At 42.1% G+C, this 144,179-nt stretch overlaps 1 protein-coding gene across 2 annotated transcripts; it reads right to left on the reverse strand.

The window, feature by feature from the left end:
* Positions 1 to 8,429: 8,429 nt before the first annotated feature.
* On the reverse strand, positions 8,430 to 92,063 carry itgb8 (integrin, beta 8). Of its 2 annotated transcripts, XM_078421766.1 has the most exons (14): positions 91,501 to 92,063; positions 91,004 to 91,089; positions 87,845 to 88,010; positions 77,482 to 77,728; positions 77,179 to 77,344; positions 74,350 to 74,508; positions 69,929 to 70,024; positions 68,765 to 68,854; positions 55,546 to 55,680; positions 51,746 to 52,166; positions 33,967 to 34,189; positions 31,409 to 31,506; positions 23,696 to 23,815; positions 8,430 to 14,766 (listed from the first exon to the last, which is right to left on the reverse strand). In XM_078421766.1, the coding sequence occupies exons 1-14, from the start codon at positions 91,622 to 91,624 to the stop codon at positions 14,555 to 14,557; spliced, it is 2,343 nt and encodes a 780-aa protein (XP_078277892.1). In that variant the 5' UTR covers positions 91,625 to 92,063; the 3' UTR covers positions 8,430 to 14,554. The 2 variants fall into 2 exon arrangements, with proteins under 2 accessions (XP_078277892.1, XP_078277900.1); XM_078421774.1 differs by lacking the exon at positions 23,696 to 23,815.
* Positions 92,064 to 144,179: the final 52,116 nt, after the last annotated feature.

Genomic DNA, 144,179 nt, shown 5'->3' on the forward strand with positions numbered 1-144,179 from the left:
TTTACGATATATATTAATGATTTGGACGAGGGAATTGAATGCAACATCTCTAAGTTTGCGGATGACACGAAGCTGGGTGGCAGTGTTAGCTGCGAGGAGGATGCTAGGAGGCTGAAGAGTGACTTGGATAGATTAGGAGAGTGGGCAAATGCATGGCAGATGCAATATAATGTGGATAAATGTGAGGTTATCCACTTTGGCGGCAAGAACAGGAAAGCAGAGTATTACCTGAATGGTGGCCAATTAGGAAAAGGGGAGATGCAACGTGACCTGGGTGTCATGGTACACCAGTCATTGAAAGCAAGCGTACAGGTGCAGCAGGCAGTGAAGAAAGCGAATGGTATGTTAGCATTCATAGCAAGAGGATTTGGGTATAGGAGCAGGGAGGTTCTGCTGCAGTTGTACAGGGCCTTGGTGAGACCACACCTGGAGCATTGTGTACAGTTTTGTTCTCCTAATCTGAGGAAAGACATTCTAGCCTTAGAGGGAGTACAGAGAAGGTTCACCAGATTGATCCCTGGGATGGCAGGACTTTCATATGAAGAAAGACTGGATAGACTAGGCTTATACTCGCTGGAATTTAGAAGACTGAGGGGGGATCTTATTGAAACATATAAAATTCTTAAGGGGTTGGAGAGGCTAGATGCGGGAAGATTGTTCCCGATGTTGGGGAAGTCCAGAACCAGGGGTCACAGCTTAAGGATAAGGGGGAAGTCTTTTAGGACCGAGATGAGAAAACATTTCTTCACACCGAGAGTGGTGAGTCTGTGGAATTCTCTGCTACAGAAGGTAGTTGAGGCCAGTTCATTGGCTATATTTAAGGGAGTTAGATGTGGCCCTTGTGGCTAAAGGGATCAGGGGGGGGGTATGGAGAGAAGGCAGGTACAGGTTACTGAGCTGGATGATCAGCCATGATCATATTGAATGGCGGTGCAGGCTCAAAGGGCCGAATGGCCTACTCCTGCACCTATTTTCTATGTTTCTACAATTTCATGCAAACACCCTGATATCCATTCATATGCCATGACATTGCAAATTGTAGATAGTTGTTGTGAAACAGACAAAGAATATTTGTGGAACATAAAATTCGCCAAACTTCAATCAAACAGGTTCTATACAACATTCCAAATACTGCTGGTATTTTTAGTAAAATGATTCGTATGGGAGGGTACATCACATGATGTACTCAGAATGATATGAAAACATGCAAGCAGCTTCCATTATACATAGAAATTTGGTGTTGACTCTGGTAAGTGTCTTCCATCAGTAAACAAATAAGTAATCTGTGGGTGAAAAGGTGGTGCCATTAGTAGAATCACTGCCTCACAGTGCCAGATTTCTGAGTTTAATCCTGACTTCAGCTTGAGTCTGTGTGCAGTTTGCATGTTCTCCAATGTGGCCCTTTCTGCACTGAGGAAACCAGATTCAAATCCGGTGATTGCTTTAAGGAGGACCTGCATTTACTCACCGGGCAAATGTTGTGATATTGCAAGGACTACTTTGTTGTATCACAAGGACTACTTTGTTGCCCTTGTAGCAACATGTATATATGAGAATGACGTGATCTTAGATATATGTCTATCAATGACGTGATAGATATATATATATATAGATATGTGGATTGCATTTAATTGTATATAGTAATATCAATAGCAAAAGCTGTGATACGTTTGTTATGAATCCAAATTTAATTTTTCATGTTTCCGTGTTTACGCCGTATATGGCAGGTAACATGACTCCGTTACCTGAAATGAACTGGCAAGTGCAGGACATTGTTTGAACAAGGAGAACTCATTGGCAGAGGATGAAGATCTCATTGGCAGATGACTCATTGGCAGAGGATGACTCAGTTACCTGAAATGAACTGGCAAGTGCGGGACATTGCCAACGCCCTATGAAGGTTTACAGCGAGAGCTTCTACAGAAGCCTGCAGGACACACCATTCCAGAGGTGCTTACGTTAGGCAGGCAGTATGAGGCCATTGCGGCAGGCAGACAGTGCATTGCAAATTTAGAGCCCAGGTCTCGCAATATAGATGCAGTCAAGACGAGAGGGACAACAAAGCAAAAGCCGTAAAATAAGGAGAGACAATACCCTTGTGGCCAATGTGCTTTGTTTCATAAGCCCAGGCAATCCCCGGCGTATTGCGACACATGCAAGATGTACGGCAAGAAAGGGCATTGGGCAAGTTGTTACAGGTCTAAGAAGGGTAATATACGCCCATCTAAATTGTCAAGTGGCAAATACAAACAGGTTGACGAGGTACGGCAACAGTCCCAAGGAGGTTATGCGTCGTACTGTGACAGTCAAGATGAAGGATCAAATATGTTTTTCAATACCATCACCATTTCAAGTATGGACAGGATGCCTCCAATAGGCGACTAGGCATTTGAAGCGTTGAACATCATATGCCCGTCGATGAAGGGGCAACACTGACTGAGGGTGAACATAGCTGGAGCTGGAGGAAATACCCTTCCCTTCGGGTCATACGAGACATGTATCCACATGACAAATAGAAGCAGCACCTACGACCATGCGGGACAGAAATCCTTTGTTTTGGAACTATATCCATTTCATGCCCGTACCATGGATCGATGTGGTGTCCTCAAGAATTCTTTGTGGTAGACATGGCAGGACCCGCTGTCATAGGTCTCCCAGGTATTAAGCAACTTCAGGTCATCACGATACATGCCATGGGAACAGAAGAGCACCCATCAGATTCTCGGAAGAAGCAAGACAGTTTCAACTCGGTGGAAGGCCTAATGAAGAGATGGCCTAATCAGTTTGACAGGATTGGCAACTTCAAGAAGCCACTCTTCATCTCAAGGAGAAGGCCACACCACACATTGATGCACCCAGGAAATGCAGTACCCATCTCAGAGACAAGTTGCGGGCTGAGTTAGATAAAATGGAGGATGATGGAAGCATCAGAAAGGTAACTCACCATACGGACTGGTGCAGTTCAATAACAACCTCCGTTAAGAAAGATGGATCAATCAGGGTATGCCTAGACCCAAAACGCTTCAATGCAAGTCTCAAACGCTGTCCACACAAGATCCAAACCTTTGAAGAAATCCAACCAGCTTTTGCCAATGGGAAATTGTTCACCAAACTTGATGCAAAAGCGGGCTATTGGTCTGTCTGACTTGATGAGGCAAGCCAGGTACTTACCACGTTCCGGACACCTTTTGGCAGGCATTGCTACAGAAGGTTACTTTTTGGTTTGTCGGTGAGCCAGAATATATTCCAGCAACGTATGGACACAATCATAGAGCAGGTTCTTGGATGCATCTGCTTTTCAGATGATATTGTCGTAGTGGGATCCACAGGACAAGAACATAATTGTAATCTGAAGAAGCTGTTGGAGACAGCGTCCCGGGAAGGACTAGCTTTCAACAGTGCAAAGTGCATAGTAAAGGCTAAGTCCATCAACTTCTTTGGGATAATCTATTCAGACACAGGCATCAGACCAGATCTTTGTAAGGTGAAGGACATTCACATGATGCCAACACCACAAGACAAGGAAGATCTACAACGGTTCCTGGGGATGATGAATTTTTTATCGCCCGACATCCCAAACTATGCTGCCCAGGTCGCCATCAGAGGGATCTACTAAAGAAAGATGTCCCATTCTTGTGGCAAGAAGACCACCAGATGGCGTTCCGTAACCTGAAGAGCAGCATACAGGAGGAATCTGTACTCCAGTACTATCGCTCCAGTACTAAGCTCCTGTTACGCTTGAGGTAGATGCGTCAATGAAAGGAGTGGGAGCTTGCCTTTCACAGGAAGGACGGCCCATTGCATACGCTTCGCAAGCTCTGTCTTCAGGCCAGTCCAACTACTCCAATATTCAACGCGAGACTCTTGCCTTAGTCTTTGGAATCACAAGGTTTCATACATACCTACTTGGGCGAGATTTTAAAGTGCTGACAGATCACAAGCCTCTTGTCACTATCTGCAGAAAACCACTCACAAGTGAGTGCCCCACCCTGACTGCAGCGGATGCTCATCAAGGTGCAAGGATACATCTTCACCATACAGCACAGACCTGGGGCAGGGATGATCGTTGCTGACACTCTCAGCAGACTGCCCAATCCGCAGAAGACAGAGAGCATAGATCTTGACGTGCATGTTGAGAGCATCTTCTTCGACGACGTCAAAGACACACTAGACATAGATCTGATACACTTCGGCAAACAAAAAGGAGGAGCTGCAGACAGAAACCTGTCATGACCCTATACTGCATATGGTTATGCAGTATATTTATTCCGGATGGCCGGAGACCATACAGGAGATACCTGTTGACCTGCGGACCTATTAGCCTTTTCAAGATGAATTGGGCTTGTCAAATGGGGCCACGTTCAAAGGAAGGCAAGTAATCATTCCTGAGTCGATGAGACAGGATTTCCTGCATCAAAATATAACCTTCTGGTTGAATGACACTGATCAACAACCGGATTGGTTAAAGATGGAGAAAGAGGATTGTTTACCATTTGATATTGGTGCGATCCTCTTAGCTCCAATAAATTTAAACAAAAAAACATATGGAGGTAATCCGATTATACATAGTGTTATCCGTACCTGGAAACAATTAAAACTTACTTTAAAACTGAGTAAATTATCCTCTTTCCTCCCTATTGCGAATAACCCTTCTTTTAAACCGTCTGTCTTAGATAGAGGATTTGCTGAATGGAAAAGTCATGGAATTAAAATGGTGGGAGATCTTTATCATAACGGAACTTTTCTTTCTTTTCAGGATTTACAGCAGAAGTACGGATTACATGTTAATAATTATTTTAGATATTTACAACTTAGAGATTATGTAAAATTACACATGCAATAATATAAATTTACAGGTCCAGAAACTCTTGATGAATGCCTGAAACGACATTATAATTCAAATAAATTAATATCCTTTATTTATAATACTCTCCTAGATACTGATAGTCCGTCATCAGAATCATATAGACAAGCATGGGAGGACGAATTGAACCAACTCATAATGCAAGATATATGGGATGAAAGTTTACAACATATCCACCAATGTTCATTAAATACTAGACATTCCTTAATACAATTTAAAATAATACATAGACTACATTATTCGAAGACAAAATTAAATAGGATTTTTTCCTAGTATCTCTCCTATTTGTGATAAATGTCAATTTCAAGAAGCTAATTTAACTCATATCTTCGTAACTTGCGAAAAAATTAATACTTAAATTTTGGAAAAAACCAATAACCCCCACAATTAAAATGTGGATTACGGAAATGACAGAGACCTTGCATTTGGAAAAAATAAGATTTGCCTTAATTGACAAACCTGATTTATTTTTTAAAATATGGTCTCCATTTATTGAATTTTTAGAAAAGTAAATGGGTTTGACACAGGACTAAAATAAAAATTTAAAATTAAAAGTTGAAACTTGAGTTTAGGGTTGGATGTACAACTGTGGTTATTGTCTCCCGGATCTACCCCCTTTAATTTTTATAGTTATAACTCTTTTTTTATTCTCTCTTCTCAATAGTTTATAGTTTTTTTTAATTGTTTTTTTTAATTCATCTTTATTTTTATTTTCTCTCTTTAAAAATTTTAAAATTGAAGCTATGTAAGAATTTTATAACAAATTTGTCTTTTATTTCTATCTGTACATATGCTTTTCAAATAAATAAATAAATTAATAAAAAAAGAAAAGACGAGACTTCTGGCAAGACAAATGGTCTATTGGCCCAGATGTGCCAGATGCACATGCCAGAGCAAACGAGGTAGACACTCATACCACATGAGATACCAGTCACACCTTGGACCAAAATAGCAATGGATATTTTTGAACTTGACAATATACAATATCTTGTCATGGTAGATTACCATTCCAAGTTTCCGGTGGTGTATAAGCTGACAAGCACCACGACTGCTATGGTTGCTAATATGGTGACTGCAACATTTGGCCTCCTAGGGGCGCCGACGGAAATCATCTCCGACAATGGTCCACAATTTGTTGGAGAACCTTTCAAGTCCATGTGCAGGCAATGGGGAATCACCCATATGGCATCCTCACCTAGGTACCCTCAGTCGAATGGACTGGTTGAGAGAATGGTACGAACGGTGAAATCCGTCATCAAGAAGTCCTTGAAAACGGAACAGAGTGTAGCAGCAGCTTTACTCAATTTGTGTACTATGCCGATTGATTTCAAGTTACCGTCACCAGCAGAGATGATGTTTGGAAGACAGATTTGGACACCTCTACCCACTAACCTTGACACGAACATGGCATACCAAGGGCAGAGGAACTTTGAGCGACTTGAAGAGAGCAAGCAGTATATGAAGGCGCAGTGTGACAATTCGGTCAAGAGACAAGACTTGAAACCATTACACATTGGACAGAAGGTCTGGGTTCTGGATCAAGCAACTCATGTCTGGATACCAGCAGAAGTGAGAACGATCTGTGAGGAACGCCAATCAAGATCTTACATCATTGAAATGCCAAATGGAAACAGATTAAGACGGAATCGAATGTAGTTGAGAGATGTTCCTCCACTGGAGAAACCAGGCTTTGGTCCCCACTGCGTCACTCCAGACAGCAACAGCACTGAGACCACATATGAAGAGGAGGAACGACCGGCACATAATGCCGATGGAGATTATGTGACACGTTCAGGACATGTTAGTAAGAAACCTGCACGATACCGTTGGAGTAGTCTTAGATGCATGGCCCTTTGGTCCAACCTGCCCACACCAGCCAGCATGTGTTGCTCAATTTTACATTGAACTCGGTCTATATTTGGATTCAAAAAATTTTAGTTTCACAAAGCACATAAGGAGGCCCACCATGCCAATGTCCATCATCACTTGGTCCATAGCCTCCTCTGCTCTCAGGTAAACAATCCTATCCAGTCTTCCTTCGTAACTGGATTATTTCTCCCCAGGCAACCTCCTGGTCACTCTCCTCTGCATCCTCTCCAGTGTAACGATGCAACACCTGCTCTTGCACCACTTCCCCTTTCATCATTCAGGGACACAAATATTCAGGGATGTTTTTAAGGCAGAGATAGATAGATTTTTGATTAATACAGTTGTCAGGGGTTATGGGGAGAAGGCAGGACACTGGGTTTAGGAGGGAGAGATAGATGTGCCATGATTGAAAGGTGGACAGACTTGATGGGCCGAATGGTCTAATTCTGCTACTATCACTTATGACCTTATGACAAATGGTCCTTTCAGATGAAGCAGCTATTCATGTAGACTTCTGCTGATTCATTGTTTTACATTTGCTACTTACAATGTGGCCCTTTCTGCACTGAGGAAACTAGATTCAAATCCGGTGATTGCTTTAAGGAGGATCTGCATTTACTCACCGGGCAATGTTGTGATATTGCAAGGACTACTTTGTTGTATCACAAGGACTACTTTGTTGCCCTTGTAGCAACATGTATATATGAGAATACCGTGATCTTGGCGGGCACTCTGGTTCCAGGTGGCCGTGAAATAAACAGCCTGGATTTAAGCTCCAGCTTTCAAACCTTTAAACACATGTACTTGTGGTCAGTCCAGAGTCATAACAACGGTATAACAGATACCGGACCACAAAGTACAACAGGCAACCCAAGCTTTCTGCTACCTGCCACTTCCATTCTCCATCCCACTCCCATTCTGACAAATCTTGGGAGGAGGAAGCCTTGCATGTGCTTGTTCACTTTCACTTCACTTTCACTTTCACAATCACTTTAAGATTGATAGTTGATTGTCTTTTGATAGTTGATTGTATCCATTATCATGGCACGCAAAGTCTTTTCGTAATCAGGGAGGTGGATATCAATGAGGTATCTCCCAATCTCCAGGCACGCAGGTGAAAGGGCGTACAAGGTCTCCAAGAGGAAGTGCGATGACCTCAGGTAATAGGAAATTTGTCAGTGAGATATTTTTATGAAATGTGCAGTGATAAACAGGTTCAGGCATCCACTTACAGCACATTATATAAATCATCATAGAATTACGCAACCTAGAAATGGATGACTCGACCTCTTTGTGTGTGGAAGTTTATCGAAATATCTGGATGAGGGAAAACTGGTGGCAAAGCTTGGACCAGGCCGAAATCTCGCTCGTCCCGAGCCGGACTGCAGATCCCGGTGGGCCGTGTTCACAGGTTCCTGAGAAAAGGCAACTGTGCTGAGCGGGTGGGTATTTAGGGCGGCACGGTGGCACTATGTAATAGTTGCTGCCTTACAGCATTTGCAGCGCCGGGAACCCAGGTTCGATCCTGACTTGGTGTATCTCTAAACTAAACTCTTTCATCAGTAATGACGTTTTCTCCAGATAAGCAATGTAGTTAAAACATACTTGTTTGTTGTCCAGGCAATAAATGACATTTTATTTAACAGAACCTTTGGGAAGATGATATACATTTACAAAAGGCATGATTTTATTGGGTTAAGTTACAAGAGCATATTTAGAAAGAAAAACATCACAATATTAATGATTATTCTATTTTTATTTAAAAAATAATCACAGCTATTTAGTACCATAAGATATAGTAATACAGAAAATATAAAGGAACAATATCACAAATATGCAAAAAGCAACAAAAAATGTCAACATTCAGTGCTAGTCTTGTTGTTTAAGCAACCAGATTGGTTTATTCAAAGTCTGCAATTATTTGCAGTATTCCAGTTGAGTATTAGCCTATAATGCTTATTTAAGAAAGTGGTTTTCAGATTCTAATTTTCTCAGTCCAGGTATCATTACCACATGGAAATGAATCTATCATATTCCTGTGAAATGAATGTCAAAGCTTCAGGAACAAAATACATGTTTTTTTGGTTGGGGCCCTCAGTATTTGGTATTGTGCATATTTTGGAAAAGTTAGGGCACATGATGAGCAGGAGGAGTTTTTGGGTAACGATGAAGTGCAAACATAAGGATAACATTTTCACCCCAAAATCTCCATTGGTGGTAAGCATTTAACTTGAAAACTTACCTGAGGTAGGTATCCAGTGTGAGACTTGATAGTATGGGACTGATCTGGCAGTCCTATTTATGTAATGCCAAAGTAGGCCTTGCATGTAATGTAATTGGTAGTTTGTGCCTCACCGAGCAATGTCAGCATAAGAACAATACAGATATTTCACCCTGGGCATGCTTTATAATCATTGCATATGTTTGAGTATCTAGAGCATATCAGATACATGAAACACCCAGAAGGACAATTCTCAACTTCATCGCCCCTATAGTAACTCCATGATTTTCTTCACTGATTTTCATAGAAATTCAATTGTGTACTCTTATTCAGCGTGCTAGGATTGAATATCTTGGCAAATAGATTCCTTTAGGTACAGATGAGATGGCACTGATGTAGTGTGAATATTTAAGATAATTGGAGAGCCCGTTGAAGCAACTAGATTGCATGTTTGGATTTGCATTACTCTTTTTTCAGGAGTAACTTATTTAAGACAATTATTCTTGATGTTGTTTATCTTATTATGTTTGAACAATGAAACATCATTAACTGGTCAAATTTTACCCAATTCCACATTCAAGTTTTCGATCTAAGATTTATAGGAAAGCAGCCATTTGTAGCACAGACAGAATAATTAGCAGCAATTTAGGGCATAAATGCATCTTCAATATGTCAGACAACAGGAATAAACCATTGGCAATAATATGCTTAAACAACTTATTAACATTTGTTAACTATTGGCATGGATTATTTAAGCATATAACTTTTGACAGGCACCAACTGTAAACCTAAAAGATAATCTCCTATACAAAATCAAAATAAATTATTATAAGTCACTTATTAAATGATCAATTCTTTTCTAATCAGAATTTATAATAAATATGAAATGTTCTATTAATTGTTAGTGCAAATTTAGAGTCTTTTAGAATTATATATTGACATTCTACAGCTAATCTTTCTGTAGTTCATGTGAGAAATCAAACCAGTTCCATCAACTGCTGATTATATTATTTTCTGAAGTGCACAGTGTTACTCTTGTACATTAGATGAATTGCTGTGAAATAATTTGTTAATATTATTGCAGGATGTGCTATGTTGTTGAAATAAAAGTTGACTTATATCTTTTTCAGTCATACCATTCAGTGTACCATTTCAATGAAATCAGTAGTATCATTGCACTTTTTAGAAATGTGAAAGATTATGACATGGTTGAGAAAATGAAAAGTCTGGGATTTTTGTCTACCGAGGAATGGGGAATGTGTTGATACGGGAAAGACCAATGTTTAAACCGCAGAGCTCTAACAAAGTAATTTTGATTTAACACTATTGTCAGATTGGTAATTTAGCTACAAGAATGTCATGAAATGTTTTTCTTGTATTTACAGGGAAATAATGTCACTTGCACCAATAACCTCAGGATAATAATGACATTGGTATAAGTAAGAGTACCAAATATATGAGAATTAAACTGCGGATACTATTCTTTGTATTGTTAGAGAACAAACATATAAATCATCATCTGACATTCCTCAACACATTATTTTAATGACACTTAACTGCTAATGTTTTTTTGATAACCTTACTAAAATAATGCAGTATAAAATGTAATTTGACCCAAATGCTTCTCTACTATTATGTTCTAGTATTATATTTAAATGGACAATATTATGCCACAAAATGCTGGAACTATTTGGAGAACGAGATCAATCCACTTAGCAGAGATCTTCCCATGTTACAATAAATAGAAACAGTTAATCAATTGCTTCTTTAAAGCTATTCTTGGTTTTGACAGTAAAATGTAATGAATCTATGTTAAATTATACATGTTTTTTGTTGATTTTATGTCTATTTTATAAACATAATGCTTCCAGTGCATCATAAAGTGATTCACAGTTTCAAAGAACAAGAGTTTACTCTGATTGGAAGGAATGAATGTCAAATGTATGTACATAAATATATGGGTAAGGGCATATTGCCAATCAAATATATTTTATGCTATAATATTGCAAATATCACCCCACTTTACAGAAAGGGACCAAAGCAAAAGAATGGAAACCATAGGCCGGTTTGCCTGACTTCAGTGGTTGGTAAGATTTTGGAGTCAATTATAAAGGATGAGGTTACGCAGTACTTAGTTCATGATAAAAAAAGTTACGCAGTACTTAGAAGTTCATGATAAAATAGGCCAAAGTCAGCATGGTTTTGCGAAGGGAAGAACTTGCCTGGCGAATCTGCTGGAGTTCTTTGAGGAAGTTAATAGCAGGATAGACAGAGGGGAGGTTGTAGATGTTGTTTACCTAGATTTCCAGATGGCCTTTGATAAGGTGCCGCACGTCAGACTGCTCGGGAAGATGCGAGCCCATGGTTATAAAGGGAAGATACCAGCATGGATAGCAGGTTAGCTGGGTGGCAGAAGCCAAAGAATTGCAATAAAACATGCTTTTTTAGGTTGGCTGGCAGTGCCTAGTGGAGTTCTGCATGAGTCGGTGGTGGGGCCACGCCGCTTCACGTTGTATATTAATGATTTGGATAAGGGGATTGAAGGCTTTGTGGCCAAGTTTGCAGATGATGCTAAGATAGGTGGAGGGACAGGCAGTGTAGAGGAATCAAGGTCTCTACAGAAGGACTTGGACAGGTTAGGAGAGTGGCAGAGAAGTAGCAGATGAAATTCAGTGCAGCACAGTGAGGAGTCATGCATTTTGGTAATAAAAATAAAGGCGTAGATTATTTTCTCAATGGAGAGAGAATTCAGAAATCAGAGGTGCAATGGGACTTGGGAGTGCTGGTGCAGGACTCCCAAAAAGTTAATTTACAAGTCAAATCGGTAGTCAGGAAGGCAAATTCAATGTTAGCATTTATATCAAGAGGACTGGAATACAAAAACAGAGATATAATGCTGAGGCTCTATACGATGTTTGTCAGGCCACATTTGGAGTATTGTGAGCAAATTTGGGCCCCATATCTGAGGAAGGGTGTGCTGACTCTGGAGAGGATGCAGAGGAGGTTTACAAGAATGATTCCAGGAATGAGTGGGTTAGCATATGATGAGCGCTTGACAGCACTGGGTCTCTACTCACTGGAGTTTAGGTTGAGGGGGGATCTCATAGAAACTTACTGGATAATGAAAGGCATAGAGTGGATGTGGAAAGTATGTTTCCACTGGTTGGAGAGTCCAGGATCAGAGGTCAGAGCCTCAGAATTAAAGGGCACTTCTAAGTATCAAGTCATATAAACAGTATCGAAAGATTTCTTTAAGAGCAATTATATAGTACTTAACGAAAAATCAAATCAAAATAGGGTTTATAAAACGACACATGATCCACAACAATGTTTTCTGCAACTGTTGTTGATCGTTAACATCAGTCCTTTTTTTTGAATGAAGTGACATACATGACAAATAATTGGAGATTTTAGTTAGGATTTGTATATATGTGTGTGTGTGTGTGTGTGTGTGTGTGTGTGTGTGTGTGTGTGTGTGTGTGTGTGTGTGTGTGTGTGTGTGTGTGTGTGTGTGTATGTGTATGTATATATATATATATATACCCATACACACACACACACATCATGTTCCACGACAGTCTATCATGTTTCCATTTTAATGAAAACATCACTTGTTCACTATCTGTAACTCTCATATATATATACAGATAGTGAACAAGAGATGTTTTCATTAAAATGAAAACATGATAGATTGTCATGTAATTGCAGATACTAGAAATCTGTGCATAATCTTCATTTTCTATGCTGGGAGAGACTGTTGATTCCAACTTCAAACAAAATGCAAGCTTTGAAATCAAATTGCTACAAACACACTAAGGTAGAAAGCAGCTGGCCAAAGTTATTTTTTTAAACAAATAGGTAAACTTCTGGTGATAATATCAGGTGCTATAATTTCCAGTCCATAAGATTAAATTATAATCATCTTTTACGGTTGATAGTTCCATCACCGGAAGATATTGCTAATGGGACGATATTGCTCCATGTTAATTGATAGTGAAAATACTTAGCTAATTCTGCTACAATATAGACTTTTCTAAAAATGTTGAGAGATACAAAAGATATTTAAATATATTGGGGATGAAACTTCATAGCATTTTGTGAAATGCTTACTGTAACTTTGGTCGAAGAGCCAAGAAAATGCTAGTTGCAGTTTAATCAGCAACCACGCCACTGGTGTTAAGGTTTACATGATTATTTTAGCAAATTATTGTTGATCCCCAGTGTACTTCAGGTAATCAATATGTATTTGACTATACTTATTGAAAATAGTCACAATTTCAATATTTTGAAAACATAAATAATAATCCAAAGATAAATATGGATATTAATGATGAAAATTCTATAACTGACAGTACATGAATGTCATTGTTGAGGAGACAATGAACTATCACAGTATTTGATTTTATGTAAATTATTTTCACATACCCTATTTAGAACCAATTTTGTATTGGTGATGCTTTTGTAATGCTATACTTTATTTTCCAGTGGTAATAATTGAAATTATAATAATATTGCTATTATTTCCAGTAATTTGCTTACAAATATTATATTGCACAGAGATTGATGGTTCCAATAATCATAGTTATATAATACAGCAGATTATCAAATAAAATATTTTCATAAAATGCTAAATCTTTGCCAAATTATAGGATAGATCTCAAGCGGTCAGTCCTAATAATTTAATTTACATTTTGTTTCAGTTAGATTGATACTGAAATAAATATAGCTAATATGACCTTATTGTTATATCAGAAGAATGCCAATTATGACATAAAGTAGTATCTGAAAGACTAAAACCTATCTAGTAATTATAACATGTTACACCCAATATCCAGCTACTTAGAAGCAGTTCGCTCAGAGAAAATTCTATTTCATGGGTCAGAATTATAAAAGACTGGAACAAGTCAAGACATTCCGTCTTAATAAAAGGTGACTGAGGCAGACTGTTAATAGTGTAAAAAAGAAAAATAAGGAACATGACTTAACATTAAGTTGCAGTATTTGGATGAACAAGTGCAGGTTTTAAATACAAAGAGGTTCATATTAGATAGTTTTGTTAATGTACAGCAATCAACACCTCGGACTGAAATTTACTTTGGACTGTAGCTCAAAACAATTGGTTATGAATCAGCAACCCATTTTACACTCTACTCAAATATATTTTCTAATTCTTTTGCCTTATTTCATTGGCAGCCAATGGCAATTTCATCACAGAGTGGATTTCCTTATTTAGTGATGTTTGGCAGAATCCTCAAGATGGATAAAATCAGAGGAAAGGGACTGTGCAGTATTTCTGAGTGGGTGAGCTCAAAAGGAATGAGTTTTGCCCTCCCCATTCTTGTGATCTGCTCATTTAATCTGATGCCTTTGAAACAGTTTGAGTTCCTGCATGAGTTCTATTACAATTCAACGTTCTCAATTACTTGCATTTTGTCGATGTACATATGAAGGTCTTCTGGTTCACCCTGCTTGTAAGCTGTAGTATTTAGCCAACTATCACTAACAGAATTCTTCCATGACAAAGGAAAATAAATGTTTAACCTCAGTAGTCTATGTCAGTATATTTCCATCATGATGAATTACCAGAAACAATGTAAGCATTAAACTTTCTGGCTACTTTTAAATCTATAACCTATTAATTCTACCTTTTGTGGAGCAGAGACTTTGCAATTGTTTCCAGGGTGAGTTGGTTCGTTTGTGTTCCAGTGAATCATTATCTGTCTGAACACCATCACAATGATTAGTCCTGTGATAACTGTACCAGCAGAGAAGACAAGAAATGTTGCAAGAATCTTGTGCCTCGAATAATATTCTGGAAAATAATAATATAATTTAGTATCCGGACACAGATCTGCAAACAGAAGTGTTTCACACTTAAATTTCACTTCACATTTCGTGGAATTACTGTGATTAGGTGCTCATAAACATACAACGTGATCTACATTAATTTATACTGAATTCTAAACATAATAAATCACTAATATTTCAGGCGTAAACTCATTGAAATATAAATAAAAAAACAAACTTGGTCTTCAGAATACAACTTCTGTTGCTGTGTGTTCACAGATTGCTCTGGGTTTCTACACTGTAATTTTTCTGGACAACATATGATTTCAGACCAACAGTACCAGTCTGTAGTTCCTCTTTAGTTTAATCAAATTGTTTTTACATACACCAGTTTTCATGTGGAGTGCTTTCCCAGTGTTGTCATGCCATTGAGAAAGGCCTAATTAAGGGGATAGAATTGGTTTCCAAGCACTTGAAAAGGACAATGACATTAGTGAGTGAATGAAAACATGAATCAAGTTTGATAAATTGACGTTCTGTTGTGGAATCCAATTGCTATTTCTAAAATTAATTTGCGTATAATCTAAGGCTCTAATAATAGTACATTTATAGCAGTCCTTTAGGGCGATCATACTACATTATGGTAATTCAACAACTTTGCACATCTGATGGCAAGCTTTACTATCTTCATTTCAGAGATAAATTTTGAACACACATGCCATAAAGTAATACAGCAGAGAAACAGGCCCTTCAGCCCACGATTTAAATGCTGCCTGTTAGTTATCCATCTGCACTAATCCCATTTACCAGCACTTTGTTTTTCAAATGGACACAAAGTCAAACTAGCCTAGAGAATTAATTGGAGTTCAGCATTAATAAAATCATTATGAATGATTCTCATGGAAATTATTTTAACAAAAATATTAATTATGCAAGAAGATTATATTATTTCACGCTCAGAACATAGAAACTTAAGAAAATAAAAGCAGAACTGAAGCAGAATAGCAGAAGGGGCCATTCAGCCCCACAACACTCACCAGCATTAAATATGATCATGGCTAATCTACCCCAGGCCTCACCTCCTCCAGCATGCCAGTTCCCCACACCCCCCAAGTACCCGATCTTTGAAAAATATTTATACCCCCTTTTTAAATGGTGTATCTTCCACGATCCGCTCTGCGAGACAACTCTAAGGATTCAGCATACTATGAGAAGAAGTTCCTGCTCATCCCAGCATTAAATGGGTGACTGTGTTGGGAGAGAGGCTATGTGGAGGTGAAGGGCTGTGTGGAGGCTCAGTATGAGCTTTGGCTCAAGAGCCTTTGGTGAGAAGGCTGAGCAAAGCGAGAAAGAAGGTTAAGGTATCGTCCGCTGTTTCTTTTTTTTAGTGCAGTAGTGATAGCTGGTGGAATGGTGCAATGTTCCTCCTGCAGGATGTAGGAAGACAGGGAAACTACTGGTTTACCCATCCCCTACACCAGTGGGAATTGTGTCTAGATGCAGTTCCTTACAGACCATATTAGGGGACTGGAGCTGCAGCTGGATGACTTCAGGATCATCCCCTTCAAACAGATATTTGGGGAGATCCAATGCAGGACTAAAGCAGGTGAGAGGCTGGAGGTTGGTATGGAAGGTGATGAAATAAAGTTCAGTGGCTACAATAGACAGGAGCACAGCAGGGAGTGAGGATGGACTGTGGGTTAAATTGCATTTATTTTAATACAAGAGGCCTGATGAAAAAGGCGGATGAACTCAAGGCATTGATCGGTACATGTCACTGGGACATTGTAGCTGTTACTGAAACATGGCTAAGAGAGGGACAGGACTGGCAGCTTAATGTACCAGGGTACAGGTATTACAGGAGAGATAGAGGTATAGACACGAGCTTCGAGTCTATGTTGGATATGTAGTACGATCCAGGCTGTGAAATGAAAGAATTAAGTCACTTGCCCTGACAGCCTAAGATGCACCTGTACCCTAGGCCACCATCACAAACATCAGATCGGCCTTCCTAAGAATGAACCCACAGAAAGTAACCTGACTAGATCCAATCCCTGGCTGTGTCCTCAGAACATACATGGACCAGCTAGTAGGTATATTTGCAGACATCTTTAAACTCTTCTCACACAAATCTGAGGTTCCCACCTGCTTTAGTTTAGTTTAGTTCAGAGATACAGCATGGAAACAGGCTCTTCGACCCACTGAATCTGCACCGACCAGCGATCCCCGAACATTAACACTACCCTGCACACACTATGGACAATTTTACAATTATACCAAGCCAATTCACCTTCAACCCTGTATGTCTTTGGAGTGTTGGAGAAAACTGAAGATCTTGAAGAAAACCCACACAGGTCACAGAGGGAACGTACAAACTCCATACAGACAGCCCCCATAGTCAGAATCGAACCTGGGTGTCTGGCGCTGTAAGGCAGTAGCTCTACTGCTACGCCACTGTGCCACACTCACTACGCCACCGTGCTGCCCTGGGAAGCTGTGCCTGCTTTAGGAAGACCACTATCATCCCAGTGCTAAAGAAAAACAAGGTAGTGTGCCTTAATCAGTACCAGCCAGTGGCACTAGCATTCATCATCATGAAGTGCTTCAAGAGGCCATCAACTCTAGCCTCCCAAAGAGCCTTGATCCACTGCAGTTCAACTACACTGCAAATACCATTCTCCCTGGGACTACACGCACCCCTGGAACACCTAGATAACAAGGGCACCTACGTCAAACTTTTATTTATTAACTCCAACTCATCTTTCAACACCATAATCCTAACCAAACTCATTTACAAACATTTGGACCAAGGAGTCGAAGGATGGTGCCTGTCTGTGGTGACATGTTGTCAACAGCACAGCCGAAAATCATCAAATATAATAGTTCTCAGCTTACCTGTATAAAAGAAACAGCAGAAACCAGTCCTGTAAATGACAAGCTGCCAATGCATTTAAGTGCATTAGCGATATTGCGATCTACCGGCAGCAAGGGAGCTGCCGACTGTAAGGGAATTCCCGATCGCAGGGGAATCCCCAACCTGGTGGAGAATCGCAGGAACAGCAAGTACTGTACCTGGAAACACTGGGGAGGCCTCCATGGCATCCAGAAACGTGGCCGGCGGGCAGGACTACAAGTCAGACTGAAGCGCAGGGGACTATCAACCCCCCTCTCCCTACCATCCTACTAGCCAATGTACAATCACTAGAAAATAAAGTGGAGGACGCAAGGTCAAGGCTGTTTTATCAAAGGGAGCTGAGGGAATGCATGTTTCACAGAGACATGGCTCACCTCCAGCTCCCCAGACTCAGCCGTCCAGCCTGAAGGTTTCTCCATCCATCGTATGGACTGAACGCAGGCTTCTGGGAAAGGGTTTGCCACATGGACAACACTTTGTGGTGCTCAGACAGAGCAGAGACTTCACCTCCATCATCCTGACCGTGGTCTACATCTCACACAGGCAGACATCCGTCCAGCATTGGAGGAGCTGCATGTCGTGGTCAACAAGCACCAGCCAGCATACCCCGAAGCCTTTACCACCATAGCTGGGGACAAAGCCAACCTGAAAAAATCACTCCCAAACTACCACCAACATGTCTCCTGCAGCACTAGAGTATCAAACACCTTTGGCCACTGCTATACGACCAACAAGGATGTCTATTGCTCAATCCCTCAGCCTCACTTTGGGAAATGGCACGGTGGCGCAGCGGTAGAGTTGCTGCCTTACAGCGAATGCAGCGCCTGAGACTCAGGTTCGATCCCGACTACAGGCGCCGTCTGTACGGAGTTTGTATGTTCTCCCCGTGACCTGCGTGGGTTTTCTCCGAGATCTTCGGTTTCCTCCCACACTCCAAAGACGTACAGGTATGTAGGTTAATTAACTGGGTAAAATGTAAAAATTGTCCCTTGTGTGTGTAGGATAGTGTTAATGTGCGGGGATCGCTGGGCGGCACGGACCCGGTGGGCCGAAGGGCCTGTTTCCGCGCTGTATCTCTAAATCTAAACAAAAATCTAAAATCCGATCATCCAGCGGTGCTGCTTCTTCCTGCATACAGGCAGCAACTGAAGAGCACACCCCCTGAGGTGAGGACTGCACAGAGCAGGTCTGGGGAGACAGAGGAACAATTACACGACTTCTTGGAGTCAGTAGACAGGGCAATGTTCAAGGACTCGGCAACGGACCTGAATGAATTTGCCACAGTTGTTACAGACTTCATAAGGAAATGTGTGGAGGACTGTGTTCCGACAAAAACCATCTGAGTGTTTCCTAACCAGAAGCCTTGGATGAACCAGGAGATCCGCATTCTTCTGAGGACCAGATCCCGGGCTTTCAGGTCTTGTGACGCAGAAGTCCAGATACGACCTTGACAAAGCCATCAAAAAGGCCAAAAGGCACTTCCGCTCAAAGCTGGAGGATGGGGCGGGTGTTCGGCAACTGTGGCAGGCCTTGAATGCCATCACCTCCTACAAGGCGAAATCAGGAGGCAGCTCAGGCGACAGCAAAGTATCACTCCCTGATGAGCTCAATGTGTTCTACACATGCTTTGATAGGGAGAACACTGATGTGCCTTCCCGGGCCTCCATACACCCTGATGGTCATACAGTCACAGAGGCCGACTTCAGAAGATCCTTCAGGGGGGTGAACCCTCGGGAAGCATCTGGACCTGATGGTATACCTGGTCGAGTTCTCAAAACCCCGTGCAGACCAACTGGCTGGAGTTTTTCCGGACATTTTCAACCCCTCATTATTGAGGTCTGAGGTTCCCACCTGTTTTAAGAGGGCATCAATAATACCGGTGCCCAAGAAGAGTAAGGTGACGTGCCTCAACGACTATCGACCAGTGGCACTAACGTCCGTGGTGATGAAGTGCTTTGAGAGGTTGGTTATGGTGCATATCAACTCCTACCTCAACAAGAACCTGGACCCATTACAGTTCGCTTAATGCACAACAGGTCAACGGAGGATGCGATCTCACTGGCTCTCCACTCCACACTGGACCACTTGGACAATAAAAACGCTTATGTCAAGCTGTTGGTTATAGACGACAGCTATGCGTTCAATACCATCATCCCCTACAAATTGGTGTATATGGAGTGTGTGAGGTTGCAGCCCCTGTTCCAATATCTGAAGGGGCTGCTCCTTGCCTTCTCGCTGCATTTCTCACCCACCATCCTCATCTTTGGACACCCCGTGCGTAGGGGAAAGGGTAGGGCCGAAGATGTCCTGGTTGGGTTGCTCCTGGGCCTGGCCAAGCTGGCCATCTGTGAGTCACGTCGCCAGTCGGAAGAGGGCTCTGCCAGGACCAGCTGCCTGCCCCTTTTATGGGGTTACGTCCGTGCCTGGGTGGTGTTGGAGAGGGACTGTGCGCTGTCCACGGGCACCCTGGGGGATTTCCGGGACCGCTGGACACCGCGGGGGGTTGAATGCATCCTTGACAAGGAGTGAAAGAAAGTTGTATATGAGTTTATTGTTTGTCTTGTATTATGGTGGTGGGGTCTGTTTTGGTTTTATTGTATTGTATATATCATTTTAAAATTAGAATAAATATTTTTGATTACAAAGAAATGTTGGTTACGCAAGGATGTGCGGTGATTGTGAGCCCTCGTCCAAACACACAAACTCGTGAGTTTAATCATTTGGAATTCGGAGGAGGTACAGCTGTTACATTTAAACATCTTTGTGAAATCGCTGCGACGCTGCAGAGATTTGTTTTTAAAGTTTCTGCATGTTTCGGGGCTGCGAGTGTTATTATCAACAAACTGCGCAGCTCCCACTACTGTGGCTGGCAACCTGCGAGGAAACTGTGGCGCACCAAAAGGGGGAGATAAACTTTTTGGACTTTTACACCTGCGTCCGGTGCAGAAAACCTCCCACACAGTCTGGCTTTCGTGCTGTGTGGGAGGTTTTCTGCACCGTCTCGACCTTCTTCTGCGGCCTTGGAACCTGGAGCTGACATAGCCTCCTTTCTCTCGGAAAGACTCGCGGAAATAGGAGGCTTCCAACAACGACTGCAAGCAAATCCCTTTCGTTGCTGCAGGAGCAACAAAGGCCAGCTGGGATTGTCCGCGGAAGTCTGCAGCTCGCCAGGGAACACTGGAGAGCCATGATAGTCAGGAGAAAAGGTGGTGATGCAGCAGTTTTCTTGGGTGCTGCCATTATCGTCGTTTCGATATTATTTTAATATTTGAATAAATATTTTTGATTAATTGAAAAAAACTGGTTATCAAACTCACAGAACTGGGTCTCTGCGCATCCCTCTGCAATTGGATCCTTGACTTTCTCATCCACAGGCCAGTCTGTTCAAATTGGCAGAAATACTTCTTCCTCATTCATCAGATAGTTCCTCTTTCCCTCTCTATCCCCTCCCCCTTCCCAGTTCTCCCACTAGTCTTCCTGTCTCCTACTACATCCTATCTTTGTCCCGCCCCCTATCCTGAAGAAGGGTCTCGACCCGAAACGTCACCCATTCCTTCTCTCCGCTGAGTTACTCTAGCTTTTTGTGTCTACCTTCGATTTAAACTAGCATCTGCAGTTTTTGTCCTACACAACAATCAGTACGGGAGCACCTCAAGGCTGCATGCTCAGCCCCTGCTCCACTCACTCTATACTCATGACTGTGTAGCCGGACATGGTATAAACTCCATCTTCAAGTTTGCCGAAGACACCACCATTGTTGGACGAATTACAGATGGTGATGAGTCAGAGTATAGAAGTGAGATCGACCTATTGACCAAATGGTGTCAGCACATCAACCTGGCTCTCAATATCAGTAAAACCAATGAACTGATTGTGGACTTTGGAAGAGGAAGGATGAGGACCATATCAACGGGGACGATGTTGAAGAGAGTCAAAAACTTCAAATTCCTGGGTGTGCATATTTCCGAAGATCTTTCCTGGTCCCACCACACTGATGCAATTATAAATAAAGCACATCAACGCCTCTACTTCCTGAGAAGATTACAGAGGTTCAGTATGTCAGAGAGGATTCTCTTGAACTTCGACAGGTGTACAGTAGTGTGCATATTGACTGGTTGCCCTGTCTGATGAAGGCAATGTACCAATCAATGGTACTTTATTGCCTCATGTACCTCATGTACAGTGAAATTCTTTATTTTCAGACACTTCAGTAAAATGTTATAAAAGCACAATCGTACTTAAGTACAAGAGTGGAACAATTGTAGTGTGGGAATAGTAGATTGCACTGAGGCAGTACATAAAGAGTAGGGATAAGGGAGAGCCAGTGGATGTGGTGTATCTGGTCTTCCAAAAAGCCTTTGACAAGTTCCCACACAAAAGGTTAGTGTGCAAAACTAGAGCACATGGTATTGGGGGTAGGATATTGACATGAATATAGAACTGGTAGGCAGACAGGAAGCAAAGTAGGAATTAACGGGTCCTTTTCAGAATGCTAGGCAGTGACTAGTGGGGTGTTGCAAGACTCAGGGCCGGGACGCCAGTTATGTACAATATGTATTAACGATTTAGATGAGGGAATTAAATGTGACATCTCCACGTTTGCGGATGACACAAAGCTGGGTGGCAGTGTATGCCTCGATGATGATGCTATGAGGCTGCAGAGTGACTTGGATAGGTTGGGTGCGTGGGCAGATGCATGGCAGATGCAGTATAATGTGGATAAATGTGAGGTTTGGTGGCAAGAACAGGAAGGCTGATTATTATCTGAATGGTGTCAGATTAGGAAAAGGTGAGATGCAATGAGACCTGGGTGTGCTTGTACATCAGTCACTGAACGTAAGCATGCAGTGAAGAAAGCTAATGACATGTTGGCCTTTATTGCGAGAGGATTTGAGTTGAGGAGCAAAGAGGTCCTACTGCAGTTGTACAGGCCCTGGCGAGACCACACCTGGAGTATCGTGTGCAATTTTACTCTCCTAATTTGAGGAAGGACATTATTGTTATTGAGGGAGTGCAGCGTAGGCTAACCAGGTTAATTCCTGGGATGGCGGGACTGACATATAATGAAAGAATAGGTCAACTGGGCTTGTATTCACTGGAATTTAGAAGGATGAGAGAGAGTGTTATAGAAACATATAAAATTCTTAAGGGTTTGGACAGGCTAGATGCAGGAACAATGTTCCCGATGTTGGGAGAGCCCAGAACCAGGGGTCACAGTTTAAGAATAAGGGGTAGGCCATTTAGGACTGAGATGAGGAAAAACCTCTTCACCCAGAGAGTTGTGAATCTGTGGAATTCTCTGCCACAGAAAGAAGTGGAGGCCAATTCACTGGATGTTTTCAAGAGAAAGTTAGATTTAGCTCTTAGGACTAACGGAATCAATGGAGATGGGGAAAAAGCAGGAAAAGAGTACTATGAATACATGTCTGGTGCAAGACGCATCTTTGTCTGTCTGTCCACTTTCAGGAAACTATGTACTTGGTCTCCCTGTTCTACTACATTCTCCAGTGAGCTATCATTTACTATGCAAGTTCTGTCCTTGTTTGACTTGCAAAAATGTAACAATTCACACTTGTCCAAGTTAAATTCATTTTGCCAATCCTTGGGCCACTTTCCCCATTTGATCTATCTACACCCTAGACAACCTTAGATAAACATTTTTCACTGTCCACTCTCCCACCAATTCTGGTGTCATCGGGAATGCACTACCTGAGAAGGTGTCGGAGTCAGTGACTCACACAACATTTAAAAAGTATCTGGATAAGCATTAAATTACTCAGGCATAAAAGGTTGGTAAGTGTTGGTTAATGGAATTGGTATAGGTGGATACTTAATGATCTGTATGGATATGCTGAGCGATAGAGCTTGTTTCTGTGGTGTTTGATTCAAGATTTGAAATAATCGACAGATCTAAACACAATATATTAAAAGGAAATACTCTATGACTAATTATATATAATAAATGTATTAACTACTACGAATTGATTACAAAACTTCTCAACTTGAGTAATGCTCTTAGCAAATTTTTTTAAAAACTCACCTGAACTTTTCAATATGTAAAGAAGTTCTTTTTCAGTGTTAGCTGCTACCATTTTAAATTTATACAACCATTTATCATTGGCTTGAAAAACACAGTATTGTGATATTTCTTCCTCAGATTCTAATAATGAAATATAAAATAATGACATTATTAGCAAAACTGGATTTTAGTAGTTTTCTATTTAAGGTTTTCCATATCATTTACCTGAATACAAAAGCAATTAAATTGATGGTAGAGCTCTCTAGCGTGTTCCTCCAAATTCCATTAGTGATTCCAAGAATGACTGCCTAATCTAACAAGTTATAATATACAAATGTTTACTTCTGAAATGTTTACTTTCTACTGAAATTCTGTCCCAGTGACGTCAACAGATAATCAATATTACTCATGGGATAAACCAGATAATATTGAACAGCTGGCCATTATTTACCTTAACAGACCAAAATTGATGGAACACATTTTAGTTAAGAGGGTGGGATGGAAAATGATGTTAGTGAGACCACACTTTTATTTTAGTTTTGTTGAGAGATACAGTGCAGATACAGGCCCTTCAGCCCACCGAGTCCGCACTGACCAGTGATGCGCGCACATTAATGCTATCCTCCACACTGGGGACAATTTACATTTATACCAAGCCAATTAACCTACAAACCTGTACGTCTTTGGAGTGTGGAAGGGAACCGAAGATCTTGGAGAACACCCATGCAGGTCATGGGGAGAATGTACAAACTCCGTACAGACAAGTACCCATTGTCAGGATCAAACCCGGGTCTCTGGTGCTGTGAGGCAAAAACTCCATCACTGCGCTACCATGCTCCCCACTCCACTTGGAGTATAGAAACAATGAAGTGCATTTTCTGGTTTACAAAAGAAGATATAGAGTGCTGGAAAAACTCAGCGGGCCAGGCAGCATCTCAATAGAACATGGATAGGTGACATATCAGGTCAGGACCCTTCTACAGACACACTTGGAATTTTATATTAAAGTCTTGCTATGTAGTGGCCTGGCGGAGGCCAGAGAAAGGCAAGACGCCAGGCAGTGTTTTGTGAGATTCTTTATTAGGCTGTGAGCTCCTGCCCACAGCGTAGTTCTCCTAGGGAATAGCTACGCCTTCCCTTGGTCTGGCTTTTAACCCCTCTCCCTGTCCGTCACGTAACGAGGGGGCTGACCCAAGGAGTGGCCCGATCCGCCACAGGACCCCCCCCAAGAACCGGAGGTACAAAACGGACAGGAGGGCGCACGAGGCGACCAGCCCGGGTGCGCACCATGACCGGCGCAGGGACCGGCGGCTGACAAACAGGTGGAGGGGTCGAAACAGAGACCGTAGGGGGTAGCTTGGATGGGGGGCGACCGCGCGGGCGGGGCTGCGCAACCAGCACCGGCCGATCAATGTCCACGTGTGCCGGCTTCAGCCGTGCGACCGAAACAGTCTCTCTGCGGCCCCCCATGTCCAGAACGAATGTGGCCGAGCCGTGTTGCAGGACCCGGAAGGGGCCCTCGTACGGCCGCTGGAGAAGTGATCGGTGTGCGTCCCTGCGCAGGAATACAAACTGGCAGTCCTCCAGAGCGGCAGGGACGTGTGGCTGGAATGTCCCATGACGTGACGTGGGCACAGGTGCCAGCCTGCCCACCGTCTGCCGAAGACGTTGCAGGGCGTCAGACGGCTGCTCCACTCGACCCTGGGCTGGTGGGATGAACTCCCCGGGAACCGTCAAGGGGGCCCCGTACACCAACTCGGCGGAGGAGGAGGCCAAGTCCTCCTTGGGTGCGGTGCGGATCCCCAGCAACACCCACGGCAGGGCGTCCACCCAGTCTGGGCCCGTGAGCCGAGCCTTCAGGGCAGCTTTCAGCTGGCGGTGAAAGCGTTCCACCAACCCGTTCGACTGTGGATGGTACGCCGTAGTGTGGTGTAGGCTGACACCCAAGAGTCTTGCCATGGCCGACCACAGTTCCGAAGTGAACTGTGGCCCCCGGTCGGATGTAATGTCCAGTGGCACCCCGAACCGGGCGATCCAGTGCGCCGCCAAGGCCCGCGCGCAGGTGGCCGTCGAGGTGTCTGCCAGCGGAATGGCCTCCGGCCACCGCGTGAAGCGATCTACCACCGTGAAGAGGTGGGTCATGCCCCGGGACGGCGGCAGGGGCCCCACGATGTCCACATGAATGTGGTCGAAGCGCTGCCGAGGGACACGAAACTCTTGCAGAGGCGCACGCACGTGTCGCTGGATTTTTGAAGTTTGGCACGGGATGCAGGTGCGTGCCCAGTGTGCGACCTGCTTACGCAGCCCGTGCCACATGAAACGGGAGGATACAAGGGCCACCGTCGCCCGAATGGAGGGGTGAGACAACCCGTGGAGCACCTCGAATACCCTGCGACGCCAGACGACAGGGACGATGGGCCGCGGCAGGCCAGTGGAGGTGTCGCACAACAGTGTTGTATCCCCGGGGCCACAGACAATGTCCTCCAGCTGCAGGCCGGACACGGCTGTACGATAGGCGGCCATCTCCTCGTCCCCCAGCTGTGCGGCTGCTAGGGCGGAATAGTCGATCCCCCCGGCCATTTGTAGGACGGCGTGGATCGCGGGTCTAGACAGGGCGTCGGCCACCCTGTTGTTTTTTCCTTCCACGAACCGAATCGAGGTGGTGTATTCCGACACATAAGCCAATTGTCTCTGTTGCCGCGCAGACCACGGATCGGAAACCTTTGCGAACGCAAAGGTGAGTGGCTTATGGTCGGTGAACGCGGTGAAGGGTCTCCCCTCTAGGAAGTACCGAAAGTGGCGTACCGCGAGGTAGAGGGCGAGGAGCTCCCGGTCGAACGCGCTGTAATGCCGTTGGGCTCCGCTGAGGTGCCTGCTAAAGAAGGCGAGTGGCCGCCAACACCCGTCGATGTGCTGCTCTAGCACCGCACCAACCGCCACCTCAGAAGCGTCCACGGTCAGGGCGGTTGGGGCATCCTCCTTAGGATGGACGAGCATCGTGGCCCTGGCTAGGGCCTCCTTAGCCTGCTCAAAGGCCGCTCCTGCTTCGTCGTCCCACTCGAGCTCCTTGCGGCGACCAGCCATGAGGTGGAAGAGTGGGCGCATAGTTCTGGCCACCGACGGCAGGAAACGGTGATAGAACGAGACCATCCCAACGAATTCCTGCAGGCCCTTGACAGTGGTCGGTCGGGGGAAACGGCGGACAGCTTCGACCCTGTCCGGAAGAGGTACCACCCCTTGTGGGGTCACCCGATGGCCGAGGAAATCGATGGACGTCACCCCAAAACGGCACTTGGAAGTGTTGATGGACAAACCGTACTCGCTGAGGCGTTTACACAGCTGGCGGAGGTGGGTGCAGTGCTCCTGCTTCGAGCGGCTGGCCACGAGTACGTCGTCCAAATACACAAAGACGAATTCCAGGCCACGGCACACACAGTCCATAAGCCGTTGGAAGGCCTGTGCGGCGTTCTTCAACCCGAACGGCATCCGTAGGAACTCGAATAGGCCGAACGGGGTGATGATGGCAGTCTTGGGGATGTCATCGGGGTGGACCGGGATTTGATTATATCCACGCACAAGATCCACCTTGGAGAACACGGAAGCTCCGGCCAGGTGGGCATTAAAGTCCTGGATGTGCGGAACCGGGTACCTGTCGGGAACGGTCGCGTCATTTAAGCGCCGATAGTCCCCGCACGGTCGCCAACCCCCGTCCGCCTTGGGGACCAAGTGGAGTGGTGACGCCCACGGGCTATCGGAGGGGCGCACGATGCCCATTGACTCCATTTGACGAAACTCCTCTCGAGCTAGACGGAGCTTGTCTGGAGCGAGACGCCGCGCTCGGGCGTGCACGGGTGGGCCGGTGGTGGGGATGTGATGTTGCACCCCGTGCTTGGGAGCGGAGGAGGAGAAGTGGGTTTCCACAATGTCCGGGAAGTCCGCCAGGATGCGCGCGTACGTCGCATCCACGGACGACAGGTGTCCAACGTTGGGGGAGACCGGCCTCATCGTGCTGGAGTGCACCAGGCGCTGCCGCCTGACATCCACGAGCATGGAATGCGCCCGCAGGAAGTCGGCGCCCAGCAGCGGCTGGGAAACATCGGCGATGATGAACCGCCACGTGAACCAGCTGTCGCCGAAGTTAAGGGCGAGCTGGCAGACCCCGTAAGTGTTGATGGGGCTACCGTTCGCCGCAGTGAGGAGGGGGCCGCTTTTGCCCGTATTGATATCGGCGGTGGAAGGAGGTAGGACGCTCACCTCTGCTCCAGTGTCGACGAGGAACCGACCCCCGGTGCGGCGATCCCGGGCGAACACACGATGGATCTGGCCGGCCGCCGAAGGGATCACTGACGGCCGGCCCTTGCGTTTCCCGGAAAGGCACAGGGTAGGCGACATTGCTTTGCGTTTGGTCCCCAACGACGGTGATAATAGCACCAGCCACTTTTGCTGGTGTCCGGTGGTGGTGCAGACTGGGATGTCCACCAGCGACCTCCGGTGGTTTCCAGCGGTATTGGAGGTGGTGCTGCTTGAGCCGACCACCAGCGACCTCTGGTGGCGTCTGGCTGAACTGTCGGCGGGCCGTGCGAGAAGGACGTGCCGGCACCGGGGTGCCCGATGGCGGCCGGATTTCGCCGCGGGGGTCGCCCTGAAACGGGGTCGACGGCGGCCCCAGCTTGCTGTTGGCCTTCCGACGCCGCGGAAAAGACGGCTTGGGCTTCCAGGTCCTCCCGACGGGACATCCAGATTTGGTCAGCGCGCTCTCCCAGCCGCTGCGTGTCGGTGAAGGGATCCTCAGCGAGCTGAGAACGGAGGTCGACCGGGAGCTGCCGCAGGTAGGCCTGCTTAAATAAGAAACAGGGCGGGTGGTTGCCCATGAAGGCGAGCATGTCCTCCAGAAGGGCCGACGGCCGTCGGTCCCCGAGCCCCCCCTGGCTCATAACGCGAGTTGCCCTCTCGGCGTCGCTGAGGCCGAACCTCCTGATAAGGAGTTCCTTAAGGCCCTTATATTTGTCATCCGCGGGGGGGTCATTTAGATAAGGCTTTACTCGCCTTGCTGTCGCCTGGTCCAGGGCGCCGACGACATAGAAGTACTTCGTCAAGTCGACGGTTACCCCTCGCACAGCAAATTGTGCCTCTGCCTGCTGGAACCAGACCTCAGGCTCTTCGGTCCACAGGGTCGGGAGTTTGAGGGCGACGGCCTCGAGGTCGGCAAGACCGAGGGCGGCAGGAACGGGTTGCGCGAGGGCGGCAGGACCGGGTTGTCCATTATTGTTTGACATCACGACGTGTGATGTCCGTCGAGGTCACCAATGTAGTGGCCTGGCGGAGGCCAGAGAAAGGCAAGACGCCAGGCAGTGTTTTGTGAGATTCTTTATTAGGCTGTGAGCTCCTGCCCACAGCGTAGTTCTCCTAGGGAATAGCTACGCCTTCCCTTGGTCTGGCTTTTAACCCCTCTCCCTGTCCGTCACGTAACGAGGGGGCTGACCCAAGGAGTGGCCCGATCCGCCACAGCTTCTTGCTTCCTCCCTTTTCATTGACATTACACAATTATTATACAAGTGTTGCAATAATATTCAGACCATTTGATAACAAGGTTTGTGTTCCAGAGGCACAAGGAACTGCAGATGTTGTAATCTTGAACAAAGTACAAAGTGCTGGACAATGATGGCCTACATATTTCACTCCACGTATGCTGCCTGACCCACTGAATACCTCCAGCACTTTGTGTTTTGTTCAAGATTTATGTTTCATCCTGCCACAACACAATGTTGTGATATCCCTAAAATGTAATGAAAGATCACTGCTTGAAAGGTTCATTCTTATTTTCTACCCACAAATGCTGGAGGCCCAGATGGTATATCTGGGCGAGTACTAAAGTCTTGTGCTACTCAGCTTGCTCCAGTGCTCACCACAATATTCAACCTCTCCTTGGCAAAGTCCGTGGTCCCTGCATGCTTCAAAAGATCCATCATTGTACCGGTGCCAAAGAATGCCTCTCCAGCGTGTTTAAATGACTACCGACCGGTGGCCCTCACCTCGGTTGTCATGAAATGATTTGAGAGGCTAGTCAAGAAGCACATCTGCGCCCTCCTTCCTCGCAACATGGACCTACTACAGTTCGCATACCGTCCGAACAGGTCCACGGATGATGCGGTCTGCCAGGTTCTACACACCGCTCTCTCTCATCTGGACAGCCAGGGGGGCTATGTGAGGATGCTGTTCATTGACTTTAGTTCAGCATTCAACACAATAGTCCCCAGCAGACTGGTTGAGAAGCTGCTGGAACTGGGGCTTACCACCCCTCTGTGTGCCTGGCTCCTGGACTTTCTCATCCAAGTGGTCAGGATGGGGGAACACACATCTAGCTCCCTCACCCTGAACATAGGATCCCCCCAGGGCTGCGTCCTTAGCCCCCTACTGTACTCCCTGTACACACATGACTGTGGGGCCAGATTCAGCTCAAACTCCATCATCAAGTTTGCTGATGACACTGTGGTGGTGGGCCGGATCTCCAACAACGATGAGAAGGCCTATCGGGAGGAGGTGGCTGATCTGGCACTCTGGTGTCAGGACAATAGCCTCCTCTTGAATGTCACTAAAACAAAGGAGCTGATTGTGGACTTCAGAAGGGCTAAACATCCAAGGACGTACACGCCACTGGAGATAAATGGGTCTATTGTGGATAGGGTGAGCAGTTTCAAATACTTGGGAGTCCGCATCGCAGAGGATCTGACGTGGGCAACGCACATTGCCGCACTGGTGGGTAAGGCTAAGCAGCGCCTTTACCACCTTAGACAACTGAGGAAATTCAGAGTGTCTCTGAGGATCCTTCATTGCTTCTACTCTGGGGCTGTAGAGAGCATCCTGTCCGGCAACATTACAGTCTGGTTTGGGAACAGCTCTGCCCAGGGCAGGATAGCCCTGCAGAGAGTAGTGCGTTCGGCAGAACGCACCATGGGAACTACACTCGTCCCCCTGCAGGACCTATACATCAGGAGGTGCAGATCCAGAGCAAGCAAGATCATGACGGACCCCTGCCACCCCAGTAACGGACTGTTCCAGATGCTACGATCAGGCAAACGCCTCCGCTGTCACGCTGTGAAAACGGGGAGGATGAGACGGAGCTTCTTCCCACAGGCCATCAGGACTGTCAACTTTTATAACCCCAGAGACTAAATTTTTGTCGACACTAATAGTAACTTATTAACTTTATTTATATGCTGTAACTGTAATTCCTTTTGTGCACAACCCACAGGCATTGCCACTTTCATTTCACTGCACATCGTGTATGTGTACGTGACAAATAAATTTGACTTGACTTGACTTGCTTGACCTGAGTACTTCTAGCATGTTGTGTTTTTCAGATTTGCAACATCTGCATTCTGCTTCCGAGTTATAAATGCCTTGCTGAATAATGTCTGTCATGTCCAGGCATTGCCTGAACTGTTTTCTATGTTGATAGTATTAATACATTGAGGTTGCTCTGTTAGTAAGTTACACACAAGCAGTGCAAATGTAAAGGAGTAAAGTGAATCCAGTGACAAACTCTGGCAGCCTGGACTGAATAGAAAAGAGTAACAGAAACTGGGGCAGCATTTAGGAGGTAGTAAAAAGTACTGAAACAGAGCCCCCAAGGCAGTATGTTTTTTTTACATTAAAAGTTTTTTGTATTACATTGCAGATGCAAAATTAGTAATCCTCAAAACACAGTATAAAGGTACAAAAAGTAACATATACCTGAAATATGGTCCACCACCACCATTTGAGAACACAAGGTGCTGCAATTGACAGTATACACAGCCCAGTAGTTTAATACATGACACTGCACACATTTCCTGGAAAGGAAAAGTTAAAGAGTAACATTAATATCAATATACACAGTCAGCCTGTGCACCTGTGAATTCAATCTGACTAAATGTAAGCTCTTCAGCCAAAACAAGAATCAGTCAAACAAAATCAGGTGCTCCAAATACATTAAGGGTATAGTGTGCTTAAAAAAAACACTTTAACACGCGTCTGGCTCACATTTCTGGGCAGCAAACAAAGACACCAAGGACCAGTTACAGATTTTACCAAATCTGGATCTATATTGCCACGTTAATATGTGGAAGCTTTCAGATTGAAGAAGGTACTTTGATCTGAAACATTTACACTGTTTCTCGCCTCACACACTGATTTCCTGAGTGTTCCAACATTTTCGGGTTTTATTTTGGATTTCCAGCAACTAGTTTATTTTTGATTTTCAGCTTTTCTGATCTCTTGAGTGATTCCTGCCAGACATCTTCCATCTAAATATTTAGGTTTAAAGTTTGTTTTAATGCCATTTTCTGAAACTGATAGCGCTGAATTTGCTCACGTGGGATTCTTCAGTTGGCAGCATCTAAGAGTGTCTTTGAGTCATAGAGTGATACAGTGTGGAAACAGGCCCTCCGGCCCAACTTGCCCACACTGGCCAACATGTCCCAGTTACACTAGTCCCACCTGCCTGCATTTGGTCCATATCCTGACAAACTTGTCCTATCCATGTACCTGTCCAAATGTTTCTTAAAGGTTGCAATAGTACCTGCCTCAACTATCTCATCTGGCAGCTCATTCCAGACACCTACCACCCTTTGTGTGAAAAAAATTACTATTAAATCGTTTCCCCTTCACCTTAAACCCATGTCCTCTGGTCCTCGATTCCCCTACTCTGGGCAAGAGACTGTGCATCTATCTACCCGATCTATTCCTCTCATGATTTTATACACCTCTATTAGATCACCCCTCATTCTCCTGCCCTCTAAGGAATCGAGACCCAGCCTGCTCAACCTCTCCCTATAGCTCAGACCATCTAGCCCTGGCAACATCCTTGTAAATTTTCTCTGTACCCTTTCAAGCTTGACAATATCTTTCCTATAACATGGTGCCCAGAACTGAACACAATACTCTAAATGTGGTCTCACCAACGTCTTATGCAACTGCAACATGACCTCCCAACTTCTATACTGATATTTTAAAATGAAAACCCAGAGCTACTTTCTTTAAAGCTGTGGATGGAGCACCAACTGAAATATGAAAACAAGATATGATGTGTTTTATTGAATAAAGGACTCCAATTATTACAAATAACTCTAAATATGACCAGATGGAATACTAGATAAAAAGATTGAGGTGACAAAAGTTTACTCTGGGTGGTCTGCTCTTGCCTTCACAAGTACATGGGTTTTATTGCTCAAGATTCTGACCAATTTCAAGAAAATACTTTATGTTTTATATTTTTTTTAAACTTGTATTGGTTATGAAGGTTCCTCATGCATGGATAATTTACCATAATAAACATTCCAATGCACTCCTTGGTTTAGGGTTATTAGTGTCAAGTATACCGAAGTACAGTGAAAAGCTTTGTTATACATGTTATCCAATTAAATAATACTATTACATGAATACAATCAAGCCAAACTCAAATACAATAAGTAGAGCAAAAAGTAAGATACAGTGTGCAAAATATAGTTTTCAGCATTGTAGCTCGCCAGTTCCAGAGACAAAAGATGGCATAAGAAACATGAGAGTGGTGAAGGGGTGGTGATGCCATTGATCAGACAGAGACTGAGAATTGGGTTTGGGTTGAGAGGGAGCTTAAGTCTGAGAATCATGGATTTGTGGGTTCAGAAAGAAAGATTAGCCATGGTGTGGGGGATGAAAGTGAGAGAAAGAGGTTGCCAATTACTGATTGAATGGATGGAAAGATGGGAATTTAAAGCTGGCAATGCAATAAGAACAATATTTTCTATAGTTCTGGGAGCAGTAATGGGTACCTGCTGGGTGAGGTCTGCAATGTCAAGTGAGCATGCAGTTTAGAAGTTAACACAACTTCTGGGACTGGGAACAATTCAGTGGAAATTAATACCAGCATACAACCTTGCATAGAGGAACACATTGCTTGGCGTTGGGAATGGTCTGTCAGAGTCTCTGCTTATCTACCCCCAAGATCTTATATATGCCTTGACAGTATTTACCTATTACCCTAGAAGCAATGTGAAAGCTAAATCATAATGACAATAAAAATATCTTGTATTCGAGAGTTCAATAATAAGATGTTCTTTCTATGGTAAGACACTGACTTATTTCCGGTTCTGTAGTATGTTTACACTCAGTGTAAATTTACCCCATAACAGATTTTGTTGGGCTGCCTGTGCTGATTTAAAAAAATTACCTTCTCATCAGCCAAAACACATGTTATCATAAATTCATTTCAGTAAATATTAGAGGCAAATAAAAAAGTGGAAGAATGAATGTAAAGAATTGCACAAGCGTACCGGCTATTTTCACAGGAATTCTCGCACGTGGGGCAAACCTCACACAAGGTGCCGGACGCTCTGGACTCAGTGCATTGACAACTGCCGCAGACGCACCTCCCTCTTCCACTGCAGATCTGACCCTGGTCTGTCCTGCAGGACATCAGGGATGAAGAACAGTTACAGCTTTCACCTTGCCAGCCTGAGTAGCACTGGCATTCCCCTCCTTTACATTCACCATTGCCTGCAACAAGAGACATAATAAAGAGCCAGGGTTCTAGTTAACTTTAATTCTACCCAGACCTTGGTTTGTTGCCTTTGCTGACTTTGTAACATTCCATGACCCATTTCATAACAAGTGAGAACTGGGCATGTTTTACACAATAAAGTTGATCAATCAGATTTTAAATATTTTCAACTGATTCTTTATCCATGGTGGATTGTTACACAAACCATAAAGACGTGGTTCACATATTTTAATATTCATGTTATTCACAGGTGTAGTGATGCCAAACAGAATGCTTTTAAGGATGCTTGCACTTTACTAGTTGGAAGTAAACCTGATTTCCATAAGGATAAAATGTAAGGGTAAAATTTGCAACTATATCAGAAAGGCAGTGGGATTGTAAAAGCAAGAGTAACAGTAGATTTCGAGAGGGGCAAGACATTTATAACTGAATACACTAAACCTTATCTCCCTCAGTGTAATAGCACAACAGATAATGCGGCATAATCGTGACATAAAGTTTTAATTTTCTGGCCATCCATCACCAGTGAGAAACTTCACCCTCTGTCAGTTGTAAAAGAAACTGAACCTATGCACCTGAGATTTTCCACTAAGTCCTGATGATTCTATGTTCTTGATGCATATGGAAACTTTAAGCCAAAAGCTACATATGCCGAGGAAGATATGATCCACATAAAACCTAACTTTAAAGCTTAACTTTAATCCTACAACAGTGTGCTGATCTCATAAGTACAAAAGCTAACATGGCAAACATCATTGTGAAGAGAATTATTTTGGAACGTAAAAGATGAAGGAACTTTTTCAAAGCATACTCTGAAAATTATGCCTTGAAGCTTCAATCTGCTGGATGCAACAGGACAAAAAGCTAATCTTCAAGACAGAGGGATCGTTGAAGAGTACATTTGATCCACTGGGCACACAGAACATAGTGAGTGAATAGAAAGGTGAGTCCAGAGACCAACATTTATGGCAGAATGCACTAAAGCTCTTATTTGGAAAAGAAGTATGAAATCAGGATTTTTATTTGTTACCAAATCGTATTTAAGTATTCAGGCAGGTGAAACATTATAAAATTTAATTTGTGATGGTTCAAAGCAATAAACGGATACCTTATCAACAATATAGGGCGGCACGGTAGCGCAGCGATAGAGTTGCTGCTTTACAGCGAATGCAGCGCCGGAGACTCAGGTTCGATCCTGACTACGGGTGCTGCACTGTAAGGAGTTTGTACGTTCTCCCCGTGACCTGCGTGGGTTTTCTCCGAGATCTTCGGTTTCCTCCCACACTCCAAAGACGTGCAGGGTAAATGTAAAAATTGTCCCTAGTGGGTGTAGGATAGTGTTAATGTGCGGGGATCACTGGGCAGCATGGACTTGGTGGGCCGAAAAGGCCTGTTTCTGGCTGTATGTGTATGGTATGGTAATATAGTGTAGGAAGGAACTGCACATGCTGGTTTAAACTGAAGATTGACACAAAATGCTGGAGTAACTCAGCTGGACAGGCAGCAACTCTGAAGAATGTCTGAAGAAGGGTCTCAACCCGAAACGTCACCCATTATTTCTCTCCAGAGATGCTGCCTGTCCCGTTGAGTTACTCCAGCATTTTGTGTCTATTAACAATATAGTCTTGGTTGCAGTAACTAATCAAACTACATTTCATGCATTATAGTGCATACAAAACGAACAAAATAATTTGCATCTGTACACTGAACATATTTTTAGTTGAACACAAGAACATACAAATGAGGAACAGTAGAAGTCTATCTGGCCATTCAAACATGCTCTGCCATTCTTTGAGATTCTGGATGATGTTCTCCCTAACCATTATTTTTTTCTGCTCGATTCCCATATCATTCAATTCCCTCAATGCCGACAAACGTATCAATCTTTGCTCTGAATGAACACAAAGACCGAACTGGCTCAGCCCTATGGGTTATAGAATTCCACAGGTTTGCCAGATTCTGAGTGAAGAAACGTCGCTTCATCTCAGCTTCAAATGACCTATCCATTACCCTGAGATGGTGACCTTTGGTTCTCGACTCCAGTGCCAGAAGAAACCATCTGTCAATCCAGTGGTGATGTCGGAGAAGTTTGTAAATTTCAATGAGATAACTTCTCCTTATTCTAAACTCTTAACATAGAAAATAGGTGCAGGAGTAGGCCATTCGGCCCTTCGAGCCAGCACCACCATTCAATATGATCATGGCTGATCATCCAACTCAGTATCCCGTCCCGTAAGAACACAGTCCAGGTCCACTCATTCAGGCTAGTCCCATTACGGTAACAACATACCATTTCTTTGTAATATATATTTTACATTACCAGTTGTTAGTCACAGTAGGGTATCCATAGGGGAAACAATGATCACAATGAAATTCATGTTCGCCATGGGGAACCATTCAATGCTGTAATCTGACAGTGGTAACTCCAAAGAGATCTCCATAAGTGGCTTAGGAGCTGCGCCCCAACTTACATTGTGGATTGTGTCCGTCTTGAGGCCCAGTGGATATCACCATCATTGTATGACAACTCTGAGAAAAGCAGAATCCACCACTATACGTGGCCTGCTGGACCTACTAAAGTGTTTAACATCAACAATCAGGATAGATCATATCATGTGATAGGAGTAGAATTAGGCCATTTGGCCGATCAAGTCTACTCCGCCATTCAATCATGGCTGATCTATCTCTCCCTCTCAACCCCATTCCTCTGCCTTCTCCCCAAAACCTCTGACACCTGATAGACTGTCATCAAATTCACCCGTCGACAACAAAATAATCTCCATCGTATATTTGCTTCATGATACTATGTTTGGTATGATCCTAATGGTTGTGCAAATTAACCAATCTCAATGAGGCCGAGTCATTGTTCAAGATTGCCTCAGTCAAATATCCCATTGGAGAGGAACTAATCTTCAGGATTCACGGGGAGCTGTTCAACCTACAATGTTTGATAGGATGGGCCTTATACTCAACAATTGTAAGTCAGTAGACACAAAATGCTGGAGTAACTCAGCGGGATAGGCAGCATCTCTGGAGAGAAGGAATAGGTGACGTTTGGGGTCGAGTCCCTTCTTCAGTAGTGTTCCACTGACTTGCCCCCTGTATTCTCAAAACCAAAGTAGGAACAAGTCATCGCCAATCTCAAAGGATTGTCTAAGTATACGAAATTATCAACTGAAATAAAGTTAAGTTGTCATGTGATTTATCACAAAAACTGACTAATTGCTGATAGTCATAGACAACTTGTACATTTAGGCAAGGGAATTTCTTGGGTTTGACACAGTGTATGGATTAACGTGGGCCCAATACATAACCATCTTAAACATCAGGATGCCAGACATATGGTATAAACCAGTACATTACTGTGGATGTGGAAAACTATGTGATGGAAATGGGCATCGCGATAGGAAAATCACCATGGATATTGCAAATGTGGTCAATGAAAAATGAAAAGGTGCCAAAAGCATAAATGACAAAGATACCAGTGACCATAAACATGTCTTGCAATGCCACTGATGCTAGAGAGAGATCATGACCTCCCATCTACCTCATTGCAGACCCTTGGACTATATTTAATTGGATTTTACTATACTTTATCATGCATTAAACGTTATCCTTCCAATGTTGAAATATTTACACAAGGCAATCACAATAATTATGGTTTCACGATTGGGATGTTTGCTAAGCAGTAATTATGGCTTGGCCTGCCATTTATAACTCGCTTAGAATTAATGCAGCTAGCATTTCACTAAAGGGCTACTGAGGAATAGACTCATTCATATCAGTGAAGGAGATTTTCCTTCACCGAGGCAAACTGTGAACATACAATCTGTTGAAACAGTGAATCTTTGACAATAAATTCCACATTACATCACACGGATGTTTTAATCCCAAAATTACTGTAGGTTTTGCAGGAAAATGACAGTGGGTTGCAGTAGTTATGCTGCTTTTAATTAAATTGCCACAGACGGGTGTGGAAGCCAAGTTAATGGATATATTTAAGGCAGAGATAAACATTCTTGATTCGTAATGTGTCAAGTATTATGGGGAGAAGGCAGGGAGAATGGGGTTGAGTGGGAAGATAGATCATCCATGATTGAATGGCAGAGTAGACTTGATGGGCCAAATGGCTTAATTCTGCTCCTAGAATGTATGAATTTTACTTCTATAAAAACTGAACTTAAATATTTTATAATTTGAAAAAGTGGCTTTAACTATTGAAATTAATCATTTTGTCCTTTAAATATTTATTGCACTTGGATTCATGGGACATTTAACATTACTAATGATATTGAAAGCATTGATCCTAGGAATAATATAGGATAAAATTCTACATAAAATCCTGAAACACTGGCTTCTTCTTTGAGCGGGTCAATCGTTTATCAAAACCAACTTCCACATTACCAATTTTAAACAGGTGATGGTGCTATAGTAATTCTGTCAAATGTTCATTGTTAGGTTTTCTATATGAATGGAGTTGGTACAATATAGAGGGAGCAACAGAAGCCTATACAGTGTCCAGAACCAGGGGCCACAGTCTTAGAATAAAGGGGAGGCCATTTAAAACTGAGGTGAGAAAAAACTTTTTCACCCAGAGAGTTGTGAATTTGTGGAATTCTCTGCCTCAGAAGGCAGTGGAGGACGATTCGCTGGATGCATTCAAAAGAGAGTTAGATAGAGCTCTTGGGGCTAGCGGAATCAAGGGGTATGGGGAGAAGGCAGGAACGGGGTACTGATTGCGGATGATCAGCCATGATCACATTGAATGACGGTGCTGGCTCGAAGGGCCGAATGGCCTCCTCCTGCATCTATTTTCTATGTTTCTATGTAAAATCCTTAAACGAACAACATATGACATTAACTTGCAGCAAAAAACAAAGTGCTGGTCAGGTATCATTTGTCAAAGGAGTAGATAGAATTCAATTTCACGTTCAGAAGTTATAAGAGTAGAATTAGGCCATTTACCCCATCGAGTCTACTCCGTCATGACACCCTTCTGATTTGTCTATTTCTGCTTTTAAAATATCCACTGACTTGGCCTCCACAGCCCTCTATGGCATGAGTTTCACGGATTAACTATCCTCTGACTAAAGAAGCTCCTCCTCGCCTCCTTTCTAAAAGAACGTCCTTTAATTCTGAGGCTATGACTTCTGGTCCTAGACTCTCCCACCAGTGGAAACATTCTTTCCACATCCACTCTATCTATGCCTTTCATTATTCTGTAAGTGTCAATGAGGATCCCCCCTCAACCTTCTAAACTCGTGAGTAGAGGCACGGTGCTGTTTTAGGTCAGGTTCCTTCTTCAAACTTAAATCTACAGAAGGGTCCCGACCTGAAACATTGTCTGTACATTCCCTCCACAGATGCTGTCTGAGGCGCTGAGTTCCTCAGTTTTTGTTTTTTTTGCTCATGATTCCAGCATCGGCAGTTTTTTTTGTCTTTTAATTAATCTACAAATTAATGTGAGCTAACAACTATCAACATAATGGAATCTGAGGAATGGTTGTGTCAGAGGCAGAAAAGGTGTGATAGTGATTTGGACTGGATTTGAAATTCCCAGGTCTCCATCCTTGCAATAGTAAAAACTTTCCCTTTTCTAATGGCTGTTTGTAGTTCAGAACCAATTCTGCATTCACCTGATGTCTGGGAGCTAGGATAGTATCCAGATGTTTGAGCAGCCAATCCTCATTCTTATCTTGTCTGTCACATATCTTGGGATGCTTCCAGGCAACATCTTGAAATTTTACACAAATGCTCAGTTACATTAGTAGGAGATGGTGCAGATTCTATCCTACGCTTTAAGCTGACACACAATGGTAAACAAAAAAGATAATTTGTCTCGAATTGCAAATGCAAAGAACCTCTAAAATTTCAGCCTTGATTTAAGCTAATTCTCTGCCAAGTTTCAGAATGCATGCATATTACCTTTATCAACCACCAGGTGGCAGTCACTTAACACAATAGAAAAGTGAATAGAGAATGAATAGCATGGAGCACATAACCATATTTAAACTGTAAGGTTTATTTTATGAACTTGTATACCGTTTATAGAATTCGGCCCATGAGTAATGAGTAAAGGGAATCCAGCTATGTGAATTGCGTATTCAATAAAATCTCCAAAATGTTTTGACAGGGCAACTAGTAAGCATTAGTTCCCCACAGTGAAAGAATAAAATGCAGAATCAACTGTTAAACGATATAGTCTGCCAAATTGCCAAGGAAAGAAATACTGTCATGTGAATATGGACACAGTCCGATGAAGCAGAGTAGAAACTCACAACCTGGGAAACATGAATCTAATGCAGAAGGAAATGCTGGAGGAGGCTAACACTGTATAAATAGCAGCAAGGGACCTGAAGGGTTAGTTCAGCAAGAGTATGTGTTATATTCCCAGATAAATTATCTAAAATTAGAAAACTCAAGTGATCAAGGCCTCTCCCTATCCCAGCTCTCAACACAGCCAGTTCACAGGGCAAATGTTAGGAACACTCCACTGATCAATCAGCATTGATGGAGGGAGAGTCAATGAATGTTTCATGTCTGGGACACGTCACCGTTTCAGGTGCGATGAAGGGTTCCTAACCTGAAACAATAACTGGTTTTGTTTTCACATATGACGTCTGACCTGCTGAGTGTTTCCAGCATTTTCTGCTTTTATTTCAGATTTCCAACTTCTGCAATTTTGATTACCAGCTTTGCGGTTTAACACGGTAGGTGGTCTGCCTCTGGTAATTGTATGACTGCAAAGCAACCTGGGTACTTTTAATTACCTACACACCCAGTTTATGTTGGCAGAAAGGGTTGAAAACCAACACCATGGTAAAAATAGTTATTTAATGCTGCACTGAAAAATAATGTACTTGCAGATGAAGAATTGCAATCCACAGGCCCCCTCTCCCTCCTCTCACTTAATGTCCATTTCACATCTGTTAAGATGGTGTAAGTTACCCTGCTGCAGTAAAGTAGAACAAGCTCAGCAAGTGGATTTCTGAAAGAAGTTTTCACAGCCAGCAACATAATTGCCCTGGCATAGATGGCTGACAAACCTGACCCGTCCAAAATCACGAAGGGATCATTTAAATACTTTTAAAAGATTAAAACAGACTTTAAAAAAACTACTCAAACAATTAAAACACTTAAAGTTTAATAAAAAGGAAAAATATAATCTAACCAAAGCCTACCTTTGTCCATCACGGTCATTCTAGCCAAACGAATGAAACCCTGTTTTGTTGCTGTTCGCCACAAACATTTAAAATATTTAAACTACTTTTAAATAAAGGGGGAGGGGAGATGCTTCCATGAACCACCCTAGTTCTTGTGATTAACAAGTTGCATTGTGTTATTTTGTGAAGAATGCTGGGACTGTGAATCAATGTTGTTTAAGTATTGGCAATATACACATTTTCATTTAATCATTTTTTAGGGATGTGGGCCACTATTAATTGCCTATCTCTAATTGCCCACAGGGAAGTGAAGGAGCAGAAGTAAGCCCTCTTTTTAACTGTGGAAGTTCTACCACCAAAGGCGACCCTGCAGTGCTGATGAAGGGAGGAAGAGATGATGAAGGTACTTTCAGGTCAGGATGATGTGTGACTTGGAGGGGGACCTGAAGGTGGGTTGTATCCATGCACTTGCCTCTCTTCATCTCCCCTCCCCCTTTTTCAAGTAGTGCTGGAGGTCACAGGTTTGAGATGTTCTATCAGATCAGCCTTGGCGAGTAACTATAGTGGATGCTCTTGGCATTGGTTTATTATTGTCATACAATAGACAATAGGTGCAGGAGAAGGTCATTCGGCCCTTCGAGCCAGCACCGCCATTCAATGTGATCATGGCTGATACGTACCTTGGTTCACTTCTATCCAGGCACAAATACTTTTTCGCTGTTGGAGTTGAACTCATCCAGACAAGTAGACATTATTCCACCATGTTATTCATACCTTGTGGCTAGTCGAGGGGCTCTGATGTGAGTCATGTCACAGAATGCCCAACATCTGATCTGGTCTTTAGTCACAGTACTTCCAACAAAACTCCATTAATCCAGCATCCTTGGGAACTGGCAGAGGTTGCAGACTATTGCATGTAATTTATATTAACACAAATATTTATTCCATTATCTATCAAACAATTACACAGTGGTTTTACAAATTTTCTAGTAAACCCACTCAGTTTAAAAGGAGTGGGAAACAGAGCCCCAGGGAGCTCAAGTGAGTGGAAATAAAATCCTATGACAGTGGCATTTAAGAGGCCTTTAGATGGGCCAACGGATTTGGAGGGATGTGGATGTGCTTAGGCAGAAGAGATTTAATGGCATCGTGTTCAGCACGGACATTGTGGGCCGAAGGGCCTGTTCTGTGCTGTACTGTTCTATGATCTAAGTTTTATGTTCTAAATAAAGTTGGATGAGTTTCAGCTTGTTAACAGCTGAAACTTACAAACACTCTGGATCGAGGCCTCCAATCCAGAACCCACGTCAAACACTCCTGCCAATACATGTCCAAAGTTGAGTATACGCAGCTCTACTGATGGTGGGTCTATGCATCTAGTGCATTAAGGAATGAGCCAGATGCTAATCCAATAGGATTTCCAAATAGTCAAATACTGGATAATTGGTTAACAGTACATAGCTGACCTAGTTAAGCATCTGGGCAATGGTTTCTCCAAGAACATTGAAGGTTCAGTGGCAGCAGTATTGGTGAATGTAAATGGAACGTTTGTTAAAAGCACCCAATTGTTGGAGATAATTATTTCCTAGTTATATGTGTGGTGCAAATTTTACTGATACTTTTCAGCTAATAGCTGAAGTTTTGTCCTAGTCTTGCTGTAGGCAGTGACTAGTGGGGTGCCACAAGGGTCAGTGCTTGGACCCCAGTTATTCACAATATATTTTAACGATTTAGACAAGGGAATTAAATGTGACACCTCCAAGTTTGCAGATGACACAAAGCTGGGTGGCAGTGTGTGCTGTGAAGAGGATGCCATGGGGCTGCAGAGTGACTTGGATAGGTTGGGTGAGTGGGCAGATGCATGGCAGATGCAGTATAATGTGGATAAATGTGAGGTTATCCACTTTGGTGGCAAGAACAGGAAGGCAGATTATTATCTGAATGGAGTCAATTAGGAAAAGGGGAGGTGCAACGAGACCTGGGTGTGCTTGTACATCAGTCACTGAATATAAGCATGCAGGTACAGTAGGCAGTGAAGAAAGCTAATGGCATGTTGACTTCATTGCAAGAGGGTTTGAGTTTAGGAGCAAGGAGTTGTACAGGGCCCTGGTGAGACTACACCTGGAGTATTGTGTGCAATTTTGGTCTCCTAATTTGAGGAAGGAAATTATTGCTATTGAGGGAGTGCAGCGTAGGTTAACCAGGTTAATTCCCGGGATGGCGGGACTGACATATGATGAAAGAATGGTTCGACTGGGCTTGAATTCACTGGAATTTAGAAGGATGAGAGGGGATCTTATAGAAACATATAAGATTGGACAGGCTCGATGCAGGAAAAATGTTCCCGATGTTGGGGGAGTCCAGAACCAAGGGTCACAGTTTAAGAATAAGGGGTAGGCCATTTAGGACTGAATTGAGGAAAAACCTCTTGACCCAGAGAGTTGTGAATCAGTGAAATTCTCTGCCACAGAAGGCAGTGGAGGCCAATTTACTGGATGTTTTCAAGAGAGAGCTAGATTTAGCTCTTTGGGCTAAAGGAATCAAGGGAGATGGGGAAAAAGCAAGAACGGTGTACTGATTTTAGTTGATCAGCCATGATCATATTGAATGGCGGCGCTGGCTCGAAGGGCCAACTGGCCTACTCCTGCACCAATTTTTCTATATTTCTAGATGGAAAACGGGTGTTAATTGGAGGTAGACGCAAAGTGTTGCTGGGGAGAGAGGTGTTCGGAGAAGTTACTTAAAATTAGAGAAGTCAAAGATCATACCGTTGGGTTGTACGCTACCCAAGCAAAATATGAGATGCTGTTCATCTGATTTGCGTGTGGCCTCACTCTGGCAATGGAGGAGGAATTGGGTGTTAATTGGCCTCGAGTTTTGCTGAGCTGTGTGACAACTACAAATCTACCTCTTGTGCCTCTGCTGCTCTCAACTTCTGTTCTCGTGCTGGCACAATCCTCAAGGGTGAAGGATGGTGCAATACCAGGACCTTGCATTTTCAATGTTGTCACATTGCATGGTGGGGGGCAGGTACAAAGTTTAGCCATGCCGATAAACCTGCTGAAAACACTGGCCAAACCATACCTCCTGGGCATGGCCAGCAGTCAAACTATTCAAAAACATAAATGTCCCTGAATATCACCGATGTTCAGAATCAAAAATAATTACAAGCATTTAAAACTTAAACGTTAAAAACTAGAAATTTAAAATATTTAAGAGCATTGAACTGAATTGCTTGAACTGAATTACTTCAGAAAAATTTACATTACGTAGAGCTCTTGAGAGTCATAGTCTTGGCAGTGGAAACATGTCCTTCAGCCCACTGAGTCCACACCAATCATCAAATACCCATTTACAGTAATTCAATTTAATTCTCCCCACATTGCCTTTAACATCCCACAGATTCTGCCATTCATCTACACTAGTGGTCAATGAACCTACCAGCCCACACGTTTTGGGACATGGATGGAAACTGGTACACCACGTGGAAAACCCACACGATCACAGGAGAGCATGCAACACTGCACACAGACAGAATCAGATAAGGGTTTAACCCTGGTGACTGAAGCTACAAGGCAGCAACTCTACTAGTTGTGCCACTCTGCTGTCCTCTTGCTAACCAATCATTTCCATTCAAATCAACAGCTGCAGTTTCAGAGCCGATCAAATCTGACACTGATTCCACACAATATAATGGTGAAATGCCGCCACTGGGCACACTACCACTGGACACCACCCAGAGATCAATGTGGATGCAAAACAGGGAGCGAAGCATAATCGGTAAGCTTGGGACTTGCATGTTCTTGAGCTGACTGAGCAAAGGCTTGCCAGCTCACTATGTGAGGAGATGAGAAATAAATCACTTCTGACCTATTAAACTTGGTGGGAATGAACGTTTTGACCATACAATTAGTTGTTGATGAATATTTATATAACTACTGGCAACCAAAAAGTGAACACTTCCCCGTTTCCACAGTCACATTTATCACGAGGGAATACAGAAATGAGCAATTTTGGATAGGAAACCACAGCTCTGAGTGTGTAAAATATATTTGTATATTTTCAGTATTTGAAAAATTCTATGTTCTACACATTAAGATCTTGCTCATACTTTGTACAACCATTGCAATTAATAATGATAAATCAAATGAAAAATATTGCAAATTCTGAACTATATAAATAAATGAATAACATAGATTAATATGTTCAAGCAGACAACAATTAACATTTACATTTTAATAGTCCGGAGAAAAGCTGAACTTTGCGAGCATTTGCCTTATTGGATTGTCAAGTCCACATAAAAGCAAAGCAGGAGATTTCACCTGAGGAATTTCAGATTTCCACCAGACCTAGATTTGCTCCTGACCTATTAAAGGTGCTCCATAAATGGAAGCTGTTGCTATCACTGAGGCTGCGAGTCTGCAGCCTGAACGGTCATGGGGTCAACCTGATGGCAAAGTTCCCAGATCTGCCGACCAAGCCACTGAGTTTTATCAAACCTTGATGATAAGCAATAAATGTAGGTATTACCACATTTACCCACGTTCAATGAATTATTTTTTTTAAAAACATGCAATATTTTTCACAATCTTTTCAACTCTTTTTTTAGAGGCATGAGTCACTGATGAGGTTTTATTTTCCTTTGTCTCTTTTGATAAGACTATTTCAATACTATGGCAATGTTTGGAACAAATGTGCTATCTTTCCCTTCTGATCACTTGCACGGCTGTGTTATTACAAGATTTTGATGTGTAATGGTGCTTGCTAAAATCTCACTGCTATCTTCTTCTCTCCTTTTATAAGCAAACAATTAAATAATGTCAGGAATTCACTATTATTTCAACAGTTATAATAGTCTTTTTGTATTTGAAGTGTAGGAAACCTTATGAGGAGCATAAACTTACCATCACAGAGTTAAACAGATGCTTCCAATGGCAGGGGGACAGAATTACAGCACAATAAAATTATGAAGGCAATGTTCATTAAATATATGCCGAGTAGAATTTAAAAGGAAAATAAAAAATAAAGGACAGAATGCATGATGTTAAATGTTTAGAGATACAACATGGAAACAGGCCCTTCAGCCCATAATGACCACACACTGATTATTGATCACCTGTTAACATTAGTTCTACATTATCCCACTTTCTCATCCACTCCCAATAAAACAAGGGGGAATAAAACAGAGGTGAATTAACTTACAAACCTGCACATCTTTGGGATGTTGGGGGGGGGGAGGGGGGAGCTGGGAGCTGGAGCACTTGTCGGAAACCCACATGGTCAGAAGGAGACTGTGCAAACGCTACACAGACAGCAACTGAGTTCAGGATCAAACACAGGACTCTGGCGCTATGAAGCAGCAGTTCCACCAGCTATGCTACTGAGCCACCAATCTAAAATTGAACACTTACTCCTGATAATAATGGACATCCTATGAGAAATTTGGTGAGAATCAAATTCTGTGCCATCTTCTGGTGGCTGCCACCTGATCTCCCACCCCTCGTCTAAGGTGGGCATCGCAGTACACACAACCTCTTTGGCTCTCCTTTCCTTGTATGTTTTTTTATCTAAAGTATAATTCAAATACAAAATCAAGTCTACTCCGCCATTCAATCATGGCTGATCTAACTCTCCTTCCAAACACCATTCTCCAGCCCTCTCCCCATAACTTCTGATACCCGTACTAATCAAGAATCTATCTATCTCCGCCCTGAAAATATCCACTGACGGCCTCCACAGCCTTCGGAAGCAAAGAATTCCACAGATTCTCCACCCTCTGACTAAAGAAATGTCTCTTCATCTCCTTCCTAAAAGAATGTCCTTGAATTCTGAGGCTATGACCTCTAGTCCTAAACTCTCCCACTAGTGGAAACATCCTCTCTACATTCACACTATCCAAGCCCTTCGCTATTCTGTATGTTTTAATGAGGTTCCCCCTCATTCTTCTAAACTCCAGTGAGTATAGGTCCAGTGCCGACAAACACTCATCATAGGTTAACCTACTCATTCCTGGGATCATTCTTGTAAACCTCCTCAGGACCCTCTCCAGAGTCAGCACATGCCAACTCAGATATGGTGCCCAAAATTGCTCACAATATTCGAAATGCGGCCTAACCAGCGCCTTATAGAGCCTCAGCATTACATCCCTGTTTTTGTATACAAGTCCTCTTGAAATAAGTGCGAGCATTGGGTTGGCCTTCTTTACTACCGATTCGACTTGCAGATTAACTTATTGGGAATCCTGCGCCAGCACTCCCAAGTCCCTTTGCACCTCCGATTTCTGGATTCTCTTCCCATTTAGAAATTAATCTACGCCTTTATTCCTACTACCAAAATGCATGACTCCACACTTTGCTACACTATATTCCATCTTCCACTTCTCTGCCCACTCTCCCAACCTTTCCAAGTCCTTCTGCAGAATCCCTGCTTTCTCGACACTATCTGCCCTTCCACCTATTTTCGTATCATCCGCAAACTAGGCCACAAAGCCTTCAATCCCCTCGTCCAAATCATTAATATACAATATACAATATTAGTATGCGGTAGAGGTGAACAAAATGCTGGAATACACAGCTGCCGAGGAGGGGCCTTCACATCGTTCACAATTCAATCACACCGCGCCACAGAGATAATATCACTTCATAAATGTGGGCTCTGAGTCAGCAGTGTATATTAATCACCCTGAACTCTAGTAGGTTTACAGGACTAATTCAAATCTTGAATCTTCTAAGCAACCTACAACTCTGCCAGAGATTCAATAATACTTTGTCACATGTACCTAGATACGGTGAAATGCTTTGTTTTGCATACAACCCGGTAAACTCATATCGTAGATCTCACCCAGGCAGTACACAAGTGTTGCCATGTTTCTGGCAGCGACAAAGAGATGCAGATCTTTCTTAACGCACACAACATGCCCCAGGACTGGTATGAAAGGCAGTTTTTCAACTAAATTTTCAAATAGTGTCTTGCACATCACAAGTGAGGAAAAGCAGATGGTGGGGACATAGTTAGAAGTCCTTGTCAGTAGATACAGGTGCCGGAAGCTCTACGCAGATGAATGCAGATGCTGCATATCTGGGACCGTCAATGATCAATATAATTTTGGAGAGTCAGCAGGTAATATGCAATGTACTGGTAGGTATCCTTGCTGCACTGGGTAGGCCCACAGAAAATGCAGAAAGCCTTCTTGAGCACGAATGGCATGATGTTGCAGGTCTTTCTGATGATGTCTTCATTCATCAAAAGAGCTGCCACCTGCATGAAGCAACACACGTGGCAATCAAAAAAGTGCATAGCAGTCCCTACTGAAGGTTTGCAAGCTAGGAATGCCACTTTGAAAAACAAACATAAAACCCTACGATTTGAAGCAAAGCATATAGCAGCCAGGGAGTGGAGGTGAGCTACTAGAAGGATGAGAGAATTGGAGACACAAGGATTTGCAGATGCTGGTTTACAAAGAAAGACATAAAGTGCTGGAAGGGTCACGACCCAAAACATCACCTAGCATTCAAGAGAGAGCTGGATAGAGCTCTTAAGGATAGCAGAGTCAGGGGGTATGGGGAGAAGGCATGAACGGGGTACAGATTGAGAATGATCAGCCTTGATCACATTGAATGGTGGTGCTGGCTCGTAGGGCCGAATGGCCTCCTCCTGCACCTATTGTCTATTGTCTATCCATGTTCTCCAGAGATGTTGCATGTCCCGCTGTTATTCCAGCCCTTCTTGTGGTTTGTAAAGAGAAGAGAATTAAAGGTTTAATGAGAGTCTGCTCAAATTGCTACCACTTGTCACAGACAGCTGTAGAGGCCGTCATCGGGTATTTTTAAAACGGAGATTGACAGATTCTTGATTAGTAAGGGTGTCATAGGTGATGGGGAGAAGGCAGGAGAATAGGGTTGAGAGAGAAAGATAGATCAGCCATGACTGAATGGTGGAGTAGACTCGATAGGTGGAATGGCCTAACTGCTCCTCTGACTTATGAGCCTATGAACACTTCCCATCTGTTCTGAGTCAAACAGCTCTCCCACACACAACTCAGCCAGTCTTTCAGTCTGTACCCCTCAAACTAACCCATGGATGAATCTAATCCTGCACGGGCAGCGATGGGAAAGTGCAAACAGACACTCAAAAGCTTCTAGAACAATGGAACAACAGCAGTATGAGCATCTTCCTTCCAGCTCAGTTGAAGCCAGAGGTGATACCTCACATTGGAATTCTTGGAAGAATAACTGCACAAGTAAATGAACAAAGATAATTTATAAAGTTTATGCCATTCATTTTCTTTTGTTACATGATTAATGTGCAAATTACTTCTTTGTAAAACTTTGATTGCCTTGCACATTTCTGTTCACTGCGAATTAATAGTAAGGGACGAATTACTGCTGAGCGGTTGGGTGGTATGAGGGTGTGTGTAAATATTTTTTTCAGTAGGAGGGGATCTGCTGACTGATTTATTTTGGTGAGGAGGAGGGGAAAGTGCATCATTTATCTATATGCCACATAGGTGGGCTGAATGATTTTCAAAAACAAATGCAGGTTTCCCACACATTCCTAGCATGCTGTCATGTTGGCTGCCTTCCCATTTTTTCTTCTCCCTATCATAATTATCTGAAGGGTCAGTGCCCTGTTCCTTCTGCGTGTTTAAGCCTTGCTGCCACACAACACTGTACAGAACTCACTCTTCCAGATGATAACCCTGTTAGGTACTTCCAAATTTGTTCAGGCACCTTCAGCATGCATTTGGCGTGATCAATGATACAGGTGCATCTCACTGGACTTCCCATGCGATGTTGGATCATTGGTGGCTATTAGACATATTTTAAGGAGATATTGCTTGATTAAGCAATTAACTGGTAGGTCTTCATCAAGGTTCAAAGATTTTGGGAATGGATAGCTGCCAGAGCATGTGGACACTACTTGGAAATCTTGGAAAAACCTTCAGACACATCATTTTGTGGTTGCTCACTAAATGTATATTGATAAAATAAATATTTAAAAGACATAAAAACCTCGGGTGATTTAAAGGACACCTTGATCGTCATATGCATGCAGCCATCCAGTCCAAATGCAGGTTCCTGGTCATTCTGACCATTGTTACAAGTATCAATCACTCGCCTTATGCAAGTCTGGACCAGTGACTGAGATGCTGCAAATGTCTTATATGTTAATCGTGGAGTGATTCTAAGGCATAGAAGTTGAGGATACTTTGACATGAGTGGTAAAAAAATGGCCACTAAATCCACTGAGCAGGAAATTCTGCTGCAAATGTCTGTTACCAATCAACTCAAAAGCAAAAACGGCAACAAGTCGCTTTGATCTATTGATCAAGCTTATCTGCCTGTATCTGCTGTCTGACAGGAACAGCCTCCTGCAATCGGCATCTCTCCCCCATCCTGGGCTGCAGAAGTCCATGGTCATTTTTGCTCTCACCCAAGTTACAAATTAAGGCGGCATAAACAGCATCTGTGGTTGATGCAGATGTGCAGAGCTCCTCAATGCAGCTCACATGTGGCAACTAACATTTTCAAAGTAGATGTCATCACATGTTCAGTGAAGAAAGTCTTTCTCAAAATCACCCAAGCTAACAGTTGTGGCAGTGGTTCCGGGGAGAACTCCCTGGCCATTCCTTAGCTTTGACGTACCACCACCACAGCCCCACCTTACTCTCATTGACATTTCTGAGAAACCAGACATTCGGTGAGATCTCATTTGAGACTCACTAACCTCTGCCAATGTTGTTTCCATTGAGTGATGGACCATGCCACTTGTCATGGATGTGGTGGTTGGTGGGGGAAGAGTGGGTGATAAGGGGGGATGGTTGCTCAAATGAAGCTTATTGCATTCAGATTAAATGGGAAGGTTGGTGGATAATGGGTCGCTTCCTGAGAGCAGTCACTTTCAGCACATTTAACTTTCTCAACAGTTGCTAGATGCACACGTTCATGTGACTCAAATCTGACCCTGAAATGCTGAAGATACAGAACTAGCATGTGAGATCAATAGTTAAGTTTGTTAGTTTGCTCACAAATTTTTCGTTATTTATGTCTCCAGATAGGCTGTATCGACTTCCATTTCTCTGAATGTTGATAATATAGTCGTCACAACAGGGTTTTGATTATCAGTATATTTGGAACATCAATGCCTGGTTGATTCATATGATCCTCATATTCAAGAGACCATCAATTGAAAGAAAATGCTTAAGATTGCATTTTAAATGTATGCAAGGACATTAAGAATGCCAAAATGATTAAAATTCACACCTTTAAGTCGGTATTAAAGTTTTGCATTATTGTTGAATTTACTAATAATATTCAAGGAAATAGTGTAACATTTAGTGACGAGCTAGCTCTACAGGTGTTAATGAATGTCATGAATTCATCATCTTACCAGTACACAGTTGCCCTTGGTGATAAGGACAAGAAAAGTCATCCAGTTCACAATATTTTCCATACACTCTACCTAGTTTCGTTTGGTAGCATAAACATTTCCCACAGTTGCAGATCCCTCGATTACTGCAAACAGGTTGGTCTTTGTACTGCTGGCAACCTTCAATGAGACATTGTTCTTTGGACAATGTCCTGCAAGTAGAATTGGTAACACTGTCTTCACACTGGCAAAGCCTACAATCTAGGTCAATCTCTTTATTGAAGCATTTTCCAGCAACATGAGCTTTAGGTCCTTTGCACTGACAAGCACACATGCTGCTGAGAGAAATAATAGTTGTTTCATTGTATCCAACAGGTTTTACAATAATCGACTTGTCGCCTTCAAAACACTCGGTCACTCCAATGGTCACATTAAAGGAAACCTAAATCAGAAGAAAAATGTGAAAATTAGCATTGTGAGGAGCAGGATAACTGATAAATACATTTTATTAAAAATAATGAAAATATAAGGTAATAATTAAAAACTGTTTTCTTTTATTTGTAGCCAATTCTGTGAATGCATTCAAGAGAGAGCTGGATAGAGCTCTTAAGGATAGCGGAGTCAGGGGGTATGGGGAGAAGGCAGGAACGGGGTACTGATTGAGAATGATCAGCCATGATCACATTGAATGGCAGTGCTGGCTCGAAGGGCCAAATGGCCTCCTCCTGCACCTATTGTCTATTGTCTAACAATGGCCTTTCACCCTCTTTTAGAGCACTATGTGCTAAACATAATGCTAAGTGTCTTCTTATATCATAAGAAAAAAAATCATGAAACTCTCAAAAAAATTGAAACTCGATTTTGCACACAGATGCTTGTACCTATACAGTTTCCATAGGTACCAACAATGTGAAGCTCTCCACAGCCTTGATACTGCTGAGCTTACCACTGGGAGGCTATGCTGAAAGATCTCCTCCCGTGCACATGGCTTCACAGTGGCAGAACAGGCTGCCATAGAATTAAGGAAAACATAGGGGAGGTAATCACAATGCTCTTCAATCCCACATGATGGTGAGCAATCCCACATGATGGTTCAGCCAATGCTGTGAGTGGCCCACACAGCTACAAGTCACAGTCCACACAGGCAACCAATGAACCCTGAATGGAAAGTCTGAAGAAGGGTCTCGAACCATAATATACCTGTCCATCCCCTCCACTGATGCTGAATGACCCGCTGAGTTGCTCCAGCGTTTTGTGTTTTAATCATTGGACGTTTATAGTTGAACAAAATGATTAGTAAGTAGCAGTTACTGCAAGGACCATGCTAGGGCTTTGTGAAGAGTTTATTTCCTACTGACTTCCCCACTTTCTGGGGTGAGAAATCAGAATGAATTACAAAGACAACACAAAGAATGTAGAGCACAGAAACATTCAGAGCATCTGACCAGTGATGTTTATGCTCCATTGGAGCTTCTTTCCACCCCGTGTATCCATACCTAACAGCACAATTTTTCACTGCTTTCGACCTCAGCTGTATCCATCTTTCCCTTAAATACATCTACACCATTCACCTTATCTCCTCGTTTTTATAGGAAACTGAAACTGGCTTTGGCCATTCTGTTTAATAAAAAGTGCTTGTGTGAAACTGACTGACAGTTACAGCTTGATTTATACCATCACATGAGGAGAAAAATAATCTACCATTCATAAAGAATCTTTCATGAATTCAGATCATTCCAAAGAGTAGATGAACAAATCAGCTTAACCTTCATTCAGAAAAGCAGTGGTTAAACTCTCTGCTCTTTTCTTAATGGCATCAAAAGATCTTTGTCAATGGACACCAATATCTCGGTTTGATTTCTCTTACAAAACACAGAGTAAAATAAATTGGTTCAAGGTTGCTATGATGAACCCGATTTTGATTTCAAAATGGGCTCATCATAGCAACCAGAATGTGTACAGGTTTCCAGCCAGTGGTACAGCTTGTAGATCTGCTGCCTCACAATGCCAGACCTATGTTTAATTATGACTTGGGTGCTGTCTGTGTGGAGTTTGCACGTTCTCCCTTTGACCACATGGGTTTTCTCCGGGTGCCCTGGTTTCCTCCCACATCTGAAAGATGGGCGGGTCTGTAGGTTAGTTGGCCGCGGTAATTGTCCCTAGTGTGTGTGGGGAGTGAACGCGAAAGTGGGATAACACAGAACTAGTGTGAATGGGTGATCAATGGTCGGCATGCACTGGGTGAGTCAAAGAGCCCATTTCCATGCTGTATCTTCCAATCAAAAGTGCTGCCAGCAATATTAGGTAAGGACAAAGAATAGGCATCCTTTACATGAACCTAATGCAGATGTTACGTCCTTTGCATGAGCAGATATGGAACTTCATGCTTATTTATGTGGTTTCTTTTCTAACAATCTTATTTTTATAGACAATAGACAATATTTTGGCTTCTCCTTGCAGCATATGCTATGAAGACAAAACTCAAAGATAACATAAACAGAGAATGATGGAAACACACAATAGGTCAGGCAACATCTGTACAAAAAAAACTTTCCATCCATTATCTTTTGACAGAATTGGGAAGGAGAGAAAAACAGGTTAGTTTGCGGTAACAGAGAAAGTATGAGGGATAGGTAGGATAAAGGGAGTATCTCTGACAAGGTGAGAGCAAATGGGTCAATGGAGGAATTAGAGCAGCACATTAAGCCTCTTTGTCTATGTATGTGGTGTAAACAGTCAGCCTGTCGAACATGCCCTGCAACCCTGAATTTTTTAAAAACTGAGCCAAAATGATGAAAGGCAGAGATGGCCAGTTCTGATAAAGAAATGTATCAGAGTTGAGTTGAGTTGAAGAATTCACCATCGAGTTCTGCAGACCAAATGTCACAGACTTTGTCAGAGAGGGATTGGGTTGTCAATGGAATCTTATTCCTATGGACAGAACACAAGTGCTCGACACCCAATCTCTACCTGTATTCCCCGATGTAGTGGAAACTATATCATGAACACTAAATGTTGTACTTTAGATTGGAAGGGATGCATGCAAACCACGTCCTCACGAGGAAGGACTGTTTGGTGGTGGTTGGTAGAAAAGAAAAAGGTGTAGGGACAGGTGTTGCATCTTCGGCGGTAGCACAGGTAAGAGTTGGAAGACAGGGAGTGGTTGGAGCGAGCCCTTCTCCCCTCCCCTCTTCACTTCTCTTGTACCAGCTCATTCTAGCAATTATACTGTAACCAACAGGGAATGCCTGCTAATCACTGATCCTTGGTAATGGGCATCTCGACGTCAAGGCAAAGATCTTTAGCACTTGCCACACCTCTCCCGATACAATCCAGTCAACTTTAAAGAACTCCAGAAAGCCCCAAACAACAGGCCAATTCCTATAAATAGCACCAGTGAAATATTTATTTCTGTTGACACATGCATGTTCAGCTGTGTGGGAAGGGTGACTAGTCAAAGCAGTTACTCTCTAAAGAAAGCACGAACGTCAAACCATGAATATCAAACACCATCTTATGCACGTTTACATCATAAGCCGTCTGGATGCATTTGGTGCAAGTGTTATCACGAAATTGCTGTCTGGTATAATTTGCAACTTAAATGCGCATTCACCGAATGCAATTTTAGAACGGTTCTGGTTTGCCTTTCAGAATGCCTGCCATTGTATCAAATTCTACTATCACGTGAATATTAAGTCAGTCAACAGTAATAAGTGAGGTCTTTCTGCGAAAAACATGGCATGTATTATACAAATCTCAAATTGATCTAAATTAACAGTATGTAAAATCATGCAGAGTGTCTCTTCAAATAGAAAGCTTACTGTTTCATCGGCTTTCACATTTCTGCACTTATTTTGGCCTGGATTTGTGCTCCCATCAGGACATATTGCAGCAATCCTCACATAGACCCCATTGATGTGGTTGTCCACCTGCAGTTCTACGTCAGAAAGCAGTGCCTGTGTGAATGCAGAATGCACACAAAAAGAAAAATCATTCAATAAACCACTAACTGTAATTTTGTGGCTTTAAAGAGCAAGAAAAAAACCCCGGAATTATTCAACAAGCAAAAGTTTTGTGGTACTATTAATTCCTTTTTTTACTTCATAGAAGCAGCACGGAAGATGAATGACCCATCACATCAATTGCTTATTATTTTCTGGAAATTCATTCAAAATATTAAACATCAATGCCTCTTTATTCTTGAAATGTGAAGTGAAAGCGATATTGTGATAAAGTTTTTTCAGAGTTCAGTTCAGAAAAATTTTCAGCATATTTCAAGCTCAGTGCTTCAAAGGCTAAACGTCCACTCGAGCCGAATAAATATTCCAAGCACATCCCAGATAATAATCTTAACTGCTTGATTCCCAGACTAATCTGATACACAATATCAGTAGAATAATACAAAAGGAAAAGTGGAAAATATTATAGCTGATCGGACAACTCCATCTTCATATTAACTTTCTAATCTAAACTCCCTGAAAGAAAATCCTTAAATACCCACGGCCAACTGAGGGAATTTACTATTTAAGCATCAACGTTAATTAAACTGAGCTCTGGAAGATGGTAAAAGTCCGTAATTATTTGAAATAAATAACATCTTGTTTTTTGAAACTAAAAGTATTGTCTCCTCTCAGAAAAGTACTGTTTTCTTTTTCTAAATGACCTTATCAGATTAGAGCATTTCTCAGTAAACATTTCCAGAGAATGACGATTGCAAAAAAAAAAAAATACCGGTTGCTACATAGCCTAATTTTTTGGATTAGGGATTTAATTAGTGCGCCCTGAATTTTAAGAACCCGAAGTATTCCAAAGTCATTGCATCCAAAGCTTTCATCATTTATAAAGATCAGTTCTAAGCTTACACAATCCAAATGAACAATTACTGAACCCTGGGTGTTATTCTGCTCACTGTCAATCCTAGTCTGAACGGGTGATCAATGGAAGGCATAGACTCAGTGGGCCAATGGACCTGTTTCCACATTGTATCTCAAAACTAAACAAAACAGAATAATTAGGAAAAAATAAAATATGTTTTAAGGCAAAAATCAAACTGCTAAAGGAACTCAGCAGATTAAGCAGCAATAGGTTAAGGAGGCAAAGGGATAGTCAATATTTTGTAATGTTACCCTGCATCATGACTAAGAGTGTGGGTTGTAGAGGTAAGAGGGAGGTGTGAGACAAAAGATGGTAGAAGATACCAGGTGAGGTGGGGATGATGGGCAGAGTTAAGAGACAAATGCTGGTGGGCGAGATACAGGTAAGGAAAAAAACCAATACCAAGATAATGAGGTACGAGGTTGAGGAGAAACCCAGAGTCAGAGACTGGAAGGTAGAGACAGAGGGTGGTGCAGGGTATGACCCAAATTGGCAGCTGTCCTCTTGTCTCCACAGATGTTGCCTGACCTGCTGAGATCCTCCAGCAGTTTGTTTATTGCTTCAGATTCAGGCATTGGCAGTCTCCACTTCATGATCCAAGAATTAGTAAGTAGAATTTGCAGGATAAGCCAAAAGAATCAACAGCAGCACGAGGTAAATAAACATATTTATACAGATAGAATTCGATGCCTGAGATGGTACTAAAAGCAGATTCAATAACTATCTTCAAAAGAATAAATTAGATAAATAATTAGAAGGGAAATGTATTCACGTCATAAGATCATGAGATCATAAGTGATAGGAGCAGAATTAGACCATTCGGCCCATTAAATCTACTCCACCATTCAATCATGGCCTATCTCACCCTCCTAACCCCATTCTCCTGCCTTCTTCCCATAACCTCGGACACTCATCATATGTTAACACTCATCATATGTTAGCAAGAGAATATCAGCTTGCGAAAAAGCAATGTGTGTGACTAAGTGAGCAGCTCTTACAGAGATCTCGTACAGAAATCTGGGACAGGCATAATGGGTTGAATGGCCTTCTACTGTGATGTGTTAATCTATGATTCTGCGAGGTACTACAGAAATGATTCCCCTCTCCTTCCAAAATCCATTGGCTTCTTAAACGATGGATAATGAAGGGAATGGTGGCTATTCATCAAATTGTTCAATTATCTACATTGAAACAAAGTCAAATAGAAATGCATCAAAGATTTTCCAAAATCATTTAAATTTAAATTAAATTATTAATTTAAAAAAAATTTAAATTACATTTAGAGACTTTAAAAAAAGGCTAAATTAATTTGCAGCCCAAAAACAGCATGCCCATCCTATATGTGTCCTTAGATTTCATTATAACTAAAACGAGCAACTTAAATAATATTTAGATCTGATTTCGACTGAGGCACACAACTGAAAGAGGGTTATAAATGGTAATGAAAGTTATACGTTAGAAATAACTAACTTACAGACTGCTTCTACGCCTTCAGATCATGTTCAAAATAGTTGAAGTTAGAGAAAATACAAGCTTCAATAATTTTCCAAAAACTTCATGAAATCTGTCCAAAAATTGGGGTAAATGCCTCATAAAAGGTGACCACTGTGATTAATTTACTAAATTTAGCATAAGAAATGTTGGTTTTGCCCATTAACTTTAGGTTAATTTAGTTTATTATTATCACGTGTATCGAGGTACAGTGAAAAGACTGTACAAAGTGGTCCACTATGTACAGATAAATGATAAAAGGTACAATTTAGTGTGAGATAATGCCTGATAAAGTCTGATTAAAGCTAGTTCAAAGGTCTCCAATGAGATAGATGGAAGGTCAGGACTGTACTCTAGTTGGTGAGATGACAGTTCAGTTGTCTGGTAGTAGCTGGGAAGAAACTGTCCGGAATCCAGAGCTATGCATTTTCAAACTTCTGTACTTTTTGGCTGATTGGAGAGGGTAAAAGAGGGAGTGACCAGGCTCGGATTGATCCTTGATTATGCTGGTGGCCTTGCCAAGGCAGCGTGAAATGCAGATGGAGGCAATTAAAGGGAGGTTGTTAAGCATGATGTACTGGGCTGCATCCACAACTCCCTGCAATTTCTTGTGGTCGAGGATGGAGCTGTTCCCAGAACATTCTGTTAAATGTTTCCTACAGCACATCTGTAGCAGTTGGTGAGGGGTGTTGGGATTATAAGCCTTCTAAGGAAGCAGAAGCGTTAGTGTGCTTTCTTGGACATTGCTTTGATGTGGGTGGTCCAGAACCAATTGTAGGTGATATTTGTTCCTAAGAACTTGATGATTTCAACCATCTCTACTTTGCCACCATCAATGTATACCTGGGTGTGTGTACTGCTACACTTCCAGAAGTCAATCAAAATCTCCTTTGTCTTGCGGACATTGAGAGAGAGATTGTTGTCTTGGCACCAGGTATGAGGTTGTTGTACCAGGTTGCGAACTGCTGCATTTCTCATTATTAAGCTCAATTACAACTGTTAAATGGGCACAACTTGAAGTGCTTTAAATTAATGTCCCATATCTTCAACTGACACACAAATAGAAAGTAATATATCTTTTGATTTCAAAATCTAAATACTAAAACTCTTGTTTGTTTGTTTGTTTGTTCCTGAACTACAGCCAAAACGGTACACGATAGCGCAACAATGTTAGGCCCACCTTACTCACTGCCATCTCTTTGGTCCTAATGGAAGAAGTTTCATTGAAATCAGTGTTATATTTTTTAAATTATTCACATTTTAAAGTTTAAATCTATCTCCGAGGCAGGGTGTGGGGGGGGGGGGGGGCGCGGGGGAGTGGGGGAGGGAGGGAGGAAGAGGGGGGGAGGAGGGGGTGCTGCACCAATGCAGGAGAGGTTTGGGCCCAATGGGTCCACTTGGTCTAGTATATATTAAAATGCAATTGTTTTTGCACGAATCTTTAAAAATGTATCAAATTTATAATGGTGTTGCTAGAACATACATGCTGGCTTGATTAACATAGTCGGGTCAAAATTAAAATAGTCAGATCAAAACTCAGAAATAAATAAAGTATTTTGTGCAATCCGAATGTTGGTGTAATGCAGGAAAGATGATAGTTAATATGTGCACAACAAGCTTCCTTGAACAATAATGTGCCAATTGCCAAATAATTGTTTTTTGGTCATATTGACTGAGGATTAGTTATGGAAAATAGGGATAACTACCCAACACCATAATAAAGCTCTGGATTCTTTATATCCACAGGTTTAATATGAAACAGCATCGTTGACAATGTAGCACCTCCAGAGCATTTGCAATGGAATGTCAGACCAGATTTTTGTATTCAAGTATCTGCTATGGAGCTTTAGACAAAACCTATAATGTGGTACAACTAAAGTGTTAAATATAGAGTGAAGGATTTAGAGTATCTTGGATTAATCTTTTGAAAAATAACATCAAATTAGTCTTTCCATTTCATGACAAATAGGAAACCAATTGGCCATAGCCAAGTTTCACAAACAGAAAATTAGATAATGATCTGAAAAGCATCACTGGTTTAACCAATATAAATTTTAAAGCTTTCAGAACACAGCTTTCTGTATAGATCTTACTAATAAACTATTTATTCACAAAATGCTGGAGTAACTCAGCAGGTCAGGCAGCATCTCGGGAGAGAAGGAATGGGTGACGTTTCGGGTCGAGACCCTTCTTCAGACCCTTCTTCTCGACCCGAAACGTCACCCATTCCTTCTCTCCCGAGATGCTGCCTGACCTGCTGAGTTACTCCAGCATTTTGTGAATAAATCGATTTGTACCAGCATCTGCAGTTATTTTCTTATTTTACTAATAAACTAAACAGGAAACACTTTTTCAAACTTTTGGAAGATGTTTTTTTCTTTGAGCTTTATAGTAAGCAGCATTGGTAATGTCAATTATTTTAATCTTGAGTAATTGAAGAGTCCTAGAACTTCTGTTGAAAACCTCATTACACTCTTAATTTTCAGTTTGATTTCCATCAAGTAATTTTTTAGAGTGATAGGATTTTAACTAGCTTCATTCACTTTACTTGTTGAGTTTGGTAATACACGCATATCTTGTACAGTAAACCCTCGTTAATGCACAAAAGGAGACAAAGTGCTGGAGTAACTCAGCAGGCCAGGCAACATCTCTGGAGGACATGGACATGTGCTGTTTTGGGTTGAGAACCTTCTTCAGACTCTTGGTTCGGTACTGGGCCTGGAATCCAGGTGAGTTGACGACCCCGGCTTGCTGGTGGCCGGGAGAGAGGTGAAGATTGCTGGAGTCAATGGTCATGGCCTGTGGACAGCCGAAGTGCAGGTCGGGGTTGGCAGTGGCGGCAGCAGGCACGGCAGCGGTGGCGGTGCGAGCCAGGAGTGGCATGAACAGCCAGGGCTGTAAGCGACTGGGGATATGGTGTGAGCCATAGGTGGCATGGGCAGCCGTTGATAGGTCTGTTTGCAATAACCAAAGTCTGTTAGAAAGAGGTCCGTTAAAACAAGGGTTTACTGTACTGCGGTAATGTTGCTAAGTGAATATTTGTGGACTCGGAAATAAAAAAACTCATTTGTTTGATTTTAGTACTTATTGTGGTGGAGACCTATCAGAAGTGGTTATGTGGTGCTATACAGCTGAACAGGAGTAACCATTGGAACTTTCAGATTTACCTCTTGATTCTAGCATTGGGCTAAATACAGGTGAGATTATCTCCTGCTGACTATTGCCAGCCATATTCCTTCAGCTGATTAAACTTTATTCTCCATGTTGGCCCACAGTGTGAGTAACGAACTGAGGGCACCAAAGGAAGACAATATAACAAGGATTAGCGGAGATTCAAAGAGAGCTGTGCCACTGACTGGGCTGGTCCACTCCTGAACATCACACCAAGCCCAGGTGGCAACAGGGCTAATCCAATGGAAACAAATTTATTTGATTTCATCACGCTACCAATATAGCATGTATATGATTGAATTGGTAGGGCTATCTCATGCACAGTGCTTATGAAGGTGATGTATTCTTTTTCACACTGAGCCTCTATTTGCTTTATCTTTATTAAAGAGGATAAATTCAGGCACATCTAGAAACTCAGCATTGAGCATTTATTTGGTGCTATCGTCCGATAGCAGCAGCAGAAATGCAAACTCATGGTCCAGAATACCCCTCACTTGATTATTACCACCAAGCCAGAGTAGGAAAATGAGTTGAATCAGAACATAGGCGAACATGCCAGGAGCGGCACTAGCAGCACATGATAGCCAGGTGCTAGACATTTGAAGCTATAATATGTTGGCATGTTCTCAGCAACAGAACAAACATGCTATTGACAGAACAATCCCACAACCTGATGGAAGCTCTGCAAAAATGCTGCACCAATGCAGCCATAAATCATAGTGGACAATTGAATAATTAACAGAAAGAACTTGCTGTGTAAACATCCCGCCTGAACATGATGCTGCAGCATGCAAGTGCTAAACATTTTACAACATCTGCAGCTAGAAGTGCCAGATGGATGAGAGATCTGGGCCACAGTTGCTTGGGGACGGGTAAGGGACAGGTGACTCACTGCAACAAGTGAACCAAGCAAAGTTGTTCTTCTTTGTAATGGTTTCTCACCTGAAAATGCACGGTAGGCAGATGAAAATGTGGAGTGATCAACATGGCTCCTCTCCTGACATACAATGCCCCATCTCATGAAACATTCAGCAAGTAAGCAACCTAGAAAGACCACACATTGTCATTCCCAAACGCAGCCAGAATTTTTTGGTGTGGTTTGCATATTCCAATAAAAATATTGTTGCTTAATACTAGTTCAAGAATGAAAATGTAATAATTTTCATTTCTGCTATCTTTGTCGCATCCTGGGAGTTTCATGGCAGAACAAAATCGCCAGTGAATCTGTCCTCCCCCTGACCAACATCCCTATTATCCTCAAGCAGAAGTGTCTCCACTGGCTTGGACGTACACAGGATGGAAAATGGGCGCATTCCCAAAGATGTGTTAAACATGTGGAGGGGCGAGGGGAGGGGAGGGGACGGGAGGGGAGGGAGCTGCACTCAGAGACCGAGGAAGACCAAAGCTTCGCCACGATTAAAAGAGATATGAAAAATGTTAACATTGGCACTGACAACTGGGAAGCAGCTGCCGAGGACTGGTGGAGGAAGAGAAAGGCCCTCCAGGCAGGTGTGAAGCACCATGACAGCACATGGTTCAAGATCCTGGGCGGCCACAATATGGTCAATAGCAACAACATCACATTCCCCTCACCAACGGCCGGAGACAACTTCACCTGTGCAAGCTGTGATGGTCCGTGAAAGGTCTGCCTGTTAAGGATAGGCCTAGTCAGCCGCAGCAGGAAATGCAACCATAGATGAAAGATTCCCTTCTCCAACCAGGACAACGTACCATTATCTCAAGCAGACAGATGGATGCAAAACAATACTAGTTCTTCCACAAATCTACATGGGGCGATGGGGGTGACTGTTTTCCACTTACTCTGCTGATATGACCCAGTGCATACAGATGTCTGTCACTTTAATTCCCCAACATGCTGCAACCTTTGTGGCAGGGCTGGCATAGAGCACGGCCAAAGCAGACTCACTAAACAGAACTCAGCTCCAGTCTCTGTCATGGCAAGAGATTATCAGGCAGACAGAGGAAAAGGTTCAAGCGGTGTTCTCAAAGCCTGTGACAAAATGTGTAGCATCCCCACTAACTTATGAGAACCCCTGGGACACAACTGCTTATATTGGAAAAGGAGCATTCAGGATGGTGTTGAGAATCTGTAGTCTAGTTACTGGGAACAGACAGAAGCCCAGCATAAACAAGAAAGGAAATTTGCCACTTCACAAAGCACCACCTGTCAGTTCTGTCAAACACATCGTGCCCTACTTGTGGCAGTGTCAACAAGTCTCACACTGACATCATCAGCCAATATAGAAACCACAAAAGCACTACGGATTTAAGTCACTCTGGATTCCGAGAAACTGCCTAAGAGAGGACTAGGCAACACATGGAGGAATTAAAGCAAATGTATCTATTTTGGTCATATGAGACATAATGTTTCCCAGGGATCTTTGTCGATCACTCAGTTTCACTAAATATATGAATAGATGAACGTATAGAGTTGCGTATCCATGTCTGCAGATGAAACAAAATAAGGTGCTTAATAATTTGAGTGGATATGAATAGATAAAAGGGAGACCGCTATATTAGTTAACAAACAGCTGCCTTTAAAATTCAATATAGCTAGATGCACAGTGAATTCACTGTAAGGAAGATTGAGGCTGCCCACTTGACATTGTAGAAAGACAAATCAAAATACTTTCTAAAGGGAATTAGAAACTTTGAAGGAACAAAGAGATTTGGAGATATAGGTACACAGATTACAAAAAGTTAATGCACGTGGACAAAATCCAATTTAAAAGGCTCATAGGGTCACACAGTGGAAGTAGGCCCTTCACCCCAACTTGCCCATGTTGATCAAGATACCTCATCTAAACTTGTCCCACCTGCCCATGTTTGGCTCATGATTTGATAATCTTAAAGGGATGGAATATTGTTGGTCAGTTGCCAATACTCTGGTTAAATCCTGAATAGAGTACAATGTTCACTTTTCAGGAAGGTTATAGGTAGCAAGAGAGAGAGTGGAGAGTGCAGAAGAGATTCGCCAGATTGTTGCCTGGAATAAAGGTTGCAGTTCGAAAGAGAGATTGAATAGAGTGGGCAGACACAAAATGCTGGAGTAACTCAGCGGGATAGGCAACATCTCCGGAGAGAAGTAATGGGTGACGTTTCGGGCTGAGATCCTTCTTCAGACTGAATAGAGTGGGTTTATTCTCACTGGAACTCAGGAGGTCTGGGGTTAAGGGCTGAGAGCTAACTGAAAGTTGTATAAAATTATGAGGGGCATGGAAAGGTTAAATTATAGGATATATAGTAAGAATCTTCTTCACATGTCAGGGATCTCTAGAACTAGAGCACACAATTTTAAGGCGAGAGGGATAAATTTAAAAGAGATCTGAGGATTAAGCTTTTTTTACACAAAGGGAGGTGAATATCTGGAACGAGCTGCCAGAGGAGGTAATGGAGGCAAATATAAGTATAACACTTAAAAGAAGTTTGGAGAGGTACATAGGTAGGAAATAATTAGAGAGATACAGGCCCACCGCAGGCTTATGAGATTAGTGAGGATAGATATCATGGTCGGCATGACGTGAGCTGAATATGTCTGTTTCTATACAGTAGGATTTTATAATTCTCTGACATACTGGCAATAGATGGGAATTCACCAGATTCACCAAAATTATACCAGAGCTCAAAGGGTTAAATGAATTACATAAACATTATTGGCATTCCATTGAGTTTGGATGTTTGAAAGGCAACTTGATTAGTCTACATAAAATGAGAAATGAAAGGAAAAGGGTATACATGAATAATGTATGGCCTCCGGTGGCAAAATCCAGAACAATCTTGAACAATCTTGCCAACAGCTCAGGATGAGGTCTGGACGGATGTCATTAGATGGTGACGTGACACCAGACTGATGCACGTGAATGTGACTTTTCACTCAATTATGGACCAGCTAAAAACAGCCTCTAGATATGTAAGCCATAGCTTCTCGCTGGGTTGAGGGTAGGCATACAAACTGTGACTTCAGAATGTAGATATCACCAATGGAAAACAGCATGAGCTTTACTTATCTCACTTCATTTCAATCCTTTGAAATTATTTATTATATTATCATGGCGGTATATCAATTTTTCATTAAAAAAGATATTTAAACTCGCTGAATCACTGAATCGTCTTTGGGGTCATAGACTCAAACAGCATGAAACAGGCCCTTCGGCCCATCTTGCACTTACCAACCAAGATGCCCATCTATGCAGTCCCAGCTGATTGCATTTGGCCCATATCCCTTTAAACCTTTCTGATCCATGTATCTGTCCAAACATATTTTGAATGGTGTTGTTGTACCTGCCTCAACTGACAGTTTGTTTCATATACCCACCACTCTCTGTGATTTTATACACCTCTGTAAGATCATCCCATAGCCTGCTGCTCTCCAAGGAGTTTATCTCAGTGGAATCTGGGCACAAAATTGAGGCCTTCTTTCAATAGAATGCATATTTGCAGAAAACTGGTGAAATGCATGGTTTGAATTTACCCAAACATCTGCATCCAAAAAAGGCGCACACAGGTAGACACAGAGACTTGGACAGTGCGTCTGGATAGCAGCAAATATAACCCATTAAACTCAGAGGTAGGCCATTCAGGCATTAAAATGAGGGGGAAATTTAAATACAGTTGATTGGGCAAATCTAAATTTTTTACCCCTGGCCAAATTGTTTTTCATGATGGAATAATTGGGATAAACAATCAAGGGATTCAGATCAAAAGAGATACAAGGCATTGAACTAATAAGCCAGCATGATCTGAATGGACAACAAAGCAGGCTTGAAAGGCTGAATATCCCACTGTTCTCTCCTGATGCGTCTCAACGCCTCCTTCCTCTCCTGATGCAGTTAATCGGGGGGGAATTCCATCACCAGCAAACACTTTTGTTTTCCTCATCTGTACTTGTTCCCGTAACACATTAACTTTTTCTTTTGCTAAATAGAGCTGGGGGCAGATTAAATTTCATATTGTCTTAAAACCATTTTAGGTTTCAGTTACAGACAGCAGCACAAAACTCAGACATATCCCTATCTTTCCTTTAAATGTAACAAGCTTTTAGGAGCCACTATACTCTAAACGCTCCACCATGCAGCTGGCTCGGAGGCCCCTTTGCTGTGGAAAGCATCCAACTAACACATGTTAAACATTTATACAGCCCAACCTCATGAATTCAGGGAGTTTGGAAGCACAATCACCAATAGCAGGATAATTAAATCTTCCCCACCATCAGGAGCAGGCTCTGAGGTTCTGACATGAATGAGCTGCTTTTTGGAAAATGCTCTTTAACATTAACTGGGTGGTTATTTAATTGCTAGTATTACTGGTTCACTGTAACCTCACTGTACTCCAGAGGTCAACACTACAAACAGCCAGAATCCCTGAACATGATTATAATTTTGGCATGAAATCTTAATTAGAGAGATTTGAGAGCTTGGACTTCAGAATAATTTTGGCTACCTGGACAATACATTCTCCTGAATGCAGTGAGCCTGCAGATCTCTTGTAACCATCGCTAGTCAGGGCCAGTGGACAACAAAGCATTCATTGGTAAGGGATGAAAGTAAAGCAGCAGTCCATATTTACACACATCACCTCATACACTGTTTCTCCTTTTCAAAAATGGCAATGGCAGGGGAGCTGCAGTTTCATTATCAACCATGTTTGCACCACCAATATTCCCTGAAATTTGAAATAAATGCAGCTCTGCAAGGGTAAATGAAGGGTGAGGAGCACCAGAGACAGACAGGAAAGGGGTAGTGGTTTGAGAGTGAGCGTGCAGGATATAACATTGGTGAGTGACTAAATAATCAAATTTGACAATATAGGATAGGTTTAGAGGGATATGGGCCAAACGCAGGCAGATGGGAACGTGTAGAAGAGACGTGTTGGTTGGTGTGGGCAAGTTGGGCCGATGGGCCTGTTTCCACACTGTATGACTCTATGACTCTCTATGACTCTTTGACCACTGCATTTGGCCATGTGCGAAAAACCTAATTATGTCTCTGTTTTGGCAGTCAACTGAATTTAGTCCTAGTCAACTATTTACTCAGAACTCCAGAAAGCCAACCAGCTAACAGGAAACTGGAGGAGATAGATTCAGAGATATGTGTTTTTTAAAACTCTACTTCAGAGGTATAACAAACAGAAGGAAGTTCCCACAACCCCTTATGCACTATGATGCAATGATTACTTCCCCTCTGAAACCCAGAACCATTGCTTGTTCCCATCTGGTCTGAATTTCTTCCCTACCACCTTTCATGGACTATGGATGCAATCTGATTGCCAGAGCTTTTCTCCAACAACTCTGGCAGAGTGGCTTTCTACCTCCAGCCTTATGTTCTGGCAGTCCCACTGTCTATCAGGCCAGTTACTGAATGAGTAAAAGTAAAAACATGATAATAGGAATGTGTTTTCAATATTTCTAGATATTTTCATACCCTGTATACATGTAACTCTAGTCCCTTCCTGTAAGTATCAAGAGCTATCATTCTGGTCTGGTATCAAGTGGGTTGACTATCTGATTTGCTCTGCTAACAGTCCTCAAATAATTAAATTACAATTTGTTCTTCTTGTGTATCCCTTGAAACATATTTCTCTCATTATCCCAGCCAAATTCTATTCATTAATTTTCTAAATTCAAGTATTGTCAGCTCAGACATGAAAATGCTTAAAAAATCTACTCATCCTGAAGCAGAGCATGCTTGTTTCAAAATTCAAGTTCAAGAAAAATGTTCAAGCCATTGCCCAACTCGTGGCTTGAACATTTGTCAGGGTTACCTTATTCAATGAGATGGATAAGCAGTAATGAATGAGTTAGCTCCTTTGTACAGCAGTCTGCTTTGCTAAACAAAGAAACACATTCCAAAGGAATGAACAGATATTTTGTACGATCTATGATAAAACTGCAATGAGGAAGGCAACCCATATTTTTTAATAAACGAAGAGAAAGTAGAATGCTTTGATAATTCCCAAAATTATCTTGGTCATTTCACAGAGCATGTCATAATTCTTCTTATGTCAAGCCAACTGAATCATATTCATCACATATTTCACACGAACATTAAAGTAAGTCTTGGCATTGATTTCTACCTGGGAATTATCCAAGACCACATTTACCTAAACGTTGACACATGATAACTTAATTAATTCTCTTTGCTATATTATTGAGATAGTTAATGTCAACATTATGATTAAAAAAAGATAACTGAAAATAAAATTATGTTACTCACAACTCAGTCAATATGATGGTTTTACATATTAAATGAACAACTGCTTACATTTGTGGAGATATTAATAGCCATTCAAGAAGCAGTTTGCAAAGCTCTGAAAATGATATCCTGCTGCTGAATTAAATTTTAAATTAGACCTCTGCAAAATAAAGCAGATTTGATCCTGGACTACAAATCTGATTGTTGAAATGTTTAGCCATTCATTAAAATATCAATCTATGTGTTTGATATAACATACACATATAAAGTAATGCCAGGTGTAGCACTGTACCTGATAGGCATCTGCCACCAGTTCAGAGAGATTAGACAATTCTGAATTTAGCTGCCTTGCAACTGCACCCGGCATCAGTGGGAGAAGATCCTTCAAGTGAAACATAGAATTGATTGTGTATCAATTAATCTTTTTCACAAAGCTTAAAAAAAATCATTAAAATATTCTTACATTTATTAAGATCTAACCTATAATTGTGTGTAGAAATAAAGAACTGCAGATGCTGTTTAATACACAAAAGGACACAAAGTGCTGGAGTAACTCAGCAGGTCAGGTTCCATCCATTGAAAACATGGACAGGTGACATTTCGGGTCGAGACCCTTCTTCAGACTGTTTGTAGAGTGATGGGAGGGGTAAAAGAAAGCTGGAAAGGTGGAGAGGCAGAACAAGCGTGGCAGGTAATCGGCAACATAGTCAAGGGTTTTTTTTTGACAAGCATACATTTGGAACAAAGACCAGAAATAAGAACAGTAGGTGTGAGACAGTTTGAAGAATTGTGGATTGTGAATCAGGGGGAAGGAAGTAGCGGGGGGGAGGGGGCGGGATGATTGGAGAGAAATAGGTGGGAAGCCAGGTGGAACAGAGGGGTGGGAAAGGGAGAAAGAAAGATGTGTGTGTGTGTGTGTGGGGGGGGGGCTAGCTAGAGGCTAGCTCTAACCCTAAAATAGTAAAATTCAACATTCATACCATTGGGTTGTAAGCTACCCAAAAGGAATACGAGGTGCCATTCCTCCAGTGTACATGTGGCCTCACTCTGGTAATGGGGAGGCCCAGAACAGAAAAGTCAGTGTGTGAATGGGAAGGGAAATTAAAATAGTTAACATCCGGGAGATCCAGTAGGTCTCGAAGGATTGAGAGCATGCTCACAATAATTGTGTGTTATAGTTTGCACGTACGTATAAAGCACAAAAATCACAGGAGAGTAATTCAGTAGAGCACTAAATTAGCCCAAATGGAGTTATTTAAAATTGCAATGTAACAATTGTATCAGATAATATAATGTGCTGCAGTTACAGTTAGCATATGAGTGAAAGCTTGTTAGTAACATTTAACAGTATTTCACAGATTAAATGTAAACTGGTCAGCTGCAAAATAATTCACTTTTCAAAGGATGTCCCAACATTTCTTCATTTTCTGCTTAATTTTGGAAATACAGATCTCACCTTGTACCAATTGATGCTTGATCCCTGAATTGCAAAAATGACATGGATGCTATTTTCTAGAAGTTTGTCCACAAGTAAACCCAGAGACGGATGTTCCTGTTAGAAGACATTGCATGAGAATTACACACAATGAGATGGTCTTGGGAAATTTTGTAAAGAATATGTTGTGCTTAGCATAAATTCCGCCACACCATTTTAGAAATTCATCTGATGTGAGTAAATCGGGAATAACTGCTTGTCCGTGAACTTACTTCGGAGCAACTACCATGACTTACAATCAGACTGATCTCAAGATCAGCAACAGCAGGATCAAAATGCTCGTTCAGCAGATATTTACGACCCGAGATTAATGAAAACTGCACAGCTGGTCTCTTTGTATATGATCCAGAGAAAATAAAACACAGTTGTTTTCCAAGAAATGATCTCTGTAAAGTCCATAAAATTTATGATGTATAAGGCAGCACTTTATAACCCCTTCTGCTAAAATTTTAAATATAGCTTGAGGGCTGTAAATAAACAATCATTTAATTATTCAATAGGAGAAAAAAAATTGTGCAAGCATTTACATAAAAATAGTTGGATTGTTAATGGGATTAATTGCAATACCAAATGCAAGCGAGAGAGTATTGCAGCAATGAAAATAGTGATTGTAAAAGATAGAACCGTGTGTCAATAATATTCTTTAAAAATTGGGTTATTTTTTTGTAGTTTTCAACTGATTTTGGCATGTCCATTATTTTGTAATACTGCACTGAATAAAATTCCCACAATTTCAATTTTCTTCCTGTTCATCCATCAAAAATATAATTAATGCAAAAACATAAACAACAGGAATAATTTTCTCAAACATTATTCACCATTCATGCTGCATTAGGTATCAGCTGAGTGTCTTAGAATAAAAAAACAAGTAGGAATAGACTGCACCACATGTAATTTCTTGATGGCACTTATCTCCAAACATTAGAAAATAGGAGCAGGAGTAGTCCGCTGGTCCTTCATGCCTGCCCCACCATTCAATAAGCTCATGGTTGATCTGCCCCATGCCTCAGCTCCTGTTCTTCATAGCTTTTCCACTGGTAGTACAATGGGCTGCAACGGACTGAACTACTCAAGACATTTTATGCAAAACAAAAACAACGTGCTCAGCAGGCCAGGGAGCATCTGTGGAGTGAACTGGACAGACAACTTTTCGGGTCAAGACCCTTCTTCAGACTACCCATTTCCCTCTACGGATGTTGCTTGGCCTGCTGAGTTCTTCTAGCACTTTGATTTTTGCTGAAGATTCTAGCATCTGCAATCTCTTGCATCTCTAAGGCATTTTATATTGGACATACAATTAGCAAAAGAAACATCTTTTAGGCTAAAATAAAATTAAAAAAATGTTGATGCTGGAAATCTAAAATAAAAACAGAAAATGCAGAGAATGTTCACCAGGTCAGGCAACTGAAGAGAGAAGAAGTTAATATTTCAGAGTCATGAAACCTTCATCAGAACTGAAAATGTGATAAAACAATGATGGTTTGTGAGAGAAGAGAGAATATCCATGAATGTTGTCAAAGTGCTTTTGGTAAATGAGAGGTAAATCAATGTTTGTCTATTATAGCTGGCCTGTAAGGTGCTACAAAGCCACAACCCTATTTGCCTTTGATTTCTCCAATAGAGACCCCATTGTGAGCATTAAATGCTTTACTGTAACTTGTAAACAGCGCAAGAGAATTACTGCTTCATCTACTAGGATTGCTCGGGTCCTTAATAGGTTGGAAGGTTGGAAGGTTGCAAGGCACTAGGTAAAAAGGTAGACATAGAATGGGAGGACACCTTGAAAAGGAGAGTGCTTCATGGGGATAAGAAAGTTTCAGGGAGTTGTGAAAAGGAAAAGGGGACGTTCAGCGAGATCTGGGTGTCCTAGTGCATCAGTCACTGAAAAGAAGCATGCAGATACAGCAGGCAGTGAAGAAAGCCAATGGAATGTTGGCCATCACAACAAGTGGAGTTGAGTATAGGAGCAAAGCAGTCCTTCTGTAGTTGTACCGGGCCCTAGTGAGACCGCACCTGGAGCACTATGTGCAGTTTTGGTCTCCAAATTTGAGGAAGGATATTCTTGTTATTGAGGGCGTGCAGCGCAGGTTTACTAGGTTAATTCCCGGAATGGCGGGACTGTCCTATGTTGAAAGACTGGAGTGGCTAGGCTTGTATACACTGGAATTTAGAAGGATGAGAGGGGATCTTATCGAAACATATAAGATTATTAAGGGGTTGGACAAATTAGAGGCAGGAAACATGTTCCCAATGTTGGGGGAGTCCAGAACCAGGGGCCACAGTATAAGAGTGAGGGGTAGGCCATTTAGAATGGAGATGAGGAAGAACTTTTTCAGTCAGAGAGTTGTAAATCTGTGGAATTCTCTGCCTCAGAAGGCAGTGGAGGCCAATTCTCTGAATGCATTCAAGAGAGAGCTTGATAGATCTCTTAAGGATAGCGGAGTCTGGGGGTATGGGGAGAAGGCAGGAACGGGGTACTGATTGAGAATGATCAGCCATGATTACATTGAATGGTGGTGCTGGCTCAATGGGCCGAATGGCCTCCTCCTGCACGTATTGTCTATTGAAGTGAACAATCCCTTTGGAATGTTGGTTAGGTAAGGGAGGTTGCATCTGGTGGTTGATGTGCCAGAAATGGCAGAGGATGTTTGTTGGAAATGGCTGAAATGGTGGAAGGTGAGGATGAACGGAATCCTATCTTTGCTCTGGCTGGGGAGAGGGTCAGAGTAGAAGTACTTGAAACAGAGGCCAGGTGGTTGAGGACCTTATGGTCCAAGGGAAATCATAGGAAAAGGAAGACATTTCAATATTACTGGTATGGAGAGTCACATCATCTGAAGAGATATGATAGAAATAGAAATAACTGGGAGGATGGAATGGTGTCCTTACAATAGGCAGGTGGACAGTGTGCAGTCAAGATAGCTGTGGCATTCTGTATCTGATATCGGTGAGCTTTCCCCCCGAGATGGAAACTGAGATGTCAAGAAAGGGAAGAGACAGAAATGAACCATGATAATGAGAACATGAGTGGAAATGTAGTAATTGCTTTGAGTACTGTGCAAGTAGCACAAATAGAGTGAATAATGTATGTGAAAGAACTGACAGAGGGGGTCTGAATAGGATGGAAACAAGGACTATTCCACCTATTCCACAAAGAGACAAAGGATAACGTGAGCTAACTCTTTGCTACACATTTGATATGGAGAAAGTACTGGAATTAAAGGTGAAGTTATTAATGTTAGAATGCATTCCACTAACCAAATAAGAGTGGTTTTGGAGGGGGCTGGTTGGGCCTCTGTTCAAAGAAGAAATGAAGTGTCCACACCAATCTGGCGAGGGATGGAGATTGAGAAGCACTGGGTGTCCAAGAGGTGGTTGGGACCAGGAATCAGAGGTGCTATGAATAAAACTGGAAGGGACTGGATGAGGAGAAAAGGAATGGAACAAAGATAGTATGCTGAAACAATAGTCTGCCAGGAGCTTTGTTTCAACATTATTTCAGTTTTGTCATCATCTCTGGAGAAATGGTCTGAGTGACATTTCGAGTCAAGACCTTTCTTCATTCTGAGTTACTCCAGCTTTTTGGTCTATTTTCGGTGTAAACGAGCTCCTGCAGTTAATTCAGTTTTCCCTCTCCATCGATGCGATCTGATGTGCTGAGTATTTCTAACATTTTCTTTTATTCCAAATGTCAATCAAATGCTGTGCTTTGCACCTTCTAACTCTACAACATTTTTTCTCTCTCTCTACTATGCTCATTCATCCTACTCCAGGGAAGATGAAAATTATATAAACTTACGTTACAACTTATTCTCACACAGCTACTGGCAACAATTATCTAACTGGCCAGTTTTGAACTCTACATTATCAGTCATTCACTTTATTCTCTCCACTCCTCCCACCCTCTGCAAAGTAAAACACTTATTTTCTCACTTTTCCAGGACTGAAGACAGATCATTGTCTCGAAACATTAACTCCGTTCCTATTTCTACAGACACTGCTTGAACTGCTGCTACCTGTTCCCAGCATGTTCTGTTCAGAGTGGGAGCTAGAAAGAGGAAGAGAGGAGTAGAGAAGTGGTGAGAGGGGTTCTAATCCCATTCGCTAAGTTATAAATCCAGTTCTCTATCCAATTTCCCCAAGTTAAGTCTTAACACTAGTGAGTTTTGCCTAGTTGGAAAAGTAAATGCATTACACAAATAAAATCTGAAATATTGAAAAACAAAGATATTCTCAAAAATATTTAGAAGACTGTGCTATTACAAAGACGTAACTTAAGTGATGAATAGTGAACATGGAACATTTCCTGCATATATTGTGACATGAACTAAGTGACATTCTTTCCCAGGTTTCATAAATCAATAAGCGCTTGGCTACCTTACCATAACAGTTGAATGAGTGTACACATTGTCTTTCAAATGGCAGTTCCCATCATTAGGCAGGACGATACCACCCAATCTGCTGTCGAGTGCCAAGTGTGAAAGCTGATCAGTTATTAGCAGCAGCAAACGCTTTGCTTCCTTGCGCCATCCTATTTGGCTCTAACCAATAACATAAAGTCGTTTTATTTAGTTTGATATTGTGACAGTCACAAAAGTCCTGGGAGAAATTGAATCCAATCTCTTTCGCCAACTTATGATAACATTGAGAAGAAACATTGATTTTTTTCCCAATGTGTAATCAATGCTTGGGAATTAAATATTTCTCTATGCTGAGTCATTAAGAAATTCCAACAGTTTAGATACAGAGTGAAACTATCTTACATCTGCCACAGGAATGGGGATTTTTTTAAATTGCTGTCATTTAACAGGCACAATGGCAAAGAATGGTCCAGAAGACATCAACCATAAATCACAAACTGCAGGAGGAACTCAGCAAGTCAGGCATCATCTGTGGAGGAATGCTGCGTGATCCACTGAGTTCCTCCAGCAGTTTGTTTTTTTTCCTCAAGATTTCAGCATCTGTGATCTCTTGTGTAGCCATAAATCGCAGACCGTTTCCTTGGTGATAATTACTGTTTGTTTGAAAAGTTTGTTGCTGCTTGTTCAGATTCGCAAAAGCACTTTGTTATAAATATGCTCTCAGCAAAAAATATAGCAGTTTAATAATGGGAGAAATTCATAATAATTATGAATTAGCTCAGTCAGTCAGCTGGAGTGGATTCAACCCCAGAGCAGAATATCTGCTCAACCCAGGATTAGTAGCAATTGTTCGAATCATTGGTCTAGTGATTCCACTGATGGGAAAGGGAAACCAGAAAGGCAGAAACTAAACAGTCATAAATCCACAATAACGAACACTTTAATCAGATAAAGAACATAACATTCAGGGGAATTTTAAACATATGAACAATGAACTGTAGTGAAACTCAGCTGTATCTTTCACTTTTCCTCATGGGACATTGAAGCTTGCAATTTTAAGACATGAATTTCCTGCTCTTTTGGTTTTAAGGTTTAGAAGTTGATTATACACAACTATACAATTCATCTAATCTTACATTAGTCTTTCATTGTGCAGAAGTAACCATGAATAGGATGCTCAAAGGCATTGTGTTTAGTAAAGAAGCTATTTCTTACCAGCACCCTCTTTATATTCTTGGCCATTGTTTGAGTCATACAGCTCTTTAGTTTGGAAACAGGGTCTTTGGCTAAGCCGGTTCATGTTAAACTAGATGTCTACCAGAGCTGGTCCCACATGGCTGCATTTGACCTTTATTATCCATGTGCCTAACCAAATATAATTTAAACATTGTAATTATACCTGTCTTTACAGCTTCCTCTGGCAACTTGTTCCAGACACACACCATCCTCTGTGTGAACAAATTGCCCACAGATCATTTTTAATTGTCCCCTCTCATCTTAAACCTATGCCCTCCAGCTTTAGACTCCCCTACCTTGGGAAAAAAACTATGACTATTCCCCTTATGATTTTATTTAGATTTTTACAGTGACCCCTAACCTCCTATGCTGTAGAGGAATATGTCTCAGCCTCTCTAGTCTCTCCTTAGAATTCAAGCTCCCGCGGCCAAATCAATGTTTTATGAAGATGACTTCCTGACTCTTATACTCAATGCTCGGAGTGATGAAAGCAAGTATATCATATGCCTTCTTTACGTTTCCATCTACTCGTGTGGCCACTTACAGGTATCTATGGACTTGAACTCCAAGTTCCTTTTATACAACAATGCTGTATTGCCATTAACTATACTTTCCCCTTACATTATCAGGTCCGACGGATTTCTACACCTTGATATGTTTCAAACACTGCCAGTACCTCCTCTTTTGCAAAGTGGATATATTCCAGGGAGAAAGAAAATCTGAAGAGCCACTTAAAAAGGTCAAAATATGTGTACTTGCCATTAATTTGTGGTGAACACACTTAAATCAAAGTAGACAATGAATGGATTAAGTCTTCTGATACAGATAAAATACAAGATTAACGTTTTAGATTGTTAAATGTGGAAAATATTCATAGTATACATACTTACAAAACTAACACCAAATGAGTGCTGCACCTCTGTGGATATGCTTTTGCAATGTAAATATTTGTTACAATGTTTAAAAAAATTTGTACATGCCGCATTGATACTGAATGTTTGTGAGTGTTAAAATGCTCACAAATATGTAATTGACTCTGAACATGCAAACAGCTGAGAGAGCACTGGGTTTTAGGACGACAGGACCTCACTATCTGTCAAAGAGGTTTCTCAAAATCCAGCCAGCTGCCTGTGCTGAGGCAGCCTCAGTGATGAAGTGCTGGGTTGCAGATACCCAGTGTAAGATGGTGGCGATGCTGGAACTGGGGCAGACAACAATATTGTGGCAAAGGCACATCTGCCCCTATATCCCATTATCTTTTAGTAGTATCAGCCTGGCATATATTAAAGGGAACTGTTTCTATATTCTACATGGCGGTGAATCTGTGGAATTCATTGCCACAAAAGGCTGTGGAGGCCATCAATGGATATCTTTTAAGGCAGAGATAGATAAATTCTTGATTAGCACAGGCGTCAAGGGTTATGCGGAGAAGGCAGGAGAATGGGGTTAGGAGGGAAAAACAGATCAGCTGTGATTGAATGGCGGAATAGACTTGATGGGGTGAATGTCCTAATTCGGCTCCTGTCACTTATGAACTTTTTAATTTACTGTATTGAACTGTTTTGGCAAAAAAAACGTTTTAGTTTTTGATCGACTGTGTCAAACAAAACTCACTTCACAAACTGCAACTTGGAGCAAAGCGTCCAAACTCCCCTCAGGTGTGTCCTCATTTCCAGAGATAGTTTGTTTCTCCACTGCTTCCCTGAATTCAGTTATATTATCAGTCAATGATAACACATGCAAAAATCCATGAGCAGGATGACAGGATGTTTCATAAACACTGCATTGAAAGATAAATAAGACATTTTGATACTGAACATAAATAATATTAAACATGCTTTAGTTTTTAATGCAACATTTCAAATGTCCCTGAATCACAAAAATGTTTCAGTTGATTTTGGTTGAGTAATTAGTTACCTGCATGGATTAATCAGCTTGTCTGGGTGAATGTTAATAAATGGAGATACTGGCTTATCGACAAATGATCCAAACCCAAACTTGAAATCGCTGGAATATTTAGCCATCTTTTGCGATACGGAATTTCCCATTGAGTGCAGTCTTTCTAAATTAGTCACCATTGATGCTGATGTATCTACCAAATGATAGAGATCCAATGGATAGTTTTTCAGTTGACGGACATCCACTATTAAACTTGTCTCCCCACCTGTTTGACAAAATGTAGAAAAAGCTGTGTGGTTATTAAATGGTAACACATGATTCTTCCAGGGTTAACTAAAGAAAAATAAACAAATTTAGAATTCTGAAATAAGATAACATTTTCTGGAGGGATATTGTTAATATATGAAAACAGAAAACAGACCCAGCACCACCTTTCAAAACTGAATCCTTCTATATTCCTTCTAGGGACCCTGCAGCTTTTTCCTGATTATCTTGTATTCTGAAGAGATAATATAATTATTTTGAAAATAAAATAATGTCTAAAATCTGACAAAATTTAAAAAAGAATAAAATTCAGTTTATCATAGACTTTTTGCTGTTATATTTATCGGAACTACACTTTTCAACAAAGTGATAGAACGTGTTGAAAATTAAGTTATTTGCATGGGATTACACATAATTCATTTGAGAGTATCATGGTTATAGAGTTACACAGCACAGAAATAGGTCCTTCAGTCCAACTTGACCATGCCAAAGAAGTAAGCATTCTGGGTTAGTCACATTTGCCTGCATTTGGTCCATATCCCCCAAAACCCTTCCTACCCATATATCTGTCCAAATGAAATCACTAGACTATTCCTTTAACTTACTTTACAATTTCTATCGCTACTTCAATTTCCAACTTTGTAGCTTCTGCCTATCCATTCACTATTGCTTCTCTCATTCTAGTTCATCTATTCTGTTCTTTCTTTGTCCTTAATTTGGTTCTTTTCCCATTGGAGTAGGATACATAATGCAGTATGACATTAAATGTCAGCAAGTGTAGGTTCACTAGGTTAATTCCCGGAATGGCGGGACTGTCGTATGTTGAAAGGCTGGAGCGATTGGGCTTGTATACACTGGAATTTAGAAGGATGAGGGGGGATCTTATTGAAACATATAAGATAATTAGGGGATTGGACACATTAGAGGCAGGAAACACGTTCCCAATGTTGGGGGAGTCCAGAACAAGGGGCCACAGTTTAAGAATAAGGGGTAGGCCATTTAGAACGGAGATGAGGAAGAACTTTTTCAGTCAGAGAGTGGTGAAGGTGTGGAATTCTCTGCCTCAGAAGGCAGTGGAGGCCAGTTCGTTGGATGCTTTCAAGAGAGAGCTGGATAGAGCTCTTAAGGATAGCGGAGTGAGGGGGTATGGGGAGAAGGCAGGAACGGGGTACTGATTGAGAGTGATCAGCCATGATCGCATTGAATGGCGGTGATGGCTCGAAGGGCTGAATGGCCTACTCCTGCACCTATTGTCTATTGTCTATTGTCTATTGTAAAGAGACCCATTAGAGAAACAGGATTATTATTTTACACAAAAACTGAAATTGATGGAAATGTTCAGTGCTATGGTCAGCATCTATGAAATGTTATAATTTCTAATTTTACACATTTGGAATATGAAATGTGAGGGTTGGGGTATCAAATAATCCAAAAGCAATTTTGCACAGAAGTACTTTCGTTAAATCTTCTTTCTAAAGTCAGCTCCCATATTTATTTTTGTTAGATGTTGGCTAAAACATATATATATATATATATATATATATAAAAGCTTAACTTGCAAATTATTAGTATTCCAAAAGAGGTTATAATTTCTCAATCACTGAACACCATCAGCCGTTTAAATTTGTTCACACAAATTTTGTACAAGCAGCAGTGTTTACAATGCATTGTTCACATTGCAACACAATCAGTTTCATACTTGCTCAGAAACAAATTGTAATCCTTCCGGCTTTTGTGAGCATGACAATTCAATAAACAAATTTGCAATAATTTTGTTAATTTCCATACTGACTTATAATTTCCATACTAAATTATAATTTTGGAATAGTAATTAAAACACAGAATAGTCTTATATCTAAATCACTAAATAATACAAATAAATTGTTACATTTGGTTCAAGCTCTGGCAGCATGAGAAAGTGAAAAGCTGCATTAATGAATGATCAGTAGTGTGCAAACAAGATTTAAAGACTGAATATGAAAATAATTGATCTGGACTTTCTGTGGCTGGGACTTCAAAGCACTGAAGAGGTACCACCAATGTCATCTTCATAAAATCCACTGGCAAAACAAGCAAATCAATTCCTTTCTTCTGTCCATGCCAAAATCTCCTCCATCAAGACCTAATGCCACTTAGCAGGTTCAGACGTCCTACAGATTCTTGAACTGCACACTTTCATACCAGTGAATTCTATCTTAACAGTTCAATAAAGAAAATGATTCGAGGATGTTCTGAAAGCCTCCTCGAGAAATTGCAGCATCCTCATCGAATCATGGGAAAACCTGACTTAAAATAGAGACAAGACATCTGTGAAGGCTTTGATGATGACAATATAACAGGTGCTGGTGCCTGGAGTGGACATTGCATTAGCCCCTATGATTAAATAGGATATTAGCTTTAATAAGGTCACTCCAATCCACAGAGGTCGGTACGTTGAATCACTTCATCAATATTTTTATGAGAATGTTGCCAGGATTGAGTTATAGGGAGAGGTTGAGCAGGCTTGGACTTTTTTCTTTGGAGCGCAAAAGGATGAGGGCCGATCTCATAGAGGTGTATAAGATCATGAGGGGAATAGACAAGGTAAATGTCCAGAGTCTTTTACTCAGAGTAGGGGACTAAGGGAAATCAAGAAACAGAGGGCATAGGTTTAAGTTAAGAGGAGAAAGAATAGGAACCTGTGGGGCAACAGTTTTTACACAAAGGATGGTGGGTGTATGGAACGGGCTGCCTGAGGGGGTAGTTGAGCCAGGTACTATCACAAGATTTAAAAAACATTTGGACACGTACATGGATAGGAAATGGTTAGAGGGATTTGGGCCATGCAGGTGGGACTAGAGCAGATGGGCAAGTTGGGCTGAACGGCCTGTTTCCATTTGAATGACTCCATGAGTGCTGAGAAACCTTGAAAAAATGTCTCCCACCTCCTATGCTCCCCCATTGTATTGCCCCATCAGTTACCTCCTGCCCCACCTATGGCTGAGTCTGTGCATTCACATTTGATTCAGAGGTGGCTAAAAAGATTAAAGAACTGGACAGGAAACCAAAAAAGGGAATTACGTCTATCCTTCAAAACCAGTCCATGTGTGAGCAATGTCACTGGACTATAAGACTGTCACAACATGACCAGTGGAGAATACCCAGGATATTTTGATAAGCACTTTGAGATATAATGTCTTAAAACACACAATCCCATTAAGTGCCACAAGAGTGTGTAGGATTGCCATGTGCTCATTTTATGTCACATCAATGAAACAAATCTTGTAAAGTTTTCCCCCTTCCAATTCCTGCTACATTATGAAATGGAATAAAGTGAATACTAATTTCCCTAGAAGATGTACAATGAAGAGGATCAGCATTCAATGTTTCATTATATTTACCATATTCTCCAACCTCCAGCTAAGCTATACTCAAGAGAAGCCAAATGTTTTTCAAAGATCACTACTTATATCTAGTTCCAGTTGTTATCAAGACTTGGGTAGACAGTAATAACATCACATTAAAAAAACCACAATTGTTTCTTTGTAGGAACCTGCGGGGTGACTTTTTTTTACATAAGGGGTGGTGGGTATATGGAACGAGCTGCCAGACGAGGTTGTGAGGCAGATACTATCGCAACGTTTAAGAATCATTTGGACAGGTACATGGATAGGAGAGGTTTAGAGAGATATGGACCAAACGTAGGCAGGAGGGACTAATATAGATGGGGTATGTTGGTCAACATGGGCACATCGTGCAGTTTCCTGGTGCTTCTTATGGTGCTTCTTGACCTAAAAGACTCACAGTTGGAAGTGATATCCTTTTCTACTCAGAAAAATGCGAAGTTGATTACAAGATGGCATGAAAAGTTGATAATAACGTAGGATATTACTAAATCCTGGAAAAGCTTAGACTGTATGCAACTTCTGACAATTCTGTTAGCTTCCATAAGGAAAGTAACATTGATACACTCAGCAGTTTAGATGGCCTTGGTGAATCTCACGCATCCCAATAGAAAGTTACATATGTATTACCTGCAGCTGCCTAGACAAAACCTGATGCTGAATAACCGAGCTTCCCAGTGACAATGACAACCACAAACAGTGCTCTTCAAACCCCAGATTACAGCCTGAAAATATAATTGCAGCAGGTAACATCATTTGATGAAATCCTGGCTGAATCAGAGGCAACTGAAATAGTGAAAGGGTTGAATAGAGTGGATATGGAGAGGATGTTTTCACTCGTGGGAGAGTCTAGGACCAGAGGTCATAGCCTCAGAATTAAAGGACATTCCTTTAGGAAGGAGATGAGGAGGAATTTCTTTAGTCAGAGGGTGGTGAATTTGTGGAATTCTTTGCCACTGAAGGCTGGAGGCCGTCAATGCACATTTTTAAGGCACAGATAGATAGATTCTTGATTAGTTTGTGTATCAAGGGTTATGGGGAGAAGGCAGGAGAATGGGGTTGGAAGGGAGAGATAGATCAGCCATGATTAAACAGTGGAGTAGACTATGGGTCAAATGGCCTAATTCCGCTCCTATCACTTATGACCTTATATTAGTCCTTGAAGGATTATACTCCTTGTAATAGGGGACTCAATGCCTCTCTCCTTTACTAACCAGAACAAAGTATTTGTTTGCTTACCTCATTTCCCCCTCTATTCTCCTACCTTAAAAGAAGGAAATACGGGGAGAAAAGATGAGGTACGAAGGTAAGCTAGCCAATAATATAAAGGAGGATAGTAAAAGCTTCTTCAGGTATGTGAAGAGGAAAAAATTGTTAAGCAAATGTGGGTCCCTTGAAGACAGAAGCAGGGGAATTTATTATGGGGAACAAGGAAATGGCAGACAAGTTGAACCGGTATTTTGGATCTGTCTTCACATAGGAAGATAAAACAATCTAGAAACAATTTAGAAGGATGAGGGGGGATCTTATTGAAACATATAAGATAATTAGGGGATTGGACACATTAGAGGCAGATAACATGTTCCCAATGTTGGGGGAGTCCAGAACAAGGGGCCACAGTTTGAGAATAAGGGGTAGGCCATTTAGAACGGAGATGAGGAAGAACTTTTTCAGTCAGAGGGTGGTGAAGGTGTGGAATTCTCTGCCTCAGAAGGCAGTGGAGGCCAGTTCGTTGGATGCTTTCAAGAGAGAGCTGGATAGAGCTCTTAAGGATAGCGGAGTGAGGGGGTATGGGGAGAAGGCAGGAACGGGGTACTGATTGATAGTGATCAGCCATGATCGCATTGAATGGCGGTGCTGGCTCGAAGGGCTGAATGGCCTACTCCTGCACCTATTGTCTATTGTCTATTGTCTATTGTAATCTCCCAGATGATCTAGTGGCCAGAGATCCTAGGGTGATGGAGGAAATGAAGGAAATTCACATTAGGCAGGAAATGGTGTTGGGTAGACTGATGGGACCGAAGGCTGATAAATTCCCAGGGCCTGATGGACTGCATCCCAGGGTACTTAAGGAGGTGGCTCTAGAAATCATGGACACATTGGTGATCATTTTCCAATGTTCTATAGATTCAGGATCAGTTCCTGTGTATTGGAGGGTAGCTAACGTTATCCCACTTTTTAAGAAAGGAGGGAGAGAGAAAATAGGAAATTATAGACCAGTTAGTCTGACATCAGTGGTGGGGAATATGCTGGAGCCAATTATAAAAGACAAAATTGCGTAGCATTTGGATAGCAGTAACAGGATCGTTCTGAGTCAGCATGGATTTACGAAGGGGAAATCATGCTTGACTAATCTTCTGGAATTTTTTGAGGATGTAACTAGGAAAATGGACAGGGGAGAGGCGGTGGATGTAGTGTACCTTGACTTTCAGAAAGCCTTCGACAAGGTCCCACATGGGAGATTAGTTGGCAAAATTAGAGCACATGGTATTGGGGGTAGGGTACTGACATGGATAGTAAATTGGTTGGCAGACAGAATGCAAAGAGTGGGGATAAATGGGTCCCTTTCAGAATGGCAGGCAGTGACTAGTGGGGTACCGCAAGGCTCGGTGCTGGGACCGCAGCTATTTACAATATACATTAATGACTTGGATGAAGGGATTAAAAGTACCATTAGCAAATTTGCAGATGATATAAAGCTGGGTGGTAGTGTGAACTGTGAGGAAGATGCTATGAGGTTGCAGGGTGACTTGGACAGGTTGTGTGAGTGGGCGGATGCATGGCAGATGCAGTTTAATGTGGATAAGTGTGAGGTTATCCACTTTGATGATAAGAATAGGAAGGCAGATTATTATCTGAATGGTGTCAAGTTAGGAAAAGGGGACGTACAACGAGATTTGGGTGTCCTAGTGCATCAGTCACTGAAAGGAAGCATGCAGGTACAGCAGGCAGTGAAGAAACCCAATGGAATGTTGGCCTTCATACCAAGAGGAGGTTGAGTATAGGAGCAAAGAGGTCCTTCTGCAGTTGTACAGGGCCCTAGTGAGACCGCACTTGGAGTACTGTGTGCAGTTTTGGTCTCCAAATTTGAGAAAGGATATTTTTGCTATTGAGGGCGTGCAGCGTAGGTTTACTAGGTTAATTCCCGGAATGGAGGGACTGTCGTATGTTGAAAGACTGGAGCGACTAGGCTTGTATACAGTGGAATTATAGAAGGATGAGAGGGGATCTTATCGAAACATATAAGATTATTAAGGGGTTGGAAACGTTAGAGGCAGGAAACATGTTCCCAATGTTGGGGGAGTCCAGAACCAGCGGCCAAAGTTTAAGAATAAGGGGTAGGCCATTTAGAACGGAGATGAGGAAAAACTTTTTCAGTCAGAGAGTTGTAAATCTGTGGAATTCTCTGCTTCAGTAGGCAGTGGAAGCCAATTCTCTGAATGCTTTCAAGAGAGAGCTAGATAGAGCTCTTAATGATAGCGGAGTCAGGGTGTATGGGGAAATGGCAGGAACGGGGTACTGATTGAGAATGATCAGCCATGATCACATTGAATGGTGGTGCTGGCTCGAAGGGACGAATGGCCTACTCCTGCATCTATCGTCTATTGTCTATAACTCCAACCAAAATATCCCTGGTGCAATATAAAAGCTTCATGTGCTTTGCACTCTAAATAGGTAGATCGATAATAAATATGAAAATGGTGAGTTATTTTTTAAATGGTCTCACTGAGGGGTCTTTCCTCAATATTACCTTCATAGGTTTGCAGCAAGTTTAAGAGTGGACAAGTCACTATTAGCTCTGGATGACACAAATACATGCAAAAGATCCCACAGGAAACACAAGATTTGATACATTTGATGTTTTAAAAATTATCTGCGTAAACCCCTGAATGCCAATAGAGAAGCCCAGTATAACAAGAGAAAATGTTAGAAACACTCAGCAAGTTGGGCGTTATCTTTCTACTTTCTATCAGTGGAAAGAAAAACATTTATCATTTCAGGTCCAGGACCCTTTGTCAGAACTGGGAAAGAGAGAGAAATATTAATTAGGAATGAAGGTGGAGAAGAGACCGGTAGAATGGTGTCTTTGTGATAGACAGGTCGAAATGGCTTAATGGGAGCAGTTATCAGCACATTAAGATTTTATGTCTGTTTAATGTGTTATAAGCTACGAGACTTTGTGACATGCCCAACAGGTCAGACTGTAATAATAAATGCAGAACATTGAGCCAATAAGAAAAGATAGAAATGGTCATGCCCACTTGCACTGGGCCTCATTGTAACATTGAAGGAGGCCACAGAGAGGTCAAAGGGGGATACGATCGGTGATTTAAAGTGGCTGGTAAATAACCTCAGGGTCACCGTTGCATCACCTCTCGCACCAAGTGAGTGCATTGAACTCGCCCATCGTAGCTGACACTTAATTACACATTAGCACTGTGAATCAGTTAGTAGGTTAATAACAATTATTTATTTTCCTTCCTCTGTGAATGGCCAGTGCTGTTTTCTCCAGGATATTCGACAGTGCAATCATGGTTCCTATCTGCCTGTGATATGCTGTTGTATGATAAAATGTATTCTAATATCCCAATGGGTGGGGAATAGATTGTGCCCCACAGAACCCATTAGAAGCAGGAGACGAGCATTCGAACAAGCAATGCTCAAAGGGACTGGTTCTGGTTGATTACTGCGCAAACACCCCACGTGGTTATCTCGCGCAGGTCGGAGTGAGTAGAGTAGTGATTAAATTTTGAAGTGGGCCTTTTTGACCAAGTTGAGGAGATCTAGTTGCTCGATCCCCTTTTTAAATGACTGAACATCGGGAGTGGCACTTGTGTTGGGTGGTAACATATTCCATTCCCTTATCGTTCGAGTGTAATGGGAATATTGGTAGCAAGGTTTATTGAAATTTAGCGAGTTGATGATGTAGGGACCGGTATTTTGTCTTGTTTCATGGCAGTTGGTGCTCTGGGATGACGGAAGATTTTGTGAATCTCTTTGTAAATTGCAATGTCTTAGCCTGATTCTGCGGAGCTCTAGGGTATCCCATCCGAGAGAAGTCAGCATATTATTCACGCTTGATTTGCGCTTGTAGTCATTACATACAAAGCGAGCTGCTCGGCGTTGTACGTTCTCCAGGGTGATCTTGTTGTTGTTGAAAGGATCCCATACAGCTCCACAATACTCCAATTTGGGCCTGACCAAGGACTGCTGAATGGCATCCAAATAAAAGGGTTCAGTTTGATTGTTTTTTTTAAGTTTAGTTTAGTTTAGTTTAGTTTAGTTTAGAGACAAAGTGCAGCCCACCGAGTTGTTGCCTGGAGTTATGGTCCATACATCCTAATGGTTCAGGCCGCTCTAGAGAGGATAACACATTTTCCCTGGTTACCGCAAATCAAGGACTGGATTTGAAATATGTTTGAGAATTACTTATAGACAATAGATACAGGAGTAGGTCATTCAGCCCTTCGAACCAGCACTGCCATTCAATGTGATCATGGGTGATCATTCACAATCAGTACCCCGTACCTGCCCTCTCCCCATACCCCCAGACTCCGATATCATTAAGAGCTCTATCTAACTCTCTCTTGAAAGCATCCAGAGAATTGGCCTCCACTGCCTTCTGAGGCAGAGGATTCCACAGATTTACAACTTAATGGCAACAGGTCTGTCTGGCAAAAATAGATTCAAAGCAACATGAAAATAATAAATGTTTAAGCAATAATAAATTGATTTTCTTTTGTTTATTAGCACTCTACCATGAGTCCTCTTATTTGTAGTTGGTGTAAATGTTGCACCAAAATAGACTGAGGATATTCGCATTCCCCAATGGCTCTTAATAATTTCACAGAAGCACCATAGATACCTTTTGGAATGTAACAGCCCGGTGTGGCAACTGCTCTTCTCTAGGCTGCATGCAATGCCAAAGAGTTGTGGAAACAGCACAGTATATCATGCAAACAAACCTCCCACCCCCAATTGATTCCATTTACACTTCATGTTGCTTAGCAAAAGCAGCTAACATTATCATGGATCAGTCACAACCCAGTCATTCTCTCTTCTCCACTCTTCTATCGTGCAGAAGGTACAAAAGCATGAAAGCGCGTCCCACCAGATTCAAGACAGCTTCTCCCCTGTTGTTTTCAGACTCTTGAAAAGACGTCTCATGTGCTTGGGATGATTTTCCTGATCTTCCAATCTACCTCTTTGTGGCCCATGCACTTTTATCCTGCACTTTTGCTGTAGTTGTAACACTACTTTCTACACTCTTTAGTTTCCATTCTGCACTACCTGCTGCATCCATGTAACGTGTGATTGCACTCATGTGTGGTGTGATCTGCCTGGATACCACATTAAACAACATTTGTTTATCTGTATCTCAGTACATATGACAATAATAAAACAATAGAAATACCAATACCAGACAACACCAGTACTTCACAAAATACACATGAATACCAAATGTCAAATATTGTGCAATGGTAAGAAAATAATCTACACTGAAACAGAAGTACTGAAACTATCCATCATTGATAAAATTTGCTGTGACTTGCAAAGCATTATTTTGTAACATGAAAATTAAGAGCAGATGTTCATGTAGACCATGATTATCATGAGCATTATTTTTACCACTAAATGTTAATGTCTAACAAAGTTTAAAACTATCATTATGCACAATGCAAACATTTGCTCAAGCACCACACTCAATAAGACAAAAATAACTGGGTTCAAACCTGGTCGTAATTGTAAAGAAACTTTGCCAGGAGTCAGCTGCAAATTTTTTTCTTCTTCCACTATTTTTTTTACTTCAAAAGATTCAATGTAATCTGGATCGCAGCCTTTTTGAATTAGGTTGGTAATTAGGTCACACCTCTTATGCAGTGATTCATCTGAAAATCCCTAATGTACAGAATATTTACATAGTGTAAATGGAGTACAATTAAAAAATTAAGCTGAATCATTACCAACTGCTCATTACACATAAATAGTCATGCTTGTTTGTCTCAAGATGAAGTCAACGAAATGTGCATATAAATAATACATTTAACATTGTAAAACATCTTAAGATCTCCTATCTGATCTCCTGGTTGCTAAACATTTTAACTCTCCCTCCCATTCTCATACTGACCTTTCTGTCCTGGGCCTCCTCCACAGTCAGAGTGAGGCCCAGCACAAATTGGAGAAACAGCAACTCAAATTTCGCTTTGGCAGCTTACACCCCAGCGGTATGAATAATGGCTTCTCTAACTGCAAATGACCCTTGCCTTCCCTCTCTCTCCATCCAGCCCCCTTCCTAGTTCTCTGATCAGTCTGACTGTCCCACTGATTAATTTTTATCTCTGTAATGCTTCATTGTCTACTTCTAGCTAACAATGATCTATTCTCCATTTTCCTTAACTACTTCTCCTTTGATGTCTCATTTTCACACCTTACGCTTCCTTATCTATGTGTCTCCCTCTCCCCTGACTCTCACTCTGAAGAAGGGTCTCCACCCGATATGTCACTAATTTCTTCTATCCAGTTATGCTGTCTGGCCTGTTGAGTTACTCTAGCATTTTGTGTCTATTTAAGGTATTTGGCAGGAATAATTATTGACAAATGTTGACACTAAGTCACATAAGAAAATATTAAATAATGTAACCATAGGGTTAGTTAAAGATTCAAGTTTAAAAATGCATCTTAAAGGGACTGTAGATATTTAGGGAGTAATTTCCAGAATTTAGACTGTGAGCAACTGAAAGTACAACTGTCAATGGCAGTGCAGGAAAAAAACCTGGGAATGTGCATGAGGGGAAAACTTGGAAATACAGATATCCCAGATCACAAGGCTAGAGGAGGTTACATGGTGATGAAGAATTAAGTTTAGTTTAGAGATACACCATGGAAACAAGCTCTTTGGCCCAACGAGTCCAGACCGACAATCGATCACCAATTCACACTAGTTGTATGTTATCCCACTTTCGCATCCACTCCTGAAACACTAGGAACAATTTACAGAGGCCAATTGACCTACAAACCCGCATGTCTTTGGGATGTGGGAGGTCTGAAAACAACAATAAATAAAATCAAAATTATGCGAAACTTGGAGGGAATATGTGTACCAACATGGATGGGTGAAAATGACAGAAACCAGTTCGAAATTTGGATTAGCCTGTGCTTTTTGAGGTGAAGGAAGGGTACACTGTCAGCAGAAGGCAGAAGTAACATTAAAAAAAACATGATTGAAGATTTCAAACTGCAGAGGAGGTGTACTTTAGCAACATTGCTGATAGGGGAGATTATGGACTGGACCACCTGCCCTGAGGTCAGGCATTTATGGAAATAGCTGGTAAACCTTTATTAGCTGGTGAACAATTTGGCAAATTCTCCTGCGTTCTAACTCTGGCCATCCTGTGACTAGGGTCCCTCACCATATGGCTGGGAGCCTAATCCCCAACCTATGACTCGGTGGACTTTCCCTTTCAGGCATCCAGTTCTGCTGAGATTTACAGGGACAAGTGAATCGTTGAATAATGAGAAACAGTTGGCTGAGTGTGGTTCAGGGAAAGAACATGGTCTTTGGCTCAGTCTGGGATTAGTGGGGTGGGGCAACAGTATAGGTGGTCTTGGATTGATGCAGATTAAGAGGGGTATCTGTGGTGGTGGCAGCTCAGGGAAGGAATGCTGAGTGTTGGTTCTATTGGTAGGCAGGGGATTTTAAAAGAGAATAAAGCATGCTGCAAGATTAATTATTTTTATATCTTTTAGGATGTTTCTCAGCTGATTCCTTATGTACAATTATGGTGAGGATGAATATTTGCAAAAGGTTACAATGGAAAGACATCGCCAAGAGCTTTTTATACTGATGACAAGCATGGCAAGTTAAAAGCATGTCCAATACGTGGCATCCTCGTTGCTAGTTGCATGTAGCACTGGAGTCCAGCAAGTGCATTGATATACAGTGAGCAGCACACATTATGGCTAGGAACTCTCAGAACAGCCTCGGGTAGATATCCGCAAGGATGAACAGGTCCGTAGTGTTCCAAAACTTAGCTCAATGTCAGATAGGACTTAAGGACCACAAATGATTGGGTTGTGCCAGGAAGAAGAGTATAAGGGGTAAGTTTAGAATAGATCTTTGGCAGCCACCAAAAACAATGTAGCTGAAATTCACCCTTGGTTTCTGGTGCAAGACCTGCAATAACCAGGAGCATTGGCTTCCTCCACCAAATTTTCATCAATGGAATCAAAGTGAAATTGAAATATGTGCAGGAAGGAACTGCAGATGCTGGTTTACACCAAAGATAGACACAAAACTCAGCGGGTCAGGCAGCATCTCTGGATAAAAGAAATGGGTGATGTTTCAGGTCGAGACCTGAAACATCACATAATCCTTTTCTCCAGAGATGCTGCCTGGCGCACTGTTATTCCAGCATTTTGTGCCTATCTTCTGAAATTGAAATATACTGCACAATCTCTATCTTTTGCTCTTTTCAGGACAAGTTTTTATCTCCTTTGTTTCAGGCTTTTCAATATCTGATCGGGGAGAATTTATGCCATATTTAATATTGAAATAGGACAAGCTGTATAACAAATCAGAGCCAATGGAGGAATAATGACTGGTGATAGAGGGGTAACATGGGTGTGTGAACATCCTTGGGAAACCCATTACCTAAAAATGGAGGCGATATGAAGTATTAGTGAGGTGGTCCACAAGTGTTTTACTCAACTAAATAACAAGAAATATTCAATTCCGTTATATCTTGCATCTTCTCAATAATAATGAACTCTGCCGTTTTCCTTTTGTTATCGGGGGCCTTGGTTTAACATTCTTAACCCACATTGATATTCCCCAGGAAATACAGAAATGCAGTAACTTTACCCCCAGAACCACACGTCACCAGCCAAAGTACCTTTTGAAAACACCATCCACATTCCGGACCAAGGATGAGGCATTCGGAGCAACGGTACGCTTTCTCTGCACTGCATTTGTTCTTAACTACAATGTTTGAAACGATGCAAACAATGACAAATAATAAACGTTAGAGCTCGTTCATGTTGCTTTCCTCCAGAGATTATCAATCACAATATCAGCAGCGGTACATAGAGACGATAAAACATTCTTGACGATAAATCAGTCTGAAGAAGGGTCTCGACCCGAAACGTCACCCATTCCTTCTCTCCCGAGATGCTGCCTGACCTGCTGAGTTACTCCAGCATTTTGTGAATAAATCGATTTGTACCAGCATCTGCAGTTATTTTCTGAAACATTCTTGACTCCGCTGTTTCGATGAACAAAAATGATTTAACAGGACATACTTCCCAGCAATTCGCAACGCAGATGTTTAAACAAAAGCAAAAATCCGTAGGGGAAAGAAAGTCACATGCACAATATCACTGGCGAACTCACCACCTGTCCTGCTTGCTGTAACCGCGATGGCCAAAATATGAACGACGCTCAAGACTGCCTTGGCTGGAAAGCGCCTCGTTTTTGGAAAGGATCCGGCTACGATGACAAATACGCGCAGCTCCATAGCGTGGGTAAGTGCTCGGACAAATCGTACGGGGCAGCGAGGAGAAACGCAGCGGCCACAGAGCCAAGCATCCCCAGAACACTAGGCACTCGCTGACGGGCGCAGATCTCCTCCTCTCTCTCTCTCTCTCTCTCTCTCTCTCTCTCTCTCACACACACACCTCGCTCTATTGTGCACAAGACTGCAAGCCTCTCGGATCACCCACTCATTCACCGAGAAGCCTATGGCAAGACGAGGGAAGTCCAAAGGAGACCAAACTACTCCCCCCTCGCAGCCTGCACAACACTCTGCAGACCCTCCTTTCAAGTTCCCCCAGACCGAGCACAAAGGAATCGACGTGTCTTTGTTCATAAAGATATTTCAGTAAGTTTGAGAACATCAAGTTGGAACAACAAGATTCAGCAGCAGTGCCCGGCCGGCCGGCAGTATGTGGAATGGACAGAGCGAGGGAGGGAGGGAGGGCGGGCGCTTCTCCGAACAACTTGATTTATTCACAAAATGCTGGAGTAACTCAGCAGGTCAGGCAGCATCTCGGGAGAGAAGGAATGGGTGACGTTTCGGGTCGAGACCCTTCTCCGAACAACTTTGCAGACTCTCCGCAGCAAAGCTCACTGTTGCCACGGCAATGCGGGCGGAGACTGTGCTCCACAGAGAAGCAATTTTAAAGGTGCAGAGGGGTATTATTCCCACTGAGTAACGAAGATCCGTATTTGATGGTGCCGCCCCACCATTATTGCAAGAGTCGCTGTTATTTAAAAGCAGACGTCACGGCGACCCAGATAAATTATCTTCAGAATAAATGAGATTATTAACTCACAACTCATCGATCGTTAGAAATAAAAACCGAAAGGTTGGAAACAGTCAAAAGGTCGGGCTTTGGAGAGTCAGAGAGAGAGATATGCTTTTGGCTCGACGGCCTATTGTCAGGACAGTTCTTGCGAAGAGCACACAAGTCTTGATTGGTTTCCCTTCAGGGAGAGAGATGAACTGGGTTCATGTTTTGTTGTTGTTATTATTATTCATTTTAGCACCGTTCGTCAGAGTCCTTAGTCGCATGTTTTGGGGGAAAGAAAAAGGTTTAGGTTTAGATATATTATTATCACGTGTACCTAGGTAACGTGTAAAATTGTGTTTTGCATGCTATTCAAACAGATCAGACATACCAGGCATAGATACCATCAGTTCAAACTCAACTGCAATATATAGATCAAAGATACGGAGTGCAGAATATAGTTTTCAACATTGTAGCATATGGTAGTTTGTAAGTCATAGGAGCAGAATTAGACAATTTGGCCCATCAAGTCTACTTCGCCATTCAATCATGGTTGATGTATTTGGTAGCACATCAGTTCCTGAGACAAAGTCCAATGCCCTCAATGGGGGTGGAGGTGAATCGAACTGTGCCCTTGCATATGGAAGGATCGTTCAGAAGCATGGTAACAGGGGAAGAAGGTTGTTTGGTAGTGTGTGCTTTCAAGCTTCTGTTCCTTCTGCTAGATGGGAGCAAGGGGAAGGAATGACTGAGGTGAAGTAAGATTCTGCTAATGTTAGCTGCTTTTCCAAGGCAGCATGAAGCGTACATGGAGTGAATGGTGGGGTCTAGTCTGTGAGATGAACTGGGCTACATCTACAACTCTCTTCATTTCTTGCAGTTGCGGGAGGAGGAATAGGGACAGGTATTGCATCTCCTGTGGTTGCAGGAGAAGGTACCTAGGGAGGGGGAGGTTTGGGTGGGAAGAGATGAGTTAACCAGTGAGTTGCGGAGGGAACGGCCTCCGCGGAAGGGGGAAAGTGGTGGAGATGGTAAGATGTGACTTATGGTGAAAATGTCAGAAGATTATGTTTTGTATGCGACGGCTGATGAGGTGAAAGGTAAGGATGAGGGGGGCGCTGTCCCTGTCGTGACTATGGGGAGGGGGAGCAAGGGAAGAGCTGCGGAGATACATGAGTGTGCACCTCATCTATGATGGAAGATGGGAACCCCTATTCCCTAAAAAATGAGGACATCTCGGATGTCCTGGTATGGAACATCTCATCTTGGGCGCAGATGCGGCGTAGATGGAGGAATTGGGATTATGGGATAGTCTTTCCAGGAAGTAGGGTGGGAAGTATAGTCAAAGTAGTTGTGGGAGTCAATGGGTTTGTAATAGATGTCAGTCGATAGTCCGTGACATCTTGCATGCTCTCTAGAATTTTAACAACATTATATTTCCTAGCCCCAAGCACATGGGCATCTTTACCATGGATCTCTGGTCTCTGTACACATCCCTTCCCATCAAGAAGGCCCTCAAGTCTTTCCAGACCAGAACTCCAACCACTTTCCATCTGACCACACTTTCACCACCCTGAACAACTTATCTTATGATTCTTCTCACTTTCTACAAATCAATGGTGACAAATCAAATGATGGTGACAAATCAAATGATGGGCACTCGCATGGGCCCTAGCTATGACTGCCCATCTGTTGGCTACATGGCACAGACTTTGTTCCAAACCTACGCTGGGACCTCTCCCCAACTCTTTCTCTGCTGCATTGACGACTGCACTGGTGTTGATATCTGCACCTGTTGGATCTTGCTCATTTCATCAACTTCACCACTAACGCCCACCTTACCTTCAAGTTCACTTGGATCTTGATTAGTATGGGTGTCGTTATGGGGAAAAGGCAGGAGAATGGGGTTAGGAGCAAGAGATAGATCAGCCATGATTGAATGGCAGAGTAGACTTCATGGGCCGAATGGCCTAATACAGCTCTAATCACGTACGACCTTATGGATAATTTTTGACACATCTCTTCCTTTTCTGGATCTCTCTGCATCTCAAGAGACAAACTATCTCCTGACATTTTCTCTAAATCCACTGACTCCAACAGCTACCTTGACTACCTCCTCAAAAAAATACAAGTGCTGGAGAAACTCAGCAGGTCAGAAGGCATCTCTGGAGGACATGAATAGGCGCACAATCTCACAGCAGTAGAGTTGCTACTTTAAAGCAGCAGAGATCCAGGTTCGATACTGACTACGGATGCATTACAAAATGCTGGAGTAACTCAGCGGGTCAGGCAACATCTCAGGAGAGAAGGAATGGGTGACGTTTCGGGTCGGGACCCTTCTTCAGTCTGATTACGGATGCTGTCTGTACAGAGTTTGTAAGTACTCCCTGTGACCGTGCGGGTTTCCTCCGGGTGCTTTGGTACCCTCCCACATTCCAAAGACATGCAGGTCTGTAGGTTAGTTGGCCTCTGTAAATTGTCCCTAGTGTGTGGGACAGAACTAGTGTACAGGCGATTGTTGGTCAGTCAAAAAATAAAAATAAAAATTGGTGGGTCAAAAGGCCTGTTTCTATGCGGTATCTCTGAACTAAACCAGGCGATGTTTCATCTCACAACCTTTCAGACTGAATGTGGTCAGAGGGAGAAGTTAGAAAAAAGGTAAGGGCAGGACCAAGTTGGGCAATTGATGGTGAGTACAGGTGGGTGGGTGGGGGGGGGGGGTGATTGGCAGATGGCCAAAGGCTATGAAAAAATAAGACAAAAGTTTGTAAGATAAGTAGAGGGGAGGAGTGAAAAAAGAAGGCAGAGGGGGTGAAGTAGGTGCAAGAGCACAGAGGGAACGTTAGAGGTGAACAGACATGGGGTATTTTTATGGTAAGATTCTTTGTTATATCTTTTGCTATGAATTAGAATTCAGAGCTAACCTTTTAAGATATTTCCTGCCTGTTTACCCTACCTTAAATTTTAATGTGGAAAAGTGTGAGGTGAGGCACTTTGGTGAGCCGAATCAAAAGGCAGATTACTACCCCCATGAAAAAAAATCTGCAAATGAGTGCAATACAGGGAGATATTGCGTTCCTATCCATGAATCATAAAAGCTTATCAGACAACTGTGGCAAGCAATTGAAGAGGCAGCCTTAACTGAAAAGGGCTCGGAATTTAGAGATAGGTTTTGTTACAATTGTGAAAATAAAAGACATAGGAATAAGGGTGAGAGGGGGAAAGTTTAATAGAGATATGAGGGGCAATTTTACACAAAGCGTGGTGGGGGCCTGGAACGTATTGCCAGGGGTGGTGTGGAGGCATATATGATACTGGCGTTCAAGTGACTTTTAGATAGTCACATGGAAGAGCTGGAAATAGGGGGAATGTGGATCATGAGCAGGTAGATGAGATCAGCTCAGTTAGGCATCATGTTCAGCACAAAAAATATGGACCGAGGTGCAGGTTCCTGTGCTGTACTGTTCTATGTTCTATGTTCTTTCAAGTAATTCAGGTTGATCTACATAACATCTCCCTTTCTCCATTTTCTTTTATATCTCTTGACATGCATACCAAACACTGTAATCGTACTCCATTATGTTGGGGGAGTCCAGAACAAGGGGTCACAGTTTAAGAATAAGGGGTAGGCCATTTAGAACGGAGATGAGGAAAAACTTTTTCAGTCAGAGAGTTGTGAAACTGTGGAATTCTCTGCCTCAGAAGGCAGTGGAGGCCAAGTCTCTGAATGCATTCAAGAGAGAGCTAGATAGAGCTCTTAAGGATAGCGGAGTCAGGGGGTATGGGGAGAAGGCAGGAACGGGGTACTGATTGAGAATGATCAGCCATGATCACATTGAATGGCGGTGCTTGCTCGAAGGGCCGAATGGCCTCCTCCTGCACCTATTGTCTATGTCCTGGATTATATTCCTCGTAAGCAGTCATTAATCATCTCTCTACATATTTTCCTACAATATTATCTGGTTAAAAATTGATTTGCAGAAAACTTGTATGTAATCTCCTCCATGGCATGCTGCACTCTGCATGATGTAAACCAAATTTCATCAGCTACTTATGGCAATAAATTAATTAGCACAAGAAAAGAAAGTTCCATTTATATAGCACTCTTTTAGAATCTTTAGGTTCTTCAAAGCCATATAAAGTACATTACAAGTGCAGTCAGCATAGATAGAATCAGCTGACATATTTATGCATGGCAATGAGATAAATGATGATTTCCTCAACTTTCTGTTGTCATGTTGGTTGGAGAAAATTATCAGCTCTGGCATTGGTAAGAACTTGCCCCTTTTTCTTTAAATGGTATATGGAGAATAGCACACAGAGAAGGCAGCATTTCTAAAAGTTAGATCTTTGGAAATATAGACCTCAAGAAAGAAAATAGCAGTTTGAACGGCATACAACAATAAGCATCAGGCAAAGTATTCACAGTTTAGAGGAAATAAATAATATTAAAAATATCTTGCACTAAATTTCAAGCTCAAACAAAGTATTTATGAATAAATAGGTAATTACAATTTTTGGAAAGACTCGCCTTCATAGAGACATTTGGTAGTCCTGGCAAAGACAGAAATATATTGAGTGTAATAGATGATGAAATTAGGATCTGAATTCTGAGGTTAAAATGTATTTAAAGGGTTGATATTCTGATGGGGAAGTTGCAGCAATAGATAACAGTTGAAGGGCATGGAGGTCAGGACAATGGCGCCTGCTGGACCAGCATTTCTGGGAGTTGTCAATGAATCAGTCTTGATGTCTACAGAAGACAGTTAGCATATTAAAAATGTCAGGTTGACTCATCTGGAACATGTTTGAAATGTGAACAGTGCTATAATTTATGTGAATGGATCAGCAAAGTCACATAAAAAAGAGATCAGCCAGGTCAACAATGATTCATGGCTTATCAAATGAAGACCATAAAGAAAGAAGTGCCTTGGTTATTAAACAATATAGTCTTTTGTGGGATAACCTTCATTCACACAAAATGTCCCAGACATTCGGTAACATTGAAGGACAATATTTGTTATGATATTGTGAGCTGTGGAAAGAAATGGAACCAAAGATGGAAATGACTAACAGTAAATGAGGATAGATAACCTGAAACCAAATGTGAACAAATGATGGTCCTAAGTGAAGTGAAATGCACAGGCAGTTTTATGGTACTTACAGAAAAGGAATTATGAAGAATCCTTTTGAACTTTAGCAGTTCTCAGAAAATTATTATTATAATTACATACATTGCATAAAAAAATATAGGCTCTGATGCTGATCAACTGGTCTACTACACATCCAATCCCAGTTCAGACTGATGACAAACTTTGTCATTAGGCTAACCCTATTCTCAATCTTCCTTGCTATAATTTTGCATCTTGCTTCCAACAAGCTCCCAGCTGGACTGAAGTTAACGTGTGCAACTAATCATAAATTGTCAGTGACTCCATTTCAGAATGAAGATCACCCCAGTCATTGATTTACAGATCAAAGGCAAAACTCATGTAAGTATATAGCTGATTGCTGGCTCCTAGTCAACACTGGCTTCCATTGAAGTGGTACAAGAGGAAGCATCCTACTGTAAATACTGGACAAACAAGGCCTTATGTCAATCTACCCTCGATGTTACGTTTCTTGCCAAAACTCAGGAGGCACTTCTCAATGAAGACAGGTTAATGACAACATTTACAAAAGTCTCCAATGCAGCAGCACATCCTTGACTGAAGAAAAGAGTGCTCAAAAACAAGCTCTCAAACCTGACACCAAGCCCATAGTCTAATGGGCTGTTCTCCCATATTTGTCAGAGACATGGACAGCCTGCACCAGGCACTGCAGAATACAGAAGTGGCATGAAAACACCCAGAAATCTAGTAAAAGAGAATAAGGATGCATATATAAGATAAAGGAAGCTGAATTCAGATAGACACTTTGAGGAATATGGAGGCAGGGAATTAACCAGGGAATCACGATGGCTCTGAAATATCCTTGGAGGGCAGCATTAAGGAGAACTCCAAGGCATTTTATACAGACACTAAAATCAAAAGTGTAAGAAGGAACTGCAGGTGCTGGTTTAAACCAAAGATAGACACAAAAAGCTGGAGTAACTCAGCAGGACAAGCAACATTTCTGTAGGGAAGGAATGGGTGACGTTTGGGGTCGAGACCCTTCTTCAGACTGGTAGCTCAGGAGATGGTAGGACCACACAAGGACAAAAGAAAGGAAATTTATGCCTGATGTCAGTGGAAGTGCACAAGATAATAACTGAGTGTATTCACCAAGGGCATGGAGGATAGTGAGATCAGGGAGTGAAATGTTATTCTAATGGCATGTTGATATTAAGAAGGAAGAGTTGTTGGTTTTTTTTAAGAACATTACAGTGGATAAGTCCCCAGTGCCTATGGGATTGTAATTCTTTTTTGTGCACAATCCGCAGGCATTGACACTTTCGTGTATGTGTATGTGACAAATAAACTTGACTTGACTTGACTTGAGGATATTGAGAGAGGCAAGGAGGCCGAGGTGAAATAGTGATGGTGGCAGTGGACTGCTGAATGCAATGGAAATGTCAAAAGCTCCCACACCTGGTGATGATTAGCACTAGTGTTCAGTTCAGGATCAGGTGTAATCTTGGCTGAATAGTACAGCAAGTGTGGGAAAGAGGTGGGAAAATAATCTCACTGACATTTACACCAGCTTAATACAAGTATGCCCATACATGTAAAAAGTAATCACAGCTGTGGTGTTGAATATGACAATTTTGTTTTCAGTTGTAGAAACAAAGAACTGCAGATGCTGGGTTACACACAAAAGGCCACAAAGTGCTGGAGGAATTCAGTAGGTCAGGGAGCTTCCTTGGAGAACATGGAAAGGTGATTTTTCAGGTCGAGACCCTTCCTCATACTGTATGTTTCCACAAAATATTCTCATGAACATAAACCTCAAGGAAATTATTAAAAAATAATGGCACAAAAATCCCAGCAAGTCTGGAGTGCATGTTACATAAGTTGAAAACCTATATTTTGACAGTAGAATACTGAAAGATTCAGAACATTTTGTAGCTCGTGCATAAAGACTAACAAAATCAATGTCGGGCGTAAAAATTATCAAAAGGTTGTTCAATAGCATACTATCTCATAGTGAGCAAATCCTTTTGAAATTATAACTAAAGTGATCATTGGAAAGACAATATTCCCATATTGGAATGCTTTTCAAACACAATAAAATTCTTGGAACTAAATTAGTGAACTGAATATTAAAGCATCAGAACATAAGGGAAGAGATGATCTAAATATCTATTGATCTCGGTCATGAATATACCCAATGATAGAGCCTCCACAGTCCTTTGAATAAAGACCTTCTGAAGTCCGAATAGATCACATCAGCTGGTTTGCCCTTAACAATTCAGCTGGTTACAATCTCAAGAAACTCCAATAGATTTATCAAACTATTGGATGGCACAGTTTAGAGGCTAATGGACCTGCTGCCTCAACAATTTGGGTTCAGCCCTGACAGCTGGTGCTGATTTAGTTTTAGTTCAGAGATGCAGCGTGAAAACAAGCCCTTCAGCCCACCGTGTCCACGCCGACCATTGATCACCCATTCACACTAGTTCTATGTTATCCTTTACAAGAGATAAGATTTCAAGAGAGAGTTAAATTTAGCTCTTAGGCAAAGAGAATCAAAGGATATGGGGAAAAAGCCAGAACGGGATACTGATTTTTGATGATCAGCCATGATCATATTGAATGGTGGTGCTGGCTCGAAGGGCCGCATGGCATACTCCTGCACCTAATTTCTAGGTTTCTATGTGTCTATCCTACTTGCTCATCCACTCCCTACAAATGAGGGGGAGTTTACAGAGGTCAATTAACCTACAAACCTTAATGTCTTTGGAATGTGGGAGTAAACCAGAGCACCCGGAGAAAACCCACAAGGTCACAGGGAGAACGTGCAAACTCTACACAGACAACACCTGACGTCAGGATCGAACCTGGGTCTCTGGCGTTATGAGGCTGCAGCTCTACCGCTGTGCCTCTGTGCCACCCCTCACTATGTGGAGTTTGTGTGTTCTCTGTGCGAGGAGTTTGCATGTTTTCCCAGGAAGCTGCTGTTTCTTCCAACAACACAGTGGATTAGTAGGCTATTGGCTACTGTAAATTGTCTCTAGTGTAGGTTAGTTTGGGGAAGTTGATTGGAACTTGGGGGGAACACAAAAATGGGTTTAGTTTCAGGTATTTGATGGTCAGTTCTGACTCAATGAGCCAAAGGATCTGTTTCAGTACTATATGTCTCCATGATTTCCCTTCTTAAATCCATGTTAACTATGCCCAAATCTGTTATTATATTCTACATGCTCTGTGACTACTCCCGAAATAATAAATTACAACATTTCTTCTACTACTTATGCCAGTCTTCCCTGTTGTGCTTCTCCCTCCTATCTTAGATAGTGGAGTTAGAATTGCTATTTTTAAATCTGTGAGAACCATTCTAGAATCCATGGAATTTCTGAAGACGATCCTGTATCCATTATCTACATAGCTGCCACCTTGAAAACCCTTCAAAATGCAGTATCAGGTCACAGAGATTTATTGCCTTTCAGCTGTATTAATTTTCCATTTGTAATTATTATCACTGCTAATTTCTAATTTCTTCATTCACACCTGACCTGTCGTTCTCCACCATTTCTGTGGGACTAACACAATATAATTGTTTAATTTGTATGCAGCCCTAGAACTGTACTACACTGCATGATTGCTGATTATGACAGAAATAAATCATCGATTATTTAAATATTTTCATACAATTCACCCATAATTGCTCGACCCAATGCAAAAAAAATGCATTGCTTCACATTCTAAAGCACAAATTGAGTTTCTATGATCTTTTGCCTGCAAAAAAACAAGGCATTCCCCAAGACTGAAGGATACATTTTATAAGCTTCAAAATACTTTTAAAAAATGTATTAGCTACCATCATCAAACATGGCTTTGTATGGCATGTTACACCACAGTATTATAATTTACAGTTATTGATAATTGACATACAGGTGATAACATTTGTTGGAAATAGGATGTTTTTGTGCTAAGCACATTTTCAGATGTATTAATAAAATTGCACTGATCTGAAACATGTCAAGGATTAGGTATTTTTGTAAATTATGTTGGTTGAAATTATTTGCAATTACACTGGCCCATGGACAATTTTACAATTATGAAAATGCAAATTTAAACCATAAAATCAATTCTGAAAACCAAAGTACTTATTTGCCCAATTTATCGTGAGAATACCAATGATATACAGAGAAGAAACTCTTTATGTTAAAATATGATGTCAACTTGGAGCTAGAAAAATGCAGAGACTAACAGAGATCAACTTATTATTAAAGACAGGATTATTTTTAACCATTACAATTTCCTGCTGCATGCCAGAGTAAACATAAGTTTATATAAATACATAAAAAACACTAGAGAATTGAAAAAATGTCAAATAGTCAGTAAGAGATGTCATGTTCTGACTTTGTAAGGCAATGCAAATTGTTGATGTGGTTAGCTGATGTTAGATATGCAAAACAAGGCATGCAATAGGGTCTGTGAAAGCATAGGATGATCTGAGCAGTTGCAAGATATGAGAAGGTTTTAACTTCCTGTACTGGACAAGAACAATATACAGAAGAGGAAAGTAAAATCTGATCAATTCACTTAGCAGCCTGAGGTTAATCTATGCCCATTTAATAATTTCCATTTTGTTGACTTTCAAGACAGCTTGGTCATCTGCTTCAGGCTGGTGGCTTCCAAAATCAAACCCAAAACCGTGATTTGAGGACATTATGATGCATGAGTATTATTGTAGGCACCTGAATAGTGGAGTCTGCCAGACGAAACAGGCAAGATGCATCAGATCAGCTAAAAGTTCAGCTTTGCCAGGACACTTTGGACCTTCTCTGCCTCTGTATTCCCTAATCCTTCCCTCACAGGAAATCTCTCCCTCCCCCCCCCTGGCATTTACCATAAAGTAGAGTGCATTTTCTTGAATCACGAGATCCATCTGGACCCAATCTGGCCATAGTTTAAGAATAAGGGGTAGGCCATTTAGAACGGAGATAAGGAAAAACCTTTTCACTCAGAGAGTTGTAAATCTGTGGAATTCTCTGCCTCAGAAGGCAGTGGAGGCCAATTCTCTGGATGCTTTCAAGAGAGAGTTAGATGGAGCTCTTAATGATAGCGGAGTCAGGGGGTATGGGGAGAGGGCAGGAACGGGGTACTGATTGTGGATGATCAGCCATGATCACATTAAATGGCAGTGCTGGCTCGAAGGGCCTACTCCTGCACCTATTGCCTATTGTCTAATTCCCACACTCCAGTCCACTGGGCTTGACCACTGTCCCATTAAAGTTGGCTGGGCTTTGATTCCTTACTGTTTTTGCAAGTGTATCCAAGTTGAGCTCCTTTATAATGCAACGGGCCAGAATGCAAGGATCAATGAGCTAGTTATTGCCAGGGAATTCCCATCCAGCACCTTCCTGACTTCCACACAAGGGCACTGCAGCATGGGAAGTTGGATATGCATTGTAAGTCAACATGTGCACATGTGACCTCCTACGCGATCCCTAGAATTGCTACCTGTGATTTCATGAGCATTCCAGAGGGTTACATACATTTCCCCAGTTGTAAGGCGAGCCAATAAAACATCCTCCACGATAAAGCTCACCACCAGTCACTTGCTAAAAATGTTCTCTACCCCTTACTACACTCCAAATGAACACAAAACTGCATGGCTGAATGACACTCCAAATTCATCTAAAAGTTTTCAGATAACACCAAAGTGGTAGGCTGAATCCCAAGCAACAGCAAGACTGAGTACAGGAAGGGGATAGTGAGCTCATTGGCATGGTGTCAAAACGATAACCTCTCCTCCAGTGTCAGCAAAACTAAGGAGCTGGTCATTGACCTCAGGAAGCAGCGTGGAGTACATGCCCCTGTCAATGGCATTGAAGTGGAGAGGGTTGACTGCTTCACGTTTGTGGGTGTAAACATCATCAACAATTTGTCTTGGCTTAACTATATTGTTGCTATGGTCAAGAAAGTACACTAACGCCTCTGCTTTCTCAGAAGACTGAGGAAATTTGGCATGTTCACAATTACTCTTACCAACTTTTACAGATGCAGCATAGAAAGTAACCTATTTGGAAACCAAAACAGCTTGTTTTGACAACTGCTCCACTCAAGATAAGAAATTACAAAGAGTTGTGAACGCTTCCCAGTCTATTGCACAGCCTACCCTCTGTTGTTTTTGTTTAGACGATATGCTACCTCGGAAAAGCAGCCAACATAATCAAGGACCCCTCCAACCCCATTCATACTTTCTGCTCTTCTCTCCCAGATGCTCTAATCTGGAGCAAAATATCAAACTGCTGGTGGAACACAGTGGGTCAGACAGCATTTGTGAAGGCAAAGGAATCGTTGATGGTTCTGATGCAGGGTCTCAATCCAAAATGTCAACTATCCTGTTACCTCCATGATGACAGCCTGACCCCCTGAGTTCCTCCAGTAGCTTGCTAGAATAATGGACTCTCAGAAATGAGCATCATCAGCAGATGTGATAGATTTTAATTAGTGTAAAGTAGATCTCAGCCATCAAGTTAAGACTTGCTTCAGTAATCAAAGCACACTCCACTTTTGGACTTTGTCGGTATGGTGAACTTTGGAGGTGGTGATATTAAATGAATATTGTCTGGCATTTGAGGCCACCTTGTTTGACAGCTTTCCGTACACACAGATGTACCAGAAACAATGTTATACTGCTTGGATCTGCTCCAACCTGAAAATGGCTCACATTAACCTGAAAAGTTGCTGGATGATTGTGAGATTAAACGCTGGGAAATACCAGCAATTCAGCCCCAAGTTGTTGATATTTACCCCCACAAATATAAGACTTGGCACTCATCCCAAATGCACAAATTCCTATGTTGGTGCTAAACCTGGATAGAAGTTTGCTGAAATTGCTTTGTCATTTGATTCTTCATGGCAGTCTGTGAACATCAACATATCCCAGCATGTACACCAGGAAATCGACCTACTGAGACTGTGCCAGGTTAGGCCTGACAGGGGAGCAGTAAATGCATTAATTTTGAGGAACAGTGAAGAAGAACCTAAATGTAAAGTTCATTTACATTTTTTACATTAATTGGTTTCTAGAAGTTAGCACCAAGCAAAAGGCAGAAGCTTTTACAAAAGCACTTTCCGCATGAAAGAAAGACAAATGTGCACAGTAACATTAACAGGTGTCACAGTTTCGAAGACAACAGGACCCCATGGATGTATACATCTAATCCACTGGTACCCCAACTTCACTCTGTGATGTTAGACATGGCTCAGTTGAGACACTTAACTGTGAGTCAGTGATTTGAGCAGAATAATTCAGTGTGATAATTAATATCAATAGTGATTGTGAGCTGGATCATCAAAGGTGCTTTCTTTTAGGTGAACTATTTAACCAAGCACCCTTTTTCCTTGCCATGGTAACATAAGCAATCCAAGATACAATTGGACACACAGTGGTGCAACTATTAGTACTGCTGTCTAGCAGTAACGCGAGTTCATTGCATCCTTCCAGCACAGTTTGCATGGAGCTTGCATGTTTCCCCTGCGTCCACATGGGTTTGTTCCAGATGCTCTGGTTTCTTCCAACAACCTAAAGACGTGTGTGTTGGTAGATTAATTGGCCACCATTAAGTTACCCCTCGTGTATGGATGAGTAGCAGAATCAAAGGGGTGAGCTGGGATTGGCAGGTTATAAAAATGGGATCAGTTAAATTGTTGCTTGACGTTTGGCACAGATTCAGGGACTTAACAGCCCACATCTGTGCATTTGATCCATTGTCTGTGTTTTGAAGAACTGCTATAATCTGTAAAGTTGTCATCAATATTGAGTCCACTATTCGGCTCACTAAAATAAAGCAGATTATTTGGACTTCATCATATTCTTGTCATGGGATTGGCTTTCACATCGCCTACAACAATGACTACACTGCAAAAATATTTAATTTCTTGTAATGGCCCTGGGAAGTTCTAAGGTCATGAAAAGCAGTTTAGAAATGCATTTCTTGCTATTATTAATGGCTTATATAAAAAGGGACGGCTTCCATTTTACTGATATTCTGGTTTATACAAGTGAATCAAGTGACTGCATAATACTCAATGCACTGCTACAATAAAACCGCAATAATCTGCTCTCAAACAATTCGGAAATGTTGATGCTTTAGCTCCCTGGTGCTGATTTGTCTGCTCCCTTTCATGCACGAAGGTCCAGGTTCCTGCACTCCTCTCTGCTCACCAGATCCCTAGTCCTCACACTCCTCTCCATTCATGGAGGCCTCAGTTTCCACGCTCCCTGGAACCCCACGTAATTCATGGTCTCTAACCCTTGAAACTCGCCCGGTTGTAGTTCCTGCAGCCCTTGAATATACTGATGCATTGTTTCTCCCGCTCTCTTTAAAACTTATCAGGTTCACTGGGAAATGTATAATTCTACTATGTAAAATCTAAAAAAATCATGAATTAAAAGTGTCGACACAAGGAACTGCAGATGCCTTGAAAATTTGGTTTGTAACCAGCAGATAGTTCGGAGCATGGCTGGGTTGAGGAGAATCGGTGGAGGATCAAGTTTGTGAAGAACCAAAGTGAAGAAGTGTTGATTGAAGGCGTGCATCAGGCAGAAGATAAAGTGAAGCTGGAGTCCTTTGTAGGTTTGCATCTGCCAATCCAACCAACCCCACCCCCCCCCACCTCTCCTCATCTATATCCACACATTGATGACGGCCAATGTGCCAAAACTCTTTTTGACCACCCTACTACTTGAGATGCCACTTACAACAAACTTTGTACAAGTACTCCGAGATCACTCTGCTCTACAACACTCCCCAGAGCCCTACCGTTCACTGTGTAGGTCCTGCCCATGTTAAACTTATCAAAATGCAACACCGCTCATTTCTCAATGTTAAATTCCACAAACCATTCCTCAGCCCATCAGGCCAACTGATCAAAATCCTGCTGCAATTTGTGACAACCATCTTCACTATCTACAATACCATCCACTTATGTGTCATCTGCAAACTTGCTAACCATGCCATGTACGTTCTCATCCAAATCATTGATATTGATGACGAACAGCAATGGGCCCAGCGCCGAACCCTGAGGCACACCACTAGTCACAGGCCGCCAGTCCGAAAAGCAACCTTCCACCATCACTCACTGTTTCCTTCCATGAAACCAATTTTCTATCCATTCAGCTATCTTTCCTTGCATCCCATGGGATCTAACCTTCCACAGCAGCCTACCATGTGGAACCTTGTTGAATGCCTTACTGAAATCCATGTATACAACATCTACAGCTCTGCCTTCATCGACCTTTTTGGTCACATCCTCAGATTCGTGAGACACGACCTCCCACATTCAAAACCATCTTGACTAATCAGCCCTTGCCCATCTCAATGCATGTATATCCTATCCCTCAACAGACTTTCTAGTAACTTTCTGACCATAGATGTTAAGCTCACATGCCTGTAGTTCCCAACCTTTTCCCTGCAGCCCTCCTTGAATAGAGGCACAACATTTGCCTCACTCCAGTCTTCCAGCACCGCGCCTGCATTTAATGATGACTCATAAATCTCAGCTAGGGCTCTTGCAAGTTCTTCTCTAGCTTCCCACAGAGTCCTTGGATTTTTCTGATCTGGCCTCCGAGAGTTTCTATCTTCATAAGCGTTGGGACCTTCAGCACCTCTGCGGCTGTAATACTGACAGCTCAAGACACTTCCAGTGACTACCTGAAAATTAGCCCCGTCCTGTCTTCCTCCGCGGTAAAAAACAAAGGAGAAATACTCATTGAGGTCCTCGCCCATCTCCTGTGGCTCCACACACAGTTGACCGCTTTGATTCCTGAAGGGGTCTCACTCTCTCTCTGGTTACCCTTTTTTCCTTCACATACTTATAAAATCTCTTGGGACCTTAGGTGACAACACATCCTCCACAATAACTCTCAACACCAGTATCCCACAACGATGTGTTCTCAGTCCCCTACTATACCCCATATATGTTCAGGACGGTGTGGCAAATTCTGCCCTAACTCTATCTGCAAGTTTGCAGTTGACACCACTTTGGTGGGACGGATCTCAAACAATAATGAAACTGAGTACAGGTAGAAGATAGAAGGAGAGAAGGAATGGGTGACGTTTCGGGTCGAGACCCTTCTTCAGACTGAAGACCCGAAACGTCACCCATTCCTTCTCTCCTGAGATGCTGGCTGACCTGCTGAGTTACTCCAGAATTTTGTGAAAAAAATGGAGATGTCTCCAATGACTCTTACATTCTTCCACAGATGCATCGTGGAAAACTTACTGTCAGGTTGCATCACAGCTTGGTTAGGGAACAGCTTTGCCCAAGGCCGCAAGAATTAGCAGAGAGTTGTAGATGTAACCCAGTCCATCACCTGACTCCTCACCATCTCCATTTCATGCTGCTTTGGGAAAGCAGCCGACATAATCAAGGACCTTTCCCACCCCTGTCATTCCTCTTCTCCTGGCTCCCTTCAGTCAGAAGATACAGAAGCTTGAAAGGATGTACCATCAGACAGGAACAGGTTCTTCCCTTCCCTCTTTAGACTTCTGAACGCTCATTCCATAAGATAGGGTACAGTCCTGATTCTCTAACCTACCTCATTGCGGATTTTGGAGTTTCTCTCTGGAACTGTTAAACTGCAATGCTGAGAAAATATATTCTGCACCAATTATATCTTTCACCACCCTACCTTTAATATTTGTGTTTGGCTTGATTGTACTCATACGTATTATTATCTGATTTCATTGAGTAGCACCCAAACAAAAGGTCTTCACTGTACCTCAGTACACGTGGCAATTATAAGCCTAAACCCTAGGAGTATTGTAGACTAGAAACTAAGGGCAGAAATATATGGTTCTCTGAATGTGGTGATATCAGTGGACAGGGTGGTGAAGGAGGCATGTGGCATGGTTGCCTTCAATGGACTGAGCACTATGTACAAGAGTAAAGAAATAACATTAGAGCTACACAAGATGTCGGTGAGATCGCACCTGGAGTATTCACCATACTTTAGGAAGAATATGATTAAGCAAGATAGAGTGAAGAAAAGTTTCACAACAATGTTGCCAGGATTGGGACGAGTTACGAGGAGAGATTAGATTGGATGGGACTGGTTTCCTTGAATGAAAGAGACTGAAGGATGATTTTATAGAGGTTTATACAATCATGAGGGGCTTAGATACGGTGAAATGTCACGTTTTTTTTGCACACCTTTTTCCCAGGGTGGGAGAATCTAAAATTAGAAAGTACAAAATTTAAGGTGAGAGGGGAAAGTTTTACAGGAGAACTGAGGGGCATCTATTTCACACAGAGGGTAGTGGATATGTGGAACGAACTGCCAGGCAAAGTGGTAGAGGTGGATATAATTATTACACTTAAAAGATAATTTGGACAGGTAAATGGACAATAAAGGTTTAGAGAGGTTTGAACAAAATGTAGGACTAGCTCAGGAAGATACCTTGGTTGGCATGAACAAGTTGGGCCAAAGGGTGTGTTTCTATGCTGTACATTACTGTGACTTTGTGACAGCTGGGGAATGTTTCAAGTGCAGCAACCGCATTACATTATTCCACTTACCCTCATATCTATCAATCAGTACCTTCAACACTGCTCCTGATAGTCCTGTGATTAAGGTTAGGGTAGAGGATAATTTACAGTGGCCTGGACAAAAAATCCCTAATATTGCCAACATACTGCATGAAGTTTCATGTAAAATGGTGCCAGCAAAGTTCCTGCTGGGTACTGATGATTGCTGTCTCTCAACTATCAAATTATATGCTGGACATCTCTTAGATGAAGCACAATGGATCCACAGACAACTAAATTCACTACTTGAAACCCCCCCCCCCCCAACAAAGACATGTGAGTTTGTAGGTTAATTAGCCTCTGTATATTGCCCCTAGTGTGTCGGGGTGGATGAAAGTGTGGGTTAACATCAAACTAGTTTGATCGGGTGATCAATAGTTCGCATGGACTTGGTGGACTAAAGGGCCTATTTTTAAACTGTATCTTTGAACTAAGCTAAAAAGGAGCACAGGTAGTGTCATTCGGAGCATCTGAATCACTGGGCAAACTCGCCACAGTCATATGCCAGTTGTTTCCAACATGGAATCCATCTATTGGAGAATGGGGTGAATTGTACTAGAAGAGGTCTGAAATGACAGTTACTGAAGCATTCCAAAACATAGAAGGAGTTAGAGTCAAATAGTCATAGAGCTACTCTGCATGGAATCGGGCCGATTGGCCCAACTCATCCACACCACCCAAATTGCCCAACTGAGCCAGTCCCTCTTGCCTACACTTGGTCCATGTCCTGCTAAACTTTACCTATCAATTTTCCTATCTAAGTGCCTTCAAATGGTATAATTGTACCTGCCTCTATCACTTTGTTTGGCAGATTGTTCCATGTACATACCACTCTATGTGAAAATTCACCCCTCATGTCCCTTTTAAATTCCCCCCTCTCATTATAGGACTATGCCCTCTATTTCCTGCTCTTCTACACTGGGGAAAAGACTGGCTATGCCTTACCTTTGCCCCTCATGATTTTATAGAGGGCTACAAGATCACCACTCAGTCTCCTGTGCCCCAGGTATTTTGCTGTTATCCACAAACATACTAACTACCCAAATTGGGAATTAAAAGAGTGTTGAGATATTAAATGAAATAACATCCAATACTTCAGAATAGATGATAAATCAACATCACTAAAAAACTAAAGAACTAATCGTGCCAGATATTATATTATGTTCAGCGCATTCTTGAGGGACATGTCACCAGATTGTTACTGAAAATATATTTCCATCTTTACCCGAGAAACTTCTAACGATGATGATAGAATAGAATTCATTCGAGTCAAAACCAGTTGAGATCTTAATATACTGTTGGTGTAAATTCATGCAATATGGACTCCAGAAGGAGGAAGTTGGATGCTTTTCCTTCATGGAGGCTTGTTAAAACTTCTAATTTTTTAGTTTAGTTTAGTTTAGTTTAGAGGTACAGCAAGGAAACAGACCCTTCAGCTCACCGAGTCCGCGCCGATCAGCAATCCTCGCACACTTACACTATCCTACACAACCTAGGGACAATTTACAATTATACCAAACCAAAGTAACTTACAAACCTGTATGTCTTCGGAGTGTGGGAGGAACCCAGAGATCCCGGAGAAAACCCAGGCAGGTCACAGGGAAAACGTACAAACTCCATACAGACAAGCATCCGTTGTCAAGATCGAACCTGGGTCTCTGGCGTTGTAAGGCACCAATTCTACCACTGCACTACCGTGTCGCCCTTCAGAATTCAGAAAACAAGGCCCCTTTTATCATCACGTGATCCAATCATACAATGTTACAATGTTATATAAATTCTAAATGAAAATGGAAGTCTCAATCAATGCAAGTAGAAAATCTCTCCCAATGACACATTGGTACTTTAGGTCTGAACTTTTAATTGCATCTGTTTTTAGTGTATTTTAAATTCTTTTAAGAAACATGATATCCATTTGAAAGTAATGATTAACCTTTCTCAGCATCTCATATTTCAATATTTTTCAAAATGGAATTGGATAGGTATTGGAAAAGAAAACATAAAATGCAGATGGAACAAGTCCTCAAGATCAGATCAGATGAAAGTGTTCATATAATATGGGTACAAAGAAATATTTTAAAATATGTAATTTCCTTGATTCCATGATACTTGTTTTTAGATGATGTATTTACAGCCATTGATTTATTTTTACGAGAAAATGCCTACTGTTGAAAAAAATGGGTGTCTTTAACTTGGGGACCATAAATTTGTGTCGTTTTTCAGTATGTGCTTATGTTGGATAATATTCTGCTGCATAGAATGCACTTGTTAGTTTAAAGATAAATCCTCGACCAAAAATACCCAAGCACGTCTATTTGTGGAATGAATAGGTGGTTTCACTAAAGATGCTTTTGTGTAAAAATGACACTGGGTGCAAAAGCCAATAAATGAATCATAAGAAAACAATAGACCTCTGTTGAATAAACTGGAACTTTTGAAAAGTGAAAGTAGCCAAAATGAGACCACAAAAGACGGAAATGCAAATGAGTTCCAGTTCATTACGTGGCGGCAATAATGATTAGAAAAATATCAGTAACAAATTGGTATGCAGAGATTGTGTGGTACAAAAGTGAAGACATTGAAGTTAGAACCTGAACCCACTGTTGTGTCTATTTTCCATTTACTGCTGTTTGCTGACATGAGATATTGCTGTTTTAAAAAATAGAATTATTGAAATGTCAATCTTAACAGCAAAGGCAGAACATGTTAACAATTTAATGATGTCTTTGAGCTGTTGGTGGTGACTGCGCGTGATGGTGAGATTACTACATTGTTGCAAGGCAAATACATCATCAGACTCTGTTCCAAACAGGATCACACATAGATAAAGAACGCACACCCATAGTCAAAGATATGCCATTCCTCTTACATTTATGGCAAGACAGGATACAACTCCCCTTTCTCATTTTTAACAGTAAGTATGACTTATAAAGGTACACACCTGATGAACAATAGTTATAACTCGTGTCTTGTGATCGTTTGCAGAGTTGTCATGCTTTCCTCAAGGGTTCTGGTAATTATTCAACTCTGCCAGACTTGGCATTGGCAATGAACTAAAACAACATTTGTTTGTTTTCGTACTGATTGGATTTGGTCCTTCACTCCTTGAAGTCTGCACTCATAAAGCCTGACAATGGAATAGTTCTCAATCCAGACTTAGTTGTCTCTTGCAGCTCATTTAATTTACCCAAACACTTTAGATTTAGTGATTAATTATAAACAAATAGCTCTTCATTCTATAAATCTCTAAGATGGCTCTTGCCTCCCATAAATGCAAACATGACTTGCTAGGTGAGCTAACAATACATATGTGCTTGTTCTGACATAAAGTAGAACAGTAAAGCTTTTTTTACACATTTACAACAAAATTGCTCAGGTCCTATCACTCATCTACACAGAGGACAATTAGCAGTGGCCACTTGAACTACTGGACCCACACATCTTTGGGATGTGGGAGGACACAAGAACACCCAGATAAAACCCACGAGGCCACAGGGTCGGCAGACAGACAGTTCATATTCAGTACCTGAGGTCATATGAGGACATCTGAAAGCAGGAAAGGAGAGGTAGGAGTGGGACTAAGCAAGTGATAGGTGGATGCAGATGAAAAGGATGAGGGAATAGCAGATGGATGGAGTAGGTGACAAACGTTGGAGGTGAAAAGTGGACAAAAGTGGAAAGAAGAGAAGTGAAATGTAAAGCTGGAGAGACGGATATAGGTGGAAGGGGACAAAGGGGAGTGAAAGAGGGGTGATAAAAAAGGGAAACGGGACTTGGGGGTGGGAAATGAGCATACAAAGGAGGTAAATGGTGTAGTAGGAAAAATGTGGACGCAAGGGAGGGGGTGGGAGGGGGCAGGGGAAGGAGATGGGGGGGAATCAATACTTGAAATTAGAGAATTCAATGTTCATAGTGTTGGGTTGTAAGCTTCCCAAGCAGAATATGAGGTGCTGTTCTTCCTGTTTGCTTGTGGCATCACTCTGATAATGAAGGAAGCCCAGGACAAAAAGGTTGTTATGAGAATTGGAAGAGGAGTTAATATGGTTAGCAAATGGGAGATCAAGTAAGTCTTGGCAGACAGACGCAAGTGTTTGGCAAAATGGTCGCCTAGTTTATGCTTGCTCTCACCAATGTAATGGAGGCCACATTGAGATCACAAAATATACTAGACGAGGTTGGAAGAGGTGCACCTGAACTGCTGTCTTGCCTGGAAGGGCTGTTGGGGCTTCCCGATGTAAGAGGAGATGTTGGGACAGGTGGTGCATCTCCAGCGGTTGCAGGGGAAAGTACCTGTGGAGGGGGGCAGGTTAAGTGGCAAAAGGATGAGCATCCCAACGAGTTCCAGAGGGAGTAGTCTCAGTGGATAGTAGAAAGGGGTGGGGATGAGAAGAAGTGATTGATGGTGGAATCAAGTTGAAGGTGATGAAAATGTGAGAGAATGGTCTGTTAGAAGTGGACACTGGTGGGGTGTCAGGGGAACTCTGGCAGGAGGGGGAATGAGAGCGCAACTGATAGACACAAAGAACATATGTGTGAGAGCCCCATCCATAACAGTAGGGGGGGAAATCCATGTTTACTGAACAGAAGACGTTCTCGGATGTTCTAGCATGCAACGCCTTATCTTGGGACCATTTGTGATGGAGACAAGAAATTGAAAGTTAAGGGTTGTGTTCTTGCATGAGAGAGGGTGGGAAGAGGTATAGTCAAGGTAGTTGTGGGAGTCAATGGGTTTATAGCAGACATTAGTCAATAGCTTGTCCCCTGTGATGGAGACAGAGAGGTTGAGAAAGGGCAGGGAGGTATCAGAGATAGTCTAAGTGAATTTGAAGACAGGGTGAAAGTTAGTAGTAATGTTGATGAAATCATGAAATTGTGCAAGGATGCAGGAGGCAGCCCTAGTGCTGTCATTGATGTAGTGAAAATGTGCATTCCTTTACCATATTAGGTGATTTGGTATTCAGGGTCAATACATATATTTGCTGAGACTCCAAATATAGCCAGTTGAGGCAGCTGTGTTGTCCCCTTCACTTAGTTTAGTGATGCAGTATAGCAACAGACCCTTCAGCCCACTGAGTTTGCGCCAACTATCAATCACAAGTTCACACGGTTCTATTTGATCCCACTTTCTCTCCACTCCCTGCACACTGTGCAATTTACATTGGCCAATTAACCTACAAACCCACACGTCTTTGGGATCTGGAAGGAAACTGGAGCACGTGGAGGAAACCTATGCATCACAGGGAGAATGTGCAAACTCCGCGCAGATAGCACTTACGGTCAGGATTGAACCTAGTTTTCTGGCGCTATGAGGCAGCAGCTCTACCAGCTGCACCATTGTGCCATCCACCTTACACAACACTGAAAATCCATTCCTGCTGTCTCTTACTGTGAGGCTAAAAGTGCTATCACTCCTATCAGCATATGCTGAGGCTTTGACAAATGAGATTCCATACCACTGGATACTTGAAAACACCAATAAAAATCTGCTTTTAATTATGAACTCAATTAAAATTCGCCAAGTAGGAATTATCACTATCCTCCAACAATCTCGAAGTAAAACTACAATCCTTATCACCAATTTCTAATGCCCCAACAAATGCATTGACAAACAGTTTTTATATCCTGAGAGTTAGTGGTTTATTTGCAAGCAGAACAGATAAATCCATATAAATATTGTGTTTCTGAGTTGGTGATGAAGACTGTGCCTGTCTGTGCCATTATTATACTGTTGCAAAGCAGTCATGTCACATTTCTCCACAGCCCAGTCAGTAAAATGGAATGAACACAGAAATACAGTGTAAAAAGCACATCCATGTTAAACAAATGCTATATTTCAAATCAAACATCAAAAAGAAAGAAAGAAAATGTAACTTTTGTTTCTAGAGACTTGTTCCCACTGAACCAGTACTAATTTTGCATACATCTATCATTATATTTTGATTATTGGTAATTCTGATCTAATTGTAGATTAAAAATTAGCCTTTCAACTGTTATTTTATCCATTCATTCTTCCAGCAGTATAAAATTTTGTACCTTCTATTAATCTTCAAAATGCTCATAAATATATTTTTGTCATTGCCATCCTTTTTCTCTGACAGCTGAGTTATGTGAAGCTCGTGTACTAGTACAACATCAGGTCATGGGTGACTCACTGAATCATTAACAAAACAATAATTTTGCTAGTCTTAGTACTGTATCCATTAGAGTCATACAGCCATAGCGTGATACTGCATGGAAACAGGCATTTGGCCCAACTTGCTCACACCAGCCAACATGTCCCAGCTACACAAGTCCCACCTGCCCGTGTTTGGTCCATATCCCTCCAAACCTGTCCTATCCATGTACCTGTCTAGCTGTTTCTTAAATGTTGGGATAGTCCCTGCCTCAACAACCTCCTCTGGCAGCTTGTTCCATGCACCCACCACCCTTTATGTGAAATTTACCCCTCAGATTCCTATTTTCACCTTTTCACCTTAAACCTATGTCCTCAATTCACCTACTCTGGGCAAGAGACTCTGTGCATCATTATTTTATATTTTTTCCTGGTTCAGTATGTTCTATGTTGAACATGTTCAAAATCACTTACTCTCCCCGTCCCTCACGCCATTCATCTCGTTCAACCCCATTGTCATCTCCCACAATATCACCTGTACCTGGTGATATCACAATATCACAATAGCCCCTGACTCTCAGTCTGAAGAAGGGTCTCGACCCGAAATGTCACCTATTCCTTTTCTCTGGAGATGCTTTCTGACCCATTGAGTTACCCGTTTTTTGTATGTATCACCTGTACCTGTTCATACCTCACTCACTGCAGATAAAACGAAGGGCAAACCTTTCATCTCAAGGCCTACTGTACCTTCACAACTTTCTTCTCATTAGTATTATGGGAGAATATTATTTTATGCATGATATTATTTGCTAGTATTTTATGCATGATATTATTTGCTAGTATTTTATACATTAGACATTGTTACGGCATTATTTTATACATTGTTGTTTAAGGTTTGTAACTGCTTAGGCATTAGGCGCCTGTCTGTAACTAATTAAGGCGCTCTAGACATTCCGTACCCTTGACACGTCTCTGTAACATAACACTCCTTTGCATAACACTCCTTTGCAGCTTGTACCTTTGCTTTAGCCTTGATGATAAGGGTAGCAGAATCCGAAGGGATGCGGACATTCATCAATGAGTAGGATTTAATGGTGGCAAGAGAAGAGATAAGGAAAAACATAGGCCTTGGGGGGATGGATGGATGTGAGGGATGGACTAGCAGGAAATAAGGGAGGCGAAATATGAAGGGATGTGAGCATTGAGATAAGGATATATTACTAAATGGGATTTAATGGTGGCGGGACAAACAGGTACTACAAAGCAATGAAGGACTGAAGAAAGGGAGTGTGGGAGAAAGGGAGTGTGGGAGAAAGGGAGTGTGGGAGAAAGGGAGTGTGGGTATGAGGTAATACAAAGGAGATAAGGTTTAGAATAACCCTATAAAAATAGGCTGCCCGGTGTACTAAGTGGGCAGTCAGATGGTTGACATCCTGATTGTTCCAGCCGTTGTTTGCAAATAAAGGATTTTAACTTCTTGAAGAATTCTCCGTGTCATCTACTTCATTTTGAACACCGGTAACCACGACAGTATCAACTTGTGTAAACCTCAAGATATTCAACAATTCGCTCTTCCAGATGATCCATTTATACCAGCATCAAACTCCAATTTGGAATTGAACAATTTTAACTTCCAAAACCATTTTCCATTCAACATGGAAATGCTATAGAGAGGCAGCAGCCTGGCTAATAATGGCATTGCAGAATTTTGGATGTAGCCCTGTCCATCACACAAACCAATCTCCCGCCCCGCCCCCCTCAATCCCAATGTCATTGATTCAGGCAGTATATAAAGTAGGACTCATCAATAAAAGCAGCTCTTCAGAAGCTTGCACCAGAGTGGAAGTTTAATCAGATTTGTTGTAGTTCCCTGCTAACTCTTGACGGAGTTGATAGCTCAGCATTATTTTTCTTGTAGGCTCATTACATAAGTACCTACAAACAAAAGAATTGAAGACCCTCCACCCTGGTAGAAATGAATAAAACCTCTTTGTGCTGATCAGTGTTGTTTCAATACAACCTTATTAAGATGGACAACTGTGCTGTGTGTCTAAACTAATTAAAATAATGAACCCACACTGAGCCAATTGCAGTCTCCCAAGAATGTGTGAATTAGAATATTTAACTCCATGTAAAATCCTGTCCAAAAGTAGAGAAGAAATGAAAAATGGGAAGTAGATAAAAGAGACAACAAAGTACTTATGTTAGTTTACTTTTTCAAATTTCCAATAATATCAGAATTCTGAAGGACTATAATTTCATATTTATAAAATTATAATTTCAGTGCCAGAGTAATTGATTAAGAATGATCACAATTGGACTTGTCTGTACCCGCCCTGATATTTTCTGATGCGTTCAGTGGGAAACCAGTGAGTAAACACAGCAGCTTCATGTCCCTACATGGATCTCAATGCCAAGTTACTAACTGAGTGCAGCTTCTGGGGGAGCATGGCAATGCAGACAGAACTGTGAGCTTTCCACGTTTAACTATGCATCTTTGGATTCCAGAAGTTCCTACCCAATTTGTTCCATGATAAAAATGTACATAGATAACTTCACTACTATTCTTAACATAAAGTCTGGGCCAATGTAATCACTGTTATTTGATGTTTGCATATTTGTTGTAATATATTTTACCAATAAACAGAGATTACGAAACGAAAACCTGCTCCTGAAATGGCTCCATAGCTATAATCACAGCACTGAAATATGTAAAGCTCAGAAAGGTTTAGCAAGCAATAAAGAACTAAATGCAGATTTTAACAAAGGTATTCCAGCAATGTAATAGTCGTACACCAACGGACGACAAAATTGGCGTAGTCGGCAGGATCGGAAAGAGGCCCGTTCGATAACGGACGACAAGCTAAAGGCGCTTCCAAGCCCGTCAGGGGCTCCCCGGTTCAACAGGTAAAGGGTGGCCACCCGCAAAAAGTTAGGCGGTTTTCCGCTTTATTTGGACTAATGGCCTGTTGAAAACGGGGGACCACTGGTGGCACAGGAGCGCCCAGGCGGTCCAAGGGCCTCTCCGATCCAAAGAATCTGTCTAAACTATTCTAAAAAGAGACCCGGAGGATTACTCAAGAAGGCTGCGCAGTGGGGTAAGTAGAAAATAGGTAAGTTAAGAAAGTAGATTTAGATGAGTAAGAGTTTGTGACGTCACGAAGACCTCGTGGATACCGCCCTAAGAGGATAGGGGACTGAATAGACGAGGCGACCTGTGGATACCGCTCTGGTTGGCTAGGGGTCTGTACGGGCAGGATAAAGCGTCCTGTGGATACCGCTCTAGTTAGCCAGGGATCTCTGGTTGGCTAGGGGTCTGTACGGGCAGGATAAAGCGTCCTGTGGATACCGCTCTGGTTAGCTAGGGATCTCTGGTTGGCTAGGGGTCTGTACGGGCAGGATAAAGCGTCCTGTGGATACCGCTCTAGTTGGCTAGGGATCTCTGGTTAGCTGGGGGTCTGTACGGGCAGGATTAAAAAAAAAAAAAAAAAATTAAAAATTGGAATAATTGGATAACATAAAAAATAAAAAAATTGCAAAATATTAAAGGAATATAGTAGAACTGTAGAAAAATAGAAATAGCGTAATAGGTACCATAGTACTATAGAGACGGAACGGAGTGAAAACAAGGACTGCATTTAAACTGACTGACCAAGTGCACTAACATAACATAAGACGAGCACAATGAATAAAATAACTGCAGTTGAAATACTAAGTAAGAAATTCCCCGTATCCAAAGAGGATATTAAAAAACACTCTTGAGAAATGGGAAAAAAGGACGAAAAAACTGGTTACGAAATGGCCCACGGAATGATATAAATATGATATAAATTTTGATATGTATTTTGATATAGTTATATTTTGATATAAATATGTGTGATGAAATGGAAGTGTTAATTAAGAACTATAAGTCAGAGAGTGGTGAAGGTGTGGAATTCTCTGCCTCAGAAGGCAGTGGAGGCCAGTTCGTTGGATGCTTTCAAGAGAGAGCTGGATAGAGCTCTTAAGGATAGCGGAGTGAGGGGGTATGGCGAGAAGGCAGGAACGGGGTACTGATTGAGAGTGATCAGCCATGATCGCATTGAATGGCGGTACTGGCTCGAAGGGCTGAATGGCCTACTCCTGCACCTATTGTCTATTGTCTATTGTATAAGCCTAAGGATAAATCAGAAACCCGATTAACGAAAAAGGAAAAAGAACTAGACGTACTTAAATTGTTTAGAATAGAAGGAGAAAGGCTGAGGAAAGCATACCAGGAAAAGAATACCACCCCAAAAAAGGGTGAAAAACCCCCAAAACAGCATGAAAATCAGGAGCTTAAGGGGAAAAAATCAACTCTGTACCCCAGCCTAAGGGACCCTGGGTATCCCGCTCCCTATTCCGGACAGGACGGAATAAAGCAGTGCCCGTTGGTGAAAGGGATAGTGGAGATAGAGGGAGAAGTCGAAGTTTGGAGGAATGGGCAAGACATAAAGGAATATAGACAGAGAAGGGGGCAGCGAGAAAAGGAAAGGATGAAGCAAGAAGCACGGGAACTAGAAGCAGACATCAAAAGGCTGCAGGACCTCAGGGACAGAAAGATTTATGGGACCCGTCAGGCAGCAAATAAGGAGTGTGAGGGAGACTGCAACGCAGAAACACAGGCGAGTAATCAGCAGGCATCAGAGAGAGGGCAAGACTGTGAGAATTAAGCAGAATTAGAAAGTGATGGGGAAAGAACAAGGGAGTGTAGAAGGGAAATAGAGGCATCCATAAAGCGCTTAGAGATAGAGATAAGGGAGATGGAAAAATATATGGAAAGAAAAAGAAAGGAAAGCCAGGGGTATGCCCAGGAAGGAATGAGGTGGGAAAGCATACAGGTAGAACTACAACAAGAGATGGCAAACGAGAGACAGGAGCTGAAGGGTGGAATGATGCCATTACTTGTGAAAAAGGCAGGACAAACCCAGTATATTCCTTGGGTGACCCGAGACCTAGAGGGGCTGAAAAACACCTTGCCCAACATATATAACGGGGCAGGAAAATGGATTAGGGCCTTTGAGGAGGAGACTACAGGATGATTATTGGCTATGGGAGATTTGAAGGCACTACTGGTGAAGGTAATAGGAACCACGAAATTAGCAGAACTATTTGAAATGGCTGGGATAAAAACGCAGCAAATAACCCGATGATTGATGGCACGCCATTTGATCGAGTCAGGCAGAGGGTATGGCAGGCCCTCAGAGACTGTTACCCACTCAAAGTGGACCTAAAGACATTGAAAGGAGACCCGCTGGGGGACACGGAGAACCCAGCGGCTTATCTGGAGGATCAACTGAAAAGTGGAGACTTGAAACCAAACAAAACATAGACGGTAACGAGTTGATGACCGCTTTGTTTCGGACCGCTATAGCGGACGCAATGTCTCCTCGAGTTAAGTCCAGACTGGAGGAGGTTCAGGGACCACCTGGTTCATTCAGTCGACAAATGTCGTAAGGAGAGACAAAAAAAAAATGGTGAACCAACAAGAAGAGGTGCAGAGAAAGTTGATGCAAATGCAACTAGAAGAACTAAAAAAGAAAGAGCAAGAAAAAGGAAAGAAAATGCTGGCAGTAACAGCAGACCTGGCTGAAACAGCAGAAGTGAACGATACACTGATGCAGAGTGAGTCCTATGACAGAGCCAGGCAGAGGCCAGAGAATCCCATGCCAATAATAAATGCCTTTGGGGGAGCTTCTCCTCAAATGTCCTATCAGGGGCAAATCAGATCAGGGAATCAGCCCCGACAGGATTAGGGCCCTCAAGGGGGAGCACAAGGAAGGGGAAGAGGAAGGCCAGTAGGCAGACAGGTAGTTGATAGAATATGTTGGGGATGCACCGGAGGCAGCCTACTTTTCAGTGATTGATCTCTGCTCAGCATTCTTTAGCGTGCCGTTAGCACGTGCTGTACCTGCTCAGCATTCTTTAGCGTGCCGTTAGCACGTGCTGTACCTGCTCAGCATTCTTTAGCGTGCCGTTAGCACGTGCTGTACCTGCTCAGCATTCTTTAGCGTGCCGTTAGTTTTTGTTTGCATTTACTTACAGGGGCATTCAATATACTTATACTAGGATGCCGCAGGGATTTAAACACTCGCCTCATGTTTTCAATCAGGTACTGAAGGCAGATTTGGAAGGTGTATCCCTACATAGTACGTTAATACAGTATGTGGATGATTTGTTGGTCTGCTCTGAAAATGAGGAGCAATGTGAGCGAGACACCCTGACTCTTTTAGAAAGGCTGGTAGACGGAGGCCATAAAGTGTCCAGGACGAAGTTGCAGTTTTGTAAGCAACAGGTGGAATATTTAGGACGGTTGATCTCCAAGGGAGTAAAAGCTATAGCACCAGATCAAATTGAGGCAATAATTAAAGCTCCCAAGCCTCAGACAGTAAAGCAAATGATGACATTTTTGGGAATGTCTGGATATAGCTCAGACTGGATTGGAGAATATGCTGAAATTGTGATGCCATTGAGAAAAATACTGAAGGAAGCGGGACACACAAATTTGAGAAATGTTTTACAATGGAATGAGGAGGCGGAGACAGCTTTTAACACCATTAAGCGAGAGTTACAGTCAGCCCCAGCCCTGACCCTGCCAAATTATGAGAGAATCTTTCACTTGTACGTTTCAAACAGGCAGGAGGGCTACGCTGCAGCAGTACTGATGCAGGAAACAGGCATAGGTAAAGCTAAGCAGCCTGTGGCATACTACAGTACAAAATTGGATGAGGTGGCGCAGGGTTACCCACCCTGCTATCAGGGACTGGCTGCATTGCACTATGCGTACAACAAAGCCTCATCTATAACCATGGGCTATCCTGTAACTATATATACACACCATAAAGTAGTAGAGCTGTTGGAGAAGGGGAAGTTTGTATTAACACCGGCTAGAATAATAGCATTTCAAATGCTGTTGACATTCCCAGACATTACAATACAAAGATGCACCACAAGTAACATAGCTGATTATGTTCCACTTGACTATGAGGGGGAACCCCATGATTGTGTTGGGGAAACAATGTTTTTTCTAAATTAAGGACGGACTTACAATCAGAACCACTGAATGATGAGGACAAGAAAGTTTTGTTTGTGGATGGTTCATGCTATAGGGATTATGATGGCAATCATGCAGGATTTGCAGTAGTGCAGCAGGACCAATCAGGTTTTCAAACAATCAGATTAGAAGCTTGCCCACAACCTTGCTCAGCCCAGTTAGCAGAGATTAAGGCTTTAACAACAGCGTGTGAAATGATGGAGGGTGAGAAAGCTGACATTTACACAGATTCAGCATATGCACATGGGGTCTGTCACCTGTTTGGGGCAGTATGGAAGCAGCGTGGCTTCAAGAAAAGCAATGGGGACCCCATACAGCATTTTCAGCAAATTTCAGACCTAATAAAGGCACTGACTAAACCAAAGGCACTAGCTATCGTTAAATGCCAGGCACATAAAAAGGGAAATGACATGATCACAAAGGGCAATCATGCCGCCGACGAAGCAGCCAGAAAAGCGTCTGGATGCCAATCAGCCATTATTGCCCCGCAGGTAAATTTGAACCTGCAACCCACACAGGAGGATATAGTTGCGATGCAAGGTAGGGCTACTTTAACTGAACAAACAATGTGGAGACAGAGGGGAGCTAAACAGAATGTAGAGGGCCTGTGGAATACGGACGAAGGTTTACTGATAGCACCTACACCTCTGCTGACCATTCTCATCTCAGAAGCGCATGGGCTAGACCACTGTGCAAGGGGGGAAGTGTTAAGGAAGATAAAGAGAGATGGATTTTGGTCACCCTATCTACAGGCTTCAGTAGATTACATTTTGTCACAATGTGAGATATGTACTCAAAACAATGTTAGAAAGGGAATAGCAACACCTATAGGACATATACCTGTGCCCGAAGGACCATTTAGACACCTGGTTATTGACTATGTGGACATGTTGAAAAAAGTAAGAGGGAAAAGGTATATGCTGGTAGTAATTGATAGATTTAGCAGATGGGTGGAGGCAGTACCATCTAAGGATTTAGGTGCAGGAACTGTAGTCAAGTTTCTGATAAATGAGGTCATCCCACGATTCGGCATACCAACCGAAATCAGTTCCGACAATGGAGCGGCTTTTATTAAAAAACAGTTAAGTTGGTGCTGCAAGCCCTGAGAGTGAAACAAAGATTTGGGTGTGTATACCACCCTCAATCTCAGGGCATGGTAGAAAGAGTTAATGGAACATTGAAGGCTAAATTGAACAAGATTTGCGCAACTACAAAGTTAAATTGGATTGATGCCCTGCCATTGGCATTAATGAGCTGTCGCATGCAAACTAATCGAATAACTCATTTAACACCACATGAGATGCTCACTGGCAGACCCATGCCGATGCCCAAATGGAGAGGTCCTTACAAGGGACCAAGTTTGGAGCAATTCGAGGTAGAACTTAAACAATACATGCAACAGTTAACTATGATACACAAGTCTATTTATACACAGGAAAAGCAAAAGGAGCCAGAGGCAGACCAGGGTGAAGGACCTATTAAACCCGGAGATCAGGTCTATGTGCGAGCCTTTCGACGAAGGTGGAATGAGCTAAGAAGGGAAGGACCGTTCACAGTAACCAAGGCCTCACCGACTGCTGTTCAGGTAGAGGGCCGGTCCACGTGGTACCATCTCAATCATTGTCAAGGACTGTCGCACAGGCACAACCTGTGAATGACCTCGAGGTAAACGGGAAAGAGAACGAAAATACAGGAGAAGAGGTAAGCGAGCGTGAGAACGAAAACGCAGGGGAAGGATCAGGCATTGACCAGATCATAAAGGAAGTCTTTGGGGGCATTAGTGACTCTGAGGTTGTTGAAGATGAGGTTGTGGGCGTCTGTCCTCCTCGCGACAATGTGGACAGGGGCAACGGGGTGGGGGACAATAGTGCTTCTCCCGAATCAGATCTGGGAGCCCTCGATTTCACAGCTTTGGACTGGGTGGAACCAGACTGGTCCTATTACTACCCTGTTAGAGTTAGGGGAACAGAGGCGAGTTCGAAGGAACGTTGAAGATAGGGATGGCGATGACTCACATAACTTAGTCGCATGGCGCACAGCAACCACTAATGATTGGTATAAGTGGGCACAGTACACGGCACACACTATGCAACAATCACAATGCATCGTGTGCGCCAAAGCCAAGGAACAAATACTGGCTATACCAGACCCTCACAATTATACGCATTGATCAAGATTAGACTCTTCAGAGGTTAAACAGAATGCAGATTACGGGCACCAACTCTTTGGCTGGCTAGAAAAGATTCTAGGCGGATGGGGGTCGTGGTTGGTTAAAATCGGGGTGACTATCGAAATCACCCTGCTTATAATTGCTATTGTGTTGTGTTGTGTTTTTCCATGTATTAAATCTCTTCTAATGAAAGCTACTGCGAATCAGCTGCCGTTGCTCCAGGATACGGGCAAATTTGAGAAACAGATCTCTCCGATAGAATACTATACTGATGAGCAAGTTACTCTGGAAGATTACTAAGAACGTAGTTGGAAGGGAAGCTGGGTCTTTTTTCCTACCCTAGACATATGGGGGTAGGTTTTTGGCCGAGTGACCCAGGATGTTAGCATGTTGGAAGAAGAACACTGACAAACTGCACGTTCTTTATAAAATCCTAAGTTGGGGGGCTAATGGTTGAAAGTGGATTTATGATTTGAATTAACAGCATGTGCGTTTTTTGGTTTTCTTTTTCTGTGAGACCGTGTAGGTCTCAAAGGGGGGAATATGGGAGAATATTATTTTATGCATGATATTATTTGCTAGTATTTTATGCATGATATTATTTGCTAGTATTTTATACATTAGACATTGTTACGGCATTATTTTATACATTGTTGTTTAAGGTTTGTAACTGCTTAGGCATTAGGCGCCTGTCTGTAACTAATTAAGGCGCTCTAGACATTCCGTGCCCTTGACACGTCTCTGTAACATAACACTCCTTTGTATAACACTCCTTTGCAGCTTGTACCTTTGCTTTAGCCTTGATGATAAGGGTAGCAGAATCCGAAGGGATGCGGACATTCATCAATGAGTAGGATTTAATGGTGGCAAGAGAAGAGATAAGGAAAAACATAGGCCTTGGGGGGATGGATGGATGTGAGGGATGGACTAGCAGGAAATAAGGGAGGCGAAATATGAAGGGATGTGAGCATTGAGATAAGGATATATTACTAAATGGGATTTAATGATGGCGGGACAAACAGGTACTACAAAGCAATGAAGGACTGAAGAAAGGGAGTGTGGGAGAAAGGGAGTGTGGGAGAAAGGGAGTGTGGGAGAAAGGGAGTGTGGGAGAAAGGGAGTGTGGGTATGAGGTAATACAAAGGAGATAAGGTTTAGAATAACCCTATAAAAATAGGCTGCCCGGTGTACTAAGTGGGCAGTCAGATGGTTGACATCCTGATTGTTCCAGCCGTTGTTTGCAAATAAAGGCTTTTAACTTCTTGAAGAATTCTCCGTGTCATCTACTTCATTTTGAACACCGGTAACCACGACAGTATCAACTTGTGTAAACCTCAAGATATTCAACATTTCGCTCTTCCAGATGATCCATTTATACCAGCATCAAACTCCAATTTGGAATTGAACAATTTTAACTTCCAAAACCATTTTCCATTCAACATGGAAATGCTATAGAGAGGCAGCAGCCTGGCTAATAATGGCATTGCAGAATTTTGGATGTAGCCCTGTCCATCACACAAACCAATCTCCCGCCCCGCCCCCCTCAATCCCAATGTCATTGATTCAGGCAGTATATAAAGTAGGACTCATCAATAAAAGCAGCTCTTCAGAAGCTTGCACCAGAGTGGAAGTTTAATCAGATTTGTTGTAGTTCCCTGCTAACTCTTGACGGAGTTGATAGCTCAGCATTCACCAGGAGTGGTTATTTTTCTTGTAGGCTCATTACATAAGTACCTACAAACAAAAAAATTGAAGACCCTCCACCCTGGTAGAAATGAATAAAACCTCTTTGTGCTGATCAGTGTTGTTTCAATACAACCTTATTAAGATGGACAACTGTGCTGTGTGTCTAAACTAATTAAAATAATGAACCCACACTGAGCCAATTGCAGTCTCCCAAGAATGTGTGAATTAGAATATTTAACTCCATGTAAAATCCTGTCCAAAAGTAGAGAAGAAATGAAAAATGGGAAGTAGATAAAAGAGACAACAAAGTACTTATGTTAGTTTACTTTTTCAAATTTCCAATAATATCAGAATTCTGAAGGACTATAACTCCATATTTATAAAATTATAATTTCAGTGCCAGAGTAATTGATTAAGAATGATCACAATTGGACTTGTCTGTACCCGCCCTGATATTTTCTGATGCGTTCAGTGGGAAACCAGTGAGCAAACACAGCAGCTTCATGTCCCTACATGGATCTCAATGCCAAGTTACTAACTGAGTGCAGCTTCTGGGGGAGCATGGCAATGCAGACAGAACTGTGAGCTTTCCACGTTTAACTATGCATCTTTGGATTCCAGAAGTTCCTACCCAATTTGTTCCATGATAAAAATGTACATAGATAACTTCACTACTATTCTTAACATAAAGTCTGGGCCGATGTAATCACTGTTATTTGATGTTTGCATATTTGTTGCAATATATTTTACCAATAAACAGAGATTACGAAACGAAAACCTGCTCCTGAAATGGCTCCATAGCTATAATCACAGCACTGAAATATGTAAAGCTCAGAAAGGTTTAGCAAGCAATAAAGAACTAAATGCAGATTTTAACAAAGGTATTCCAGCAATGTAATAGTCGTACACCAAAATACCCAGCAAACGGAAATGCTGCACAAACAGAAAGGACTGAGCATCTTCCAAAGGACAGGCATTTCTTCACATCACAGACATACAACATATTTAAGCATATACAAAAAAATAATGCTTAATGGTGGCCCATTATGCATCTCTGCAGATCTGAACTGGAGAATAAAAAAGTCATTTCGCAACCATTTAAGACTGAACTGGAAAGTTATGAAGCTTGCTAACTTCAGTTTAGCTTTAGAAATATCATCCAAAATCTGCCCTGAAAGCCCTTGGGCCCACGATTTCATCATAAATATTTGCATGTGGCTGCCATTGACCTCCAGTATTAACCTGACCAAATTTGGCAGAACTATGAGATATCATCTATCTAATGGAAATCACATGAGGATTCATTGCAGAGAGAGAGCATCTTAGGTGCTGCTGACAAATATAAATTATAATAGCAGTTGGGGATACCAAATCCATTAATTGTTGGATTCTCACTCTGCAAGATCACAAAGCTATGCTTCTAGAAGTACCTTATATTGAAAATGAGAAATACTGGATCACATCAAACTCCAATTTATTGATTACAAAGAAACCAATTTCTAAACCTCTAGACCTAGAGGCCAGCATCCTCCACTCCCCTGGATACTCGACTTCCTGACCTACTGACCAAAATCAAACCAAAATGGGTAAGTAGAAACAAGGAACTGCAACTGCTTGTATATACAAAAGGACAAAGTGCTGGAGTAACTCATTGAGTTAAGCAGCATCTCTGGAGAACATGGATATATGACGTTTCGGGTTGGGACACTTCTTCAGACTGATCATAAGGGGGAGTGGGTGGGAAGAAGAAAACTGGAAGAGGGGAGCAGCAGGACAAAGCAAGGCAGGTAATAGGTGAACACATGGTTTGATAGGCAGATGGTGGGAACAAAAGCCGGAGATTAGAACAGATTGAAGATTTGGAAATTGTGAAGCCAGAGGAAGGAATAAGGGGGGTGGGGGAGGAGAGAAATGGGTGTGAGTCCAGGTGAGGAACAGGGGAGGTGGAAACAGCAAAAGGTGGGGTGTGGTGGAGAAAGGGAGGGGAAGGAAGGGTTGTTAGAGGTTAATTAAAATTGGAGAATTTAATGTTTACACTTCTGGGTTGTAAGCTACCCAAGTGGAATATGAGGCACTGTTCCTCCAGTTTGTGTGTGTTCTCATTCTGGCAATGGAGGGGGGCCAGGACAAAATGGTCTGTGTGGGATTGGGAAGGGGAGTTAAAATAGTTAGCAACTGGGAGATCCAGTAGTCCTTGGTGGACCGGGCGCAAACATGCAGCAAAATAGTCGCCAATACTACACTTGGTCTCACTGATGTGCAGGAGGCTACTTCGGGAACACTGAATGCAGTAGATGAGGTTAGAGAAGCTGCATGTACATATCAGTCAATGGTCTGTCCCCACGATGGAGACAGAGAGATAAAGAAAGGAGGGGGGGAGAGGTATAATAATAATATATTCCTTTATTCGTCCCACACCGGGGAAATTTATAGTGTTACAGCAGCAAAGTGGATAGCAAGAGAGCAAGAGATCATTCATTATAAATAAAAGATACATAAATTATCATCAGTTTCTGTGTGTTCTTAGCTGTTATTGTTGACTCGTCTGCTGGGAGCAGTGCTGGTTGTGCAGTCTCACAGCAGCGGGAAGGAAGGACCTCCCATATCTCTCCTTCACTTGGGGTGAAGGAGTCTGTCACTGAAGGAGCTACTCAGTGCAGTGACAGTGTCCTGCATGGGGTGGGAGTCGTTGTCCAGCAGCGAAGTTAGCTTTGCTATCATCCTCCTCTCTCCCACCACCTGTACTGAGTCTAGGAGGCAACCCAGGACAGAGTTGGCCTTCCTGACCAGCTTGTCGAGTCTCTTCCCTTCCGCCGCTGAGATGCTGCTGCTCCAGCAGACCACTCCATAGAAAATGGCCGATGCAACTATCGGATTGTAGATGGTCCTTAGGAGTGCCCCCTGTACTATCTGTATCAGATAGTACAGGTAAATTTGAGAACAGGGAGGAAGTTAGCAGTGAAGTAACATCATGGTTACAGGAGGCTGCCCCAATGCAGTTGTCCATGTTGCAGAGAAAGAGTTGGGGGATAGTGCCAGTATTCGCCCGAAACAAGGACTGTTCGACGTAACGGACAAAAAGGCAGGCATAGCTGGAACCCATGTAGGTGCCCATTGCTATACTTTAACCTAAAGAAAGTAGGAGGAGTTAAAATTGGTATGGATAGGCAACAGATTATCCTTCACAATACTGGTGTCCTGCAAGGATGCTGCACAATCATTCTCAGTCCTTTACCATACTCTCTATACACTCACTGCTGTGTGTCTAAATTCTGTAATAACTGAAGAAAAACACAAAGCACTGGAGGAACTTAGCAGATCATGCAGACTGAAGAATGTCTCAACTCAAAACCTTGCCTCTCCAATCCTCCACTTATGCTGCCTGACCAGTTGAATTCCTCCAGCACAATGTTTTGATCAAGGTTCCAGCATTTACAGTTCCTTGTGTCTCTATCTTTGGCTATAACTTCATCAACAAGTTTGCAGATGACACCACCGTAGCAGACCAGATCTGAAACAATGACGAGGTGGAGTAATGAAAATAGAGAGTAACATGGTGTCAAGCCAACAACCTCTCTGTCAATGTCAGCAAGACAAAGTTATTGAAAAAAACCTCACAAAGTGCAGGAGTAACTCAGGTCAGGCAGCATCACTGAAGAACATGGATAGGTGATGTTTCATGTCAGGACTGTTCTTCAGACCAAAGGAAACGAGGTGGGGTACACCCTTGAGTCAACATCAATGGTGCTAAGGTTAAGTGCGTCGACTTCCTAGTAGTTGAGTGCATCAACTTCCTAGGTGTAAATATCACCATCGATTTGTCCTGGTCTACCCGCTCCGAAGCTACTGCCAATTCTACATTCTGCACTCTGGTATTTTGCTTCTTGCATTTCCTGTCTTACTTGTGAACTGCTCGATTGTACTCATGCATAGTATGATTTGACCGGATGGCATGCAAACAAGTATTTTCATTGTATCTCGGTGCATGTGACCATAATAAACCAATACCTAAACTTGGCAAAATAATTTCCCCTCTGCACTTTCCTCTTGGCCCAGAAAAGATTCAACAAATGGAAATGAGGAATCCTCTTATCTGAAACACTTCATCCTTCTGTCACGCACCATTGTATGTTGACGTTTGGCTCTGATTGTGGTTATATTCCAACAAGGCCTAGATGGGACCATTTCTGCCACACAATTTGATCACTACAAATGATCTTGATACACCAACCTGATAATCTTCACCCACATAAGGTCAAAGAACCTTGCACTTTGAAAACCTTATCCTCTTTTACTAATAATTGATTTATTTTGTGCAGTATTTTTTGTATACTGCATGATCAAACATTATCGCAAATCTAATTGCTAAATGTAAAGGGTAGCTTGTTCATAGGAAGCATACCGATGGAAATTTGCACTATTTCCTCAAGCCTGCATACAAGAAAAGTCAGCTCAGCCTGCACAGGAAAATCAGAAACTTTGGATGTCATTTCAGCAAAATCCTGAATGACCCTCTCAAATAGGCCTGACCCAGAAAGTCCTGTTTCAGCATCATTGCAAGTAACGCTGACCTGATCTGCTGCTTGGAGTTGAAACATCTGTTGTCTTCTTGGAAATCCAGGTTGATTTTGTTCTTTTGGTGGGTCGCACACAACACAATGCTATCTCAGATTTCCCACTTCCTACTCCCCTAATCCTCACAGGACCCCATGTGTCCACCCGTTGTTCCTCGTTACAATGGGGCAGAACAGTAGCACAGTTAGCAGAACTGCTCTGCCCTGGCTCAATCCTTCTGACCATGTGGTGTTTGCAAATTCTCCCAATCAATGTGTGGGTTGGTAGCTTAATTGCCCACCGTGAGTTGCCCTAGTACATGGCTGAATGGTAGAATCTGGGGGGAAATGATGGGAATGTGTTCTTTGTGAATGTGATGGGAATGAAGATAATGATCTCTCCCCATCATACAATCTCCACTCAACTCCCCGTCTCTTCAATGCCTAATACCCAGGATCCTCCATCCATAGTTCCAAAGGCTACCATATGAAAGGTCCTCCACCAGACCAGACAGCCTCATCTCTGTGAATGTTAACATTTTGTTGATGGCGCCAGCCACAAAATTGCCACTGATAGGTGCCAAACAAACTCTAGCTAACTGCAAGAAGCATTATTGTTGGATCTCTTGTACAAAGGCATTGCTAAAATGCCTTTTCTAATCTCTGCATGAAGTTCATTGCTCCATGCTAATCCTTTCTGAAATGTCAGGCTATTTGTCAAGCTATTTTCATGCTTGGACTGCAGCAACAGGACAACACAAAATCAGATTTTAATTTTTTCTTCGACCTGAAATATTAACTCGGTTTCCTTTCTCACACATGCAGTCTGGTCTGCAGAGTACTTACAGCATTTCTGTTTTATTCTCAAATATTATATTTGGTCTTGTGCACAAACCATTCACAAAATTATTCATGAAAATATTATTTCCAAAAATCAAGGCAAGATGTCTAGAAGACCAAAGATGACTATTCAAAAGAAAGATACACCAAAAAACACTGAGACTAGCCTCAGTTGCTGCCACACTAGAGTGGTTGAATTTCATGTATCATTGCCAGCTTTGGTCAGGTAGGCTACATCTGAAATTTGCAATCTGGACTTTCAGAAGGCCTTCGACAAGGTCCCACATAGGAAATTGGTGTACAAACTTAAAGCACACGGTATTGGGGGTTCAGTGTTGAGGTGGATAGAGAATTGGTTGGCGGACAGGAAGCAAAGAGTAGGAATAAACAGGTTCTTTTCGGAATGGCAGGCAGTGACTAGTGGGGTACCACAAGTCTCAGTGCTGGGACCCCAGTTATTTACAATATATATTCATGATTTGGACGAGGGAATTGAATGCAACATCTCTACGTTTGCGGATGACACGAAGCTGGGTGGCAGTGTTAGCTGCGAGGAGGATGCTAGGAGGCTGCAGAGTGACTTGGATAGATTAGGAGAGTGGGCAAATGCATGGCAGATGCAATATAATGTGGATAAATGTGAGGTTATCCACTTTGGCGGCAAGAACAGGAAAGCAGAGTATTACCTGAATGGTGGCCAATTAGGAAAAGGGGAGATGCAACCTGACCTGGGTGTCATGGTGCACCAGTCATTGAAAGCAAGCGTGCAGGTGCAGCAGGCAGTGAAGAAAGCGAATGGTATGTTAGCATTCATAGCAAGAGGATTTGAGTATAGGAGCAGGGAGGTTCTGCTGCAGTTGTACAGGGCCTTGGTGAGACCGCACATGGAGTATTGTGTACAGTTTTGGTCTCCTAATCTGAGGAAAGACATTCTAGCCTTAGAGGGAGTACAGAGAAGGTTCACCAGATTGATCCCTGGGATGGCAGGACTTTCATATGAAGAAAGACTGGATAGATTAGGCTTATACTCGCTGGAATTTAGAAGACTGAGGGGGGATCTTATTGAAATATATAAAATTCTTAAGGGGTTGGAGAGGCTAGATGCGGGAAGATTGTTCCCGATGTTGGGGAAGTCCAGAACCTGGGGTCACAGCTTAAGGATAAGGGGGAAGTCTTTTAGGACCGAGATGAGAAAACATTTCTTCACACAGAGAGTGGTGAGTCTGTGGAATTCTCTGCCACAGAAGGTAGTTGAGGCCAGTTCATTGGCTAATTTAAGAGGGAGTTCGATGTGGCCCTTGTGGCTAAAAGGATCAGGGGGTATGGAGAGAAGGCAGGTACAGGTTACTGAGCTGGATGATCAGCCATGATCATATTGAATGGCGGTGCAGGCCCGAAGGGCCGAATGGCCTACTCCTGCACCTATTTTCTATGTTTCTATGTTTCTATGTTTCTACTTTACATTGGCCTGTTATCCCAACAATTATTACAATCCTCCACTCCTGAATGAAAAAACAATCCCTGGTATGATGATTCAGATTGTAAGATATTAGAACCAGTTCAGAGAAGGTTTACCTTGAAGGATCAGTTTGGTCACAGAGTTAAGCAGTACAGGAACAAGCCCTATATCCCACCATGTCTTTGCTGACCATCCAGTGTGTATCGATAGACACTTTACCTGTTGTCTTTTGGGAAAATAATAGATAGATTAGGCTTGTAGCTGCTCGAATTTAGCAGAGTGGGCACAATGGAAACATATGTCTCCGAGGAACATTGACAAGGTGCATTTGCAGGAGATATCTCCTCTTGTGAAAGAATCCACATGACAGAAATAAGCTGATTTTCTTTTCCAGAGAGTTTTGCACCTGAGGAACACGATTTCTTGAAACTTGTCAGAATCACAACATTTGAATAGTTTTAAGGCAGAGGCAGAAAGATGCTTGGTAAACAAGGGGATGGAAGGTTAATCAGGATGGATAGGAATGTGGAGCTGAGATGACAATCAAAGCAGTCCAGATCTTATCCCAATGTTGAGAATGCCTAAGGGGGTGAATGGCCTTCTCTTGATCCAAATTAATTGGCCTGTTTTTTTTTATGTCCAAAAATAATAAGCAGGAGATTTTTAGTCCCAAGTAAAAACTGACACTTGCTATTTCAGCTAATTAGTCCCCATCCAGGAATACCTGACCCTGTACCACCCCCTATGACACAGATCACCACATCCCCAGCAATTCCAGAAAGGGGATGATTTTTAGACAGGTAAAATTGAAAACTTGCTTTGTGCATGTTATAATATGAGAATTAAATTACTGAGAACTTGAAGAAATAAAAAAATAATGGATTTGTGAAAGGCCATCCATGCTTGAACATTCTTTAGAATAAGATCCTTCTGCAGTTGTACAGGGCCCTGATGAGACGACACCTGGAGTATTATGTGCAGTTTTGGTCTCATAATTTGAAGGACATTCTTGCTATTGAGGGAGTGCAGCGTAAGTTCATGAGGTTAATTCCCGGGATGGCAGGACTGTCATATGATGAAGGAATGGAGCGACTGGGCTTGTATTCACTGGAATATAGAAGGATGAGAGGGAATCTAATAGAAACATATAAAATTATTCAGAGATTGAACACGCTAGATGCAGGAAACATGTTCCTGATGTTGGGGGAGTCCAGAACCAGGGGCCATAGTTTAAGAATAAGGGGTAGGCCATTTAGAACTGAGATGAGGAAAACTTTTACAGAGAGAGTTGTGAATTTGTGGAATTCTCTGCCTCAGAAGGCAGTGGAGGCCGATTCACTGGATGCATTCAAAAGAGAGTTAGATAGAGCTCTTAGGGCTAGCAGAATCAAGGGGTATGGAGAGAAGGCAGGAATGGGGTACTGAATGTGGATGATCAGCCATGATCACATTGAATGGCGGTGCTGGCTCAAAGGACCGAATGCCCTACTCCTGCACGTATTGTCTATGTATCTATGTAACATAGGTTGAAGGAGCTTTTCATAAGGCATTTGATAAGGTACCAAGTAAGAAATCTAGGCCAAAATGATGGCAATTATTTTTAGAGGGATGAAGTTACGAAGTAAAAGAGGGAGCAAAGGGATGCTTAATGATTGTGAATGATGTAGTAATTGGGGACAATTGATTGGTGTAGTAATTGGGGATAATTTGGGTCTGCTGATCAATGGAGAAACAAAGAACTGCAGATGCTGAATCTTTGAGAAAAGCACAAAGTACTGGAGAACTCATTGGGTCAGGCAGCATCAGTGGAGGGAATGCACAGATGACCTTTCAGGTCTGGTCCCTTTTTCAGACTGTTGAAAGCTGGCTTTCTGAACTGAGCGAGCAATACTAAAATTTGTCAATGCCACTAAATTGAGAGGTCTGCCAAATTGTAATAGAACATAGAAGAGTACAGCACAGGATTAGGCCCACAATGACTGTGCTAAACACGATGCAAAAACAAACTCATCTGCCTGCAGATGATCCATATCCTCCCCATTTCCATTTGCCAATACAAAATCCTCTTAAATCATATCTGCCTGCACCATCACCCATGAAACCTTTTCAAAGCTTTCATATTATTTTCAGTAAAGGGGAAACGAGAACTGCACATTATACTCCAAATGCAACTTAACAAAAGTCCTATAAAGCTGCATCTGGACTTCCTGACTCATACACTTAATGGCCCAACACATGAGGGCAAGCATACCATTCTTTTCCACTCGATCTGTTTGTGTTGCTACTTTTAGGGAGTTCTGGATTTGGACTCAAGATCCCTCTGCACATCACTGCTGTTAAGGGTCTTGCCTTGATGATGAAGACTGAAAAAATTGAAAAGAGCTAATATGTAGGTAAGATAGATAATAGGTGCAGGAGTAGGCCATTTGGCCCTTTGTGCCAGCACCAGCATTCAATGTGATCATGGCTGATCATTCACAATCAGTACCCTGTTCCTGCCTTCTCCCCATACCCCCTGACTCCGCTATCCTTAAGAGCTCTATCTAGCTCTCTCTTGAATGCTTTCAGAGAATTGGCCTCCACTGTCTTCTGAGGCAGTGAATTCCACAGATTTACAACTCTCTGACTGAAAAAGTTTTTCCTCATCTCCGTTCTAAATGGCCTACCCCTTATTCTTAAACTGTGGCCCTTGGTTCTGGACTCCCCAACATTGGGAACATATTTCCTACCTCTAACGTGTCCAACCCCTTAATAATCTTATATGTTTCGATAAGATCCCCTCTCATCCTTCTAAATTCCAGTGTATACAAGCCTAGCCTTTCAACATACGACAGTCCCGCCATTCCGGGAATTAACCTAGTAAACCTACGCTGCACGCCCTCAATAGAAAGAATATCCTTCCTCAAATTTGAGACCAAAACTGCTCACAGTACCTGCTGTACCTGCATGCTTCCTTTCAGTGACTGATGCACTAGGACACCCAGATCTCGTTGTACATCCCCTTTTCCTAACTTGACACCATTCAGATAATAATCTGCCTTCTTATTCTTACCGCCAACGTGGATAACCTCACACTTATCCACATTAAACTGCATCTGCCATGCATCCGCACACTCACACAACCTGTCCAAGTCACCTTGCAACCTCATAGCATCTTCCTCACAGCTCACACTACCACCCAGCTTTGTATCATCTGAAAATTTGCTAATAGTACTTTTAATCCCTTCATCCAAGTCATTAATGTATATTGTAAATAGCTGCTGTCCCAGCACCTTGTGGTACCCCACTAATCACTGCCTGCCATTCTGAATGGGACCCATTTATCCCCACTCTTGGCTTTCTGTCTGTCACCCAATTTTCTATCCATGTCAGCACCCTACCCCCACTACCATGTGCTCTAATTTTGCCCACTAATCTCCTATGTGGGACCTTGTCGAAGGATTTCTGAAAGTCGAGGTACACCACATCCACCGGCTCTCCCCTGTCAATTTTCCAAGTTACATCCTCAAAAAAATTCCAGAAAATTAGTCAAGCATGATTTCCCCTTCGTAAATCCATGCTGACTCAGAACGATCCTGTTACTGCTATCCAAATGCTCAGCAATTTTGTCTTTTATAATTGACTCCAGCATCTTCCCCACCACTGATGTCAGACTAACTGGTCTATAATTTCCCGTTTTCTCTCTCCCTCCTTTCTTAAAATGTGGGATAATATTAGCTACCCTCCAATCCACAGGAACTGATCCTGAATCTATAGAACATTGGAAAATGATCACCAATGCGTCCAAAATCTCTAGAGTCACCTCCTTAAGTACTCTGGGATGCAGACAATAAGGCCCTGGGGGATTTATCAGCCTTCAGTCCCATCAGTCTACCCAACACCATTTCCTGCCTAATGTGAATCTCCTTCAGTTCCTCCGTCACCCTAGGATCTCTGGCCACGAGAACATCTGGGAGATTGTTTGTATCTTCCTTAGTGAACACAGATCCAAAGTACCGGTTCAATTCGTCTGCCATTTCCTTGTTGCCCATTATAAATTCCCCTGCTTCTGACTTCAAGGGACCCACATTTGCCTTGACTATTTTTTTCCTCTTCACATACCTAAAAAAGCTTTTACTATCCTCCTTTATATTATTGGCTAGCTTACCCACATACCTCATCTATTCTCCCCGTATTGCATTTTTAGTTATCTTCTGTTGCTCTTTAAAAGATTCCCAATCCTCTGGCTTCCCACTCTTTTTTGCTATGATATACCTCTCTTTTATTTTTATGCTGTCCTTGACTGCCCTTGTCAGCCAAGGGTGCCTCTTACTCCCCTTAAAATCTTTCCTCCTCTTTGGGATAAATTGATCCTGCAACTTCTGCATTGTTCCCAGGAATACCTGCCATTGCTGTTCCACTGTCTTCCCTGCTAGGGCCTCGTTCCAGTCAAATCTGGCCAGCTCCTGCCTCATGCCTCTGTAATCCCCTTTGCTATACTGTAATACTGACACTTCCAATTTTCCCTTCTCCCTCTCAATTTGTAGAGTAAAACTCATATTGTGATCACTGCATCCTAATGACTCTTTTACCTTAAGTCCCCTATCAGATCAGGTTCATTACACAACACTAAATCCAGAATTGCCTTCTCCCTGGTAGGCTCCAGTACAAGCTGTTCTAAGAATCCATCTTGGAGGCACTTCACAAACTCTCTTTCCTGGGATCCATTACCAACCTGATTTTCCCAGTCTACCTGCATGTTGAAATCTCCCATAACCACCGTAGCATTACATTTGCGACATGCCAATTTTAGCTCTTGATTCAAATTGCACCCTATGTCGAGGCTACTTTTTGGGGGCCTGTAGATAACTACCATTAGGGTCTTTTTACCCTTACAATTCCTCATTTCTATCCATACCGATTCTACATCTCCTGATTCTATGTCACCCCTTGCAAGGGAGTGAATATCATTCCTTACCAACAGAGCGACCCCACCCCCTCTGCCCACCTGTCTGTCTTTTCTATACGTTGTGTACCCCTGAATATTCAGTTCCCAGCCCTGGTCCTCTTGTAGCCATGTCTCTGTGATTCCCACAACATCATACTTGCCAATGTCTAACTGAGCCACAAGCTCATACGCTTTATTTTTCATACTTCGAGCATTTAAAGATGTATTGCATGTACAGTGCGGTGTAACATAAATGCGATATAATAAGTATAAGGAAAGGAATCACATATTAAATGGTCAGCTTTTATTTGACATCAACAGAGTGGTGTTGATGCACAATCACCTGAATTGTACCCTCCTCTCTCCTTGGAATCTTAATCCTCAAGCTAATAAGAATAATTCAAATTTAACTCATGCTGCTAGAATTTGACTGAAAAGGCATTTATCGTAACTCTGCCAGTTTTTGCATTCCAAAGAATTACTGGCTTCTAATCTGATTCCATTGGCCTTCCAGTGAAGTAACTTAAAACTCTCTTCAGGTTTGTAGCACGTAAACATTTTTGGACGGCTTATAGAGAGGTAATGAATCATTCTTTTTGGCAGTAACATGTTTGTTTTTTTGTGCCAGGCATAATTTCCTACTTCAATCAGGTTTCACTATTTGCCTCTGATTTCAATGATAATCATGACCAGGGAATCAAGTATTTTTGCAAATGAAGGTGTACCTTGATGCTGAATCACTCCACATGCCAATTGAACCAAACACTTCCTCTACATCCAAACATGGTCATGAAATAATCAGCAGTAATCTGCCATAAAAAATGCTGATACATTCCCACTGGATTTTTTTTGGTGACTCACACTGCAATGCTTTCAGTACTTCAAGGACACTTCCAATAGATTAACTTCAACAATAAATACATTTCACATTGTTGTGTTTCTTTCCACCACACTGTAACAACGTACTCTTTGTTCTGAGGATTTTAGCACAAAATCCCACAATGCTGCACAACCAAGCTTTCTTTGTTGGTTTTCTGAAACACAAACCCTTGACTGACCCTTCAGTCCCTAGTCATTCTCTTTTACTGAATTCAGCATGAGTCACCGCTATCACAACAGAAAGGAAATTGCTCAAGTACTTTATAAACAAAGCTATTTAACCCATTTTTGATTATACGCACAATAACTTGGAAGAAGAATTCTGGCAGCTACACATTGAAAAGGTAAATTTGTATGGAAACTTTCCTTATCATGGTAACATAAATAGAATAATTGAAGCAGTCTTCAAAAAAAATTGCTGCATATTTTCCAGAACCACATAACAATGGAATTTAATTACTGCAGGACATATTTAGAAAGTTTTAAACATCAGGAATTTTTCCCCTCTCTTTCACATACCATGAGCAATGAACTAAAGTCAACAGTGCTGTCCAAAGGGAGGTCTTAAGAACGTGAGATCTTTTAAAAAACACATTGCATCATCCCTTCTCAATTTTCTCTTTTCCACAGCCTGCAGCTGGTCCCAATGCAATGTCTGTTCATTTCTCTTTCTCACTTTATACTATTCTGATAAAAATTAGAGAAAGCGATAGAGAAAAATAAACCATAAAATGTCTTTTCAATCTGTGATCGGATGAATTAATTCTGGAATCAGTTACATTTATTTAACCTAAGGTTGTCATGCACTATCACAACATGCTGCCTTTACAAGATCTCATAGCCATTTCACACAGAAACATTTGCCAGCAATATTGCACATCAAAAACATTCAACACCTGCTATCTACAATTTTCTCACTCGTGTTTAAATACTTCCCTTCCTGAGCATTGCCACTCAGATATCCTCAAACATTTGCACGTCCCCTCCTGTAAATGTTGCTTGGATCAATTTATGGGGTTCGGCACCAGGGTAAGTAATTGCTCAAAACAAAGAATTAATGCAGAGCTCAGTCTATTTAATAAAGTAATTTCATTTTGAAATCATGAATCTTTTTTTTGCAGTTACATATATGGTTATTAAAAATTATAGTAGGCTCTAGATCAGCTGGGCAAGTGGGCTGCAGATACGTGTGAGGTGTTGCAGCTTGAGAAGGCAAACCAGGTCTGGACCTTCACAGTGAACGGCAGGGCACTCGGGTATGTTGTAAAGCAGAGGGATCTAAGAGCACAGGTACACAGTTCCTTGAAAGCGGCATCACAGGTAGACGAGATGGTATAGAAGGCTTTTGGAATAATGGCCTTCATTAGTCAGGGTATTGAGTATAGAGGCTAGGACATTATGTTACTATTGTACAAGACATTGTTGAGGTCACATTTGGAGTATTTTTAGTTTTGGTCATCCTGCTACAGGAACAATGTTCTTCAGCTGGAAGGAGTGCGGAGATTTATGAGCATGATGCCCTGACTTGAGGAGCTGAGCTATAAGGAGAGGTTGAGCCGGCTCGGACTTTATTCCTTGGAGCTCAGGAGGCTGAGGGGCGATATTATAGAGGTGTATAAAATTGAGGTGAATGCATAGAGTTTTTTACCCAGGGAAGGGAAATCAAAAACAGGAGAACACAGGTTTAAGGTGAGATAGGCAAGATTTAATACAAATCTGAGGGACAACTTTTTCACTCAGAGGGTGGTGAGTGTATGGAACGAGGCCAAAAATAGGTAAATGGGACTAGCATATGGGACATCTAGGCCAGCATGAATAAGTTAGGCCGAAGGGCCTGTTTCCATGATATGACTCTGACTTTCTATAATTCTGTAAAGAAACTGACCATAATGTACCAATATACCATGCAAATAATTAGATTAGATCTTCTACAAAGTGCTGGAGGCACTCAACAGGTCAGGCAATATTTGGAGAGGGAATGGACAGGTGACTTTTCGGGCCGGGACCCTCCTTCAGTCTCTGAGCTTTTTACATGTTCAGTTACTAGTATGGGCTGCTCAGAGGCCATTGAACAGGCACACTAATTAAAACTGCAGCGGGTTGCTACTTTTAAATATATCATGGAATATATTGAAAACTATTTAAAAAAATACTTCTGGAATTGCAATCTCAAGTAAGGCTAGTTCATGGAAGATTTTATGTGAGAGGACATACAGTTGAGTTTGAGCAGAATCGTGAATAAAATTTCACTTTTTAAACCTTGTGTAATTAATGGTCAGAATTGCACCCAAACAGACATCCTTGGCTCATGTCAAACTGTAGTAATGGGAACTTACATATTTAAAAAAATCAATATTGGCATTGAAATCATAAGCAGCATGAATGACATATTTTCACATTTTTTTTGTTATGGTGCCGTGGATGGCAAAGTGGGAGCTTATGCTTAACCCAGAACAGAGTAAACACACTCCACAGTTATTTACTCTGCTCTGTGCACAGAACAATGCTAATAATAAATTTGAAACATAGAAACATAGAAAATAGGTGCAGGAGTAGGCCATTCGGTCCTTCAAGCCAGCACCGCCATTCAATATGATGATCGCTGCTCATCCAAAATCAGTACCCTGTTCCTGCTTTTTCCCCATATCCCTTGATTCCGTTAGCCCTATGAGCTGTATCTAACTCTCTCTTTAATACATCTAGTGAATTAGCCTCCACTGCCTTCTGAGACAGAGAATTCCACAGATTCACAACTCTCTGACTGAAAAGGTTTTCCCTCATCTCAGTCCTAAATGGCCTACCCCTTATTCTTAAACTGTGGTCCCTGGTTCTGGACTCCAGCCCCAACATCGGAAACATTTTTCCTCATCTAACCTGACCAATGCCTTAAGAAATCTATATGTTTCTATAAGATCCCCTCTCATCCTAAATTCCAGTGAATATAAGCCCATTCAATCCATTCTTTCGTCATGTGTCAGTCTCACCATCCCGGGAATTAACCTTGTGAACCTACGCTGCACTCCCTCTGTAGCAAGAATGTCCTTCTTCAAATTAGGAGACCAAAACTGCACACAATACTCCAGGTGTGGTCTCACCAGGGCCCTGCACAACACAGTAGGACCTCCTTGCTCCTCGACTCACATCCTCTCGTTATGAAGGCCAACAAGCCATTTGCTTTCTTCATTGCCTGCTGTACCTGCATGCTTACCTTCAGTGACTGGTGCATAAGGACATCTAGGTCTCATTGCACTTCCCCTTTTCCTAACCTGACACCATTCAGATAATAATCTGCCTGCTTATTCTTGCCATCAGAGTGGATAACCTCACATTTATCCACATTATACTGCATCTGTCATGCATCTGTCCACCCACCCAACCTATCCAAGTCACCCTGCAGCTTCATAGCATCCTCCTCACAGCTCACACTGCCACCCAACTTTGTGTCATCCGCAAACTTGGAGATGTTACATTTAATTCCTTCGTCTAAATTGTTAATATATATTGTAAATAACTGGGGTCCCAGCACTGAGCCTTGTGACACCCCACTACTTACTGCCCGCCATTCTGAAAAGGACCTGTTCATTCCAACTCTTTGTTTTGTCTGCCAACCAGTTCTCTATCCATGTCGATATCTTACCCCCACTACCATGTGCTCTAATTTTGCACACTAACCTCTTGTGTGGGACCTTGTCAAAGGCTTTTTGAAAGTCCAGATACACCACATCCACTGCAGCTGCGGCTCACCGGCAGTCTCTCTGTCTTTTTTTTGTTTTTTTGTCTATTGTCATCGTTTAATGTACGTTTTGTTCTATTTTTAACTCTGTGTATGTGGGGGGGGGGGGGGGGGGGGGGTGGTGGGGGGGGTGGGGGAAACCTTTTTTCTAATCTCCTCCTCAACGGAGATGCGACCTTTACCGTGTCGTATCTCCGTTCGCGCTACGGCCTAACACCGTGGAGTCGGCGGCCTCCAGCTGGGATAGACCTTGAAGACTCCGGTCGCAGGGCCTGGACTTACCATCTCGGAGGCTTCAGCCGTGGGCCCTGCAGACCGCAACATCGGGAGCGCGCAGGTCCCTGGCTGGCGACCGGCTTTCGGGAGCTCCAGCCGTAGCAGCTTCGACCGCCCCGAAGCGCGAGGTACGATCGACCCGCTCGCAGGCCCTTCATCGCCCTGCGTGGCTCGGCCGCAGCACTTTCCATCGCCCGGTGGGGGCTCAGGACCTTCATCGGCCTGCTCGGCTCGGCTCGGCCCTGGGACTTTCCATCGCCCGGTGGGGGCTCAGGACCTTCATCGGCCTGCTCGGCTTGGCCCTGGGACTTTCCATCGCCCGGTGGGGGCTTCAAAAAGTTGGGAGCCTCGATCACCTCGTGGCACCACGGGAGAAGAATGAGGAGGAGATATGACTTTTCTTTGCCTTCCATCACAGTGAGGGTGTGCCTAGAGCAATCACTGTGATGGCTGTTTGTGTAAAAATTGTATCTGTGTGTCCTGTGCTTTTTGTTGTCTACTGCCGGACCCTGACGTGAGAGGACGCTGGCGCTGTTTATTCGCCGCTTCTCCGTTAGGATAGTTTGTCTGTTTGTTTTTATGTTATGATTGTTTTTGTAAAGCGCTTTGAGCTTCTGGTAAGGCGCTATATAAAATAAATGCTTATTATTATTATTATTATTCTATTTATTACATCCTCAAAAAATTCCAGAAGATTAGTCAAGCATGATTTCCCATTCATAAATCCATGCTGACTTGGACCGATTCTGGCACCAATTTCCAAATGTGCTACTATTACTTCTCTAATAATCGTATAATGCCTTATCATCTCAAGCTTCCATTATGACTAATGTATTTGATTTTTGTGTAAAGCAGGAAGCATCGAATAACTTAGTAGGGATCTGAACACAGAGTATTAAAGTCAATCCAGTTCTGTGCTAAGTTCACTGGTCGTGTTCTGGGCAGCAGCAGACCATTACAAATGCTCCTCTGGACCAGGTCATTGAAAATTATCCAGAACCTCTTCTCTGAATTGCTGTCAAGTGATCCTTAGTGGAGAAAAAATTGTTTAGATATTGCGAGGAACTGGAAAACTCGGATGGTCTCAAATACATTTAATGGTACTGCAAACACATAAAGAAACAAAATGTGCACTACTTGCCAAAATTAGTGAAGACTTTCAAATAGACAGGTTGAGCCGATGCTGAAAGAGACAATGTTTTTTTTTGTGCATGTAAATCTGTTTGAAGTACTTTATCCAAAACTGGATACCTGACCAGTTATGTTCAGGAAAACTTTGGTCTGCATATTTTTCAAGTAACTGCTGAATGTCAGCAACAAAAAAATAATTTTAGTAAGAACAGGAAGGTCTGCCTAAGAAACCTCTGAAATTTGAATTGTTGGTGGTTCCT

The sequence above is a fragment of the Rhinoraja longicauda genome, chromosome 2, assembly GCF_053455715.1.
Source record: "Rhinoraja longicauda isolate Sanriku21f chromosome 2, sRhiLon1.1, whole genome shotgun sequence".
Classification (NCBI taxonomy): Eukaryota; Metazoa; Chordata; class Chondrichthyes; order Rajiformes; family Arhynchobatidae; genus Rhinoraja; species Rhinoraja longicauda.

Coding starts and splice junctions, on each gene's coding strand:
- itgb8 (XM_078421766.1), bottom strand. CDS start 91,624: ATGGAGCTGCGCGTATTTGTCATCGTAGCCGGATCCTTTCCAAAAACG. Junction 55,681..68,764: donor TGGTGGCAGATGCCTATCAG/GTACAGTGCTAC, acceptor GCATTCACACAG/GCACTGCTTTCTGACGTAGA. Junction 31,507..33,966: donor AATTCCTGTGAAAATAGCCG/GTACGCTTGTGC, acceptor TTTCCTTTCCAG/GAAATGTGTGCAGTGTCATG.